Raw genomic sequence first — 144,179 nt, 5'->3', positions numbered from 1 at the left:
GACCAGTCAACTAGCCTAATTTTTTTACTGATCAAATACCTGATAGAGAAGCTTAAGAAGAAGAAGAGCTGGTTTTATAGGCAGACTTTCTCTACCACTTAAGGGAGAATCAAACCAGCTTACAATCACCTTCCCTTTCCCACAACAGACACCCTCTGAGGTGGGTGGGATTGAGAGAGTGTGACTAGCCCAAGGTCACTCAGCTGGCTTTGTGTGTAGGAGTGGGGAAACAAATCCAGTTCACCTGATTAGCCTCCGCCGCTCATGTGGAGGAGTGGGAAATCAAACCCAGTTCTCCAGATCAGACTCCAAACCACCGCTCTTAACCACTATACTATGCTGGCTCTTTAAAAAGATGCCTCAAAAACCAACCAGCATGCTTCTTTGCTTATCAAATAATGTTCTTCTTCATGCAGTCTTGGGGCCCCTTTTACACAAATTATCTTTTCAGCCCAAGATAATTTATTTATAATTGATATGCAGCAGAGATTCATATTGTCCACTACATAAATCCAGTCTCCCCATTACCACACATCTCTAAATAAGGCCTGCCAGCCACATACTAAATCTATTCACAAGAAAGGATTCTATATACCTCTCTAATTCAAACTAAACTCTCTAGCTCTCATCATGGCACGAATACAAAATTATGTGATTTGCTTCACTTTATTAAAATTTATTTTCAACTAAGACAATTTTCAGAACAAGGAAAAAGCTACCATCATAAACAAGTTCATGAGGTAGCAATTCCTTTCCAGACTCTAAACAAGGTCTTGAAATATTGCTTTTAAGAAGCAACAGAGATGCCTTGTCTACCTGACAACGGGCCAACCACTTCCTGCAGGGCTTGCTTAGCAATCCCCACCAACAATTACATATATCAACTTCCAGCTGCCCCACAAACCACTTGCCAAAACACAGGGCTGCAACAGCTTTTTTTGGGGGGGGGGAGTATTTACAAGAGACTTGTGCCCATTCCACTCTTTTTGCTTGTTACAAGTTCAACACACACTTCAAGGCAAAATGTACGGAAAATGGGACATGAACCAAGTAAGAGTACTTTATTTGAAAGAAACCAGATTTCATAGATTTCATAGGGTATTATATGATTACAAGTGAGGGACCTGCAAGACTCATGGGGGTGGGGGATCCCACCCTTGCATCCCTGGCTCCCTCGCTGGCCAGCCTGTCCACTGGTACCAACGGCTGCCTGGCTTTCATGGTGGGAGAGGGAAGTGGTGACTCCAGCAGCTCCAGTCCCCCTTTACTCCCCCCCTGGCCTATTGTAGCGGTGGCGCTGGCTCCCACTCCTCTCCCTCTGGCAGCCTCCCCATTTGGCTCAGGCAGCGGCAACTCCTGCTCCCGCCTCCTCCACCCACTTCCGACCCACAGGGATGTGACTGTCTACACAAGTGCAGGACACATTCCTCTCTTGGAACTCCCCTCCTTTGTTTGTTTTTTATGTCTCACATTTTCCTGCAATCCTGGAGGGTGACCAAGATCTGCATAAGAATATGCCCTATCTGAACATGGCCCAGTTTTTCTAACCACGTGGGGATCAGGTTCAGAATTAGATACGGCTGTATTAAACTTTATGGAAGAGATGAAGCATAATTGTTCAGGATGGACAGAATTATAGACCACTGAAACTCCTAACTATATATATATATATCCTGCCCTTTTCCAAATAAGGCTTCAAGGTAGCTAATAATTTACAAACCATACAAATCAACAACAAAAAATAATATTCCTAGAATCACCAGAAAGCAGCTCACACATTTGAGATTCACACTTCCTAGTATATGCACCAAATCACTGAACTCAAAGGGATGTACACATGACTTACAGTCTGATTGTATACATGTGCAACTATCAGTACAATCCTACGGAGGTTTACCCCAGTCTAAGCCCACTGACTTCAATGGGCTTAGACTGGAGTAACTCACCACAGGATTGCACTGTAAGGGGTTAATTTCTTTTCCTGAATCGATGACCCACTATTCCAGTCACTCACTATCAACAAAACATAAACGTTGCAAATTTACTGCTCATATTAGTAATAAAAATTTGCTAATCATTTGTTTGCCAAGATTTTTTTTCCAATTTGATTGCGGCTTTCTCAGTCGGAATGTTCCTAATATGGCCCTTGATATTTAGACTGGTTGCTGAATTCTGCTTTAGAAAAAAAATTATAATGTACCAAACAGGATACAAAGACCCTGCTTTCTGCGTGGGCACACTTTGTTTAATAAGCATTTGTTCTTAAGTAGCATGGAAAGTCATGCCCCAAACATGAACATCAATTATGCAAAGCCCCAAGTCTTACATGAGAATTAAATAACTACTCATTTAAAGTATCTGGCTAGCAGAGCTCCCGCCATGCGTCTGACATCAGAAGCGCCTTGCAACAAAGCCCTTCACCAGAACACCATAAAATAGTTACACCGAGTACTCTGACTAGTTTAAACATGTGGCAAAACTATATGACAGGTTTCTGGGCAATACAGAACTTTGTCACATGAATCTACTGATTCATTTTACTTCATTTTAATAAGTCTGAAGAAACTCACAGTTACATAAATGCACATACTCCAGTTCTAATTTTGTCTTACCTATTATTCTCTAATTTGCCATCTTAAAAAAAAAAGCAATTCTTTATATTCCAATACTGTGCACAGCAGAAAAAACAAGTTAAACCCTCTACCACTGTTGTAAATTGACCGAAGAGCACAAAAACAATTTCAGAAAGGAAGAGAAAGCAATGCCCCACACAAACCTCCTGGAAGATACGATTCACTAGCCGTGTCGTCACCATCATCTCCATCTTCATCATCACGGCTCAGCAAGTTGTTCACAGCAAGATTTACATCGAGATTTGTCCGCTGGAGCTCTCTTATAATTACACTTCTAGATTTTCCTTGTAGAACCACCTGTGCCTGCAAGTAAACAGAATGCATATTCAGTTTAACAGAATCCCCCAAAAATGCTTTCTATCAAGAAGAAACCTTTAAATACACCAGAAAGTGGACTTCAAGCATGTTAGTATGCGTGGCGCTTGGACTTCCCTAATTCATTTCATGCCACTGAAACCAGGTGAACAGAGGCTGCCAATATACTTTCACCTACAATGAAGAGCCTCTCCAAGCCTCCTCCCCACACAGTTCAAGGTAGTAAATACACATAGGGGGTCAAGTCAAAGCTCCTACCTGGAGAGGTGGCAAGAGCAAGACTTTCTACCTACTCAAGGCTAGCCTAACTAAACCATCGCCATATTGCTAGCCTGGACACAATGAAGACAAACAATGCAATCCTAAGAAGAATTATTCTAGTCTAAGGCCATCGATTTCAATCTGCTTAGTCTGGAGTAACTCTTTTTAGGATTGCACCGTAAGGCAGGCATTGGCAGCTGCAGGATATAAATTCCTGGGGCTGTCCTGTGGGAAGAAGACAGACCAGACAGCCAGCTGGAAGAGGCTTCTAGATTCCCCTGTTTCCTGGCTTCATTGGACACGTCCCTATTCTTCCACATGGGAAGTCCCCTCCTAGCAATAATGAGATGGTTAAAAACACAGTAACTTTGGGTATAATGCCTACCTGGTAGGAAAAACAAACAAGAAATGAATATTTATAATAGAACTGTAGTACACCAGAACTTGTGCTGATCAATGCAAAACATTTGTCAACACAATGCAAAAAGTAAAAAATGCTGAAGTATTTTGCTCTTTATTTTAAAAAATAAGTTGGTGAGGTACTTGGCAATCTATACATAAGATTGGGGGGGTGAAGAAGAGAAAAAAGAAACAGGCCAGGGGAAGAAACATGAGACAAAACACCACAGCAAGGCATATCAGCAGGGTCTGATAAAATGCACCAAATAGCATAATAAGAATCAACATGTAATTCAGAGCAATTATCTACCTCTGGGAATCCAGCATGAATAAGCCCTGGAGCTCTGTTATCTTCCAAAATTTCCAAGGAAGAGAATGGCTTGGCAAATATTATCCAGCTAACCTACTCTGAAAATATTTTCTAACCATACTGCTACTAGACACCATTACTACTCTGTAATCTATATGTTGCCTATCTATCATCTTTAGGGCATGGGTGTCTCATGCATTTACTCAAAAAAGGATGCTTTAAAAGGATGAAAGGAAGCGTGGTGCCATTTATATCTCTCCCTCTCTTAATGATTGCATTTTGTTAATTAGCAAATGTACCTTTCAAACACTGATATAAAAAGCTCACTGAAGACTACAATCAAAAAGTACTCCCTCAAGACTACAATCATAAGAACATAAGAAACATGCTGGATTAGACCAAGGTCCATCAAGTTCAGCAATCTGTTCGCACAGTGGCCCAACCAGGTGCCTCTAGGAAGCCCACAAACAAGTCAACTGCAGCTGCATTGTCCTGCCTGTGTTCCAAAGCACTTAATATAACAGGCATGCTCCTCTGATCATGGAGAGAATAGGTATGCGTCATGATTAATATTCATTTTTACTAGTAGCCATGAATAGCCCTCTCCTCCATGAATATGTCCACTCCCCTCTTAAAGCCTACCAAGTCGGCAGCCATCACCACATCCTGGGGCACGGAGCTCCACAATTTAACACAAAAAATGTTCTCAGCCAATGGTTAACATGACAATCTGATGCAGATTTTTTTCCATGTTACTAACATTGGAAAGCATCTTCTCCAACAAGTCCTTACTTCATTAAGGGGACATAAAAGTGCCCATTCTTTCTTGAATACATAAATATACGTAAGAAATTAAATCTCTTTACAAAGGAAAGAAAGAACACAAATGTCTTAAGGCAGTTTAGAGCCAATTTTATATATATATCATAAGATACTTGTACCTGTGAAATGAGTTCTTCTGGAATAACTGAGGCTGGAATCACTGGCTGCGGCTGACTACCCAACAGTCCAGACCCTCTATCACGTCCTGTTCGAATCACTCGTGTTTGCCTCCGAGAATCTCTAGCTCCTGCTGAGGACCTGCCTGAAGATCCTCCTCCGCTCCCTCCAACACCTGAGCTCCAGCGACTCCTGAGGAATATTTTGAAAAAGGAAACCGGTCAATGTGGTTTTAAAGAAATACTGTGTCTAAATGTCACTGCTGTCTACAGCATACAAGCCTAATGATATTATTTATACTACTGAAGCTACCATGCCTGATACAATGAGCTCTTTCCTATACAGCAGTGTTTTAAGTATGATTTCTTAGCAGATTCCTTTGGAACAGAACATGACAAATGCACTGGCATTAATTAAAGTGGACACTTTTTACTTTTGTCTTTTCTTTCAATTTAAGATAGCTTTCGAATTTTTTTCAAACTATATTAAGCCACACACCCTCTGCATAAAAGGTCTATCTGCTTAATTTCTGCATCCTGGAGCTTGTATGTCCTGTTGAATTTAAGAATTCCTTTGCCATCCTACAAATTATTAAAATGGAAATCCCCTTTAAATTTAAATAGCATTTTCAGTGTAAAAAATGGAAGATTGAAATTCTGTATAATTCTGCACCTTATCAGGTAAATAATGGAAAAAATTATGAAGCATCTTCAATATATTTATCCTTCCTGTGAAGTTAGAAAAAATGTTTATCTTAAGTTGTAGCATCTTGATTAGTGGAAATGAAGCATCTTGATTAGTGGAAATGTATAATCTTTTATCTATTGGGAACTCTCAACTTTTTTCTACATTTACTGACTATACTTTACTAAATCCAAACAGGATGCTGTTCCGATATTCTTAATGACTATCATGAAACTAATAAAATACACCAGTCCAGGGATCTGCAACCTATGGTTCTAGAACCAGATGTAGCTAGGTAACAAACCAAATTTGGCTCTTTAAAAAAGAAAATGAAATATTTAAGGGTAGGTAGAAAGAATAACTAGTATGTGAACAGAATGGCAGGTAACTTTTTTATGGGATGAAAGGATTTCTTACTATAAGAGTAATGACAGAGCTGAACAGCTGTCAGTAATCCAAGTGCGAACCATGCACAGATTTATTCCAGTGCACTAAAATAATGTTACTTCTCCTTTCTGTATTCTGTATCTCACTTACTGTGAGATCATGAACATGCTACTACGAAAGAAAGAATTTGAAACAACCAGTGTTTGGGTTGCAGAAACATTATGGATCAAGATATCAATTATCAGTAACGTTCAACTGTATAATTTCAGTTATGCAAATGTCTCTTGCTCTGAAGTTCATCAGTTTGGTTCTTTAACTTTAAAAGGTTGCAGACCCCTAGACCAGACCAATACTGCAACAGTAGTAAAAAAACTGTCAGATATATTACCAATGAAACAACTGCAACTAGAAACTCAGTACTATATTTTAAATACTAGCGCCATGCTGTCAATAAGAGAGTTTCAGAAAGAAGTGCAGCATTTAAGCCAACAGACCTCCTCCCAAAATCGAGCTATCACTATCGGCAAAAAAAATCTAATTCTAAAGGACTACCTATTAGAGCACCTTTTTTCCCTCAGGAAGGGGGAAGTAAGTCACATATTGTCCCATTAAATCTAAGATTTGAGAAAACACAAGACCTCATTTAACAGCTCTTTCCCAAATACCTAGCTAAACCACTGCTGCATTTTAACAGTCCTCATGCATACTGCAGACAATGTATGTGTAGTCACAAATAACCAAGTACGGTACAAACAGGTTGCAGCCTCGACCCTATCAAAACTTACCCAAGGGTGTTGCCTGCCAGTCTGCCCAGAGTTTCAGAACCAGACAGAAACCATGGGGAATCACTAGTCCTGCCTGGCCTGGATGTCCTTCCTGCCCCTGAGCCACTGCTCAACTTTGAACTGAAAGTAAAAGATGGTAGATCAGTCACAATACAATCCCAAACGGGTTAAAAACAAAGCCTGGAATCCCAGCCTTAAATTCTCAGGGACTCAGTCTGGTAACACACCAGCTTAAGCAACACCCTTGGGGAACCTTCAAATTTAGCTGCAGGACATGACCTCTAATAGTAATAATAAAAGAAATAGACAAAGCATGCAAAGCACACCAAACACATTTGCTTCGTGACAAAATTATTTCTCAAAAATAAACCTTGCATATTAGCAGCCGTTACCCTTGCTGAATACGTCTAAATGAATGAATATGCATTGTTATACATAATATATTTGTGAATAAATGCAAAATCAAGACCCTTCTTTAAATCCAAACTTTAATCTCACAGCAGTGACAAAAAGATATAGATCCAGAAGGGATGTCCTGGCAGGTGGCACCACTACAAAGACGATGGTAATCTGAGGCTTGGATACTTGGGTACTTGATTCAGAAATCACATTTTGATGGAATGCTTGTATTACTGTGAGTATTGTACGATGCAGTTCTGATTATTGGCCTGGCCTTTATTTTTACCCAGGAACTCTACATCCACCATCAGTCTGATAAACTGAGATACCTGATTAATAGCTCAAAATCATTATTACTTTACAAAACATAAAATGATTAAAAGGTAGATACCTGATGAATAAAGGGGAAAAAATTCTTACCCATCATTATTATCTGGTTTACCCAATTCCAATCTGTCAGGCTGAACTAAAAAGCCAATCCTGCAGACTCTACCATCCTAGATTTAAAACAAGAAAGAAATGTACAATACTGAAACAAACATGGGGGGGGATCAAGTTGGTCTAATGGACGTTGGGAAAATTAGGTTTCACTATATAACCATAAGACTGTTGTCTGAACATATTTTGAGCAATTTACCTCAAGAAGAAATGCAGCATGATTTGGTCCCACCACACACTGTTTAATAGTAGCCTGTTCCAATACATTCAAAGGGGGGTGGCTGAAAATAAAAAGTGAGCATGTGTAACATTTTTAAAGACTCTTTACTCTGAGAAATAAAAAAATAAGTGGCATATGGAATGTACAATGAATTTAGATACAACATCTGAAAATGACTAAAATGTACACTAGTTGCAACAACTGACGTATTTTCAGTCATTAAAAACAGAAAATGAAGAACAAAATCTTTGAAGTGATCAAGGAACATTATATTTCAATGTAACCCACCAGCTAATGTTTTCCAAGCAATTTATCCACATGTGGCTCTCTGTATTTATTTATACTTGCTTTTTGCATATATCCTGCATACCTCCTTCTTTTAACAAATCAATTACCAAAGGTTTTTCCATATGCAGATCAGAAGGAGTTTGAGGAGAGGGCAGCAGTCCACCTTTAACTCTGCCCATTCCAACTGTGTGATTCAATTCTGATGTTATCAATACTAAAATATAACAACATGAACACTAAACATTTCTTTCATATTATTTCCCATGATAGTACCGCATCTATTGCACCTCACCTGTTTAAGTTGTATTTGTTGAGCTTCTCTGAAACTTCCCTTAACCTGCAAGATAAAACAAAACTTCTTTGAGAATTTACAAAATGCTTCTGTTAAGCAGCAGGTTTTTTGCTACAGTTTAGGTCAAGAGATTTGTTTATAATGATATAACTAACTTTCAAAAGCCAAGGATGGGAGGGCTTAGTATAGTTCCAGTGGTCAGGAAGTAGGGAGATTTTTTCATTGCACATAGTATGCAATGGCTGTCAACATAAATATATTTAAAAACAGATTACTAAGCCAAAAATATAAGAACCACTTATCTAGTTGTAGTACTGAGAGAAGGTAGTCAACATCAAACATTATATGCAAAAGGTTAAATAGTGTTTTCTGTGGCTACTCATGGAAGTTGCCTTCCTTCCTTCCTCAGTGTGCACAAATGCACTTGTTTGTGCAATGAACAACTTTGTTGAACTCCACAAAGTTCTGTACTGGAAACAAGAAGGCAGAACCTGTAAATACACACACATATAAAAATAGTCTCTTTATAGCTGTGAGGGCTCTTGTGTTGCAAATCAATCATGCTAGATGGGCTAAAGGTGGGATATGAAGCATGAACAAGTCCCAGTGCTTGGACACAGTCAGGCTGGTACATGGTATATTTGCCTTCTTTTGCTATTATTTAAATGATTGAATCGTTTAATTGAATCATACAATAAATGATCGAATCATGTCATACAATTAAATCAAAAATCTCTCCCCCCAAAAAATCCAGAAATTTTTGTGGTGCAAATTTTCCCAGAAAACCCATACCACTGAATATGCCTACACAGCCCTTCTTTTGAATATGTGAGGATACAAAGAATGGCCAACTAGCCGCCTGTGAGGCACACTCAGCTTTTATCCTGCTTCTGTCTGGCACCCCTATTAGCTACGCATGCCAAGCATACTGTACAAGGTACCACTCATTACCTAGAAGGCTCCTTCCTACTAGAAAATGAGAAATTGCCCTAGATGTCTCTATCAGTAGCACTGCTGTCAAAAAGGCTCCACAAAGGCAGCAGGGCTACCAGTTCAAAAGCAGCACACCATCTGATCATTTAGATGCTGCTAAGACAATATCCCATTTTGCAGTAGAAGGGGCACCTTCTGGATCATTCTTCAGGGAGATGCCAACTCCCCTATCCCAAGTTACTAGGAAAGGAATGCAACGTCATGCCCAGCCCCTGAGCAGCTTAGCTTGAGAGAGACCCAACAGCCTTGCTAATGAAAACTACCCACCCATGCTTAAGTACCAGTATTTTACAATGCAGTACTTCATTATGAAGAAGAGAAAACTTAAATGTACACATCTTGTAACAGCAGAAAGAGAATCAAGTACATTAATGACCACTACTGCATGTTTCTATAAGATCAATGCCATCTAATGCTGTTTGGAAAATTAGGCCCTTGGGAATTTAAGGTTTAGCTACAGGCAGGAAATATACTATATGATATTTTGGTCTGCCCTAATAAAAATCATGGCTTTTGGATTTACACTAACACTGCATTACCACGGATCAGTCATGGATTTAGAGGTGTAAAATTTCCACAAATTTTGAAGCCACAGAAAAAGCTTGGGTTTTTTTTTTTCTGTGTGTTTTCTGGAAAAAATAGAAATTTCGGGGGGGGGGAAAGTAAAATATTCAATACCTACTTCCCTATCAAACCTAAACTTTTTATTACTTTAAAATGCACCACTTGTAACTTATATTGTACTATTTGTCATAATTATGGAATTTAAAAGTTCAAATGTCTGTCTTCTATAAACCAAATCAACATTTATTACGATCAAGAGATCAGCCAACAATTTAACAGCACAGTTTATATACCAATGTAAAATTAATATACAAAGATCAAAATTCATCATCTTATTGGCTGTAATTAATTATTCCTAACGGTTATTAAAAAGTATGGAATGTTTTCTTATGTACAAAGTCTTAGCACTGAATTTGGCCGCTTTAGATGTGGTCTCATTGGAGCAGTCTGCAAGGAGGAGATATGTGTTGAATTTTTCAGATCTTCCTGGGAACTTGGATAGAGTAGGGGTGAGATATGGGGAACAGATGTCTTTAGAGAAAGGACAATAATATAATAACACATGCTCCACTGTTTCAACTGTGTTCAGTTGGCAGGAATACAGACGTTGAGAGTAGGGGATACGCAATTATCTCCCTTCTAATAGCACTGAGGGCAGGCAACTGAAATGGGCTAGGGTCAAAGCTCTGTTGTATTTGAGGAATTCTAAAGCATAAAGATAGTTTGCCAGTACAAAGTATGACTATGATTCCCTACCACTGGCCAGAGGTATGTCTGAGCTCTATCAACTTGAAGAGCTGCATCCCAGATTCATTATTTAAGTATATCTTTGGCTCCCAGGAACCCAAGATGGCATATTGCTAATGGGGAGAAGCTGAGAAATTGTATTTTATTCTTAACCAGATTCACCTAACTTGAGCGGTAGCTATCCGATAGAATTAAGGGGTAGCTTTCTATAAGAAAAACTGTGCCGCAAACTGATGTACCCTGTGCTATCTTAGACACGTATCTTAATTTTTCTTATCTGAAAGGTAGGGAAAATAAAAATTGAAGGCAGAAAACAACTTCTAGAACTATCAAAAGAAAGCATATTACTTGGATAGAAACACACAATAGGCAAGACATTTAGTTTGGCCCTCAGGCAGCAAGTACTGGGAAAGTCCTCTCTCTAGCTAAGATACTAGGGAGCTGCTGCCAGTTAAGAGCTGACAGCCCTGTGTTAGAGACACCAGTGGTTTGGGCTCTGTATGAGGCAACTTTATATGTTCAACAGTGACATAAAAGCCTTGAGATATTTTGGTTCTGTAACAGAATTTATAGTATTTATAGTATAATTTATAATTTATAGTATAATTTATACTTTAAAACTTATTGCTTTAAAATTCCAGATGGTATTATAATCATGCGTTTTAGAAAAATAACTGAAAAAGCAACCAAGTTAACATGCAGCTGATTGGATGTCAGGCTCCCTCTTTAAAAAAAAAACACTTAGAAAGGTGAAGGTTACCTGCCCCGATAGATGAGAATTTAGAAAATATATACAATGTAAGTCTGCTCAAGTCCTACGCATAAGAAAATAACAGCATCACAGATGCTCCATTAGCAGCTCTCCAAATTCTTAGCTTACAAAACAGCAAAGGTTTAGTAACTTTTAGGTTCATAATGTATGTGGTTTTATTCTTTTCTCACCACTACTTTATATAGATAAGCATATTTTTGATAAAATAAGAGTCCTTACCAAACAGACTCCTAGTCTTCAACGCACTTGCCTCACATAAAACACAACAGAAAAACAGATGTGAAGCAGTTAATGACCACTGGATTAAGGTTGTAGTAAGATAGATTTCTAGTAGTAAGTTGTAGTAAGACAGATTTCTCTAAAATTTCAGCAAATAAAAGTGATAACCTTGGAAAGAGCCTAGTTTTTGTAAACAAGGGAAAGAGCACTGCACGCAAACGGTCAGGCAATAAAACTGCCAAGAATTATTTAAAGCAGCCTTGCAACTGTCTAAATATTAGCCCATCAATTCACAATAGCCTTCTTTCACACATTCAGCCTGAAAAGTCTTACAAGACATACAGAACTTAAGGCAACACTACATGGAACCTCCACATCTAATCCTGTGAAATAGACCGTTAGCTAAACTCCTGCTGGCAGGATTTTTTTTATTAGAAACCCATTCTGCTATTGCACCCTCCCGGAGTCAGCTAGAAATACAGAATGGGAGGCAGCCCTTGTCAGGTCCATCATTCTGAAGTTCATCCATCAAAGCCTGAATGCATGGATGGACTGCCTTCCTCGCCCCTTGAAGGAAAAGTGTGATGTTCTCTTTAGCTAACCTTAAACCACGACTTCAGTTTTATTTTGTGGTTCTGTATTTTTCACACCCAAATCCCCGCTGTGTTGCTTTTTGTGTTTGCCTTCTGCCTCTTATGAGTGCTCTGGACTTGGTGATTCATATGTGCCTTGGCTGTGATGATGTTCACTCTGATGGAGGCACTGAGATGCTTTACTTGCACTGCAAAATACATCAGCACTAGGGAAACAGACTTCAGTTCCATAAAACTGATGCTACAGAACCAGTGTGGTATAATGGTCAGAATGTCAGACTAGAATCTGGGAGATCCAGGTCCGCCATGGAAGTTTGCTGGCTGATCTTCAGCCAGTCACACTCTCAGCCTAACCTACCTTGCAGGGTTCTTGTGACAATAAAATGGAGGAGAGGAGAACAATCTAAGCTTCTGTGGATTCACATCAGGGAGAAAGGTAGGGTTTAACATAAATACATGTGGTCTTAGCATCATTCCTCAAACCTTCTATCTAAATGGTCATGTTGTGGCCTTCTCCTCCTATCAGGCTCACGTTGGTTGTGATATGATAGGTATCCCTGATTTGAAAAGGTCTGCCTCTGGATGTGCCAGGGTCCCAACCCTGGTTGATCCTATGTGAACATTTTTTAACAGTTTTTGGGTGCCTCCGCAAAATACCTGCCATGAGAACTAGAGTCAATCACAAAAGGTTGCCCCAGGCATCATCCTATGATACCAGCAGCTATTTCTGAATGGATGCTCCCTACTGACACAAAGGCGCCTCCTGGGCTTTTCTGAAGCCCTCCTGCTCTGAAAAGGTCGACAAAAGCCAGGACTGACTCTTTGCCTTGGGGAAGAAGGAAGTGGGTGCCAGGAAACATATCAGCAGTTCGGCACCTTCGGGTTGGAACAAGAAGCCTCTTCTTGATATTTATATGGAGTTCATTAAAACACTGGAGGGGCCCCTCTACTTTTACTTATTTAATTTATACCCTACCATTCTTCCCAATGAGGAGCCAAAGAAGCTTACACCATTCTCCTCTCCTCCATTTTATCCTTCTGATGCGCTTTGCTCTTCAATATGAAACTATATCAGTAAATCATCCATAAAAGGGAGGATGCGATGACCTCAGGATCCAACTAACCTCTACAACCACCATTAACTTTGTGAAGAACCAGGATGTACAAGCTAGGCCAAACAAAGAACATTTGAAATGGTGTCCCCTGCAGGGAAACCTTAGAAATCTCCTATAAGATGGGATGGTGAGAATTAATGGAAGCCTCTGTTGTTGGAGAACTGAATCTCACTATCCTAATTACAAATGTGGGGTCTAGGATGTCTCTCTGGTCTCCATTATTCTGAGGAACTGTGAAGAAAACAGAACACACACAGGATACATTTTCCCATTATGGCACCTGCTCCTATCACTTTGGTGCCCAAGAGACTGTTCACGTATTTGCTGTGCAAATCCCAAGATGCATTTGCTGTGCGCTTCCTTTGGTAAGCCAACATGGGAGAGATAAGAAACTGTTCAGAGGAAGACTGTATAACCCTAATGAGTCACCTCTTGTCTGAGTCTCTGACTCAGAGGTCTGACAAAGAATTTAGCAAGACTCTCTGAAACTGCTGTTGTCTCCTCCCCACTGGGTGGAAGATCCACTAAAATCATGCCAAATCCTTGAAGTCCTGAATGGGTAAATATGACTACCTATGTTTAATAGGCCTAGCATAATTTAGATAATTTATCTTGAAATTAGAATGAGCAGGAGGTTAAAATGGCCCAGTCAGGGCTATAGGGCCACTTCAATGGTATTTCCAGTTAGCCATGTATTTTTACTCCTTTTCCTAGGCTTCCTTGTAGTTAACTCTTTCAATTAATTGCTTAATTTGTTACAATTAAAATTATGGAGTCTTCCTTGCCAATACAGCATTTGCTGACTGATATAGAGACCCAATTTTCGACAAAGACTCTAGCTTTGTGAGTTCATAATGCTAGACCACTCTTGAGGTCAACTGTGCCCATTAAGGAACCTTTACCATCCTTTGAGACAACTGTATCTGAAATCAGAGCAACTACTGGCATATCTACCAAAGGTGTGAGTCAGGTTAGCAGCTCTAGAAATAAAGGAATACATTTTCCTAGCATGTCCTGAGCTAAAACTGGAGGCAAGGTTCATTAGTTCAAAAATTTGAATGCAGGCAAACAAGAGTTCTGGGCTCTATGGAAGAGCACACTGGTCTCCCAAGCCCATCCTGGGATCCTTCTTTAAGAGAAGTTCCATATTATCAGACAGCTCTGAAACGGTCATTGCCCTAATTATAAAAAGAAGTAGGTCCTGCTGTGAAAAGAACCTATTTTTTATATTTTCTCTCATCTAATAGCTCTCCTCTCTTCCTTATCAGACATCAGGTCAAGTACTCTGAATCAAAGTGGCTATCTGTTCCTGCTCGTTAAGCGGTCCTAGGCTTTGCTGCTTGATGAAAGGCCTTAGTCAGCCTGGCAGGCATTGAGGGAGAGGGGTGCCTTGTATCCTTCCATTAGTTCTGTGTGCTTAGATAGTAGCCATTCCTGTTGCATTATTAGATTATCTAGAAGAGTGGTTCCCAGTCTTTTCAAGTATGAGGACACCCTTTTAACATCAAAAAATTTGGACTGTCCGCACATGATAGCAATTGTACTATTAGTACCTGCTGACTGAGAAAATACATAATGACAAAATACATCAAAATGGCAAAGCTTAGTGCTCATATGATTTGCAGATCCCTTGGAATAACCCCATGCCCCCTCAAGAGTACTCAACCCCAAGTTAGTAACCACTGATGTAACCCATGGCTCTGCTGTGTTCCTCCCCCTTTGATCCTATGTATTGGTCAATTCATTATTATATTCCTCTGGCATAATTAGAGTTGTGAAGGCTCAGGAAAAAAGGAAAATTTGGGTAAAAGTCCCCCCCCTCATATTTTACATGGGCTTTTTTCAATTTTTCTAATGGAAAAATTGGGGAAGGGGGCTGGACAAAACACCTATGAAATATTTTCTTTTAGAATGAGTAAAATGCTTCTTAAGGCAACATTTTCACTCTTATAACGCATAGCATGAAAAAGTCTGAGGACTTCTGAGTGAAAAAACGTATCTTACAAAGCATTTCACTCATTCAAAATGTACAGCAGGAAAAAGTCTTAGGACTTTCTCATTGTTTCCAAAGAAAATTTGACAAATTTTAGGGAACACTTAAAAAAAACCTCATACTATGGACAAATACAAGAACTTTTTTGTTTAAATGTAAATAATTTGGCCAATAATTAATGCTACAATGTGTTTAATGATAATACATTACAGCAGCATTTGGTCAGCTCCAATAACAGTGCTACACATTACGGAAAACGTTACTGAAAACCATTTTCTTTCCCCCCCGCCCCAACATATAGTGTCACATAATAGGCTGTTTCTATGCTCCTGCTTAGAGACGGGGTTTCTGAAGTTATGCAATGCTGTAATCAAATCTAAATGTACTTTACTGTTTTAAGAACATAAAATGCATTATGTGCAAAGAAGGGTCAAACTAGACCTGTTAACAGACATACTGCAAACCTATGGAAGCTAGCCCCTCCCCCAAGGGAAGGCAGAAGAGTTGCCACCTCAGGCCCAATCTAGCCAGCCAGGTGGTTCGGAAGAATACTATGGTCAATAGTACTGAACACTGCTATAGAGTCCAGGAAGGAACATAAACAATGAACTCTCCTGTACATTTCCCAGTGTAGAACATCTACCAAGGTAACCAAGGTTATGTATTCCATTTCAGTCTGGTTTCTGCCCAGGCACCAGATCAAGGTTAGCAGTATCATCCAGACATCTCTGCAAGGATCATGTCTACACCACTAGGTTGAACAAGCTGGAAGGCATCTGTATTAAAACTAAGTAAGAGGAAATCTGAGAAACAAACACACTCCTATTTATAAACCCAGTGGTTCCCAACTTTAAATGAATGTGAGTGATTTTTGTCTAACAAATGCCTTACAAATTGGACTACTAAGAGCTCTTCCGATGCCTCTTACAGATCTAGACATCACAAGACTTGAACTATCTGGATCCATCAGTTTCTACCTCAGTAAGTAACATCCTTGAAAATATGAGCATAACTCACGTTTATTTCTTAAATCAGTGTCACATATCCATAGTGGTGATTTTGAGCTTTCACTTCAGCCTCACAGATTTCTGAAAATGTAAGGTCTCCATAAAAAGCAGCATCTCAATCATTTCATGTTAACTTGTCCCTTGACCATTATGTTCTTACATTAAGAAGTTTATTTCAACAGGTGCAGTCAACAGAGGAATTTGCAATGTGACAGGTTGCATGGTTTAAAAAACACAACAAAGCCCTGCCACCAGGCTGTAAGAACAATATGCTGAGCAGACACCTAACTTAGGACCCAATACATTAAGATGTTGTGTATTCTGCACTTTTTAAAAATACTTTCACATAGCACTAAGAGCACTGAATGTTCAGCAGTGCGGAGCTAATATTGCCATTGTTAATATTAGCACCATTAATTCTTAGATTTAGGTGTTCTGCAGCAGTGTATACTATTTGTATACACTGCAGAGATACTATTTTTAAAATTACTTCGAAAGCCTTTCACGTATTCTGAAAGAGAAAATATTGTTTAATGGGGGTTTTTCCTGCCTAATTCTTGCTAAAATTTCCAGTAGGACAATTCCTCAGAAAAAAGGGGGGAGGGGATTACCACACACCATTCAGTATTCAAAATATTTTAAAAGTATTATCAGTGGACCTTATAACACTTCCATAAAATACACCAGGGTTAGTTCACCATCCCACAGTTCGAAAGGTGGGGGCCTGAGGCTGAGTGACTTTCCTAAGGCCAACTAGTAAGTTTGTGGCAGAGATGAGATTTCAATTTGAAAAGTTCCCAGATCACAGTTCATTCTCCTTGCCATAGATTATACTAGCTCCGGTTCTTGGCCTTTACTACTCTATTGCTGGTACACATAAACATCATGAAATTACTGCAGAAAATAAATGATACCGTGATGTTAGGGGAAAGGGGAACTTATTGATAGGAGGTGCTCTCTTCAGTGATAGCACCTGGTCTTTCAGATTTAGGAACAAAACTGAGTATTATAAATGAAACAGCAGTTTCACATTTACCAAGTTTGTTTAAGTACATTTCCTGCATGTTCTAATTTATCCCTTTTTACACTGAGAGCACCTGCTCCCCCCACCCCCAGTGACAGAGTAACAGCATAACTTAACAGCCTAATCCTAACACTTGCTTATCCAGCAAGCAGGCCTATAAAATATGACACACTGACTGCTCACCAGCCAAGGTCACAGAGTCTGATATTACATCAGTGTTAAAGGAAAGCTATAAAAAATATTACAGCCAGGCTGTAATACCAATCTGTTTGGCTCTTCAAGATTCTATACATCAAAACACCACAGTTAAAAAATCATCATGGCCCCACAAACAGAAGCAGAAGGCAGGAACAAGTGGGGTTACCAGCCCCCAGTTCTTCTACATCCTATTCCACTGTCTTCCAGTTGTGAAAAACAACTGAAGTCTTTCTTACTTTGGCAAGTGGAGAAGAGCCAGGTGCCAACTTCCTACTGGGGAAAGAGTTAAAGGGCTTAAGTACAGACAAAGCTTGCTTTTTTCAAACTGTTAAATATAGCCCAGATTTTCTTTCTCAAATTACCATGACGGCACATGTCACAAGTATTAGGGAAAAACATTTTTATTCAAAAACAACTTTTTGTAGAACAAATATACCCAAAAGATAAAATTAATCTTACTCATCTGTCTCTGGCTTCATGAGATGAAGATACAAATTGTTTTGTTTTTATATGGCAGTGAGCAAGCACTCAAAATAAGCTGTTCCAGCTACAGTCAGATTCTGACCATTAATTTGAGAAACCAAGTTTGACAGTAATCAAATGTAAAAAAAAGACATGAAACAAGACACAGTCCACCTTTGTGAACATTTGTTCATAAATCTATAGCAGCAATACATCATAATGCATCAGCGCTATCCATATACATAAGTAAATCCATTTTATTGATTTATTTCAACTTTCAATTCACAAACAATTCGTATACTTCTAACACACTGAAAATTTATAAATTAATCATTCGTATCTGAGAAGCTGCAACAATGGTTTCCTGCCATCTTAGAAGGGGTTTCTGCTCATTAAAATGCCACTTGTTAAGGAGTGCCTCAGAAGAATATTAGATAACATTTGTTTTTACCATTACAGTTTCATTTATATTCTTCGGTCTTTAACAGAAAATATTAGGTGTATTTATGAAGTTATAATGGTAAAAATTACATGGTCGGACACAAAATACTACAAGAAAAGCAGTGTATATGTAGAAAATATTCAGGATGTTAGCATAAGAACAGCATAAACTCACATTCAGAGAACATTGCAACTCCTCAGCTGCAGTTATGACAGTATTTACTAGCAAGAAAATCCCACTCTCAGTGGGATTTACCACTCTCAGTGGGATTTACCACTGCATGAAGATATTTAGGACCTAGTTATGGTTGAAGTTCCAAAAACTGTGAGGAATGCCTCTCACTGTAAACAACATGCTATGTTCCTAGGTATAATGGAGGCTGCAAACATCTGAGGTACTTACTGTCTGAGCAGCACATGGTACATGCTGCAATGTAAAATGTGTCACCAGGTCATTCAGAAGGAAGAAACCACACCCCACTAGCAAATTTTAAATTGCAGCCCTTTTCTCATCTAATGTCAGACACTTAATAGTATGCATGAGGAGCAATTCCCAAACCAAACCAATTTTTTTCCACTAGATAACTTGCTTCTCTGTTTCCAATAATGCAATCTTGAGCACAATTACATCTAAGACCACTGTTAAGGATTTCACTGCAACAGTATCTTTTCAGTATTGTTATTTCATATTTACGTTACCAAAACACCACACTGACCCCATTCATTTGCATGTATAACAGCAACCCAGAGAGTCCAGGTAGAAAAATGTAAATATTTATTTGATGAGAGCAAAATGGTCACAGAATTACTTTCAGGGTTATACACAGAAATTGATAATTAAAATAAATATTTTCAATTGCTAGAGATTTAATATTTCCATTATCCTCCTAAGCTAATTCACTCAGTAGTTCCCAGGCTACCTACCCACACACCCCCAACCCATTCAATCAAAATCATTTCCACGATAACGTCTCTGCCATCTGCCTAAACACTTCCATAAGCACTGGACAAAATTAACATTAATTTGTCACATCTTTTTCACCACCAACATGCTCCGGCGACGCCTCCCTTAAAATCACGCTCCGTTCAAAACACACTTTTGCTCCTTTCTGCTCTCTCCCCTACAATTGCAGGGGCTCCTAGATAAGGTCAGGAAAGTTCTTTCCCATCTGTGCAGTTCTTGATAAGGCCCTCTGAAACATTCCAGAAAAGCAAAGCGAGGGGAGAGTGAGATCGGGGCCAAGACATCGACGATCCCTCGGTTTTAAAACCAGGGAACATGACGCTTAGCGTGCGATGCTCCACGTCGCCACACTGGAACCAGAGGATGAAAACCAGCCACTGAAGTCCTGCTGGCGAGGAACACCCAGCCCGCCTCACTATTTAGGGCGGGGGGGCACAGTCACATAACGCCCCCCCCAGTCCAATCCGATGCACGATCAATCAGAAAAAGATAATTCACAGTGGGTCGCCGTGTTAGTCTGTCTGCAGTAGTAGAAAAGGGCAGGAGTCCAGCAGCACCTTCAAGACTAACAAAAATATTTCCTGGCAGGGTAGGAGCTTTCGTGAGCCACAGCTCACTTCTTCAGAATTTATATTTTTGTTAGTCTTTAAGGTGCTACTGGACTCTTGCTCTTTTCTACTAGAGATAATTCACAGTGGGTCGCCGTGTTAGTCTGTCTGCAGTAGTAGAAAAGGGCAGGAGTCCAGTAGCACCTTAAAGACTAACAAGAATATTTCCTGGCAGGGTATGCGCTTTCGTGAGCCGCAGCTCACTTCTTCAGATACCAATCAGAAAAAGGCCTGGCCTGAATAGGACCTGCTCTAAACCCCAGGACGGCCTCCTCCTCCTCCTGCACCCGCCTCCCACGACGAAGACATCCGTCCCCAAAGGGAAGGCGACACCCACGCGCCGATCCTTATTTACGCTCGCCTCCCGTGAGGTGGGGGTGGGGGGAAGAGCAGCAACCCACCCCCCACCTCGGGGGGTCCCTCCCGAGCCCCCTCCCCGCGTCCCACCTTCACTCCCGTCACCCAAACACGAGGGGCTCCTCCCCTCACGCCGCGGGGCTCCTCCTCGTCCCTCCCGCTCTCCCCCTCCGCCCGGGCTCGCCTCCCCTCCCTCTCACCGGTCATTGAGCTGGTCCTCGGTGCCCGGGAGCGGGTGCACCACGAAGTGGATCGATGTCATGTTTCGCTCCCCCTCCCCAGAGGGAGGCGGGCAGAGGCCGGGCGCGCAAGGAGGAAATGGATGGGGGGGGGGGAGGACGGACAAGGGGGGGGGCTTGGATGTCTCCTTCACAGAGTCTCGGGCACACTTCAGGAGCCTCCGCACCGTGCGGGGAAGGAACTGAGGCGGGGCGGCGCGGGGCCGGCTCGCGACAACGGGGAAGGGTTCGGTCAGCGCTCCGCTCTCACACGCGCCGCCATCTTAACTTCCAGTGCCCCCCCCCTCTCTCTTCCCTCCCTCCTTCCTTGCGGCGCGCCGGGGAGGGGAGGCGGGACGTCGCTGCTCCGGCAGCGAATGGCGCGCGGGAGCTCAGCCGCGAGACAGCGCCGTCGATGTCAGGCTGGCGCGGATTGGCCGGGGGAGAGGCGGCTCGGCGCGGTTGCGTCAGACGTGAAGTTTCAAGCGGAGACCGGGGAGGGGACGGACGGGAGAAGTCGCGTCGTGCGCGCGCCGCTTGTTTCCAGCACCCGGGGGGGGGGGAGGGTTGAGCGAGCAACAGCGCCACCTACTCCCAGGGGAAAGAAGTGCTCGAGTAGCTCGGTCTGTGAAGGGACGGGGAGGATGATGGATGGTCTTTCTTCCAGGAAGAGGCGGTTTCATGGACGGTTTAATCCGTTGGAGAACCAAGAGGCAAAAGCTCTTCCTGCGCCGGCTGTACCACTTTAGGTTGCCGGAAGAGGGTGTCTGAAGCCTCACCAACTCAAAAAAAGGTTAAGAATATTTGGAAATTAGCGCGCTATGGAGCAGAGTTCTCAGCATCATGTCCTGTTTGACCTACTATTTTGCTGTAGGCAGGAATGGGAGGGGAAGCAACCCGCCCGCTCGTAGCCTACAGTGGTACAGCCCAGGGGAACCTTGTCCACTTGCATCTGCTGAATTGCAAACTGGTCCTCAGCATGGGGTTGTGACAAATGAAGGGAAGCCTCCATCCTTTGCTGTTGCTGCCCCGATTGAAGATGAGCTAAGCACGCAAACTGCCTTTAGCTGTCGACTTCAGTTAGCTTTCACTCCAAAGGGTTTGGAGTCGTTGTCCCAGTCTCAGTTCCCAAGGTGATTAAGCTTTGGGGCTGCATCATGAATCCAGTAACTGGGGCTATTGCACATTAAACGTCCCAACTACTGAAGAAGTGAGCTGTGGCTCACGAAAGCTCATACCCTACCCGAAAATATTTTTGTTAGTCTTTAAGGTGCTACTGGACTCTTGCCCTTTTCTATAAAAATATTTTTGTTAGTCTTTATGATGCTACTGGACTCTTGCCCTTTTCTACTACTGCAGACAGACTAACACGGCTACCCGCTGTGAATTACTGGATCCTTGTTCGCTTTAAGGCTGCAACCTTGTACAAGCTTACTCGGATGTAGGGGTGAAAAATAAAATTTCTTACTGAAGATGGGATGTACCATTTTGGATACTTTTAAAAACCAGTACTCCCTGTTAACTGTTTGGAAGCAATTCCTGGCAGTGGAAGCTTACTTTGGAGTAAATGTCCATACTGATCTCTCCCGGTCTAATGACAGACTCCCAGTACACAATTCTCTTTTACAGGGGAGTCGTGTACAAGACAAGCATTAGGAAACCAGTTATGGTACCTGCTTCCTGATTTATCTGTATCCAGATATTTGCCTTCCCATTCAGAGTTGCCCTGATGGGTTGCATCACTGCTGCCAGGTGTGTGTGTGCCCACACATGTGCTTTTGTTGGGTCTTAGGTAGCGAGTTTCATTGTATTTCAGACAGTCAAGGGTTAAATTGTTTGTAACCAAGCTGACCAGATCAAAGGTGATGTAACCTACAGTATGTGCCAACTAGCCAGGGAGTCTTTATTGTGTGCGTGCAACCTTAATTAGCTTCTACAGCTAATACCATTAATATTCAACGATCCATTTCCTCTGACAAGGGTTTTAATTCCCATCAGCTTTCTCCAGCAAAGTTCTCCAGGAATCTGAGGCTGCTCTCCTGTGCTTTGGCTCCAAATAAGGCCTCTTTATTAAGAGCCCTGTGGCACAGAGCGGTCAGCTGCAGTACTGCAGTCCAAGCTCTGCTCAAGACCTGAGTTCAATCCTGACGAAGTCAGTTTCAGGTAGCCGACTCAAGGTTAACTCAACCTTCCATTCTTCTGAGGTCGGTAAAATGAGTAGCCAGCTTGCTGGGGGTAAAGGGAAGATGACTGGGGAAGGCACTGGCAAGCCATCTCGTAAACTTAGGGGGTTACCGCACTTTGTATTCCCAGCTATGTATTAAGAGTTTGAAAATGTTATAAAAAACATCGCTTTAAAAGGGTTTTTGGATACCACAGCTTATAAAAGGTTGGAAGATGTCTTCACAGCTAAAGGGGCCAAACAAAGCGTGAACAGTATTTTTTATTGCGTTTTCAAACTCTTAATACATTGGTGGGAATACATAAAGTGCAAACAGTATTTTTTATAACATTTTCAAACTCTTAATACATCGCTGGGAATAGAAGTGCGGTAACTGCCATAGTCTGCCTTGTAAACGTCGGGATGTGACGTCACCCCATGGGTCAGGAATGACCCGGTGCTTGCACAGGGGACCTTTACCTTAAACACCTCTTTGGTACTGAGTTATATTTTATTTGTTTGCTTGATTTATACCCTGCATTACTCCCCAACTGGGACTCAAAGCAGTTTACATCATTCTGCTCTCCTCCATTTTAACTTCACAATAACCATGTGAGGTAGATTGGGTTGAATGTGTGTGACCATCCTGAGGTCAGCCAGCAAGCTTCTATGGCAGAATGGGGATTCAAACCTGAGTATCCCACATACTGGGGTGTGATACCTGAGAAAGGGGTGTGTTTGGCCTGCTGTTTTGAACAAAATTCATTTCAGACACTGACTCTTTCATAGTTTTTCATCAGAAACAGACTTTGGAGAGGGGTGACTACAATGATAGAAAAACAGGTCATGACTAACTACAAGCAGCTGCAAACAGCTGTAGCTGAGAAAAGAGATGAGTCGTTTTCAAATGAATTTTTGCAACAACAAAAATTTCTCCTTGTAGACCAGTGGTACCCAACCTTTTTTTGACCAGGGACCACTAGGACTTTTTTGTTTGGTGCAGGGACCCCAAGGTTCAAAATAAAAATTCTGATAATTTGAAAATAAACTTTAATCATAACTGTTAGTTAAACATTAAACTTAGAATAATATTTGAATATGTTTTTTATAATAGAGAACTTTTAATTGTAAATCAATGTGATTTTTGAGCTTGCATCCTTTTTACAAGCTGGGCAATTCTGGGGCTAATACTGTTGCTCAGAGCTACACGAATATCATCACTTGCTTCCAATTGATTTCTTGTCATGTTCTTAATTATAAGCAAAGCAGAAAACTCTTGTTCGCATAAATAAGTTGTGGAGAAGAGCATAAGATATCGTAAGGCGAATCCCCGAACTGTAGGTTATGAAATTGCTTTTTTACACCAGAACTTTTCAAGAGAATTCAAACGCATCCTTACAGTGTCTATCATTTTGGAATTCAATGAGCTCTTCCTGGATTTCTTCTGCAACCTCTTCAACAGCAATACCAAAAGGATTGCGAATCAGCTTTTGGGTATCTTTTGATTCTGTCTGGTTATATTCCGGGAAGTAACGGTGGAATTCATCGACCAGCATTTGCAGATGACTTCTGATGTTGTCTTGTATATTTGCAGTGATCATGTCACCTTTACTATCATCGACCAGTGCTTTTAATGTCACAAACACAGAATAATTGTTTTCGCCTACCCATAATTGAAGTTTGCAAATAAAGGCACACAGTTTATCTTCAAACATAAAAATGTTTCCCACACCTGCTAAATTTATGTTTCCAGAACCTTGCAACTGTAAGTTTAGTTTATTCAAATGTGAGAAAATATCCACAAGATAAGCCAAATGCATCTGACTTTTCGAATCAGAAAACAGCTCTAGTAATTCTTTAATTTTCTTCTCAGCTAGAAACAGCTCAACCTCTTTTCTTAGTTCAAATAACCTTCCCAGCATATTGCCTTTCGATAACCAACGAACTTTGGTGTGGAAAAGAAGAGTCTCATGATCGGAGTCCATTTCAGTGCACAGTTTTTTAAAAAGGCGTGTATTTAAGGCGCTGCTTTTAATAACATTGACCACTTTTATGGTCATTTCCATGGTATTAACAAGGCATTTAGGAAGAGTCTTGGAAGCTAAAGCCTGACGATGTATGATACAATGAGTTGTTATTGCTGAAGGATTCTTCTGTTTTATTAATGTTGCTAGACCGGATCGTGATCCTAACATGGCTGGAGTGCCATCCGTACAGAAGCCAGCGAGCTTTTCCCACATAATGCTATGTTTCTCAAAATACTCCGCTATTATATTCATGACATCGATACCTTTTGACGTCGTTTCCAGTTTCCGCGAAATCAATAATTCCTCTTTAATAGTGTTGTCGTCATCTAAAAAGCGGACAAATACGAGCAACTGACTGCAATTAGAAACATCTGTCGTTTCATCACACTGCAAAGCGAAACATGGTGAATTTTTTATGTTCGAAACAAGCTGCTCCTCGATGTCATTTGACATAATTTCAATTCAAGCTTTTACCGTGTTGTTCGATAGAGGTATTTCTTGTATTTTCTTTTTGGCTTCCATCCCTAAAACCTCTTCGACAGCTATAATCAAACAAGGTTTGACGAGTGTTTCTCCTATTGTGTGTGGTTGTGTGAGGCTCGCTTGCACCCTCCCCAGGCCTCCCCGCCCCCGCATGTTCCTTGTCGCACGCAGCTCCCGCGGGTCACCACCGCACGCTGCCGTGCTCTGCGCCCACGAGCCGCTGCCATGCCGCCCGCGTAAATATTATTATGGGTTTATAACTTTGTTTCATGGACCCCTGGTTTAGTTCTCATGGACCCCTGGTTGAGAACCAGTGTTGTAGACGCACCTCAGGATGTTGTGGTGGGATGAAACAAGGACTTCTTTTAAGGATCTCATTTTAAGAGGGTTTTTTCCCAGTGGTTGGGGCATTCAGAAGACCCCAGAAGCTTGCAAAGGGGAATGAGAGCAAACTATGCTATATTGACACTGTGTCAACTTAGTTAAGATAAGCGGCTGCTATTGGGCCACATTCACATTGAGAGGTCAGAGAGTCCTGATGTATCTGAAATCACTGTTACCTACAACCAGATTGTACAGTACTGTGTCATGTGTATAAGGGGTACCTCAAAAACAGCACACATGCATGTTTGTGATGACAAGGGGTTACTGAAGATCCCAGAATTCATTTGGTATTTACCAAAAGGGGGAAACTAGGAAAAAAATGCCCAGATAATTGGGGGGTGGCTAAGGAGTTGCTAAAGAACCCCATGGCGCAGAGTGGTAAACTTCAGTACTGCAGTCAAAGCTCTGCTCACAACCTGAGTTCAATGCCTATGAAAGTTGGCTTCAGGTAGCCGGCTCAAGGTTAACTCAGCCTTCCATCCTTCCGAGGTCGATAAAATGAGTACCCAGCTTGCTGGGGGTAAAGTGTAGATGACTGGGGAAGGCAATTGCAAACCACCCCAGAAACATAGTCTGCCGACTAAATGTCATGATGTGACATCATCCTAAACTGCAATTTTTTGCCACACACACTATCATATATTACCTAGCAACTCAACGTACAATAGTGTTTTTGGCTAAAATTAGCAATTTCAGAATTTGATAAGTTTTTTTTTTTTTTTTGCAGCTAGAGAGATTTGACATGCAAAATATAAGCCAACATTTCTTCTATCATAGGGGATGCCAGGAAGTGGCATTAGGCCAAAAATTGTGTTCTTCAAACAGTTCCTGGCGTTTGGATTAGATGTGTGAAATCAGGATATTACTATGTGTCATCAAGGAGGCTGATGTACATTTTATACATCTCAATGCAAATGTGGCCCATTTTCCAGCTCAGACCAAATTCACACTAAATCTGAAAATAAGGAAGGGGATAAAAAGGAAGAAAAATCCTCCTCCCGCCTCCTATGCTGAAGGAGCATGTTGACATGACTTAGGTACTATGTCTGGTTTAAGGAAATATCTCAGGTCAGGGAGGGATATATTGTTTATAAAGTGGCCTAGGTAGTATGTCTGGTTTAAGGAAATATCTCAGGTCAGGGAGGGATATATTGTTTATAAAGTGGCTTACTTACAAATCAGTGAACCTCCTCTGCAAGTCTGGAAAGAATATTGGGAATCTGTGTAGAGTTCATTAAAAAATTATATTAGCCTGGAGAAACGGGAAGCTCAAGCAGTTGCAATAATAACAAGTATTCAATATAAGACCCAAGGCCTGAATGCCCACAAGTAGGGTTGCCAGCTCTGGGTTGGGAAATACCTGGAGATTTGAGGGGTGGAGCCTGGGGAGGGAAGGGTTTGGGGAGGGACCTCAGCAGGGTACAGTGCCCTAGAGTCCACCCTCCAAAGCACCATTTTCTCCAGGGGAACTGATCTCTGTTGTCTGGAGGTCAGTTGTAATAGCAGGAAATCTCCAAGCCGCACCTGGAGGTTGACAACCCTACCCACAAAAGGATCCAGCTCTTCTAAGACTACACACTGTGCAATGTGTCCCAAACAAGACTGGCAGATAACAGGCCAAAGAGGTAGAGGGTAAAGCAAGGGGCAATAGCTATCCATGTAGGTGCCAGGCAAAGAGCCATTTCTAGGGTTGCCAACCTCCAGGTACTAGCTGGAGATCTCCTGCTATTACAACTGATCTCCAGCCAATAGAGATCAGTTCACCTGGAGAAAATGGCCACTTTGGCAATTGGACTCTATGGCATTGAAGTTCCTCCCCTCCCCAAACCTCGCCCCCCCTCAGGCTCTGCCCCAAAAACCTCCCACCAGTGGTGAAGAGGGACCTGGCAACCCTAGCCATTTCCCAAGTTAATAGTCCAGATCTCCAGGCAGCCAGTAATTCAAGAATTAAATCCAAAAGGGAAGAGCAATGAGGAAGCATGTGAGATGCGCCAGAAGAAATGTTCTGCCACTCACTTGACACATGTAATTCTTGGCAGGTGTGATTCAGTGGGGATAGATTCTGGTAGGGCCAGAGGTTTGAGCTGAAGACAAAAGAAGCCTTTTTTCCCAGGTTTGGAAAAAGGAGAGAGGGCCGGGTGGGTTAACTGGTATGTCACTGGATGGGCCTAAGAGGATAAGGAGGAAACTTCAGGTCCCTGTGAATATTTCCAAATTAGAAAAGGGAGAACGTCAGGCAGAGCCGTGTTTGGAACTGGGTTTTTCAAGCCTCATTGAGCAGGCAATTCAAAGCACTCAGAATCTGATCAATGTGAATGGAGAGCCTTTTATTGGGAAATGCTTTTGTGAGTTTAATTCATTCTATGGCAGAATTTTACTGGGGCATGATTCCATTGAGGCTAATTGTCCTGATTAAGTGCTGAGAAACCTTGACTAATGGTCACAGAACTAGTTGTAGGGCAAGGCTCCATTTGTTTCTAGAGTGGCAGTTGTTCTTACGGAAATGTAATGAGATTAAGGAGTAGTCCTACTCTCTCCGTTAGCTTTAAGTTTTTTGAGGCGCTAATGGTTCTCTTGTGACCAGCAGACAGAAACGGGACTCCAGTCAAAATGGAGGGTGACAGAAAGACAATCCAATGTGATGACAAGAAGGTAGTGTCTTGGCTGAAGTTTCCATTCCAGTTAATTTAGGATTATTTATCTCAGTATCCAGCAAGTGATCTCTGGAACAGGGACATCTACGGTGGTCCGCTCATACTGAAATCAGTTTCAAGGGATTCTTATTTCTCTCCTTCCTATGATGAAAATACACCCATTCCTTGTTAAAAAGAGCAACCTAAACATTTTACATGATCCAAGGTTTTTTAATGTTGGATTGACAGAATTTAATTCGGCATTTATTCTTTCTGTTTTGAGAAACTGAAGTACTTCCAGTCCAGCTAAAGCCAAGGGAAACTGAATATGCAGGACTTCTAAAAATGTTTATTGAGAGCAAAATATATTTGAATTAGATAATCGTGTTGTTGTTTTGGTCCAAGATAAAAAATTAACATTTTTGGAATACATTTAACAACCTAAGAGCCCATTACTGAAGGGGGGGTGAAAGGAGCTGGCGTGACCCCACCACCACCACCGGTGTAGGTGCCACTTGCTAGCACTCCACCACACATGCTTCCTGCTGCTGCAAGGACTGCCCAGTGTCACTGGGGAAAGGGCTGCAGCAGCCTACCCTGAGCATGGGCAGTGGGAGAGCTTATAAGCAAACAATGGGAGAACACAGAAGCAGGCGGGAGGTGTGTGGGCAGGTGTGTGGGAGGGAAGGAAGACACAAGCAAGGGACTGGTGGTGGGCAGAGGGGGGGGACCCTGGATGCTCTCTGGCTGGGGCTCCCCAAACCTGGAACCGGCCCTACATTAAAGCAATTATTATTTTACTGAGCCTAATGTAAGCCTGAGGAGCCCCATGGCGCAGAGTGGTAAGCTGTAGTACTGCAGTCCAAGCTCTGCTCACGACCTGAGTTCGATCCCAACGGAAGTCGGTTTCAGGTAGCCGGCTCAAGGTTGACTCAGCCTTCCATCCTTCCGAGGTTGGTAAAATGAGTACCCAGCTTGCTGGGAGTAAAGTGTAGACGACTGGAGAAGGCAATGGCAGACCACCCCGTAAACAAAGTCTGCCTAGTAAACGTCGGGATGTAACATCACCCCATGAGTCAGGAATGACCCAGTGCTTGCACAGGGGACCTTTATTTTAATGTAAGCCTAATGCCCTATATTGCTTAAAGAAAGCAGCATCAAATGTGTTATCGCATAAGTCTAGCACTCCAGTCACGTGATAGGAAACTGTTAACCATCTTCAGCAGATTGTTCAGTTTATCTTAAACGCAATGCATTTGTGGAAGGTTTGGATTTCTGGCAAGCAACATAGGTGAATCAAAGGTATTGCTGTACCTGTGCCTCGAGTTCTCATTTGGTTTACGTGTGCATAGGCGAAAAATAATACTGCTGAACCATCACCTGGGATACTTTGCATGTTTGTGCATGTGAGAGACTCCTACGCACTGTAAATGCTAAACAACAGCTCATTTTAATAGTTTAGTTAGATATTTATACTCTCTTTTTCTCCCCAATGCAAACCCAAAGTGGTTTGCATAGTCCTCCTCCATTTGATCTTAACCGCCACCACCCTGTGAGGTGAGTTAAACTGGGAGAGGTCACCCAGAAAGCTTTCATGGCAGCGTGGGGATTCAAATCTGGATCAGGTCCCGGTCTGACACTGTAACCACTATACCACACTGGCTCTTTTAACACTTTTACATTACATAGAGCTGCTTTTCATTTAGTGGTTGAGTTGGATCTTCAAAGTCTGAATGGAGAATCATTCAGTAGCTTGTTAAAAATGTTATATCATTCATACAGAGGTGCCCCCCAAAAAGTAATAAGCCAGCAAGAACCAGATTGCGGTAAGTTGTTTGCCAAAGCCCTGTTGTGGAGCAGCAAGGATAGCCACAAGGAATTCAATGGGCTTGGTTTAGACCTAATTCCAAACCAAGATTTGCTATTACGTGAACAAGGCTCAAGTTTGTGGGCATTCAAGACTCATTTGCCTAACTTTAACCCATAGCGCAGTAGAGGCAGACTGCAGCAGAAATATTTTGGCAGTTAATTCAAGGAGCAATATTGTCTTCCTTTGAGGGGCCAAACAGTGGTATTTACTCTCTGCTGGATGCATATGTATGCTTCTACAGGAGTAAATCAGGGAGAATTTATTCCACCTTCCATAGAATAATGAGATTGGCGCTAGGCACTGCTTGCAGACATATGGGAAAATAATCCCACACTTGGTGCTGTGACAGACTATAGCCCCTGGCTTTCCCATCCTCTAACTTCCTCCACCTTCTTGGGGTCTCAGCTCCAGGAGTTGCCAGGAGCCAGGATTTAGAAGAACGTTTTCCCTCAGGAGGAACTCAGGTCATTTGCCAGCAATAGAAGATTCTTTCAAGCTGGTTCACCCCTGAGAACATACCAATTTCCACACTGTCTCCAGCCAGCCTGTTGACCCTTTGGCGAAAGTGTGCATGTGAGGAAGTGAGGAAAGTTCAGTTTGCCATTTCTCCCACCCTTCCTGCTCTCTGTGCCGGAACTGTCCATTTCAGCACCTTTTCCCAGGTAAGCCCTGTTCCAAGAGGTTCAGTCCCAAACCCCAGAGATTAGGTTTTTTTAAAACCTGTATTAACTACACATATATTCTATAAACCACTGATATTTGGGGATAGTCTACAAGCTGCTAGAATTAAGGCACGATACTATAAAAAGCAATAGAAAAGGTAGTTGCTGCCCAATTTGATCTACAATGCTCACACATCCCTCTTTTGGGGGGATTTGTCCAAGAGGCCTTTATTGGTACACAGCTTCCTGAGGATTGTTCATATTCCTTTCTGAGCTGCACCCCAAAGCTGCTTCACATGGACTTTCCCTCTGGTTTGGGGGTTCCCTTCCTAGGCTAAACAGAACTTGGACTGCAGGTTCAAAAATTCCCTCCAAGATGACTTTTGATTCATCACTTTAAAAGTATACATTAAAGGAGTTTTGTGTTCTGCACCTAAATGAATCCTTTCCTTTATCCCTTAGAAGCTCCTTGATCCATTGATCTTGAACAGCATATATCTAATGTTTGAAGGATATAAGGACTGAAACAAATCTTGCCACTGACAATGTAGCCTTGGGATCCCTGTCACTTAGTAGAAAAGGCATTATGTCAGACACAGAGGCATTAGATTTATATGTTAAAAGGGGAGAGATATAATGTGATCAAAGTTCCTTATAAAAGTGGCATTCCAAGAGGGCATGAGCTAATGAATCAATAGAGCCAGAAGAGCAAGGACCCAAATGAATCCTGTATGCAAATTAAAGTACCATGTGCAAATGGGTGAAGGGCAGGAATAATTTATCAAAGTGATGGACAGGCTGGTCAAAAAGCCGGAATGTGGCATGTTGATTCTTTCATCTCCATCCCAGTTCCATCCATCAAAATAAAAGTGTCAGCCCCTTTCCTGGTGTGTAGCTTGGGATCTTATTTCCCACTTCAAGCAGATAAGCCTGCGTTGTTTTATAAATCATTTTCAGCCATCCGAAAGAGATACTACACCAAAACACTAGTTTAGTTCATTTGAAGGAACATCTCCTCTTCCACGTTTCTGTGCATCAGCTATGGCCATCAGGCAACCATCTGTTGACTATCCCACCCCTTAAAGTGGCCCGTTTGGGATCGATAATCGTGGCTCCATCTCTGTGGAATGGGCTCCTTGAAGAAGTGAAGAGCCCCCCTCCTTGGAGATCTTCAGGAGGTGCTGCAAGGCCTGCCTGTTTGCCAGTGGGTTTGAATGGCAGCCACCTTTTAAGGGGAAGGGGGAGAGATTAGGAGATTTGCATTTTATTTTTGGTTTTAACTTAACATGGTTTTCATTATTATTGTAAACTGTTTTGGTCTATTGACCGCAATAAATGAATTGATTGATTATCGTAAACTGCCTTGAACGAGGAGGGATATAATTTTTTAAATAAATAAATAGAGGATGCTCTCTGTTGCCACTGAATCTACCATAATAAATATTGTTTTGGTTGATTATGTGCTCCCTCGCAACTATAGTGGATGTTTTTGGCCTGGCAGCCAAGAAAATCAGGGCGAAGCAAATTACGAATGGCTGTAAAGCTGCATAGAGCCGAATGGGCATATTTTAATTTCTTAATTTCCGTGTTCTTTTAATGATTCTGGTTTTGTATATTTTAACGTGTTATATTGTTTTAGATTATAACATCCTATGGCCTTATACAATAAACTTGACAGAATTATAGTGGGTGGTGCTGTTACTATGTCTCCAGTGTCCTTTCTAGAAAATAAACCTCTTAGGGTGGTCTTTGTGCAATGTTTTACAAGTGGTTGACACTTTGAATCAGAGCACCAATAATGTGCACTTCGGATGTTCAAAATCCTGCCCCTATGCTGATTGCTGCTAGTCCACAGAAATTAGCAGGATCAGCTCGGTACCCAGCGGTACTCGTTCTGACAGTAAAGTACCTAATTTTGTTCTGTGGGACTGTCTCTAATCAGAGCAATTTCTGATAAGCATTGTTACAGAGGCACTACTAGATCATTAGAAGGTGTTAAAGAACTTCCTCAATAGATGGAAAACTGAAATTTGTCACAGTTGTAGTTCAAGTCCCCCCTGGTTACTACAAAAGTTTGAAAAGTGAACTTGTTTCATAGTGAAGCTCAGAGGTAGAGCATCTACTTGGTTCAATCCCTGGCGTCTCCAGTTAAAGGGACTAGGCAAGTAGGTGATGTGAAAGACCTCTTCCTGAGACCCTGGAGAGCCGCTGGCGGTCTGAGTAGACAATACTGACTTTGATGGACTAAGGGACTGATTCAGTATAAGGCAGCTTCATGTGTTCATTTTCCTCTTAATGTAAGAAAAAATAAACAGGGTAAAATCCAGTGGGAATTAAGAAATTATGAAATGCTCAGATGAACTGAATCCCTACACATTTCAAACAAACAAGTTTTTTCTCTGGGAAAGTTGCTTGGAAGCAACTGCTCCTTCTACCTTGTTACTTCCTGAACAGGTAATCAAAATAGTTTGGTTCAGGAATACTTTCAACTTTTTTAACATAACATGATTCCTGAGCTGAGCTTTGAATTTCAATCTAATATTGTCAACTTTATAGCACAATTTCTTGATTCTATTTGGCTGGGGTCTCACTTTGCTTTAAGCCTCAATCATGTGTTTCTGTGTGTTCAAATAAAGTTTTGGGTCCATTTTAAAATGTTTCCCCAAACTGCATTTTTTGATTCCCACCTCAACATCTTTTCAAACACCCAAATAACAAAAGAAGAATCATTTTATGGGGGAATGATACCTAATAATTTTTTTTTTGGGGGGGGGGGTTGGCAAGGGAAGCCACTCAGTTGAGAAAAACAAAATAATAGTAATAAAACTGTCTATCTATATTGATAAAATACGTTATTTTAGTAATCAATCATGTGGACAAGCAACATGGTGAAGGTACAGGCATTTACAATTATTGTTTATTTTGTTTTTAAAATAAAACCAGTTTAAGAAAACACCCACAATGTACTCATATTCCCTTTTAAAAGGACTTAGTACATTCAAAACATCTGAGTATATAATACAGGCTGCTAATGGCTTTTAACCAAGCCAAAGAACTGGAAATCCTAGATTATTCTGTACATTAAATGCCAGTCTTCATTCTCCATCAGAGTAGTCCTTTACACTGAGTAGCTGTCTGGGATATATCCACTGTTTACAGTTCCCACGGCAATGGCCCAACTGTGACATACCAGCAGAGTAATGATGTCATAAACAGCATGCTGGAATACAACTGAACCACCAGATGCTTGCTCTTAAAGCAAACTTCTGGCCAGGGCTTGCAAGACCAATTTTTTCCCCCGACGAGTGCCCTTTTATCAAAGGTTGTGCTCGTACGCTAATATGGTTTAATGCTTACTAATGGCATCGCTCTGTCAGGCTCTGGAAACTGTGAGGCGAGATTTAAGGCGAACTGACAGAGAAATCAAGAGGCGCTTAAGACTCATGGACATGCATTGCTGCCATACCTTGTGCAACCGCCATCTGCACTTACATTGCCTCTGTGACGTAAGTCTCCACCCACATTGCTGCTGTTCTCTCCATCCGTATCCACACTGCCTCTGTAGCACCTTGTGCTGCAGCCCATGTCGAATACCATGCCTCTCAGCGCTGGAGAGGAGAGCTATTCGAGCTAGAATAGAAGCTGAGCAAGAACTGGCCAGGTAAAACTTTCTCTGACATATCACTTAGGCGATTCATACCTTACGAGGTTTAAAACGGGCTGGGGAGTGGGGAAGTATGCAATGGAAAATAGATTTGTTATTTATTTTTATTTTGTTAAATTTATTTCCCACCCTGTATAATATTGGAACAAAGTATAACATTGGAACGTATTTTGGAACCAAGTATTGAAACATATCTTGACTGTACAAGGATGTTTAATGTACTGCTGTTGTGTTTTTTTTTGTTATTGTTGTCATTATAAACTATAAACTTTGTTCCATATTTGTTCCTTGGTATGATCAAATTAAAGTTTATCGTTTAACCAAATGGCATGGTAATATATTTTTAATGTTCCTGTTAGACGTTCTGAAGAAAGGGAGAGGAACAGGCTTGGGTCTCAAGGGCCATTTTCAACTGGCTGATGGAGCATTCCCCAGAAGACATACACATGTCCTTCTCCCTTTTTAATCACATGGCTATAAATTCTTCATCACGTAAGGAAAGTAGAAGAACACAGGAAGCATTTCCTTTTCTTCTGGAATCCCTAACATTCCCTACTCTTAATTCCTTACAAAGGCACTCACATGCTGCTGAAGATCTGTAGTATGGGTGGTCTCTACTCCAACAGCTGAGAATATGTCTTAGAGCATACTCAGTTTGTGGCTTTGTCTGGTAAGGGGAAATCAGTACTGGCAGTAAGGTTACCAAGCCTCAGGATGAAGCCCAAAATTATCCTGGAATTACAACTGATCTCCAGACTACAGAGATCAGCTCCCCTGGGGGATATGGCAGCTTTAAAGGACAGATTTCACAGCACCACATCCTCCCTGAGCTTCCTTCCTTCCCCCACCTCTGCTCTCCTCAGGCATCACCTCTAAAACTCCAGGAATTTCTCAAGCCAGAGCTGGCAATCCTAAATGGCAGACAAATTGTCTTTCAAGAAGCTTGTTGGCTGTTACAAATCCTCTCCTCAAAGAACCCCAGAAATAGGGTTGCCAGGTCCCTCTTTGTCACCGGCGGGCGGGTTTTGGGGAGGGGAGGGACTTCAGTGCCATAGACTCCAACTGCCAAAGCAGCCATTTTCTACAGGTGAACTGCTCTCTATCGGCTGGAGATAAGTTGTAATAGCAGGAGATCTCCAGCCGCCACCTGGAGGTTGGCAGCCCTACCCAGGAAGCAACTGAAAACCACTTCTGTGTTACACTCTGATCCAAATATTAGCATGGTGTTGCGTTTTGAGTGTAATATAGAAGAAGTGGTTTTCAGTTGCTTTCCTGGGATTCTTTCCATAGTTCAACAGATAGTATCTATGTAGGTTGTCACTGTGCTGCTCTGAGAAACCTTTTAACTAGTACTATACTCCAAATGTACCTGTTTAAATTATAGAAAGCCACTTTCCTCGCTCTGTTACTAGACTAACAACTTTGCTAACACATTCCGTCTTACAAAAAGTAGACGATGATTGTGTGAAGAAGCTACGTTTGACCAACCCACTTGGGAAAAAATACACCTTTGTGGTACTTACGTTTGCAGCCTCATGTGTTCTTACATGGGACAAATTCCTTTGGAACTCAGGGCAACTTACTTATGCATAAGTTCAGGCCAATGCTATAAAAATGTGAACTGTTGGCGGCAAGAAATAAACATTTTGAAATTAAGATTTTGAAAGATCACCAGGGTAGTATGCTAGTCACCAGGGATTAACACCCCCCCACCCCCCGCTTACTACTGTATGATGTGGAGTTTAGGAGATGCTGCTCTTCCACTTTTCATAGGGAGTCACTCAACAGCTCTCTCGTTCTTCTTCTCTCTTCTATTTCTTCCCTAGCATAAATTAAAAGAGTTGCTACAAGGGTACACTTGGGTGGATGGGGAAGAAAAGAGTAGCTGGGAAGAGCTGTACTATTATGTTGCTATTTCAGACTGTTCGGAGTTTTTCTTTAAAAATTATTTCCTCTCCCAGGCATCTCCTTTCTGTCTCATTGCTAAACCAGAAATAATCCTGCTTCCCCATTAAGGCATTTTGGTTGCCAAGCGTATGGGGTGAGTGTGTAGGATTATTGGTAAACTAGGCACTTAATTTTTTTGAAAAGTTTGCAATTTCACTTCGGGTTTTATGAGCTTTTCTGCTGGCTTCACTGCAGTGAAGGACCAGGACGGGCCTGCCCCCATCTCCCTTTGTCCGGCTGTCCAGCTTTGCTGGGCCTCTCCTGCTCAGGGCTGCCAGTAGGGCTGCCAGGTCCCTCTTCGCCACTGGTGGGAGGTTTTGGGAGCCTGAGGTGGGTTTGGGGAGGGGAGGAACTTCAATGCCATAGAGTCCAATTGCCAAAATGGCTATTTTCTCCAGGTGAACTGATCTCTATCGGCTGGAGATTAGTTGTAATAGCAGGAGATCTCCAGCTGTTACCTGGAGGTTAGTCAATAAAAAGCAATCACTATGGCTATTAATAACAAACCAATGATAACATTAGCTTATAAATTCAATATCTGATTTATCTTGTTGTTTCTTCACAAAGATAGAAAATATACAGAATATCATATAACAAACAAAACAGGCTTCCGGTAATTTTCCTGTTTCATATAATCTTTCATCAGTTGGTACGTATGGTTTTGAAAAAATTATAGTTCATTAATCCTCTGTTTCTTCTTTTTTTCAGATTCTTTACTGAAGAGTTGCTGAGGATTATTATTGCACAATGGCGATCCCACGTTGTATCTCTTAATTAGACAACTTTTTTTCACGTCTTACATCCTTAAGATATACCAATCATATGGTGAGTATTCTTATATCATGTTGAGTATAAGAATACTCACCATATGATTGGTATATCTTAAGGATGTAAGACGTGAAAAAAGTTGTCTAATTAAGAGATACAACGTGGGATCGCCATTGTGCAATAATAATCCTCAGCAACTCTTCAATAAAGAATCTGAAAAAAAGAAGAAACAGAGGATTAATGAACTATAATTTTTTCAAAACCATACTTACCAACTGATGAAAGATTATATGAAACAGGAAAATTACCGGAAGCCTGTTTTGTTTGTTATATGATATTCTGTATATTTTCTATCTTTGTGAAGAAACAACAAGATAAATCAGATATTGAATTTATAAGCTAATGTTATCATTGGTTTGTTATTAATAGCCATAGTGATTGCTTTTTATTGACTAACTATTATTGCAATCCAAGTTTCACTTGTAAATTGTTACCTGGAGGTTGGCAACCCTAGCTGCCAGACAGGCTTTCCCTTCCTCCTCTTGTAATGCCTGTGTTATAGTATTAATTTCGAATTAATATAACACAGTGGGAGGTTGATAGTTCAAAGCAGTAGTTTATTGAGCTCAATAATACATACCGGATGAAACTGCCCTAATGCGCAGGACAGTCTTCATACAGAACAAAGGATTGCTACCCCAGTTATAACTTCTGGTTAGGGATGTTCCAATTACGTCGACTTACCAAACATTGGTTGTCTGCCTTTCTTTAATTAACATAGTATATAGAGATTGGTAGAAGCTGTTTCTAAGCAAGCACTTGGTCTTGTGATTCACATTCCTAACAGTGAAGGTAAGACACTGTTTTTCTCTACAGGGGAAAGCCTGTACCAGGCAATGTGTTCTGTTGGCCTCTTATAGTTATGGATGCCAATGTTCCCAAAGTTTCCATGTGCGGGTAGAATATATTTGCCTGATGCTATGCTCTATTCTTGAGCATAGAACCTCATGAACCTATGAATGTTTATACATATGAAAGAATATATGTTTTCCTATAAATGAAGTTTATAGGCACTTCACTCTCAGGGGGCTAGGGGTGGAGCTAAGGCAGGCTGGGGTAGGTTCCTTTTCCAGGGTCATGTCTCCCCCTTCCAATCTGCCCCTAATCTCCTCAATGGACCGTAATGGTTCTGTCCGAACAACCATCAGAGAGGATGGGACAGCTGAAGAGAAGGAACACATTTGTTTCTGTGCGTGAAGATAGAGAAATTCAGATTCTGGAAGAAAGCAGACAGACACTGCTGTGAATTGGCTGTAGCACTTTAGGATGCAGAATCTCTTTCTCTCTCTTGGATCTTATGTGGGGTAATGAATTGGATGCCCTGTAGGATGCCTCTTTGTTTCCACCTGCATTCAATGCCATAGAGTCCAATTGCCAACGTGGCCATTTTCTCCAGATGAACTGATCTTTATCGGCTGGAGATCAGTTGTAATAGCAGGAGATCTCCAGCTAGTACCTGGAGGTTGACAACCCTATCAAGACCATATATCGCTATTTGAAATGGATTGCTTCTATGTTCTCTATTTGCTTTCTGTATTATAATGTGAAGGAGAAAAATAATTTTATTATTTTAGTGTAATTTATGAAATTACCCTGAACCTGAGGGTAGCTTCAAACATGACATACATTGCTATATGGAAAATATTTCCATTCAAGAAGACATAGTCCCTTATGAATATGTCTTTCCCTGCCTGTATGTGATTGGCCTCAACCTCCAAGCACATGCAAATTATATGTAACATTTGAAATGTAGATTTCATTTTTTTTTGGTGTGGAACCACTTTTTGTCCAGGAAGCAGGCCCAAGTTCTCCTGCTCTTCTGCACATACAACCGAGTTCTTGACTATTAGAAGACCATTTCATTTAAGGAAGTTGTTTTAAGACCTCCAGTCCACCTCTGTGAGCCTAATTATATGTCACATTTTCATAGGGTTGTCAGGTACCCCCAGCCACCGGTGGGTATAGGGTTCCTAGATCCAGGTTGGGAAACTCCTGGAGATTTGGGGGTGGAGCCTGGTGAGGACAAGAACCTCAGTAGAATACAATGCCATACAGTCCACCCTCCTAAGTATCCATTTTCTCCAGGGGAACTGATATCTGTAGTCTGAAGATGAGCTGTAATTCCAGGTGATCCCCAGGTCCCATCTGGAGGCTGGCATCCCTACATTTTCCCTAGGGACCTATCCAGATTAGGTACAGAGTGGCATGTTCTGAGGCTTCCACACTCCACAGGCATATGAGGGCCCAGTTTCAGATTTTTCTCTCTTCCACTTTATTCTCACAAGAACCACTCTGCATTAGGCTGAGAGAGAGTGACTGGCCCAAGCTCCCAAGGCAGAGTTGGAATTAAAACCTTAGAACAATGATCCATTTAGTCCAGCCCCCTGTTTCACACAGTGGCCAACCAGAAGTCTCTAGGAGGCACACAGTCAGGGGAGGGAGACCCAAGCCTCCCACTGTAGTTGCCACCATCCCCAGCACTGGCAACATGGGTGTTACAAACATATATTTTCACCTGTAAAATGCTTATTTACCGGCAAATTTATATGATGTTTATTGTATTATATTTTGGAGAGAGCCAGCATGATGTAATGGTTAAGGTATCAGACTAGGACCTGGGAAACCCAGGTTCAAATCCCCACTCACGGCATGGAAGCTTGCTCGGTGACGTTGGGCTAGTCACACACTCTTTTAGCACTGACCCTGGCTAGTATTTGGATAGGAGATCTCCAAGGAAGTCCAGGGCAGCATAGCAGGCAATGGCAAACCACCTCCAAAGGTCTTTTGCCTTGCAAACCATACAGGGTTGTCATAAGTCAGCTGTGGCTTGACAGAAAAACAAAAACAAATAAACTGTTTTGGGTTCCTCCAGGGAGAAAAGTAGGGTAGAAACACTTTAATTGAATTAATGAACGAGATTGTGAAATCTTCTTCTTTATTGCAGGATTCGAAGAAGGGTTGCTAAGATGCTGGCATCATCCGCTCGTCCAAAGCTTTTAGCTTTAATGGACGTTAAGGGTTTTGATCCAGAGGACATTACTGTTAAAATACAAGATGGGAAAGTCAAAGTGTCAGCTGAACATGAGGAAGAATTTAAGACCTGCCAAGGAAAGGAGTACAACTACTCAACAGTCACCAAGGAGATCATATTGCCACCTGGAGTGAATGATGATGACATCACTTACTCCATAGGGCCTACCAGTCTTGTAAGAATAGAATCTCCACGCCCATGTCCTCCTTGCCTGCTGAGTTTGCTTTGAAGACCATGGATGATCAGCTCTGGTAGCCGATCAGCGTAAGGATGTAACTTCACTGGAATCCCAGGGGGATTACTGTTGTGTGTTTTTTAACAGCACCCTTTAGCCGTATGTTAGCAACCGTGTAACCCTCTTTCAACAACGACAGCGCTTGTAAATCTGTTGGCTTGAGTGCAAGTTTGTTAGCCTTACTTTAAAGCACTTCTGCTTGTTTGGCAGTTGCAACACGCGGGGAGACTATTATATATTACTGGTTATGAGGCACTTAAACTTGTAGCACATACCCTCAAAGGAATAACAATAGAACAAGGCCCTTCCAGAACAGCTTACATTTGAAACAATGCAAAAGGTGAAAAGTGGAGGGAAGGGAGGGGGAGACAGGAAAATTCACCATTTTACATGGTATTAGAATGAAGGCAGCCAAAATTTCTTTCAGTAGGACAACATCTTTTCCAAAGCCTGCTCAGTCCTGAAGTTCAGAGGATGATCTTTGACCAGTCACCCCCTCTCAGCCCAACATATCTCAGAGTGATGTTGTGAGGAGATAATGAGGAGATGAGAGATGTGCAAGCTATCCTGAGTTCCTCGGAAGAAGGGTGGGATGAAAACATGATAGAGTGGGGTCTGGCCCATTTTAGATGCAGACTTTACAAGGCTGGAATGCGAGGCAAACTTGAATCCCTCTTCCTTCCCTCATCAGGGCAGGAACATCTTTTCTGTGCCCAGGATGATGGACAGGACATAGTCAGCTGAGATTCAAGCCAGCGTAGTATTGAAATACTAGCAGAATTACATGATCATTTGGAAATAGGGTTTAAAAAAATGCACCTGCACATAAGATGTACATGACCAATCAAGGTAGTGTCATACCTGTTGGGGGGGGGGAGATGCGGAAGGGATATCTGGATAAGAAATTACAAATGCACAGCAACAGGTAGTTGTGTTCCAAAATACATACCCTGGATGCTTAATTTGTAGGAAATGTCCATTATTTGTAGTTCTAGGAGACTAGACATGCCTGCTTACCACAAGCACCAATACGAATGCAACATGCTTCATAAAAGTCATATACATATATGAGGTTGCCAACTAAATGGGGGGATCTTATCTCTTTCATGAAGGTTTAATGAATGGAAATGGACAGCTGAAGCTTTTAATGGCAGGAGGTTAAAGAGCGTCACCTGACAATTGCTTGCAAAATAAAAAGATATTAAAGGGACAGCTAGAGAGACCACTTTGTAATAGGATTGCCTGCCTCCAGGTGGGGTCTACTGATCTCATAGAATTACAACTGATCTTCACATAGCAGAGATCAAATGCTCTGGAAAAAATGTCTGCTTTGGAGGATGGACTCTATGACATTATGCCTTGCTGAGGTCCCTGCCTTCTCCAGGGTCCACCTCCAAATCTCCAGGAATTTCCCAACCTAGAGCTGGCAACCCTATTTTGTAAACTGACAACACTATCCATGTAGGATGTACAGCTTTGGCAGGATAGAAATTTGAAGAATAAATAAATAAATAAATAAATAAATAAATAAATAAATAAATAAATAAGTGAGGCTTGGGAAATTAGAAGCGATTCCCATGAAAGTGTTGTTTCTTTTCTTGCAGGAAAACAAACACCCTAGTTAAAAAAAAGATGAAAGATACATCTAAGTCATTTCTGCTATTTTAAATTATCAGTATAAAGGTTTCAAAACCTTTATACTAAGGTTCTCCAATCCATAAGTGTGCACGGCATTCAGGAGAAGGGTGCACAGTATGGAAAGGGCAAATGACAGAATGTGGGGCCCTGAGATAATGTCAAACTGTGTGGGTAGCGGGATAATGAGGAATAATGAGAATTTTCTGAGGAATAATGAGAATTTTCTTTGCATCTTGCAAGAATAAAGTCTATACTATTTTTAAAAGCTTGATACAGAATAAGTCACACATCACAAGATGTATAAAATATTTTCAGGCAGTAATTGATCCTCTGCCTTCGTCTAACGGCAGATAATTTTCTTCACAAGAGCGGAACAGGTACTTTGTTTATTACCAACAGCTGCCTCTTTGAGAGCCAGTGTGGTGTAGTGGTTAAGAGTGGTGGACTGTAATCTGGAGAACCAGGTTTGATTCCCCACTCCTCCACATGAGTGGTGGACACTAATCTGGTGAACCAGGTTGGTTTCCCCACTCCTCCACACGAAGCCAGCTGGGTGACCTTGGGCTGGTCACAGCTCTCTTAGAGCTCTCTCAGCCCCACCTACTTCACAGGGTGTCTGTTGTGGGGAGGGGAAGAGAAGGTGATTATAAACTAGTTTGATTCTTCCTAAGTGGCAGAGAAAGTCGGCATATAAAAACCAACTCTTCTTCTTAGTGTTTGCTGAGAACTGCGCTTTTCTTTCCTATTCAAATCTTTAAGACTTTTCATGGACAACACTAGGAAAATTTAAAGGCATCAGGAAAAGGGAAAGACCCAATATGTGGAGGATTAACTCTATAAAGGAAGCCACGGCCCTCAGTTTGCAAGATCTGAGCAAGACTGGTAATGCTACGATGTTCTGGGGGACATTAATTCATAGGGTCGACATAAAGTCTGAAGTGACTGGGCAGCACTTACACACAGAGAGATTCTCTAAAGATTGTTAAAGGGGGGAAAAGGGATTGAAACTGGGTAATTTTACCACTAGGTGGCATATATTTGTATAACGCCAGCCTGACTGTCTGTTTATAGCTTCTGGCAGGTGAAGTTCCCTAGACAGAAATAATCATAGCCTGAAGTAACCCCTTGATCCCTCCCCATACCAGGCTAACATTGCCACTGAATGGTGACTTAAGTGGGCCACAGAAATCCAGTAAAACTCCAGTGCAGTGGTAATTATACTGTTTCTCCCAACCTTCCTTTGCACACAATACACAAACATCACCTGCTGTAGTTTCAGTCATCACAATAACTTTTTCTTTCACAATGTCTGATCCTCAACAAACCCTTTCTTCCCTTCTAGCTAAACATTTCCCCTGCAGTCGCAGTACGTGTGAGTCATGTCAGGTAGTGGTTACCCTTAATGATCCCATGCATTCTCCCATGTCTTTCTGTCAAGTCTGCCCACCTATCATTGTTCCACATGCCCACTCCAAACCTCCATGCAGTCTGCCAGCTAAAACATCAGAAGCAATGGAACCAATTACTCTTCGTCCTGTACAAGCTAATCTGCAAACTTGGTTTCTGTTAATTATGAAGATTCCTCAGGAATTTGGGCATACAGACAGGCAGACACATATACCAAAGAATCGGAATTCCTCCCCAATAAATCCATCAACAATTCAAACATTTAAACAGGAATCAAACCTTATACTTATTGCAATTCATCAGAAACAGGAGTCTTGTGGCACCTTAAAGATTATATTGTTGTTATTAATTACATAAACGGTCATGGATTAGAGCCTGTTTCGTCAAATGCATAAAGTGGATCCTTAGTTTGCAGACATATACATGGTTATGGAGAAGAAAAATACACAGTGAAAAGGACATGAAATGCAAAAACTGCAGGATGTAGGGTTGCCAGGTCCCTCTTCGCTACCAGCGGGAGGTTTGGGGGCAGAGCCTGAGGAGGGTGGGGTTTAGGGAGGGGAGAGACTTCAATGCCACAGAGTCCAATTGCCAAAGCGGCCATTTTCTCCGGGTGAACTGATCTCTATCGGCTAGAGATCACTTGTAATAAAAGGAGATTTCCAGCTAGTACCTGGAGGTTGGCAACCCTAGCAGGATGTCATGTTACTATGTAAAATTCAAATGCATTCAAAATAAGCACAGTGACCACTCACACAGTAAATGGTGAAAATACAGTATCTCTAGTTTTGGTATTTACACACATAATGACAGAGAAATGTACAGTCTTTGTTCAAGGCCTAGTAAACGCCACCACATTTTCTGATAGATTCTATTTCAGTGGTTTCACACTGGAGTCTCCCTTCGAAGTTCTTTTGTTGAAGAATGCTAACTTTAGGCCAGAAACAGAGAGTCTTGGGGAATGAAATCTTCTTCCACTGGTTTCTGAGCATGAGTATTTTCCAAGTCTTGTTCTGTTCTGCAAGAGCAATTACTATTCTATCACCTCTTTTAATGAACGACTCCTTCAGGCTCTCACTTTTATATTCAGCGGAGAAATATGGCTTGTCTCTTTTAGGGGGAAGATATTAAGTTACAACATACCAGATAGAGTAGTAGAAGCATTATCAGGAGTGTTTATAAATAAAGTTCAAAGTATTTGTGACAAGGTCACTTAAGGATATGTCCTCAGTTAGTCTGTGGTTTCATTTATGAATCTGTTTCAGTCTTTTTCTTCTGGTGTGAGCAATATTTGATACAAATTTCTCTTATACATTAATCTGCAATGTTTACATACTTTAGGAAATACCAATGCAATGAGGAAGACAGGTGGCACATAAAGATTTGTAATAATAGTTGGCAGACACTTCCCTCATTTATTTACCAGTCAGATCATGGAGAAGTAGATGTGCTAGTCTATGCAAAATCATTCTTACCCCCCTCCAATTCAGATCACAGGGCAACAAAAGCGGAAATAAAGTGTTGCAAAATATTGTCTAAGGCTTTCACTGTCAGAGTTCATTGGTTCTTGCAATGGCAAACCACCTCTGCTTAATTATTTGCCTTGAAAACCCCACCAGAGGTCGCTATATGTTGGCTGTGACTTCATAGCACTTTATACACACACACAGGGCAACTTGGGCTGTAGTGTGAATGGGACCTTAATTCCAGGTACTCCTGCATGCCCATAGCTAGGGTTGCCAACCACCAGGTACTAGCTGGAGATCTCCTATTACAACTGATCTCCAGCCGATAGATATCTGTTCACCCGGAGAAAATGGATGCTTTGGCAATTGGACTCTATGACATTGAAGTCCTTCCCCTCACCCCACCCTCCTCAGGCTCCACCCCAAAAACCTCCCAGCAGTTGCAAAGGGACCTGGCAACCCTACCCACAGCAAATGCCTCAGGCCATCTCTGTACGAGAGAGTTGCCTTGGATTCTATGCTGTTCAGAAATGGTTTTTTTGTACTGCTGCCCCACAGCATCATGATGTTTCCTTGCATCATCCAGGTTTTCCTCAACATTTCTGCAGCCTTTCCCAAACCTCCCCTCTTTCCCTTAACCTGTCTGTTACCCTATACTTGGAATACACTTTATGTGCCAAACACACAGATGGAAAGCATTGTCTAGTTCTGGTCCACAAGTGTCCTTTGGGCCAGCTCCAATGATGATTTTGCCATTTTTACAGCAAAACAGTCTCATCACTTGCATGGCCTTTGCAAAATGACTCTTTTCTACTTTTCACTCTATCCCTTGTAGCCTGAATGGAGGCTTTGATTTTTACAACTGCCTTCTCTTCCTTTCTGTAGTATCATTTCCAGACATGCTTGTGTATACATGGACACAAAGATCCCGCACCATGGTTAGATCTGCACTTGCAAATGTGCACACACATGTACCCCCTCATTCCTTGGTGATAAAACAAGCAGGACTGTTTTCTCCACATGCCTGCCCACCTAAGGCTTCCTGCTGCCTTATCCTTAGAGATAAGCAGTCTCTACGCTCTAACTCAGGAGCCTTGTTCTTGTGTGCACATCTGTTTGTAAGAAACAGGCAACGTGATGCACTTTACAGCTGAAGTCTTAGAGACTTCATGTTGTGCCAGCAATCAACAAAGCATTCTGGGGGCTTTCCGTGTGGATTTGTCCAGCAGGGGTTCAAGGACGATTACCCTTGCTTGCGCTGACAAACAGATCTGGGTTCCCTCTGATTGGTAGGGCACAGTTATGAACAGTTGGATAGCAAGCAGCATCAATTTCCCCACTTCAGGAGTATATGGGGCTTCTTCCTGGGATCTGCAGCTTAAGGATGGTCAGCAAAGAGACATACTTGCTCCCCAAATCTGTCCACATCATTCGCATGTAGGCCTTTGACGATTGTACCGAAATCCTTGATCTGTTAGACCCCTGACTCTTCAGTAGGGTTGCCAACCTCCAGGTACTAGCTGGAGATCTCCTGCTATTACAACTGATCTCCAGCCAAGAGATCAGTTCCCCTGGAGAAAATGGCCGCTTTGGCAATTGAACTCTATGGCATTAAAGTCCTTCCCCTCCCCAAACCCTGCCCTCTTCAGGCTCCGCCCCAAAAAACTCCTGCTGGTGGCGAAGAGGGACCTGGCAACCCTATTCTTCAGCCACGTGCCAATGTGTTTACAAAAATCACAACTTGCAGTACCAGTGAATGTTTTAAAGGTAGGGTTGTCAAGTTCCAGGTAATAGCTGGAGATCTCCTGCTATTACAACTGATCTCCAGCCGATAGAGATCAGTTCACCTAAAGAAAATGGCCGCTTTGGCAATTGGACTCTATGGCATTGAAGTCCCTCCTCTCCCCAAACCCCGCCCTAATCAAGCTCTACCCCAATAACCTCCCGCAGGTAGCGAAGAGCGACCTGGCAACCCTATTTCAAAGCTCAGGTGCAACTTCCATATCCCACCTTGCAAAGCTGTTGGTCATATTCAGTCTTTCATTCTTCCATTGTTTCTCTCACATCCAGGCCAGGCAAGACACTTGCAAAGCCCCTGCTTTCTTCGCCCTGCTGTCCCCAGGTGAATTCCTGTACCGAAAACCTCTGTAGGGGGCATCATGAGCACACTTTGAGCATGTGGCCTTGGAACAAGGCACTTTGTTGACCACCTAGCAGTTACGGCTGCTATCTTACACTTGTGTGGGTAGTCTAAACAATCCTTCTTGTTCAAAGAGCATTGATAGCAACAGAAACCAAGCTGGGAATGAAACCAAGCGCAAGGGAAATCCATCAGGGGTCAAAACTGTACTGAACTAGCAGCCCCCGCATGTGGATCAACAGCAGGGAAAGGATGGGGGTAGGTGGCTGGGGTCAGGGCCCCTGCCCCCAAACTTACTAGGGCCAAAGGGGGCTCCTGGGCAGGTAACACAGGTTCCCACCCAGGCCAAGGCAGCACCAGTGGCTTCAGGGCCCAGGTAATGCCCATAAGCAGGGGAGAAAGAGCCAGAAAACCCACAGCCAGGGAAGGCTGGGACATTCCCTGAGCTGGCTGTGTCCACCACACAACATAGCAAGGAAGTGGAGTGCCATGGCCAAGCCACACCTGCCAGCAACTCCACGGTTGAGGCTGGCAGTGTCTCCAACCTTCATGGACCTGCATGGATTAAGGAGGAGGCCTTTTGAGGCAGTGGAGAAGTATGGGGCATGGGGGGAGGAGGCCTGCACTGGGAACCCAGCCCCCCCACTGGCCACACCCCAAAGAACCCTGCCCCCATGGACTCCTTTGAAAGGCAGGATACAGGGCAGCAAAGGAGGAAAGGGAAGAGGTACAGGTAAGGGAGAGAGGAGCCTCCCCCAGCAACTGAGGAACCTCCTGTGGCCCACCTCAAAAGGATACTGTAGGGTAAAACACCCCCAAACTCTGACCCTAGGGTGGCAACTACAAGAGAAGAAAGGAAGGAGACTCAACAAGAGTGTGGGGAGAAGAAAATAGTGAGTGGGTGAAGCAAACGGGTGGAGTAGAAGAACAGGTGGGCAGTTAGGCAAGGGGACGGAGAGGAGAAAAACCACTACACCACGCTGGCTGGGACGGCAGCAGGACTTTTCTGAGCTTCCGGACAGACAGGAACAGGCCATGCAAGAGCATTTCCTAACATTGTCTGAAAGAGAACTTTTTGCAACACACACCAGTGGTGACTGGACCATGCCAGGATGGTCCAATGTGGAATGGAACTGAATATCTTTATTGTAATGTAATCTATGTTCCCAGATGCTCTAGGTGGCACTCCTGAGCCTTAGCAAGTTTTAAGATTTCTGTCACAGATCCCATGGCAGATTTCTGCATGCACAACCACCCTTGCACAAGCAAAAGCACTGGAATAACTCATCACTGTCTGCTTTTGAGAAATGAGAACATTTATATCCTGGTGTAGAGGTTAGGAGCTGTGGACTCTAATCTGGAGAACCGGGTTTCATTCCCCACTCCTACACATGAAGCCAGCTGGGTGACCTTGGGCTAGTCATAGTTCTCTGAACCCTCTCAGCCCCACCTACCTCACAGGGTGTCTGTTGTGGGGAGGGGAAGGGAAGGAGATTGTAAGACAGTTTGATTCTCCTTAAAGGTAGAGAAAATCAGCATATAAAAACCAACTCTTCTTCTTCTTCCAAGTGAGCAGGACATAGCACAAAGTATTTCTTCTGAAACCATTTCAAAACCATGTGAACCATCTGTTGTTCATCCCAATTCTCCATACGCAGAGTGTTATTTTGTCAAAAATTGTATTAAGTGCTTTGTGTTGCTGAAACATTGCGCTGCTGGTTGTGCAAGCGAAACTGTGCCGAGTACATTTTCTTTTCTGCTCATGCATCACTGGTTCCAACCCGATGCCTCTTTGTGCACACTTCATAACTATGAAGTGAAGAGTGCTCTGTAGAGCCTGACTAAGCATAACGGGGTGAGCTTGAGTTTCAGAGCACACTTCTAGCCCCTGAATCGGTGCCTGAAGAATAGTGTGACCACGGATAATACTGAAGTTGGCCATCCCCAGCACACCGTGGTTCTACAGGTATCGTTTTGTAAATAATTTAAAACTTTTTAGAATTAAAGGAAAGCACTTCATAATTTATATGCCATAGGGTGTAAATGAGATTTTCTACCTCTGCAGACGTTGTAGGAGCCCCGTGGCACAGAGTGGTAAGCTGCAGTACTGCAGTCAAAAGCTCTGCTCCCGACCTGAGTTCGATCCCAACTGAAGTCGGTTTCAGGTAGTCAGCTCAAGGTTGACTCATCCTTCTATCCTTCCGAGGGTGGTAAAATGAGTACCCAGCTTGTTGGGGGTAAAGTGTAGACGACTGGGGAAGGCAATGACAACCCACCCCCTAAACAAAGTCTGCCTAGTAAACGTTGGGATGTGACATCACCCCATGGGTCAGTAATGACTTGGTGCTTGCACTGGGGACTACCTTTACAGGCGTTGTGTTATAAATATTAAGGGATGCTTCTGAGAAGTTTTAGTGGTATTCATAACTGGCTGGGTCACTTGTAATTCTTGGCAGATTCCTGTGACCTAAGAACCTCATGGTCACTCTGCATGCAAGACTGCCCTGTAAGTTATTTAAACTTGTTAGTGTTGTATGTCAACATGTCTATACTATTTTAAAATAGCCCTAAGGTCTGGCTGACCCATTTGATCTCTTGAGTCTTTTACTTTGGCAATGTGGCTACGCTGTGGACATATCAGTCATGATTGGAGATGTTTTTGACACAGGGCAGTGGCCTAGTTCTAGAAACAATTTGTTAATTCTGGAATTATTTGTTTCTTGATTTTATAGTCTGCCTTTCTCTCTTGGACACAATGTGGATTACACAGAATAAGTCAATACAATCAACAGGATGGGACATTCAATAACTCAGAGCTACTACGCTGACCAACAGCAGCTCTCCAGGGCCTCAGGCAGAGCTCTTTCACATCACCTGCTTGCCTTAATAATTTATATGCCATTGGGTATAAAGGAGAGAGCCAGCATGGTGTAGTGGTTAAGAGCGGTGGTTTGGAGCAGTGGAGTCTGATCTGGAGAACTGGGTTTGATTCCCCACTCCTCCACATGAGTGGTGGAGGCTAATCTGGTGAACTGGATTTGTTTTCCCACTCCTACACATGAAGCCAGCGGGGTGACCTTGGGCCAGTCACGTTCTCTTAGCCTCACCCACCTCACAGGGTGTCTGTTGTGGGGAGGGGAAGGGAAGGCGATTGTAAGCCGGTTTGAGTCTCCCTTAAGTGGCAGAGAAAGTCGGCATATAAAAACCAACTCTTCTTCTTCTACTAAGCTACCTTTCATAATTGTTTGTGAGTGTGTGTATGTGTAAAGTGTTGTAGGGTTTTGAAGGCAAGAGATGTTCAGAAGCGGTTTGCCATGGCCTGCCTCTGCATGAGCTGAGATAATTGTTTACAAATCATAAATTAGGTATAGCTTTCAAACTGAAACAAGTGGGTTACTGTATTTTCTTAGTGTAGGAGGTATACAGAACTTAAGTCTTTTGCTTCTCTGCAAGAATCCCTACTGAGTTAACTGGTCTCCAGTTATTCTCTGTGAATGACTTCCAGTAAATCCTTGCCTCTGAGCAAGGAGCTAACTGCACACTGTTAAGTTTACCCAAAAATTTAAAAATTGAATTGGTTAGATTTGCCTCAGGGACATAAGACAATGGTTGTTTTAAACAAAAGCCAAACCCTGGAATTCTAGAACATTAAAAAATGTGGGGTTCCTTATCAGAATCAACCTTTAACATTTGGTTCTACAATTTAGTCCTTTAAAAACTACATACAAGCGAAGGAGGGTAAGGCTGGTTTTGCCCAGGTGTATAATGTTGTTCAAGAATAGTATTGCTCTATTACTCCAAGTTACTGAACAAAACACAACATACATGGTATCATCAATTTGGGAGATGCATAGCCATTTTGACTTTCTACTTAGATTTTAAGTATTAAGTGCTGTTTTATTAATTTGAGAAATTTTACCTTCTAAACCACCTTTATGAAGTTGTTACTGAAAATATGAAAGCACTCTCAGCATGAGAGCCAGCGTGGTATAGTGGTTAAGAGCGGTGGACTCTGATCTGGAGACTCGGGATTGATTCCCCACTCCTCCACATGAGTGGCAGAGGCTAATCTGGTGAACTGGATTTGCTTCCCCACTCCTACACATGAAGCCAGCTGGGTGACCTTGGGCTAGTCACAGCTCTTTTAGAGCTCTCTCAGCCCCACCTACCTCACAGAGTGTCTGTTGTGGGGAGGGGAAGGGAAGGTGATTGTAAGTTGGTTTGAGTCTCCCTTAAGTGGTACAGAAAGTCGGCATGTCAAAACCAACTCTTCTTCTTTGTCATCTTCTTCTCAGGGCAACCAATTCACACTATACAGCCTCCTGTCAATTGCCCTAAGGAACAGATAATTTAGGATGAATGTTAATCAGGCAGAACTGTATGCTTACACCTTCTTGAACTGATGTTTATAGATTATTACACACGTAAGAAAGACTATGTTACTTGACAGCAAAGAAACAAGTAAGCATATGATTTACAAGTAGCCTGCTATGTTTGGGGCAGGGGGAATTCAGTGTGCTTGTATATGTTTTCGAGCAGTGGAAAAGAAATGCAAAATGATTATAGTGAGGAACCGACCCTGGTCTTTTTAGTTCTTCAAACGTATGCCACATTGGCACTGTCTGCCGCCTGAGAGCAGACCTGCCAAGCTTTGCCAAGACAATAATACCGCTTAGCTAAGGGAGTGTTCTTGAAAAACCAGCATTTCTTTGTGAAGTGGAACTTCAAGAGACTCAAGAGAATTACAGACTGGTGATTATTGTAATGCAGGATTATTGTAACGCCCACATGCTAATCATCCTTATGTCTCAGGAGTCCATTCCCACATAGTAATAATCCCTCTTCCTTGGGAGAGGTCAGGTAAGGCTGAAGGACATCTGGATAGTGCCAACCTCTGCAGCAAAGTCATCAACAGTGAATCTTGCTAATTTATTCCGAGTTCTGCATATATGATTGGGGCTCATTGCTCAAAAACCGTAAATGGGAACCAAATACTTAGTTTACAGGCCTGAAGTTTAACCTTCTATCATGGGCGCAGGGGACCATGTGGAGGTTTGTCTAACATGGGTGACTGTCCCCCCCTGGAGCACTGGAGCCCCACACACCTGTCCTTCCTTCCTGCCCCCTTCAGCTCTGGAACAGGCAAGGGCCTTAGCCAGCTGCCACGTCTCTGGCCTGGGCTTTTGAGTACCCCCCCTTCACTCTTCCACACAGCACCCCCCACAAACACACACACACTAGTGAGGGTATTGCCAGGTGACCAGTTAAAACTTGAGGTGTGAGGACCCATGCAGATTAAAACAAACTGTTTTATTAAACAAACTGGGTAGTAACGAAACACATGGGAGACACTTGGGAGCAACAACTTTAACTAGGACTGCCAACCTCCAGGTGGCAGCAATCAAAATACGGTAAACACCTCTGCACTAATACCAACAGGTAAGGAAGGAAGTGCAGGGAAATCTGGCAATAACAACTGACAATACTAGAACTGTGACTAAGTATATTAAGTGCACACATAAACAACGAAAAGGACTAACAATACTATATACAAAACTATTTCAATAGTCCAAAAGGTACACTTGTTCATAAATACTATTTCTATAGTCCATAAGGTACAAAAGTACAGTGGAATGAGGGCAAAAAAGATTTCATGTAGAAGTTGATAGGAAGACGATCGTTTCTATTTTCTTCTTCAGTTCCATTCCTATACATGAAAAAAATACTTAAATGATTTCATTCTTATTTGCTAAAATAATCACATGAAAGGTAAATGTTACTTACAATTGGGGTTTTCAATATATGCACATATGAACATCCAAAATTCATTTCAATCTCTCATGAGGATGAAAACACAACTATGTGGAGTTTAAGTAGTAGGGTTCCAATACAGGTTACATCATTCCAAATCCATAGTTGTACAGACGATTCGACCAATTTAACTGTTCCCAATGGGATAATGCAAGTAACTAACAGACTGCAGAGTGTTGGAGATTAAAAGAGCTCCAGGTGGCGTTTCTCAGTACATGCTTCTTAAAGGGACATAGGCTACATGAAGCAAGATAAATCATTATCCAGATTTAAACCGAAGGGTTCTAAAGATTGAAATAAGTGAATAAAGTAAGCTTCCTTTTGTCTGAGTAGGCGTTCATTGTTTCTTTTGTCAAATAATTTGCCTTTTAAACGCCAAACGACAAAAAAAGGAGGTCGTTTTCGTTATGACGTGATTTTAGAAAATGTTCTACTACAGGAGCTGAACAAATGCCCGCCCTTATTCTGGACTTATGTTCAAGAATTCTTGTTTTAATAGGGCGTGTTGATGAACCAATATAAATTTTTTGACATGGGCAAATTAAACAATAAACACAATATTTTGTATTGCAATTCGAAAAATAATTGAGCTTGAATACAAAGTCACTATCTAATCTCTTAAACTCTTTCACTTCAAGTGCCAGATTACACGCAAGGCACTTATGGCATCGGTAATGACTTTTGATATTGTTCTGTCCATCTGTGTCAGATGGTAGATCAGTATGAATTACTTCGTCACGGATGGACATAGTTCTATTATATCCTATTTTGGGTAGTTGTTGACACCCAGAAATGTTAGTCAGTAAGTTCATTTCCCTTGGAGGAAATGGCTGCTTCAGAAAGTGGGCTCTATGATGTTATACCCCATTGAAGTTCCTCCCCTGCCCAAATCCTGCCCTCCCCAGACTCCACCCCCAAAATCTCTAGAAATTTCCCAACACGGAGGTGGCAGCCCTAACAGGGTATACTTTTTCAACCAACAGGGCAAAATGAATGAATGAAAGTTACAATGAATGAGCCTTGATTCTTCTAGATCCCAATGCAGTGCCCATGGGTCCCTTGGCGCCTGCCAACACCTTTCCTGGTGCCCACCAAGTGCTTTGAGAAAGTGGGTAGGGCTAGGCTGGGCTTTTCCCGCAGGGATTCTGAAGGGCTGTGCAGATTAAAGGAATCCTCTTAAACAGAGCTTCTGCCTAAAACGTTTTAAGAGTTACTATTCGAGTTTTATATAACCTCAATCTCTGACATTTTATAGTTGGCTCCGCCTCGTGCAGCAGTCATTTTGTGATTGTGTCTATTGCCCTTTGTCAAAATACCAAAAGTGCCTACAGGCTTTAAAAGATTGGGGACCCCCTCATCTACAATGTTAACTGTCTTTAGAAAGCTCCAAGCCAGAATTAATGAGCAGTGTTTTTAATGTCCATTTTCCACACAAAAAAAATTATCAAAAAAGTGACAAGGCACATGTGTCTGTATTACACAAAACTGGATGTTTATTGTAAACAAGGTATAAAGTACAATATAAGAAATATTGTGCAAAATTTTAAAGAAGTCACAAAATAGATATTACACCACTCTCCAGAAGTTTATTCTTCGCCGGTAGTGTAGAAGATGGAGTAGAAATACCACCAAGAAAAATGGTTTAATAATCATGGTGTACTAATTTGGTGTCTTGACACCCTTTAGCTTCTCACATAACCCCGCGACTGATTTAACACAGCATAACATCTTCAACATATAAAGGCCACTTAGTTTACGACAGATGTATATCTTCCATAGTAATATTTTCAGAAAGTAGCACTTAGTTTACGACAGATGTATATCTTCCATAGTAATATTTTCATACTACTCTTGTCCTTCCTTCCAAAAACAGCCTCAATTTTCTCTTAAGATTACATTTTAAACCAAGTGCACTGTATCAAGATTTTTAAAATTTAACAGTATAGAATGTTATTGTATAAATTAAACCATAAGTAATATAAAAGCAGATGCTTCAGAAGATGCTGAAGTACAACTAATAGTATTAATCATGATGCTTTCAAAAGGAATAGCAAAAATACTATTAGACTTGCATGAAATGGATCAACTTTGGGTGTTTTAACCCCAACCATGTGACATATCCTGAATCAATTCTATACCTAACATTTTAAGTTGGTAAAATTAGCTATACTTGATATGTTATGGGATGGAGATAAATAGGCCTAATCACAAGTCGTTCCTGATAACCAGAGTTCTACCACTCTGATGACTGGGCTTTGAAGCAAAGGAGAATGAATCAAATATTACCTGCTGCCTAAATTGAAGTTACAGCGCTTTGGTATAACTTACGTTATCTGGTTCTGTACCAGACCGTTATTCCTCTCCGGTTTTAAGCCTAAACACATACATATCGCTCTGGCTTATACCTGGTTGATTTATAGTGCACACAAGTCGTTTTCCTGTGTTTAAAGCTTCACTCTTGCTTGACACTTACATTTCTCTGTTCTCCTCACAAAAGAAACCTACTGTCCCCCTATGACTGTTTTTTTTCCCCCAGGAGTACATCAGAGTCATCACCACTGTCTGCTCTAACAACCATCAAAGGCTGACACTGTAGGACCACAGACTTATTTTGGAAGCTGGTTTGACATCAATCTAATCACAGTAACAACAGTAATCTTCTTCACTGTGCAGGTGCAGTCGTAGGTGGTACAACAATATCGTTTAGCTTGCTCACTTCCATTTGCCAGTTTGGTAGCTTCTTAGCTGATAAGTGGCGACGTGCATGTTTTGTTAAGTGATCGCTCCTCATGAACCGGCGATTGCACATAGGACAGGCGAATTTTTTCTCACCCGTGTGCGTTCTACGATGGCGAGACAGTTCATCAGAACGCGCAAACTTCCTCTCACAGCCTTTCCAACTACAACTGAATGGCTTCTCTCCTAAAATACAAACATCAGAAAACAGAGCCATTAGCATTTCTTTACTAGGAATAAATACAAATTCCTACTGCAACCATTCAAAGGGGCGGGGAAACATCTGTAAACATTTGCAGGTAGACTCAGTATCCCTAAGATTATACATATGAACAAATGCAGCCACCTTCAAGGCTAAATTCAGATAATGCTTTGAGTTAGTCTTCACCGACCATAGCTTCATTGATTGTCGCAGCAATGTTTACCAATAGGAAAAAAATGATGAGTTACTAATTATCCCCAAACCAGACATTTTTGCATGAACGTGCATAAAATGCAGTAAGGCTGCACATTACAGCTGCTCAAGAAGAAAGCAGCCTGTTCAGTCTGTGTAGAATCCCAAAGGTTCGCCTCCCACAACTACAGCAACAGGCAGGGAAAGAGGGGAGGGGCTTGGTGGTCATTTTTTCTTCTGATGCTTATTTGGAGCTGTGTGTTTTAAACTCATGTTTCCTGCCCCCTCGTTTCTGGAAGAGCGGGTAAAGCTTCAGTCTGCCTTGCTGGTTGGATTTGCTGTGAAGATTTACATTAATTCCCTCCCCCACCCCTGTGCATTTTTACTATTCCTAGCTGTGGCATGGCTAGCCACTTTCTAAAAGCCAATACAAGAATATGTTCCTTTTTCTCAGCAATGGAGAAAATGCAGTTGCTTTTTCTAGTTAATAGCGCCTTTCACCTATATAGCCTAATACATGCAAATAAAAGAACAAGTGCACTTTGGCCTCACTGGTAAGTTTTCCATAATATCAAAACCACTAAAAATCTCACCGCCAATATGGATATACAAACTTTGTTTTAAATTTCTGATATGTATAAATTTACCTGTGTGTGTTCTCACATGGGCTTTCAAATGGGAACTCTTGAAATAAGTTTTTCCACATCCTGGATAGTTACAAATATGACTTCTTATTCTCAGAGAATCAATGGGTGGAGTGATCTTTGTTGCAACAGGAGTAAAACACGGAGCAGGAGCAATGGGAGAAAGTCTGGTGCCATTAGGACTGGTCATGGGAGCTTTTGGATTCTGAACAACAGTCTGCGGCACAACAAACATAACGGTTCCTTTGGGAACCTGGGCTCCCATGTACACCATCGGCTGACAAAAGTTCGATGGCAACTGACTGCAAGGGGTGCTGGGAACCACCGCTGTCACAAGCGAGTTGTTAGCAGACAGCGGAACCATCTGGCAAACTAACGGCATCGAAGGGGCTCCTCCAGCTTGCACAGGAGATGTAGGAACTACCAGCGAAGGAGACTGCTGCGCTGACCCGTGGACTGGCAGGGTACTACTAAGCGCAGGCTGGGCAAAATGCACTGGGTTAACAGTTAGCATCGGACATCTCTTTTCTTGCACACTGGGCAGCTTGTCATTTTCAGGAAGTGTAGTATTCAGTGACACGTTTTCACGTGACGGATCTCCTCTTGCTGTAGCATTGTCCAGCGGACTTGTTTTCTTCGCGTTATCATCCTGATAATTCAGAACGCTGGCTGTTCTTGCAAGACAGGTTCTGCGATTGCAAAGCTGGGCATCTGCGGTGTGGCGAATAACGCTCGTTGCCTGAGCTTTCAGCTCTCTTGACGCAGAGACTTTTTCAGTCTCTTTAACAGCAGAGGGAGAAGCTTGACCAGACATGTCAGCAATTGACTTGCTCAGTACAGTAGATGGTGATGCTGGATGGATTGCTTGGGACATTTCAAGGTCTGAAGGGCTGTAGGGCGGAGTCAAACACTAGAAGAACAAAAACATGGTGCAGTGAGCTATCTATGCAACATAACTACTTAGTATGATCTATGAGCTGTAGAACATTGTAATCATGTGCAATACTTCAGAAGAAGTATCAAGGAATTAACTGGGGCTTACTTCTGAAAGAATGTTGGTAGGAAGGGCTATAAATAAATAAAGTAATAGAATAAAGCTTACAAAGGCTGATATTGCAGGAAAGTCAGCAGCAGGTTGCAGGTTATCCTCAAATTCTTCAGATATATCCGATGCTGGAGTTATCGGTCTCAGTTCAACATACTTCTTGAAGTCCGATTTCCAACTGCAGCTCATGGATATCAGAGCTTCCACTGCTTCAAAATCACTTTTTTCAGTGGTACTATTCCAATAACACTTTTTAACGTGCTGCTCCATTCCTTCCTCCTATGAGAAAAACGGAAATGCTTTTTAATGAACTACCACCAGCATTGTTGATGAATAGCTGACAATTGGTATTAAAAACTGTTGGATTTAACGTGTGAGGTAGCAGTCCTATACCCACTTACTTGGAATTAGCTCTAACTAAGCTCGCTAAGACTTACTCCTAAGTAAACATGCATCAGACTGGGCAGATAGAACAGTATATGGAGCAACTCCAATGTTTAAGAACTGTCCCCTTCAAAAGGACTATTTCTTTCTAGCACAGATATCATAAAGCCAGTGACTACACACAACAATTGCCCCCTGTGATTCTACAATTTAGCACTGTACTGAAGACAAATCTAAAAACCTGGTCCACAAGATAATAAAGCTACAGTTCCTAATTTTAAACCAATTATCTATTTTTATTTTTAGCAGTCAGGTCACAGCTGACTTAAGGCGACCCTGTAGGGTTTTCAAGGTAACAGACTAACAGAGGTGGTTTGCCATTGCCTGCCTCTGTGTAGTGACCCTGGACTTCCTTGGTGGTCTCCCATCCAAATACCAGCCAGGGCCAACCCTGCTTAGCTTCCACTATCTGACAAGATTGGGCTAGCCTGGGTTATTTAGGTTGTCTAAAATAGATTACAGCTGAGTATTTCAGTCCAATCAAGTTCTGATTCGATCCCACAATTAAGCAGAAGCGCTTAATTCGTTTAGGGATCAAAACCTAGAAATGCCTATCTGTCATAATATTATTTTGAAGGGTTTGTTTTTGCTGCAAGTATTTTCAACAAGCTGAAGTTTTAAATAATCAACAGAAAGGTGGTCATGTTACACCATAAAGCCATTTTTGGTGGGCTAAAACCCATATCATCAGAGGCATGAACTGTAACTTCAGTCAGTGGAATAAATACACTGTGGAGGGTTGAGGGAACTATGTGGGTTGAAAGACCATAAAATGTAAGTTTGTGAGTTCTATGCTTAACACAAACAAAACAAGCTCTGTGTTCATGCACAACAGTTATAATTCTGTATAATAGCTCTCCAGCCTACCCGACACAAAAAACTAAGTCCTTATTTTGCATACTTTAGAGGAGGGGTGTCAAACATAAGGCCAGAGGCCGTGAGAGCTCTTATCCGGCCCACGAACCAGCCACCCCCCTCCACTCTCAATCTGGGCTGGTTAGGCATGGCCCAGCCCGACCAAGTGACATCTATGCCACATCCGGCCCTTGTAACAATTGGGGAGGGGCTGTGGCTCAGTGATAGAGCATCTGCTTGGCATGCAGAAAGTCCCAGCTTCAATCCCCGGCATCTCCAGTTAAAAAGGGACTAGGTGATGTGAAAGACCTCTGCCTGAGACCTTGGAGAGCTGCTGCTGGTCTGAGTAGACAATACTGACTTTGATGGACCAAGGGTCTGATTCAGTATAAGGCAGCTCCATGTGTTCATGTGAGTTCGACACCCCTGCTTTAGAGTTTTACAACTTTGAAGCGCCCCAGTAAAGATCAGACAGTGGAATTAACAATGGATTTTTGTGCAAGATTGTTCTTTCCGCTCCAAACAGGAGTCCCTGCACACACAAAATGTGGCTACAATGCCACATCCTCATGTGTAAAGCACTTTTCAGTTGTGCCCCTGTTGCATTCACTTGGATTTTATTTATTACATTTCTTTCTTCTGTGGGAACCTGGACAATATGCACACCCAGGTGGTAACCTCACTTAGATGTATTAAGCTTCAGCAATGTTGCTGTGTCTTGCGCCTGCAAATCATGTTCTTGGTCTCTATAAGTCACAGTGGGTAGCAGTGTTAGTCTGTCTGCAGTAGTAGAAAAGAGCAAGAGTCCAGTAGCACCTTAAAGACTAACAAAAATATTTTCTGGCAGGGTATGAGCTTTCGTGAGCCACAGCTCACTTCTTCAGATACAGCTAGAATGTGAATCCATCTGTCTTTAAGTATAGGAGAGTGAATTCAGACAAGCATTAGTATGTAAATGTTAACAGTATGTAAATGTGAATAGCAGGCGTGATGGGATTAGGTGTGGTATGCAGAAGAGTCTGTGATGTCCAGGGGAGAGATGGGTGTGGAGAAATCAGCATTGGTAGTGAGCCATGAATGCAAGGTCTTTATTCAGCCCAGGTAAATGCATTGTCTTTAGTTTGAATATCAACTATAATTCAGCAGTTTCTCTTTCCAATCTCCCTTTGAAATTCCTTTGTAAGAGAACTGCTACTCTTAAATCTGCAACAGAATGTCCTGGAAGGTTGAAATGTTCTCCCACTGGTTTTTGAATATTATGGTTTCTGATGTCAGACTTATGTCCAATTAATCTTTGTCAAAGAGACTGACCTGTTTGTCCAATGTAGATTGTGGAAGGGCATTGCTGGCATAAATCACATTAGAAGATGAGCAGGAGTATGAACCTGAGATAGTATGGCTGACCTTGGTGGGTCCAGAGATGATGTTCCTAGAATCTATATGAGGGCAAAGTTGGCACCTTGGTTTGTTGCAGGCCTTGGTGCCAGAGTCCATGTTCCTGTTAAGTAGTTTATCATCATGGGTGAGAAGTTGTTTTAGGTTAGCAGGCTGTCTGCAAGCAAGAAAGGGACGCCCCCCCCCCAGAGCTTCAGCGAGGGAAGTGTCACAATCCAGCATTGGTTGTTGGCCTCTATAAGAATGTGTAAGCGCTTTTCTATTAGCTAGGGTTAACGCATTCCCATCTAGGATGCTCTTAGGCCAATACCTTCAGATCCCTAGACATGAACGCTTATGCACATGTGGTTTAAATTTGTTGGATACAATTGACCACATCCTTTTAGATTTCCCCTTCTATGTGACCCTGCGGGATAAACTGCTATTTACTTTGCTCCAGTACAAGAGATACTGGAGTAATGAAGTGAAATGCACATTTCTCTTGAGTGATCATGATCCTAAAATTACGGCTAGCGTGGCTGAATCTCTTACAGTTCTTAAAGAACAAGAAAAGTTTTATTAACCCGACTTGTAACTTATATGTATTGCCCTTTGGAGGTATATTGTTGGTTTATCTCTGCCTTTTGGTATGCCAAGAAAGGTTAATGAAATGAAGGCATGTGTAAGCGTTCCTATTAAACCGCCCCTATAAGCACCCTACGCAGGAGCCCTGTTGACTAGCCTGGGTAGAGAAGGCTATTCTCATCGAAACCTGGGAGGTGCAGAGGAAGGCCAGAGCGGCATTAGAAAAACCTCCCGCTCAGCCAGCGAGACGGGGCAGGGAGATCCTCGCTGGCAGCCGGATTCTGGAGCCGGGCCACGTTGACCTCAAGGAGCCTCCGCAGTGACTCACTCCGAACGCTCCAAACAGCACGAACTCCCCTCCCATTGGCCGCCGAGGGCAGCCAGCTCGGGAGCCGATTGGCCCGCGCCTCAGTGGGCGGGGACATGTGAACAAAGCGTGATCAGCGGCTGCTCCCCGGCGCTGGGGAAACGTGAACTGGGAATTGCCGCCCGGCGACCTTTCACCCACTTCTACCGCGCACGCGCGCCCTCCCTGCTCCGCCAGGCCCCGCCCGCCTTTCTCTCCACGCCCACGCCGGGAGGCCCGGCCAGGCAGGAAGAGACGCCGCCTGCAGCTGCCGGGAAGGGCTGGCGAAGCTCGCCCGCATGTATCGTCCGCAGCCTTCCGCCGTGCGCGGAGGCGTGGCGGGGACGCGGTGGCCTTGGACTCACGCCTCCTCCCCGCCCTTTATGATCTTTCTGCAATGCAAGCTCTCGAGACGCACCCCACCGCTTCCTGCAGCGGGATGAGAACCAATTAAAATGCCTATGCAACGGGGGTGGGTGCGTGGGGGGGACCTAGCAACTTGCACGCACCGGCTTCCTGCCCGGAAACCGGTGGGTGTCAGGCAGAAAAGGCCTATAGCTCCATGCATGCTTACACTCGCATTTCTCTGCACTTGGACATACCAGCAAGCATAGCAACGAATCGGTTTAGGCGTGCGAATGAGGCTGCGAATGAGCACGTAGCCATTGAAACCAATGAACTTAATTAATTCTGGGGTAATCGCTAACAAATGTAATAGGTTCCGCAACAATATTTCTGTATTCCATGAAGATAATTCACAGTGGGTAGCCGTGTTAGTCTGCAGTAGTAGAAAAGGGCAAGAGTCCAGTAGCACCTTAAAGACTAACAAAAATATTTTTATAGAAAAGGGCAAGAGTCCAGTAGCACCTTAAAGACTAACAAAAATATTTTTTATAGAAAAGGGCAAGAGTCCAGTAGCACCTTAAAGACTAACAAAATATTTTTATAGAAAAGGGCAAGAGTCCAGTAGCACCTTAAAGACTAACAAAAATATTTTTTATAGAAAAGGGCAAGAGTCCAGTAGCACCTTAAAGATTAAAAAAAATATTTTTGTTAGTCTTTTAAGGTGCTACTGGACTCTTGCCCTTTTCTACTTCTGTATTCCATGTACATCACGGAATTGAAGGAGGCTTGGAGGGGGGATCCCAGTCCAAATTATCTTGGCGCTGGTAAAACGGAGACCTGCTTATCTAGAGTGCTGGATCACGCGCCTTCCAACCACACTCAGTGGCGGTGGTGGAAAGAACGATGCAAAGTATGCAAAAAAAAAGGGGGGGGTTCCTGCCAAAAATGTCCCCCAAAATCCCAAAATGAGCGAGAGAACGCAAACGCAGCGTGCGAGCAGGAATGAAGCACTAGCAGCTGTTGGTTGCCGAGGGGTCCCTAGCCATCGGTGCAATTAAGGCGAGCCAGCTGCGCCCATCCGCGCGCAGCTCCTGGGCTGCAGCCTCACCTCCGCCCATCATCTCCCTTTTGCTTCCCCGCCCGCCCCTTTGGCTTCAACCCCCGCTTAGGCGCCGCCGCCTCCCTTCGCCGGACGAGCAGCATCACTCGCCCAGCCCCGTTCGACCTCCTTCGACCCGGACCTAGGCGCCCGGCCCCCCTCCCCCCGCGACCCGACGGCTGGCCTCGCCCACGGCACCCCCCCCCCCCACAGCCTCTCATCCTTCCCGCCATTAGGGCTTTCTAAGGCAGCCGCTTTCCCCGCGCCCACCCACATCCTGCCCGCCACCCCCACCCTTCTGCACGCCGCTCCCTTTCCTGAAAGACCCCGGAACCTCTCTCGCCCCTCGTGTCCTTCTACTGGGTTCACACGTGAGGCTGGCTGGGACCAAATAGCTCCCTGCGAGTTGCACTGGGCACCGTTTCTAGGCTAAACTGGGATTTTTTTTTCCTTTTGCCTCAGCCAGCGCCCTTCTTAAATCAAGCTTTGCATATTTAAATTGTTATTAGAAAAGAGCATCTACTAGAAGAGCAAGAGTCTAAAAGAGCAGGAGTCCAGTAGCACCTTAAAGCCTAACAAAAATGTTTTCTGGCAGGGTGTGAGCTTTCGTGAGCCACAGCTCCTACCCTGCCAGAAAATATTTTTGTTAATCTTTCAGGTGCTACTGGACTCTTGCTCTTTTCTACTGCTGCAGACAGACTAACACGGCGACCCACTGTGAATTAAATTATGATGATGATGCTTTTGTGCCTCGATCAATCCCGAGGGTTTCCTTCCAGTGCTTCCTTCACCCAGCTGAGTTGTCAACCCGCTCAACGCTCCCCAAGCCTGTCCCTGCCAGCTCCCACCCTTTCCAGACAGCAGGCTCTTCTTCGCATCTTTTTCTCCCGATTTGGGGCCGCCAATAACCTCTCCCTAGAAAACGGCAAAGTTTTTTTCTTTTTTTTTAAACCCATTCCCAATCCACTGGGTTGCCTTCACGCCCCGCTGCCTAGTCTCGTTGGAAACCCCAACACCAGAAACAGAACCAGTACAAAACAAAAACCACCCAAAACGGCTCCCCCCTCCATTATCCAAGGAGACCCACAATCTTTTCACCAAACCGCAGTACGAGTCTTAGATACTTCAGAAATAGTTTAAAAAAAAAAAAAAAAAAAAAACCTCACATGATACTCATTCAACAGTTTCTTCCCGCACCGCCTTTTTGGAAGAACCATCCTTTTTGCAGTAGTAGGAAAGGGCAAGAGTACAGTAGCACCTTAAAGACCAACAAGAATATTTTCTGGTAGGGTGTGAGCTTTCGGGAGCCACAGCTCACAAATATATTTTCTGGTAGGGTGTGAGCTTTCGGGAGCCACAGCTCACAAAAATATTTTCTGGTAGGGTGTGAGCTTGCGTGAGCCACAGCTCACAGAAATATTTTCTGGTAGGGTAGGAGCTTTCGTGAGCCACAGCTCACGCTGTGGCTCACGAAACCTCCTACCCTACCAGAAAATATTTTTGCTAGTCTTTAAGGGGCTACTGGACTCCTGCCCTTTTCTACTACTGCACACAGACTAACACGGCGACCCACTGGGAATCATCCTTTTTGCATTCTCCTAAACAGCCCCAAACCGCACCCCCACAAGCCATTTCCCAGAGAGAAGGTGCGTGCGTGCTTTTTCGCAGGAGCCTCCCCCCCGCCCCCATTCCGCCACCCCAATTCCATCCTGCAAGCATCAGACCCAGTTGTACTCACAGCTAGCTGGAAACTAGAAGCTCCAAAATTCAGCATGGCCTTACTGGACGCCTCTTATTTGCTGCCCCCCTTCCTCCCCTCCTGGCTGGCAGCGGCAGCTGTTGACAACCGCCTTCTCTCTCTCTCTCTCTCTCTCTCTTTCTCCCCCCGCCCCGGGCGCTCTCTGCGAGATGCTGCCTTTATTTCTCTCTTTTTGTTCCCGGGCAGCTCCCCATTCAGGCGGCGCTTCCCCCAGCGCGGCGTCGGCGAAGGCGGGCGCGGGAGGCGGCCAATCGGCGGCAAAGGTGTGTGAGGCCGCGGCCAATGGGCGAGCGGGGGCCGCGCGTGATCAGCGGCTGCCCGGCGGCGTGGAGAGGGAGTCAGCCCGGCGTGTACAAAAAGAAAAGAAAAGCCCGGCAAGCGCGTCCCGGCGCAGCCCCTGGGCCAGTCCCGTCCCTGTGGCTTGGATGACTCAGTGTCACGTCCCTCCCCGCCCCCTTCCTGCTCCGGATCTCTGTGGGAGAAGGGAGGTGGGCTACGACAAGGAGGTTTTGCTTTGTAAGGGAGACACAGGGCAGTCAGGAAGGGCAAGCCGGAATCTGTTGTCTCTTCTCCCCCCCCCCCGCTCCTCCCTTCTCATCCTGTAACTAGATAGTAGAAAAGAGCAAGAGTCCAGTAGCTCCTTAAAGACTAACAAAAATGTTTTCTGGCAGGGTGTGAGCTTTCGTGAGCCACAGCTCATACCCTGCAAGAAAATGTTTCTGTTAGTCTTTAAGGTGCTACTGGACTCTTGCTCTTTTAGACTCTTGCTCTTCTAGTAGAAAAGAGCAAGAGTCCAGTAGCACCTTAAAGACTAACAAAAATGTTTTCTGGCAGGGTGTGAGCTTTCGTGAGCCACAGCTCATACCCTGCCAGAAAATATTTTTGTTAGTCTTTAAGGTGCTACTGGACTCTTGCTCTTTTCTACTACTGCAGACAGACTAACACAGCTACCCACTGTAAGTAGATAAGCAGGGCAGATTTTGAAAAGATTTGGACCTGGCTTGCTAACCCATAGGGTTCTCCAAGCTTGCTTTCCCGAACATCATTTTCAGTCCTCCCACATCATTTTTTTATAACCCAATGAAATGGCATGCAGGATTGGAAAGTTTGCACATTGTTTGGTTGTTCCTGCTAAAAGTATTTAGAAGAAGAGTGTCAGGTTCTCCAGCCAACCTGGGCAATTCCCAAAAAGCCACTTGCTTAGACAGCCAAGTCAGAAGCAGGTAAACTTTATTGTAGAAGCATCAGGTACAGCTAAGGTAACTTGCAGGTTTCTCTACCACTTAAGGAAGAATCAAACCGGCTTACAATCATCTTCCCCTCCCCACATCAGACACCCTGAGGTAGGTGGGGCTGAGAGAGCTGTGAGTAGCCCAAGGTCACCCAGCTGGCTTCATGAGTAGGAGTGGAGGAACAAACCCAGTTCACCGGATTAGCATCCACCGCTCAGGTGGAGGTGTGGGGAATCAAACCCGGTTCTCCAGATCAGAGTCCACCGCTCCAAACCACCACTCTTAACCACTACACCATACTGGCTCTCATGAGCATTCATTTATACCCCACCTTTCTTCCTAATGGGGACCCAAAAGCAGCTTACATAATTCTCTCCTCCATTTTTCCCTTACAACAGCCCCGTGAGGTAGGTTAATTTGATAGGGCGAGGAGCCCAACAACTGAGCTGCTGTAAAACAGTGTCTCTTGCTAGAGGCACCAGCATTATTCACCTCTCTCAGGAAGGCTGTGGTGATTAAGGGGTGTGTTGATTCATGGTAGTTTGTGAAGAAAGCTTTTGGGAGAAAGAAAGGAGCCAAACTACAGGGAAGTCCCTGTAAGCTGTCTGAAAGATGTGGGGGGGGGGAGTGTAACAAAGCACATGGAGAGCAAGATTTAAGTCCAGTAGTACCGTAAAGACCAAGTAGATTTCCAGAGTATACTTTTTTGGGAGTCAAAGAACCCTTTGTCAGCATAGTGTAGTGGTTAAGAGCGGTGGCTTGGAGAGGTGGACTCTGATCTGGAGAACCGGGTTTGGGCTTGATTCCCCACTCCTCCACATGAGCAGCGGAGACTAATCTGGTGAACTGGATTTGCTTCCCCTCTCCTCCACATGAAGTCAACTGGGTGACCTTGGACTAAGTCATAGTTCTGTTAAGAGCTCTCTCAGTCCCACCTCCCTCACAAGGTGTCTGTTGTGGGGAGAGGAAGGGAAGGTGATTGTAAGCCGGTTTGATTCTGCCTTAAATAGTAGAGAAAGTCAGCATATCTTCTTCATATCTGATTAGAGGAGCTTTGACTCTTGAAAAGCTGATACCCTGGAAATCTTGTTGATCTTTAAGGAGCTACTGGACTTGAATCTTGCTCTTCTACTACAGACCAACATGGCTACCTATGTGAAAGCACATGGAAGAGCTGCCTCTGCTGAGATAGGCAAAGGTAGGGCACACCCTAGGCTCAGCAACCCACAAAGGGAACTGCCAACACGCAGTATTTGAAGACAGTTCCAGTGGGTTTAGCATTCCTTCCCTCTAAGAGAAATCTATCAGAGGTGAACTGAGTTATGTTAGGGAGAAATATGTCTGCTGCCTATCCATGTTGCCCTCCCTGGGCTTTATAATATTTACAGCTGCCCCCTTCCACACTAGTCTTTAATAGTTTGTTAAGCCAAAACCAAAATGTGGTCTGTTTAATCTCATGTATTAACGTCTGCTTTTTATTTCATATCCTCTGTAATGCTGCGCATTATCCTGGATTGAAAGGTCACTTGTGACTTCAGAAGAACCAGCATTACAGTATAAATTAAATTTTGCTTTTCTTTGTTCTTAACTACAGGTAGAGTATCCCTTATCCGGACATCCCATATCTGGACTGATCCAAAAACCGGACCCTTCAAACAGGCATGAAGGCAGATTAATGCCGTCTGCTTTCAATGTTTCCTCTCACCTAATAAAATAAAATACAGTGTACACTGCATCATAAGTGGGGACTGAAAGCCTGCCATTGTTTGTTTGTTTGTTGTTTGTCATTCTTTATTAATAGCTGATACAAGTATTCAGGTGATATAGTTACACCTTTGTTTCTGATGGTTCAGTGTACACAAAATTATTGAAAATATTGTTTAAAATTACATTCAGACTATGTGTATAAAGTGTATATAAAACATAAATGAATTTGGGTCCCATCCCCATGTTATTATGTATATGCAAAAATTCCAAAATATTCCATCCAATATATGGAAAGTTCCGAGATTCGGACCACTTCTGGTCCCAAGCAGTCCGGATAAGGGATACTCAACCTGTATATCTTCTCTCATCTTTAACCCTTTTGGAATTCTCCTTCTCTCACCACTCTGCGCAAATTCCAATATAGTGGAGGGTTTTCATGCCTTCACTTATTTCCATGCATTTTGCTAGACCAGTTTATATGCCTTGGGCATCTGGTTCCGCTGCTTCCAAAAGAAATAGACCTACTGTGAGAGCACAATCCTGTGGAATGAGAGGCACCAGGCACACCCAACTTGGCAGAGCTTTGGGCTGTTTCCATAGAAGTAGAGGACTTAGAATTATTTTCCTCTGATTAAGTATTGGTGCAATTGTTCTGTAAGCTGGCTGCCCAGTGTTGAGTAACAGACCCCTCCTCAGCATTGTGCAAGTGTATTTAATCAATACCTACTGTCTCTGAGAATCAGTGTGATATAATGGATTCAAATCTCTGTTCAACCATGATACTTGTTTGGACCACTCTCAATCAAACCTACTTTATAGGGTTATTTTAAGCATTAACGTGGAGGAGGAGAGAACCGTGTAAGCCGCCACCAGCCCCTTGGAAAAGAAGTAGGTGGGCTTCCCAAATCAGGCACCTCCTTTAAGTTCCACTGTCGCCCAGAGGAACTGGGAGGGCAAAATGACCCATTCCACCAGAGCCAGTTAAGGACAGCAATGTTAGCCAATGTTAATACTTCCATTTTGTAAGTCACTTTTCACATTTTCCGAGTTTGAAAAGTGATTAATAAATGTAATATATTAATATATTAAACTGCAGCGGTTCCCAAACTGTGCTCCATGGAGCACTTGGTGCTCTGCGAAACATTTAGTGCTCCTTGAAGAGATTGGAAAGAAAAAGACTACTGTTATTCAGTTTAGTATATAGGTGCTAGGTGCTCCATTATGAATTTCTCTTCTGAAAAGTGCTCCATGACTCAAATGTTTGGGAACCACTGCATTAAAGGATTGGTCGTACTTGCATATAGGTTTGGCATTGCAAAAGAGGTAGATGATTGTTAGTTATGGATGAGGACGTGTCTTAGATTCTAAAATTATCACAATTTACATTTGTTGTCTGCTGTATTTTTACACTATAGGTAACTGAACCCCTCTTCTGTGAGGGAGGGTTTCCTTACCCTAAATAGAAGTAGGGTTGCCACTACTGGCGGGAGGTTTTTGGGGTAGAGCCTTGAGGAGGGCAGGGTTTGGGGAGAGGAGGGACTTCAATGCCATAGAGTCCGATTGCCAAAGCGGCCATTGTCTCCAGGGGAACTGATCTCTATCGGCTGGAGATCAGTTGTAATAGCAGGAAATCTCCAGCTAGTACCAGGAAGTTGGCAACCTTAAATAGAAGTCTTGGGAAGTGTTGCTTATTCATGTTCCCCATTTCTGAGCTTTACCTGACAAAGCCCTGGAATTGAGGCAGTTGCTTCTGTTTTGAAGGAAAAACAAGCCTTTGATACCAGTTCCTCCGTTTACATTGAAGGGACATTTAGTAGTACCTATATACACATTCTGATTGTTCTCCATAACATAGCAGATTAACATAAGAAAACGTTAAGTAACAACGACATCTTGAGAATAGATTAACTTGTAGTTTTGGGTTTCTGTTTTGTCAAGCTGTGATTCCATATCACTCTAGTCTTGGCATATCTACAGGGGCTCTCAGTTTCTTTCCAGGCCCAATTCAAGGTGCTGGTATTGACCTTTAAAGCCCCATATAGCTTGGGACCAGCATATCTAAAGAATAGGGTTGCCAACCTCCAGGTACTAGCTGGAGATATCCTGCTATTACAACTGATCTCCAGCCCATGGAGATCAGTTCACCATGAGAAAATGGCTGCTTTGGCAATTGGACTCTATGGCATTGAATTATCTCCCCTCTCCAAACCACGCCATCCTCAGGCTCTGCCCCCAAAACCTCCCACCGGTTGTGAAGAGGGACCTGGCAACCCTACTGAAGAATCACTTACTCCCATAAGCATCTACTGGACCACTACAGTCATCCAATGCCCTGCTGTGGGTGGCAACCTGAAAGAAGGCCTTCTCGGTCATGGCACCAAAACTATAGAACTCTTCTCCCAGAGATATTCATCTGTCCCTTTCTCTGAAGACTTATGTTTTATCTGGTTTTCATTCTGTGATCCATCCTTCTTGCCCTATGTTGTAATTACTGTTTTTTTCTGCTTTTTAACCAATATGTATTGGTTTTAATCATTTTTATGGTATGTTTTTATAATGCTTTGTTTGTTTAAACTTTATTTCTATTTGGGTAGCAAGATGGGGTATCCTGACCTGGATGGCCCAGGCTAGCTGGATCTTGTCAGATGTTGGAAGCTAAGCAGGATCAGTCCTGGTTAGTAGACGCAGAGGCAGGCAATGGCAAACCACCTCCGAATGTCTCTTGCCGTGAAAACCCTACAGGGTTGCCATAATTCAGCTGTGACTTGACATGCACACACACACATACAGAAAGATGGGGTACAAATTTTTATAAATAAAATAATAAGTATGAGTTAAAAAATCTTAACACAATTGTTAATATTTACCTCAATCCTGAGCCTGTTCGTTCCTATGCAAGTACACTGAATTGTTGTCATATTCATTGCACCGGATTCGCAAAAAGAGGTTACTCAAGTCACTCACCCCATCCTTCAGTGTTTCTTTGTAATGTCAAAAACAGCAGGTGTTCTCACTCCTCCTTATTTCTTGGATGTTTGCATCCACTCATTTGTGTAGTCATTACGGGTACTTCCCAGTGGAATCAGTAGGAAGAAAAGGTTTCTGTAACCCATCAGGGAGAGGTATTCTCTATGCCCTTGTATGCTTTTCCATCCAGTAACGTTGTATAACTTATGTCTTTTCCCAGCCTAATTTTTCCTATACAGAAGACTTCTAAGCTGCTTTTCTCTGTTCCCCATTTCTGAGCTTTGCTGCCTTGAGCCTATAGTCAACCCCAGTTTTCTATAATGTAGCTAGATTGGAAACTAGTGTGGGCTGAACATGGTGCAGTGAAGACCTGGGAGGATGTATTTACGCTAAAGGCATATCTAATACCTGATGTGTTCTTAGTCAGTGAAAGAGCCAGTGGGGAGCAAAGAAAAGGAGCCAGTGCTAATCAGACTGTAGAAACCAAAGAGCAGAAAACAACCTCTGCTCTTAAAATTTATTTTCATCAAAATAGCCCACTGTTATTATTTTGCAGAACATTCCTTGGACAAAAAAGGAAGGAAAGGGTTTAGATAAAGAGATATTTTTTGCTCCTTTTATTTCCCCGAAGAGACTGGGAATGTATTGTGTAAATCAAAGTATTCAGATTGGGCATGCCATTTATCTCACAGATATAATTCCAGTTGTGCACGGTATAGTTAATCCGCAGGATTTGTTGTCAGCAAACTTTGTTTCTGAATTTACCGTATTTTCAGTTTTATCTCAGATCACTTGACTCCATAGGTGCCCATGATTCCTTGGGAAAGAAGTCAGTCTCTCAGCTTTTGTTCTCATCTGCAAAACAGGGTTTTTTTGCTTCACGTAGATGGTGATACTGAGGGACAGAAGGCTTATACAGCATTTTGCATTCTGAGGACACATGCCAGCAGGAATCTTCCTATACTCTTGCTTTGGCATCCTGTTACCCTGAAAGCAGGGAACATAAAGAAACCAGCGTCGGCTAAACATGATACAGTGAAGACCTGGGAGAAAGCTAAATGCACATCTGCCTGATGTTCTTTGGCAGTGAAAGAGCCAGTGCAAGAAATATTATATATTTGTCAGAATTCTAGCTCAACTGAGAGTTCCCTGGGTGGCCTTGTCTAGCTTATCCAAGGCCACCCAGAGAGTTAGGATTTTCTCCCATATTTCCCCATGTCTGATTCTAACAGAATGTTTGCACTGACTCCTCGCTGGCTGAATGCCACCTAAAAGTAGGGAGCCGCCCTTGTATCTATTTTTAAACTGTCTTCATTCTCTGTGCAGTGTTAAAAATGCCCCCAAATCTGGTGAGAGAGGACATGGAAAGAAAATTATTTTGTAGCTTGTTTCTCAAGAGAGAGTGGCACAAGACTGTCCGTGACGCCTAGTTGCTTTTATTATTATTATGGACATCTTTGATTTTCATATTTTATGTCATGTTTCCGAGAAAGCCACAAGTTCAGCCTGAAGGTCACATTCCGCTAATGTGGCAATCCTGCATTAACATGGACTTGTGTACTAAAGTGGATGGGAAAGTGCTAACTGAATATGTGTATTTTTTCCTTCTGGAAGTTACTTTTAGGTTCCAGTTTTGCAATATACATCTAAAGAGTGTTCTGATTTTAGTGAGAAATACAAGATATGTCAAATCCTAGTTCCCCCCACCCAATACTGTGTACTATGGGATTTATTACCAAGGATATATGTGTAGTGACAGCCTTGCTGACCATCACCTTTTCCAAGAATCTCCGCTGGGGCCCTGTTTATGTAAAACGAACACGTCAGTCAGCATAGCTGAGGAGGGAGAGGGAAGGCCTTTAATAACATTAGGCTGTTCTGCTCCTGAAGTATGGCCCCCAATTTTCACTTGTTCCACAGTAGTGTTGTAACCAACAGGGACCCTGCAGAAAGGAGAGGTCTCTCCTTCCCTCTTTTCTTACTCTTAATGCCCCTGGGACCCTCCCCTCCTCACATGGGGACCCCCATTTTTGATCCCTATACATGTGCACGTGTTAGCATGGGCCTGGCAATGAAAGATGGAGTCGGCATCAAACTGATATCAAAAAAACAGTGAGTCACACTGAGGGCATGAAAGAAATGTCAAGGCAGCTCCTCCATCAATCATGCGAAAGCCCATCTCCAGTGGGAAATAATTGGAGGGCTGTTTCCCCAAGGAACATGCAGCTTCCACCCTGATAATTCAATCTAATCCAACAACCTGAATATCCAAAACAATACGCAACGGACCAATCCCAACTATTTCCCCCATATTTTGATGGTTGGGCAGGAAGGTCTGTGCCCTGGCTCAGTCATGTAAACTACCCAGCCATCGATACTAACAATATCTAACCTCTAAATTTCCCCAAAATAATATTTCCAGTACAGTATTGCAAGTAAGGAAAACTCCCTTCCACAATGCTGGCAGAGACTTTCTTTTCAAACTAGTCTCCGAGCCTTTGCTAAGGGCCGTCAAGCAGTGCCCAGTCCTTCTTTAAACCAGGCCAAAGTGGTATTCTGGGCAGGTAACTTAATCACCCAAGTTGATATAATCATGCCCATATTTGGAGTTCCTTCCTCCGCCCACTCCTCTAAAACACAACCCTTCCAATAGGGTTTAGGTTTTCTGGACGGAACCCAGTCCCCTTTCTCAATGCAACCATGGATGCAATGAAAGCCACCTCTCAGCCTCCTCCCCACAACCTTTGTAGTCGGTTTGGGATCCATCGAGTTACCCCTGCTTCTTGGTTGGCCTCTTTGCTTCTCTACCTGCTTTGCTGTGCTTTCTCCTGCCGGGTCAGTTTTACACTTCCAGAGCTGCTTCCTTGCTGTCAAGGAACATGCTTGTATGTTTTTGGTGTCCCCCCCTTCTTTTAGTCTTCCCCTGTAGGCAGGTAGCTTGTTAGAGACAGCGTCAATTATTTTATTAAGGCTTTTGTTTTTCCATTCTCTAAACTGCTGTTTTACACTGCAAACTGTTTAAACCTTTTAAACTCATTTTGTCTTTTGTTTATTAAATAAAAACCTCTTTTTATTTTTGAAACCTTATTCCCCCTCATTCTTTCAAGTGCTGGTCTGAATCTCATCCTCGGTTTACACAGGGTTACAAACTTGAATATTATGTTTTTTACCCCCCCCCCCCAATAGATGTGTTTTGTCTGTGCTGGCAAGGGGATGCTTTTGCTAGTTACAGGGCCTGCACATTCATAGCGATTTGGGTAACCCCCTGCAGTAACTGCAGGACTGTTGTATCTGTTCTGCAAATGCAGTGTCACAGTCAGAGGACTTGGCTTCTGTTCCCTGCACAGTCCTTTTCACCTACACTGTTGCCAGGCCGATGAGAGAAAAAGACTTCCTTCCTCCTCTCACATTTCTTGTGACAGCAGCATTGTTGCTGCTCTCTGCAACCCTGTAAAAGGAAAAGCGATCTGTATGTGCTGCAGAGCATCTTCTGACCCTTCTGTTTACAGGGTTGTTTGCCATTGCCTTCCCCAGTCATCTACACTTTACCCCCAGCAAGCTGGGTACTCATTTTATCAACTTTGGAAGGATGGAAGGCTGAGTCAACTTTGAGCTGGCTACCTGAAACCGGACTTCCGTCAGGATCGAACTCCGGTCATGAGCAGAGCTTTGACTGCAGTTCTGCAGCTTACCACTCTGTGCCATGGGGCTGCTAGAATTCTTACTGTTGCCTAATAATTTGGTTAGAAAAGCAAAGTTACACACTACAGAGGTCAACAAGGATTAAAAGGAAAAAAAGAATTTAGCAAAAAAAGTGTATAGAATTTATGAAAAGTGAAAAACAAAAATAAATATATTTGTGTCACAGTATGACAATCACTCAGTGCCCCAATACTTAATGTGTAAAAATACTTAACTATTTACAAAGTCACGTATCAAGTCAATCATTTAGTTACACAATTGAACTTCATCCCTAGCCCCTCCACTCATTCTAAAGAGCGGTCCTAATCACCATGCCATCATTGTCCATTTTCTTCCCTGATTCTAAACTTGCCAGAAAATTTGAAGGTATGGGGGGGGGAATTCTTTGGGGATAGGGCAGGGGCGGGGAACCTTTTTCCTGCCAAGGGCCATTTGCACATTTATAACATCATTCGGGGGCCATACCAGGGTTAGATCTCCCCGTGGGGGGGGGAGAGGCTAGGGTTGCCAGGTCTCCGGCCACCACCTGGAGGTTGGCAACCCCAGGGGAGGCCACGCAGAGAAGGCCTGGAGGGCACCCCCGCTCCCCCCCTCCCAGGTGGGAGGGCAGCCAGCAGTGGGCCCGAGCAAACGAGGCGCCAGGGGGGCACAGCCTGCGGTCGATCGGCAAGGGAGGAAGGAAGGAAAACAGAGAAAGAGGAAAAAGGAGAGAGGGAGAAAGAAATGGAAAGAGGGAAAGAAAGAAGAGGACGGAGGGAGACAAAGAAAGACACAGAAAGAGAGGAAGAGAGAAAAGCCTTCCCCCCCCACACACACACACACACCCGCCAGCCCCACGTGACCTGGCTCCAGGCTCCATGCCCTCCCACCCCCAGAGTCCATAAAAGGCCCCCCGAAGCCCAATCGGCTCCTGCGCGCATGCTCTGCCGCCGGGAGCCTCTTTCCCCCCCCTCGCTGCTCAACAGCCGACAGACAGCAAGAGGGGCTTACAGTGTGCCCCGGCGTTCCTGCATGCTGCAGCTATAGGGGGCAGTCTTGGGGGAAGCGTCCCTCCTCTTGCCGACTAACAGCCGTCAGTCGGCAAGAGGAGGGCCAAAGGGCGCCGCAGCGCTCCTGCAAGCCGTGGCCCCAGGAACACCCTCAGGGAGGGCTGCCCTGTGCCGCGCCTCCATAGCGGAGCCCCAGAGCTCCCGAGGGCCACAAAAAATGTCCTCGGGGGCCGCATTCGGCCCCCGGGCCTGAGGTTCCCCATCCCTGGGATAGGGGATTGGGGGAAAATGAAAATATGCACAAAACTCTACTGGCTCATCAAGACTAAACGTATTCGGCTGCTTTAATATCAAATGCATAATTGGTAACAATGTTAGCATATATAATTGTACTTTTTGGCATATTTATGTCACTTAAAAGTATAAATGCCTTAGTTTTCTACAGGGAAAATTTCATACACACCCAATACTAGAGAGAGAGAGCTGTAAACTGCTGCAGTGTATGTTGCTTTAGCATGTGTATCTTGATCTGCTTTCACATGATTTTCTGTGTAGCTTTAACTGCCACTGTGAAACACCACCATCCCACCATTGGAGGGCTTTTTCTGACTTTTGTTTTTAAATTGCCAATTGATACATTGTTTTAGCTTGATAACAATCTCTTTGCTAGAAGAAGAAAAGTTGAATTTTATATGTCGACTTTCTCTACCACTTAAGGAAAAATCAAACTGGCTTACAATCTCCTTCCCTTCCTCTCCCTACAATAGACACCTTGTGAGGTAGGTGAGACTGAGATAAGAGAGCTGTGATTAGCCCAAGGTCACCCAGTTGGCTTCATGTGTGTGTGTGTGTGTGGGGGGGAACCAACCCTGCTCTCCAGATTAGAGTCCACTGCTTTTAACCACTACACCATGCTGTCTCTCTTCTCTTTCACCCCTTCCCTACCTCTTCTCTTCTTGACATGCCATTTTAACACCCTTTAGTTCAGCTTCCTTTGTATTTTAGATGTCAGCTTTTCAAAGCTGATGGCAGAGAAGAAGTTCCTAAATTATATTAATGTTAGTTGTGTGTTGAAATACGGTTGGTATCTGGAATAATCTTCCAAACTCCTGCTAACAAAGCTGGTATGTTTGCATTTTAAAAACACCTTTAAACTGTAATCTTTAAAAGCAAATTTGCAGTTATATTTTGAAAACTAAGTCCTCATTCTTTTGCTCCAAATATCTGGTAAGGTATTCCCTAAGTCACCAGTGTTCACAGGGGTTTTTTTTTAGATAAAGAATCCAGCCAGAAATGTTTATCTTTTGGAGGAACACCTGTTGTACCTTGCTCCTACCCACTGATCTTTCAGCACATCACCTAAAGGTGATTGTAGTGACAGTATTGCCACCATTTTCTTTTATTACATTTTTAAGAGAATCGGAGAGGGGAGTATGTTGCAGTTGAAGACTAACCGTAGCTTCTGGATCTGAATGTCTGGTTCAGGAACCTTGCAAGTCGTGAGTAAAGTTCCCATGAAACACTGATTGGTCATTACTCGGGAAACATGATGATTGCCTATCTTGTCTGTTTGGGTCTGTTATAAGCCTACAAGTTTGAGACAGGAGCTGGCTATGTATAAATTCATCAGCATCTAACAGCTCTTAGTTCTTGTCCAGTCAGCTGCCTTTCTCATGGCAATTCCTCCTACTATGTCAGTGTTACCCTGTGACAAGCGACTGAGGCTAGCCACAGCTGTTCTGCTATTGACTATTGTCCATGATATGACTCTCTGCTTTGACCAGCATTTAAAAATGTTGCACTGGAGAGATTTGATGGGGTGTCGCATTTCACTACTCATTGACAAGTTCGAAAAGCAGAGTGTTGACCATGGATCAAATGATGTTGTACTTTTTAAACCATGGATTGCCAAAAATCAGTTCACAAAGCAATTTGATTTGTCTCCAAGGAGCCTTGCCAAATGTAATACAGGTGTGCTGGAAGTTTATCTAAAGTTCCACTTGCAAAAAAAAAAAAGTGTTCAAAAAATTGTCTATGAGAGAGATTTCACACTTTGATGCTTGTACCGATTAAAACGTAGGATAGTCATTGAATGAGAGGGAGGGCATCTTGGCCATCTTCTGGTCACTAGGGGTGTGGAGGAAGAAGGTAGTTGTGAATTTCCTGCATTGTGCACGGGGTTGGACTTGATGGCCCTGGTGGTCCCTTCCAACTCTATGATTCTATGAATGCTTTTTTATTCCCCCCATTATTCAAATCTGTTCCATGGCCAGAGGTGAGCCCTGCATACATTGCCAAAACCAGTGCATGAATGGGAGTGGGGAATATCTAGCATCCTTGAGCCTTTTATTTTATTTTATTTATTTCCTCTTTTGAGGATAGGTGGAATATAAATATTTTTAAATATTTTTAAAGATAAACCCCTTATGCATAGGTTTATAAGATAAGATGCTATTCTCTTCCTACTCCTCAGTGCTGGCAGCAGCATTTCAGTTATAGTGTGGTTGTTGTGTTTTGTTTTTAATTGGGACTGACAGAACAGGGAGCGTAGTTCTTCCATTTCCTATGCACATCAAACCCTTGCTTGTTACAGTTCTTCTTGGTACTTTGTTTGGTAGTTGTCAGAGCAGATAGTTAGAAACATAGTGTTGCGGGGAATCTGAGAATCATGTGGTCCACTTGTCAGCACTTATCCCTGGCCCACGTTCTATGTTAATCATCATCCGTCAGATTGTAGCTGTACTGCAAGACTGATCAAGGTTCTTTAGTGCCAGCAGTGCTTTCATGATTCAAGAAAAACTTCAAAAGTAGTGCTGATGACTCAAGCCACTCAGCCAGATCATGTTGTTCATGGGAGGGTGGCTCTTTCCATCTTACTTGCATTCTCAGTTTGCTTGCTGGGTCATGCCAGCGTGGTGTAGTGGTTAGGAGCGGTGGACTCTAATCAGGAGAACTGGGTTTGATTCCCCGCTCCTCCACATGAGCGACAGACTCTAATCTGGTGACCTGGGTTGGTTTTCCCACTCCTACTCATTAAGCCAGCTGGGTAGACCTTGGGCTAATCACAGTTTTCTCATAACTCTCTCAGCCCCACCTTCCTCACAAGGTGTCTGTTGTGGGGAGAGGAAGGGAAGAGATTATAAGCTAGTTTGATTCTCCTTAAAAGGCAGAGAAAATCAGCATATAAAAACCAACTTCTTCTTATTCATCTTCGTGTTCCTGACATGTAAAACTCATGGGGGGCAAGCAGTTATTCAGCCTTTTTTTCCCCATTATAAAATGTAAAGCAGTGATAGGGGCTAGGGAACCACATGTGGCTGTTTAACATGTCATCTGTGGCTGTTCTGAGCACCATTCCTTAATATGGCACCTGGCCCATGTTTCAGGAAAAAGGGCAAGGCCCTTGCCTGGTGGGATTGTGGTTGGTAGGCAGTTCCCACCTTGAAACAATTGCTGCCTGCAGGCCAGGGAAGCTGTGAATCTTCCTGAGACGCCATCTTTTGCCAAAGACTGAAGTAAAGGGTCCATACACTTCAATAATCCCCCACCCTTCTCTCTACAACATTTGCAGCTGTCAAGAGGAGAGCAAGCTGGCCACAGAGGCAGAGAAAAAAACATCACCCACCAGCACAGCAGCCACCAAGGAAAAGTGCAAGTGGGCCACACAGTGGGGTGGTGGCGGTGGTGGTTTTATTTCCCTTTCTCCACCGCAAGCTTGCTCTCCTCCTGGCACCATGACAGTCTTACTCCCTCACCTGAGCTGTTGTAACTCATGCTGAAGAGGGAAGTAGAGGGCACAGAACCTTCCCATTGTAGGAACCTGCTGTGCTTGTGACGAGAGCCTTATCAAGGTTGCTCAGAGCAAGCTTGAACACATGAAGCTGCCTTATACTGAATCAGACCCTTGGTCCTTCAAACTCAGTATTGTCAGACTGGCAGCTTCACGTGTTCAAGCCTGCTCTGAGCAACCTTGATAAGTCTCAGGCTGAGGTCTCTCACGTCACCTACCTGCCTAGTCCCTTTAACTGCAGATGCTGGGGATTGAACCTGGGACCTTCTGCATGCCAAGCAGATGCTCTACCAATGAGTCACTGAGCCTTCTGCAATGGAAAGCCTTAAGATTCTTTGCTTCCCTCACTGCCTTCTTGCTCCCTCCCTGCTGTAAGGCAAAGCAGCCTTGCCCATATTGTTTTCCCCTGAACTACAAACCTCATTGGGATTAGAGGGCGAGAAGAGAGTGGGGGGTGCACAGGCTTCTGGCTGAAGGCGCCTGCTCTGAACCAACCAGCAGTGCTTGGAGTCTCCCTTCAGAATGCTGAGGGTCCAACCCAAGGAGGCTTCTGCAGTGGGAAGCCTGAACATCCCTTACTTCTGTTGCTGCCTTCCTGTTTTCTCCAGCATGAAGCAAAGCAGGCCCTGCAACTGCTGCCCAGATTTGAGCAAGCATTCTCTGTAGCAGTCATGTAGCCCTTTTGGATGACATAGGTTTGCTAACCTCCAGGTATTAGCTGGAGGTCTCCTGCTATTACATCTGATCTCCAGCCGATAGAGATCAGTTCACCTGGAGAAAATGGCTGTTTTGGCAATTGGGCTCTATGGCATTGAAGTCCCTCCCCTCTCCAAACCCCGCCCTCCTCAGGCTCCACCCCAAAAACCTCCTGCTGGTGGCAAAGAGAGACCTGGAAACCCTAGTTTGACAGCAATTGTGAACGTGGTTCTCCGTGAGCTGCAGAGTGAGTACCACTGGCGTAGGGTGATAACCATGTTTTAAAGTACGGTGGGGAACCTTTAGTAGATAGATCACTGTTAGACGTCCCTACTCCTCTGTTCTGTATGCCTTCTCACAACTCACCATGATCTCCCCCTTCATTGCAATAATCTCAGGAGTCAGTAAAATACATGCTTTCTAAATTAGATAAGTGGGGCTGTATGAAGTATTTTTTACTGTAAAGTAAAATGAAGTAAAAATGTTTTAAAAGCATGGGAAACAGCAAGGCATTTCTTTCTGCTCCTCTCCTCTCCCTTTCCTCTTTCACAGCAACTTCCTTAATCTGATCAAATTCCCACGGTTAATAGCAATCAAGGAGAAAGGAGATGTGGGTGTTCACATGCAAAAACAGGTAAGATTGTCTCTTGCAAAGTAAAACTGTTCATGTTGTTCTATCTTACTTAGGCCTTTTATGCATGGGAGGTTTTGCCTTGGATTTGCTTCTCTCTAGATTCACATTTTCCCCATCCCAATTCTCAAAACTCTGCATGGGGGATTATTTTTGAGTTTTGAGAATTGGGATGGGGGAAATGTGCATCTAGAGAGAGACAAATCCAAGGCAAAACCTCCCATGCACAAATGACCATAATAGTTTCCTCAAACAAAACCCAGGATTGGTTTTAGAGGGATATGTCCTTATACAACCTATTATGTTTGTAAAACACTGGGAACAACGTCCTCATTTCTGTCATAGTGCATTGTCTCTATCACACTGTCATCCCACCTTTTCTCCAAGAAGCCCAGGACATCAAAAATCTCCCCTCCTCTATTTTATCCTCACAACAACCCTGTGAAGTAGGCTTGGGCATACCATTTGCCTGCTTCAGGTGGGCATTCTCCTGCTGGCTGGTCTCCTCCCACCTACTCTTGCAACCAGGCCAGCTGGAGAAACAGTGGGGAGTTGAAGTGACATTGCAGTACATATCATTTGTATGTCTGGCTGAAGACCTGGGTTTTCAGCTGGACGTGATGTCAAAGCATAGTGCAATATCACGTCCATTCCTTGCCCTGCTCCAAAACTCCTAGGGGTGCCAGGTGGTTGCCTGGCATCTCTAGGTAGGCTATGCTGAGAGAAGGTAACTGGCCCAAGGATCATCCAGAGCACTGGCAGTGGAATCCTCCACTGGCAGTGAATTCCTCCACTACCTCCACTTTTTAATCACTCATTCAGTAAAGAAGTAGTTCCTTTTGCCCATCCTGAATCTCCTGGCCACCACCTTCAACAGATGCCCCCAAGTGTTAGTATTTTGGGAGAGGAAGAAAAAGTTCACTCTGTCCATCCTCTCTACACCGTGCATAATTTTATAAGCGTCTATATCTCCACCCCTCCCAAGACGTTTATTTTCTAAAAAGTCGCTGACTCTTCAGCCTTCCCTCCTTTCTCTTGAGTTTTGTAAAAATGTAGTTTGCTTTCAGTTTCTTTCTGTTATGTCACCTTATTCCCTTGCTCAAGTTGGGATTTGTTTGTTGCTGTTAATCTTTCACCGAGTCATACATTTCTTCAGGAAATAGATACAGGATTCAAGTCTGGAAAACTCATATATTACTTGGAAGTCTCGCTCCTAATCACAGATATGGGGAGTGGACAGCATGTGGATCGTATATAGATAGGGTTGCCAGGTCCCTCTTCGCAACCGGCGGGAGGTTTTTGGGGTGGAGCCTAAGGAGGGCAGGGTTTGGGGAGGGGAGGGACTTCAATGCCATAGAGTCCAATTGCCAAAGGGGCCATTTTCTCCAGGTGAACTGTTCTCTGTTGGCTGGAGATCAGTTGTAATAGCAGGAGATCTCCAGCTACTACCTGGAGGTTGGCAACCCTACATATAAACCTATACAAATATAAAAGACTGGGGCAGTGGAGGTGGGGAAAGAGTAGAACTTCCTTATTGTATGCATAAGAAGATGCAGTTTCTCACAGAGGAAGAATAATACAGAAAGAAAAGGTGTCGTCAAGTGTATTTTGGGGTTGTGTAGTGCTATTTCTCTTGCATTTGTCCTGGGAATGTTACTATTTCAGGCTTCAGCAGAGAGGAGGTGTTCACCCACAATATAACTTGCAACTAAAGGCTCAGGGGTGAATCAAGAGCAAATATGGTGACGCTTCTGGTACAAATCTCTCCTGCATAATGGCTTTAAGGTAAGCTGCTATGCCTCAGACATATGTAATATAGGATCAGAACAGAACATGGGTCAGAACATGATTTATATAGCCCAGAATTTGTTTAAAGTAATAGCCAAACAGATACCTCTGGGAAGGTCAGAAACGGCATGAACATAGCAATCCTTCATTTTTGTTTATAAATGTTATATATTGTTATTAATAAGCTGGGAACCCACATAGTCTCATTTTCCCCTGTATCCCCCTCCCCAGACTATTTCCTCTTTCCTTCCTTCTGACAGCCCCTGTATCCTTTCCCTGATTCCTTCTCTTCTTCTCACCCACCAATCTTCCTTGCCCTCCAATGTCAGCTTAATGTATTATTTATTTAATTCATTTGTACCCTGCCTTTCTCCCTAGTGGCAACTCTAAGCAGTTTATATCATTCTCACCTCCTGCATTTTATCCTAACAATAAGCTTGTGAGGTAGGATATGATGAAAGTTAACGGCTGGACCAAGGTTACTCATTCATGGCAGAGTGGAGATTCGAATTTGGGCGTTTTAGATCCTAGTTTGACACTCTTACCACTACACCATACTGGCATTTGAGGCCATTCATTTCTTAAAGTTACAGGTACTGCTTCTGTACATTGGGTACATATACTTTGTTCCCTCAGATTTTCCAGCAAAACCTTTTCTCAGGTTTGTGGAAAGATCTAGCTTGTCTGTTCATGGTCCCCATCTCCAGATTTAAGTATCCACAGATGGGACCATGCTGATAATTATATATATTGGCAAGTGGGTGAGCTTGCAGGGTCATTTTATTTTCCCTTGAATCCCTTTCCCCGCACTATTTCATCTTTCTTTCCTGGCAGCCCCCATATCCTCTCCACTTTCCCTGCTTCCTTCTCTCCTTCCCACTCACCAACCAACCTTTCTTTTTATGCGTCCTGCCACCTTCAGCTTTATTTATTATTTATTTACTTCATTTATACCCTACCTTTCTCCCCAGTGGGGACCCAAAGCAGCTTACATAATTTCTTCTGTTTTATCCTCATAGCAATCCTGCAAGTTACATTAGGCTGAAAGAGAGTGGCTGACCAAGGTCAGGCAGCAAGCTTCCATGGCAGAGGGAGAATTTCAACGTGGGATCCTCAGACCGCAGCCTGGCACTCTAACCACTATATCATGTTGGCTTGAACGTTTGAAGGCTGGCAATGTTGTTGTAGTTGCCTACCAACCTCCACAATGGCCACTGATATCTCAGAGACCATCCATTTCTTAACGGTAGAGGTGTTACATCTAGTGTCATTTTTTGTTGTTGTTTTGATTCCAGCTTTTGATTCCAGATTTTACTGCAGGCCTGTAGCATCTGTTCATGGCTCCATTGTCTGGATTTAAGTATCAGTATATGAGGCCATGATGAGAATTAAATATATTGATAGGGAAGAGCCCTTAAATTATTCTCCAGCATTATTTGACCAATGCCTTAAGATCTAGGAGGATATGGCTTGTGGTGACCTTTGTGTACATCCTCAAAAAGTCCCAAGAATTAAGCCTGCTGAAGGCCATATATTTTATATAAGGTTTATTTGATTGACAGTGGGTTTTTCTATTTAATTTACTCCTGCATGCCATTTTGCCTTACATCCCAACATAACCTAATTCCATAGGTATTCCCTGTAACCATTATAGTTCCTTAAGGCTTCTTCAGTTTGCTATTTAAGTGTTATAGAAACTCATTTTTTCCTTCTTCTAGAGTAGTCTAGACTATAAGGCGCTATGGGGGGGAAACAGTTTTGTAGCTTGAATGGTCACCCCCTCAGAGTCTAGAAATACAGCCTGACTTTGTTACATATGTGGTCCTTCTCTCCTTGCTCCTTAATTCAGTATTATGATGCAGGCATGTTTTGTTTGGTAAGCAAAAGCAATTAAGAACTGACCTTTATTGCTAAGAGAAAACCTTGGAGTCGGTTGCAGAACAATTTGGGCTGTTTGTCATGCTTGGCTATTAACAGGGAGAAAACATGATAATTTACAAGGTTTCTGAGCAAGTTCAAGGGAACTGAGAACTAGAATATGCTATCTTTTAATCTGTGTACGTTTTCTGCCTTTGAGCCTTGTTTCTCGACTCTCAGTAGCATGCTCCCTAACCTCCCCATCCCTTACACATACCTCTACTACAATTTCCTTACACCGCTTATCTAAACTTACAAAGTATGAGGGTAAATGCAGATAGTCACCAAATTGAAAAAGAATGTCATGCACCAATCTGGCTAGTTAAAGCTACTCCCATAATTCTTGGGGGGTGACCTTGTCTAGTTTCATCATCCTTATCTGGAATGATATGGATGGAGTTTAAGAAGAAGAAATGTGGGAAACCCTAAAGGTTGTGTATAAACAGAGTCAGTCATAGCACAGCCTGGAAATATTTGTTGCAATCGTGGAGGACTCATAACAAGAGTCGTTGGGTTTTGTCGGGCACAGAGTTGCATGGAGAAAGGAGCATACCGTATGGATGAGAAGGAAGGCTCACTTGATACAAACAAAAAGCATGGGAGCTGTTTGGGGAAAAAATTCACTTAAGCGGGTACTTCTTGGTGGACCGTCCATAGACCCGTGGCCTGCACTGCCAATTAGCTGCTCCCGAGGCTATTTTTTTCATCCTCCATGCGACTGCAAACTTCCAACAGGAACATTTTGCTGACTATTGGGGGGGGGATTGTTGGGGAGTGTCAATTCTGTGTAGCAAGGCGATGAACAGTTCCTAGAGCAGCTGTTGTGGAGGAGTTTCAAGTGGCCTCCACCCTACTTGCTTGTGTGAAGAAGGATAGTTGTGATGAAGAGAGAGAAAAAAGGAGTTGCAGTCCTCTCTATATTGATACTGTAGATGCAGAGTACTTGTTTTTGTTTTTTTTTTTTATAATTTTTTTATTGATTTTTATAATAAATCCAAAAAAAAAGAAGAAAAAAAAAAAAAAGAAAAAAAAATAATAGTAAAATAAAAAGACAAAAAATAATACAAACATAGATAGAGCGTACAATTCTGTTACACATACGTTGTTATACATATAGAAATATATATTACGCCCTACTTCAAAAATCCACCACCCACCACAGTGCCCATCACCAATGGACTTCCGATGGGGTGTAGTGACTAATAAAAGAAAATCACATTATTATACATTAATTAAAATCACGTTATACTATAATTCGTTAATTAAATTTTTAAAATCCGTTTTTGCCGATTTATCCCAATATGCAGCGGCCTTTGACCACATAATTTTAAATTCCTCCATGTCTTTACCATGTAAAGATGCTGTAATTTTGGCCATCCGCATATATAACCATAGTTTTTCTCTCCATTCTCTAATTGAAGGTTTAATCGTTTGCTTCCACTTTTTTGCAATTATAATTCTAGCTGCTGCAAAACTATATTGGCATATGACTCTATCACCTTTATCCAATTCTCTATTTGGAATGCCCAATAAACAAAAAGCGGGATCTCGCTTGATTTTTACTTTAATAAGATTGTTAGTTTCATTCATAACTAATTGCCAAAATCTTCTAATTTTTTTACATAACCACCAACTATGCATAAACGTTCCTATATCAGTACCACACTTCCAACATAACGCTTTGTCATCTTTTTTCATTTTACTCAATAGAACTGGGGTTATATACCATCTATAAAACATTTTATATAAATTTTCCCTTATTTCATTCGAAATAGTAAACCTAAATTCATTTTTCCAAAGCTTTTCCCAAATTTCCAAATCAATATTATATCCTAGATCTCTCATCCATTTCAACATGACTGGTTTAATCCTTTCTTGTTCTAAGTTCAATTCTATAAGTACTTTATAAATCCTACCAATCAATCCTTTATTACCTTTCAATAATACTGTCTCAAAATTAGATTTGGTATGATTAAATCCCAATCTATTATCTTTAATAAAAACATCATTTAATTTATAATACATAAACCAGTCTTTTAATTGGAGTTCTTCACGTGTTTTCAATATCCATACCCCATCTCTATAGTCTATCAATTCTCTATAAATATCACAGTCCAAATTTAAATGTGCACCTCTTCGCATAAAAGCTTCTATAGGATTTATCCAACCGGGAGTTTTACTTTCTAAAGCATCTTTATATTTATTCCATACATATAATAAATTTTTCCTAATAATATGAAAATAAAATTCCTTATTCACTTTCTGCTTCTCATACCATAAATAAGCATGCCACCCAAATCGTAGCTTATATCCTTCTAATTCTAATAACTTTGGATTCTCCAAGAGAATCCAATCTTTAATCCAGGTGAAACATGCCGCTTGGTAATACATTTTTAAATCCGGTAATCCCAGTCCTCCCGTCTCCCTTAATTCTATTAAGTTATTATATGCAATCCTGTGTCTCTCTTTACCCCAAAGAAATCTCAGAATATCTTTTTTCCATTCCTCAAATGTCTGTACGCCTGCCACTATTGGTAAATTTTGAAACAAAAAAAGCATCTTGGGCAATAACATCATTTTAATTACTGATATTCTTCCCCAGAGTGATAAAGGAATCTTTTCCCAACTTATCAAATCTTTTTTTAATTGTTGCCATTGTTTCACATAATTATCCTGAAATAAATTAAGATTATTATTTGATAACCATATTCCTAAATATTTAACTTTATGTTCAATATTGAGTCCCGACTTTTTGGTCAATGTTTGTTGCTGTGAGAGAGTCATATTTTTAACCAAAATTTTTGTTTTTGCCTTGTTAATTTTAAAACCTGAAAGCTTTCCATAAACCTCCAGTATTTTGTTCCATTTGTCAAACTGTTCATTCGGGTCAATCAAAAAACATACTAAATCGTCCGCATAAGCTTTAAGTTTATAATGATTTCTCCCTATTCTTACCCCTACTACATCATTAGATTTTCTAAGATTATTCAATAAAACCTCTAGTACTAAAATAAAAAGTAAAGGGGAAAGAGGACAACCCTGTCTCGTTCCCCTTTGAATTTGAATCTTTGGTGATAAAGATCCATTCATAATCAAATTAGCTGTTTGATGTGTATATATACTTTTTATGGCAGTTTTAAAACTATCACCAAAACCCATATATTCTAATACCTTAATCATAAACTGCCAATTAACATTATCAAAAGCTTTTTCAGCATCCAAAAATATAAAAGCAATTGGTGTTGTGTCTTGTTCCGCATATTCTAAAAGATCTATTACCACCCTAACATTTTGACTAATCAATCTCCCTGGTAAAAATCCAGCTTGATCATCATGTATTAATTGATTCAATACTCCTTTTAGTCTAGTAGCTAAAATTGCTACAAATAATTTATAGTCAATGTTCAACAATGAAATCGGTCTATAGTTTTTAACTTCCAATATATCAGAATTCACCTTTGGTATTAAAGCTATATTTGCTTGCTTCCATGTTTGAGGAATAATACCTTTTGTCATCCCTAAATTCATAACTTCCAAAAGATAGGGGATTAATTGTTCTCTAAATGTTTTATAATAATATGCTGTAAAACCATCTGGTCCAGGAGATTTATTCAGTTTGGTTTTTTTTATAGCCTGCTCCAATTCATCCTTGGTTATTGGAGAATCTAAAAGTTCTTTATTTTCTTGTGTTATTTTCCGCCAATCCCATTTAGCAAGATATGCATCCATTTCTACCTCTGAAACTAACTTTTTTTTATATAAATCTATATAAAATTTCACAAATGTATCTACTATCTCCTCTTTAGTTCTTGTTATCTTGCCCTCCCTTCTTATTTGAGTTATTGGTATTTTTTTATCTTTCTGTTTAATTTGCCAAGCTAACATTTTACCTGGTTTGTTAGCATGTTCAAAGAATCTTTGTTTGGTATACGTAACTTTTCGTTCAATTTCCTCAGCAAGTAAGAATTCATATTGAAGTTGGCAGTTTCTAATCTTATTTTGTTGTTCTTGTTTAGCCTCTTTATCTTGCAATCTACTTAAATATCTCTCCGCTTGCTTTATTTCATCTAATATACATTTTTTCTTATTCTCCCTTTCCCTATAGTATCTTGTGTTTTGTTGAATTAAAAATCCCCTAATTACTGCTTTACCGGCATCCCAAACTATGTCTTCACTGGTACCTTTATCGATATTTTCTATGAAATAATTTGATATTTCAGTTTTCAATTTATCTACAATTTTTTTATTTTTTAAAAGAAAGTCATTCATTCTCCAGGGTTTATAACCTCTATTTCCCATTTCAATTTTAACTGAAACCGCGTTGTGGTCTGAGAGCACCCTAGGTAGAATCTCACATTTTTCTAACTTCTGTACCAGACCCTCTGACATCCATATCATATCTATCCTGGAACACGTGAGATGTCTCTGTGAAAAAAAAGTATATTGCTTCCTATTACCATGTGTCAACCTCCAGACATCAAACATATCCCACTGATCTATAAGAACATCAAAAATCCCTGGTAACTTTCCTTCATTACTTACTTTTTTCTTTTTCCCAGATCTATCTAGCTTAGGTACCTTAACTCCATTAAAATCCCCCATCCATATCATTTTTTCAGTAGCATATTCAGCTAATAATAATGCTAAGTTCTCATAAAATACCTTTTGATTTGTATTAGGTGCATATATTCCCACAAGCAATATCTTTTGGAAACCAATTGTTACCTCCAACAACAAAACTCTTCCCTCTATATCTTGATAAATAACTTTTGGTTGTAATAAAACAGATATATACATAGCTATACCATTAGTTTTTTTAGTGCTATTACAAGCTGTAAATAAAGTACCCAACCTAGCATGTTCCAGCCTCACAACATCCTTTGGGAGTATATGCGTTTCCTGTAAGCAAATAATATTAGCATTAGATTTTCGTAAATGATGAAATATTTTCCTCCTTTTGTTGGGAGAGTTCAATCCATTAACATTCCAAGATATAGCCTGTAACATATCAAATTATCAGTTAGATTCCATATATTTTCACAGTAAATACATACTTGACTCCTACTACCACAACCCCCCTCTACCCCCCATCTGTTCGATCTTCAGTCTTCAGGTTCATCATTTAGAGAGTCCTCTGATGAAGCTACTGGCAAATCTCCGCCACCAGAAGCTTCAGATGCCTTTTCTTCTTCTGTAGATTCTCTAGTTGGAACTTGTTTAGCTGACTTGAAAGGTTTAACCAGTTCTGCATCATATCTTCTTAAAAACTGGTCTGCCTTATCCACTTCTGTGTACTTGAACCTTTTCTCCTTAAAAATAAAAGAGACACCCTGCGGATATTCCCATCTGTATTGAATTCCACTGAGTCTTAAGCGCTGGGCAATCTCCATGAAATCCTTCCTCTTCCTCAGTAGTCTTGCAGGTATTTCTTTCATCAGCCTCAGAGACTCACCTCCAACCTTCAGTGGTGTTTTATAATGAGTATTAAGTATTAAGTCTCTGTGGCTTCTAGAAAATAGTTGAATCAGGCAGTCCCTCGGTACTTTATTCCTGGTTGCATATGCTGAATTTATTCTGTAGGCTGTCACAATCATCCCTGCAATCACCTCCTCAGATTCTTGCAAAAAATCTGCCAAGAGAACCGACAGATATTTGCGCAAATCCCGCTCCTCAATTTTCTCTCGCAATCCACGAATACGTAGGGAAGATTCTTTTATCTTGAGTTCCATCATTGCCATCTGATCATTTTGGGTCTCCTGTCTGTCAGCTACAGATGTTATTGACATCTCCAGGGTATCCACCTTCTTCTTAGTTTCTTTAGTATCCTGTGAATTTTTTTTGAGCTTGGTTTCTACCCTGTCTTGCCTGACAGCCAAAGATGAGATTGTATCCTGCAAGGCAGCTATTGCAGCTGAGTTCTGAGCTATAGTAGCTGTATTCTGAGATAGCTCCTGTTTCATTTCAGTGACATCCTGATGGGTCTTAGTTAGCAATTCAAAAACAGAAGTCAAAGTCACTTCAGGTTTAGTTTTTAAAGGCATCTTGGCAGCAATAGATGTTGTTGCAATTGGAGAAGTTGTCTGTTTGGTTGTTTGAGTTATTTGAGTCACAGAGGACCGTCTAACAGGAGGCTGTACCACCAACTTTGTGTCTTTTAAAATGTCCTTAGTGTGTTTCTCTTTCTCACCCATTGGTGAGGCAAAAAAAAACTGGAGACTGAAGTTACAAATCCATTATAATCCAAGGGAAGGAAGGGGGGGGCAGAAAGTTTCTTTTATTTCATTTCATTCAGAACAAACCACTTTGGAAAAAACAATCACTGTGACCACTATAAAGTTTCTATGCCATGTCACTTGATTATCCTCCAATTCTTTTCTCTTAGCTCAATGGTCTTTAGTTTTAAAAGAAACTTTTTTTTTTTGTGTGAGTGCGTCACTCAACTGGCAAAAAGCCAGAAAAAGAACAAAAAAGCGTAACTGAATTATAGATAGTTTCAGAACTGTCCTTCAAGAAAGAAAACTGCCACACACCCCAAATAGTGATTTTTAAAAATCAGAAAAAAACTTTATTAATAAACCATAAAAAAAAAAAGTCAGGTCCCACCTCGCTCTCTCCTGCCGTCTTCTTTAAGATGGCGCCGGCTATTTGGTGGAATCTGCCAGAGCAACCGCCGCCGATTTCTCGGCGGCTATCGCTCCCATGGCAGCTCCGCCACCGGCACCCAGGACTGCATCCCCTCTTGTCCCGAGGGGTGCCGCTTGCAGGCTCTTCCCGGGGCTAATTATGTGCCCCGTAGCAGCGGACGGCAGGAGCGCTGCTTTCGCGCTTGCAACGGGGGGGTCACCTGACCCGGAAGTCAGAGTACTTGTTTTTAACCATTAACGTTTTTCTCCCTGAGCTGGAGTAGAGGGAGAATGTGCATGTGGTACTGCTGCTTAGACAGTAGTGTGAGCCTGTGAGTAGGGTTGCCAGCCTCCAGGTACTAGCTGGCTATCTCCTGCTATTACAACTGATCTCCAGCAGATTGAGATCAGTTCACCTGGAGAAAATGGCCGCTTTGGCAATTGGACTCGCTCTATGGCATTGAAGTCCCTCCCCTAAACCCTGCCCTCCTCAAGCTTCACCCAAAAAAAAACAGTGGCGAAGAGGGACCTGGCAACCCTATGAGCCATCAGAGTATTGAGACAGAATGATGAGTAGTCATAGCGGAATGATGGGGAGCAGAAGGAGCGAATGAGTTCTGGTGAGTACATTGACAAAATAGCTTAGAATTTTTCAATAACTGTTGTCATGTCTTTTGTTTTCCTCTGTTTTGTAACATCTTTTCCATAACTTGTTTTTTTCTTAACCCTTGAATCCATTGCCACTGGGGCCCTATTGGGTGTCTTTTGGTCAGACCTAAGCAGTAGTTTCTTCAGTAATGTGTAGAAAATGGACTGTGTAACTTTTACCTGCACTGGTCTGAAAGGAATGATAAGCTTTGCCACTGACAGCTGACTAGCGTATTCCAAGTTAGTTCCTAAAGACTGACACAGCACTTCATAGCAAGGCAGGCAGTCAAAGTGCCAGTAGTTTGCCCGTGTCCCGGAATGCTCTCGCTCAAATTACCATCATTACAGATCACATGAGAAGCAAGGTTTGTTGTTAACCGTGTTTCAGGTGTTTCTGCCCTGGGAAGTTAGAAATGTTTGTTGGAAATGTTTGCTTCAGAAGTGGCTTTGGGGGGGAAGTATGCAAGAAAAAAACTGCATAGTTTGATATTAACACTTGGAAGTTTGGATTAAGGGCATACTTTCTAAGTGTCTCTGCCTTCTAGCATCCTGCTTAGTCCATTAGCATTCTGATCTTAAATACATTTATTTGGAAATCAATAGTCTAGGTTGCTTGGCTAATTTTTTTTGATCAGAGAATCCTTAATGCAGCATGGGTACCCATTTCCACCTGTCCTCTGTAGAGAACAGGATGATGATCTATGGGCAGTTGAAGTAGAGAACCTGCTGTCAGATGGTGGGGGGTTGTTGCAATGGGATGAGTGATCACATGTATCCCACTTCTACTTCTGAATGTACAACATAGTTGAAAGTCTACACAGATAATTATATGAAAAGAGACAGTATTTAGTTTCTTGCTTTACTGGACTTATTCTGGAGTCTTTTGCTGTTATTTCTGTTACTGATTATTTATACACTTATATCTAATAATGAAGTCCTGGCCTCCGTGTGGATAATTAAAGCTGCCAGAAAAGCCAGGCAGATACAAAATTATTTATTTAATTTACAAAATGTATACCCCATCTTTCTGCCCTGATAAAGGTTAACAAGGCAGCTAACAAATTAAAAGCATACATAATAAAATCACATCTTAAAAACATTAAAACCAACAAAAATACATCATTAAAACCAGAGGTAAAATGAAGATACAATAACCTAAAAACAACCAGTCAAACATTGGGTAGAAAAGAGAGATCACTGAGGGAATGCCAAATGAAACAAAAAAAGTCTTCACCTGCTTGCAGAAGATGGCATCAGAAAGGGGCAGACAAGCCTCCCTGAGGAGGGAGTTCCAGAGCTTTGGCGTCATGACCAAGAAGGCCCTTTTCCGAGTTGCCACCTGCCTAATCTTAGAAGACAGGGCACTAAAAGCAGGGGCTTGGATGATAACAGTGATTGGGTAGGTTCGTAATGCAGTCCTTCAGATATGTTGGTCCCAAACCATATAGGGCTTTAAAGGCCAAGTCCAGCACTTATTATGCCTGGAAAGAGGTTGGGAGCCAATATAGATAGACCTGGAATGATATGGCCCCTGCAAACCATTCCAGTCAACATCCTGGCTGCAGCATCCTGCACCAATTGAACTTTCCAAACACCTTTCAAGGGCAGCCCCTTATGCAGGAATATATGGATTTTCTTGATGATCGTCATGCTCGAGGGAGAGGGGGGAGAGAGAACAAATGACAACATGAAAGAATTGCTGGGGGTGCACATGCACAGGCCCTGTCGTGGGACGTGATGCAGGTATCACGCTGTGTGATAAGGTTGTTAAGGCAACCAAAGTGGCAGTTGTAGCACGATTCCCTCATCTCACGTTTTGGGCTCCAATTGGGTTGCCTTAGCAACCTCAGCAGACAGCAAGGCATCCCCATTGCAGGATCTTGGTGAAGAGTTCACTTATCTTGCCTAAATATCAGGCATCAGTTCCTTTTTATGAGGTAGGGGAAGAGGATGGAAGTGGAATTTAAAGGGAGAGGAAACTCAGATAGGGAAGGAAGGTTTGCTATGGAGTAGGAAAGGGGAGGGATGATAAGAAGAAATCCAGGTGACCTGTACTAAGAGAATGGCAAGGGAAAGAAAAACTAAGGGGGGAAGGGAATGCTATGAGGTGACAGAAAGAGGGTGGGCAGGAGAGAATCTGGAAAGCTGTTCTAACAAGTCTAATTACTGGTATGTCTTAACAGGGAAAAGTTTTGTGCGCTGCAGAACAATTCTAAAGATGTTTCAGAGCTCTTTTTTCTTCAAGTGTCATTATCAAAGAAGCAAAATGCAAGCTTAAAGCCTCATGAGATGAGGTTGGCTGGTATAAAAGGCTGGAAGGGAAAACTGAAAGCAACGTTCCAGAGGAGTAGCAAAAAAAAATTAAGAGGAATCTTGTGGCAACTTAAATACTAACAATTTTTCATCCTAGCAAAAGCTTCCATGGACTTCGTGAGACACAAAGTGAGTCCTTACTAGGCATGAGTGTTTATGAAGAAAAAACATAGTCAACAGCGGCATTAAAGGGCTGTGAAAGGCAGGAAAGTACAGGGTGAGATTTAATTATGTAAAACTCAAATGTAATCAAGAAAAGCGATCACTTGTTATGTAAGCCATCTAGTTGTTTGTGATACTGTTATGATATCAGGTAAAAAACATCATCTTTTTTTTTTTTTGTTCTGGGACGTCACAATGTAAATGATTAAATGAGGCACTGGGTGACTGGTGCCAAGAAGACTGGAAGAAAATACTAAATATTGTTGACTTAAAAGAGCACAGCATTGCAAGGATCTTGTAACAGAAGCTAAGGCAGAAAATTAAAGTTGCTGATTAAGGGTCTTTTAGACCAGTTTTCTTAAATTTTATGAACTTTAGCCCCCTTTGGAGCTGCTATCAGTTTGTGAGACACATTACTGGGATGGGGAAAGCTGGGGAAAGGAAAGTGATTGATTAGGAAAACAGTACTGGGTGGAATAAAACATCCCTGCCCTGATCTGGATGGCCCAGGATAGCCTGATCTCGCCAGATATGGAAAGATGGGTCAGCCCTGAATGTGATGGACAGCTACTTGGATGGGAGACCACCAAGAAAGGCTAGGGTTGCTACGCAGACGCAAGCAATGGCAAACCACCTCTGTTCATCTCTTGCCTTGACTTGAAGGCTGTGACTTGATAGCACATTCCACCACCAACACATCCCTTCTCTCATTGCTGCTTTATATTCCCCCTCCCCAATATGTGTATTTCAGTTTACTCAAAAAAGTGAGATCTTTACAGCTCTCCTGCTGAATAGTTTGGCTCAAAGTTCAGCAGTGGTTTTCTGGTTCTTACATGGACTAGACAAGTAAAATATGACCCCTAGTGGACATGTTGAGAATCATGTTGATAAAACATGGTACGAGGAAGTGAATGATAGTCTGCAATGTCTAGTGGGAGTAGGGTTGCCAACCTCCAGGTATTAGCTGGAGATCTCCTGCTATTACAACTTGTCTCCAGCCCCTGGAGAAAATGGCTGCTTTGGCAATTGGACTCTATGGCATTGAAGACCCTCCCCAAACCCCACCCTCCTCAGGCTCCACCCCAAAAACCTCCCACCGGTAGCAAAGAGGGGCCAAGGGTCTGATTCAGTATAAGGCATGTTCATGTGTTTATGAGACTTCTGTTGATAGACTACTGCAGCCAGGATATTGACTGGGGTGGATTGTAGGGACCTATCACTCCAGACTTGGCCCATCTACACTGGTTCCCAATTTGTTTCTGGGCCCAGTTCAAGGTACTAGTGCTCAAGGTACTTATACCTTTCAGTGGCACAGGATGGGTATTGAACAGCAAAAAGCCAAGGGAAATGAAGATCATGTGCCTCATTTGCTTTGGACATCAATGAGTTGCCTGACACTATTTAGCGAGGAAACTTTGCTGAGAACCCAAATGTTGCTAAATATATGACCCCTCTTTACAGGGCTTTCTTAAACTCAGAAAATCAAAACGAGAAATTACACAGACCCACCTGAAAACTTGAATTTACAGAACAAGATTCTCTTTAGATGGTGACATAAGTATAATTTGGTGCAGCACCTTCACAGCCCAGTACTGATTCTATTTTCTTTCCAGATCTGACATTCTACATCATATTAAACCAGTGAATATCGTTTAGAAGGTAGTGCACTGTTTTCTACTGGTGTTATATGAGCAACTGTAAGGATATGTATTTATGCGAGAGATGCCTTGTCACGCATAATAGCAGAGGATGCCAGAGAGAAGATACCAATGCAAAGTAGTTTTCAGCAGGACAAGAAAATCATGGCCACTAGCCTCTTGCTGTTCTGTTAATTTTGTGATACTGGTAATCTTTCCACTGTTGAGTTCAAGGATGAATAGCATACAGCAAAGGCATTTCTGGGCAGTGATTTTCTATAGTAGTCTGGCTGTTAATACAATTCTGTGTGAAATCATCATTGCAACGGAGATTCCAGACAGCCCAGGGTAAAAAAGTTTGTTTAGCTGTAAATCACAGAATTGGAAGGGGCCATCTAGTCCAACCCCCCCTGCTTAATGCAGGATCAGCCTAGACAAGTGTTTGTCCAGCCTCTGCTTAAAGACTGCCAGTGAAGGCGCGCTCACCACCTCCCTAGGAAGCTAACACTTACTGTAAAAAAATGTTCCTAAAATCCAGCTGGTACCTTTCTGCCCACAATTTAAACCCATTATTATGAGTCCTATCCTCTGCTGCCAACAGAAGTAGCTCCCTGCCCTCCTCTAAGTGACAGCCCTTCAAATACTTAAAGAGAGCAATCATGTCCCCCTCAACCTCCTTTTCTTCAGACTATTCCCAACTCCCTTAGCCTTCCTCATAGGGCTTGGTCACCAGGCCCCTGATCATCCTCGTTGCTCTCCTCTGCACCCACTCTATTCTGTCCACATCCTTTTTGAAGTGAGACCCCCAGAACTGCACGCAGTACTCCAGGCACGGCCTGACCAATGCAATGTTCAGTGGAACTATGACATGTTGTGATTTGGATGTTATGCTCTGTTGAATCACCCTTCGATCACTGCATCACACTGGCTGCTCATTTAACTTACAGTACACCCGTACCCAAAGAACTTGTTCACGCACACTGATACCCAGATGTGCATTCCCCCATCCAGTATGCATTTTTCATTTTTGTTACTCAGATGTAGAACTTGGCACTTATCCTTGTTGAATTGCATCTTGTTCATATCTGCACACTTTTCCAATGTGTTCAGATCTTGTTGAGTTCTTTCTTCTGGTGTGCTCACTCCTCCTACCAAGTTGGTGTCATCTGCAAATTTAATCAGTCCCTCCGCCACCTCTCTGGACACCTCTCCCCATTCCCACACCTGGTGTGAATTGAAGGCTCCCCCAGCTGTGTTCGCCCATGACCCTCAGAATTCTCCACCCACTGCTTTAATTTTTTTGGGAGAGGTAACACTGCACAGAAATAACACATTTGAAAAAAAAAATTAAATCCCTCAATGTATTTGCAGACACCTCTGACAATTCTCCTCCCTAAAAGGCAGGCTGAACTTTGGGGAATTCTCTGCTTAAAAAACAAAACAAACATTTGCAGAAACTTCTAGATCCCTCCCTCCCTTCTGTCTACAAGGGGGCCCATTCTCTACTGTTAATTTTTGCCGGGGGCCCATTCCTTGCAGTTATCAACAAATGAATAGAACAACCAACTACGGTAGTACATCACTGAAGTCCTTCAATCAGTTTCCCTTCCACACACACAAGAAGCTACTTGAACTAATAACACCCTGCCCAGGAAACATTGTTTTATTATGTATGTGTTTTTTTTTATGTATGTAAAGTCACAGCCAATTTATGGCAACCATGTAGGGTTTTCAAGGTAAGACTAATAGAGGTGGTTTGCCATTGCCTTCTTCTGCATAATCCTGGCATTCCTTGGAGGGCTCCCATCCAATTGCTAATCAGGGCTAATCCTTACCTTCTGAGATGTATGATCAGGGCATTGTTTTTTTGTTAAATAAAATATTTTGTGGAAAGAATGGATGGTAACTGTTTCAGCACAAATAGACGATGACATCATGTGGAAGCATGGGGGCGGGGAACCAATCAGGTGGCTGAAACATGGAACGCCCTTGGTGTGAACACAGCCATTTTAATAAGCAGAATCTCACTCCAGGAAGTGACAGAACCAAGATGCACTGGGATTGATCAGCAGAAGGTGATGTTATGCGTCTTCCCCATCCCCAGCAGACATTGCCAGGAAAGTTGATTCAGAGGGTCACAGAGTATAGCTAAGTAGGTTAGAAACATGACTAATTTCCCTCTCCCATCGGCATAGCTCTGGTGACGGAAGGAGTACTTTTGTCCCCTCCTCTTTGCAGCCTCCTGGTTGGTGGGGCTGTCAGTGTGTGCTGATCTATAAACCTAGCAATCAACTTCCTCAGGGTTGGAATTGGGGGGGGGGGGGAGTGTCCAACCCCTACTGCAGTACTGCTAGTTTTTTTTTAAATTATACTTGCCCAAGCATACAACAGTTAACAGCAACTGACTAGCCCTGACCGGGATAGCCTAGGCAAGCCTGATCTCATCAGATCTCAGAAGCAAAGAAGGGTCGATCCTGGCTAGTATTTGGATGGGAGGCCACCAATTCCAGGGTTGGTACGCAGAGGCAGGCAATGGCAAACCACCTCTGAGCATCTCTTGCCTTGAAAACCCTATGGGGGTCACCCAAAGCCAACTGCAACTTGACAGCAAAGAGAGGGTTGGAAATGATTGAATCTGAAACATTTGCTAGCTCCCAAGCAAGGAAGTTCAACATCTATTTCTAGCTGAAACTTCATCTTACACCATTAAGATTAGACCTGTGTGTGCGCTGTCAAGTTACAGCTGACTTATGGCGATCCCATAGGGTTTTCAAGGCAAGAGATGTACGGAGGTGGTTTGCCATTGCCTGCCTCCATGTGGGCTGAGTTTTGAGAGAACTGTGACTGGCCCAAGGTCACCCAGCAGGCTTGGGTCTCCAGATTAGAGTCCACCACTCTTAACCACTATACCACACTGGCTCTCTATGTACCAGGACCTTGTTAAATGGACAATAACACTATCCAATAACTTTATGCTGACAGCTGATGTTTTTTCCTGTTCTGGATATATTAGCTCAGAGTCAGACTAACATGAACCCCTGGGGGTCCGCGGACCCCCGGTTGGGAACCAGTGGTTTAGATACATCAAACACTGCTTAGTAATTGCATAGCACACTTTCTATTGTGCACGGCTGTGGATTTTCAGCAGACTGCTAAGTACAGAAGTGTACACAAGACGCAGCTCCATTATAGTTAAGTTGCTATATAGAAATCATTCAGTTTTATATTTGAATTATTCCAAAACTGATATTACAATATTGTAAACAGAAAAGATAAGTTTTAGCATATAAATTCAAATACATACCAAGTTCAAACTTCAGTTTTTATGGCAAACTGTCAAATACAATACAGACATTTCCAAGGTGACTGTACCATTTACAACAGAGTTGGTTAAACTCACAACAGTTCTAAAAACTTTATAGCAGAGTCCTGGGCACCTTCAGAGGATTGGGGATGGATATGACAGCTGCCCCCCCCCTTTTCTTGCATGACAGAATCCTGACAAAGCCCACATCAAAAGTGTTTGTAATTCAACAGATTCTCCTGACTGGAGAAAAGTGGATCAGTTTGTGGTTTCTCCACATATATTTTGTGCTTTAATGCTCACAGCTGTACTCTGCACTCAGGATTATTAGAATTGCAGAAACCATTCACGTAAGTGAACGGCCCCTCAAAAAAAACAGTACCTGTTATTTCAGAATTATCAGGCTAAAGGAATTATTATTCCCTGGCCCCTTCCTCTTACAATGCATATTTAGCCCCAAGAACAAAGAGCTTCCTGCTGGTAGGCACAAGCACAAGATGCATTTGCGCTTGGGACAGCCCGTTCCATGTCACCAAATTAGTTCAGAATACTAATCATTTTCAAATTAACTCTGGCTTGGTGCATTTCAAAGAAGCGCTTCCAAGGCTAGCAAGGTTAGTAAAATAAATTAAAATGAGAATCAAAGGGTAGGAGGAGTCTAACAGTGAGTAAAAGCTTCAACATTTCCCTTGCTAAGTCTAGTCGGTGCAGTCCCGATAGTTTAAGTGCACGCTCTCAGTGTATTCAGACAAAAATCAATCTGAATACTGGAGATGGATGTAGCCCTTCTGCCAAAGACTGAATGCTGTACAGAACCACTTATAATTTAGGAACTTTTATAGAAAAGTAGAGACTGTAATGCATAAGTTAAGCCTCTGTTCGATAGCCTTGCTTTCAGCAGCCAAGAGCATAAAATACACACAGCACTTGAGAAAGCTCTTCTTGCAGAGCTTTTCTTTTGAGTCCTGTACACATTTTACATCCTCTGTGTTGCCTCTTTTGGCGCCTGCCAGCTCACAAGTACAACAATTTGGAGTTAGAATTGTTAAATCAGATGCTGGAATATCATTTGCACTTTGATTTTTTAAGGTCAGTGATTTTTAATTTATTTCATGATCTAGTGTTCTGCCCAAATTCTGAAGTCTTTGAACAGTTACTTGTACCTTCTTGTACTTAAACTATCTTCGCTGCCTAACCCCTCTTCCCTGTGTTAGCCTGAAAAAAAAATTAAAACCTACACAAAATTTTATTGCAATCATACAGGGGTGGGTACAGCAAGGGTGAAATACAACAAATACTATGATGCAATTTTACATTTATTAAACTACAGTTCAAAGCACAAATTTACACATTCTAAATACACTAAACGTAACTAATGAAGTCACACTTTGTTTCCCACTGACATTTCATATATCTGGGGGAAAGACAACTTTACAAGACTTTCTAACAGAAATCCTTAGTATAAAAACTGTACTTGTATGTAAACTGTTTTAACAGAACCCAAGTGATGGGTTTCCATCTCGACTAAGTCATCCATTTTGTTGCATATTTTATTTAAATGCTGAGGGACTGAATTATCTGACGAGTTTAAATTTTAATATTAATTATTATTTAACCCTCACTCCCCCAGTGAATTGTAGTTGTAGCTGGTTTTGCCTGGTCCCAATTTATTTCAAGTGTTAAATAATTCATTCAAGATTGTTCCATTTTTTTTCCCTTCCAAACTGGAATGTTGTGACCAGACAAGACTACAGACATGCAACTGCAAGGCTAAATGAAGCATTAAATGCCTGTTTAAGCTGCAATAGAAAAGCTGTCTTCAGGACTCAGCTGAATGCAAGAAGGCACAAAGAAGAAATTCTTCATCAGCGTGTCAGAGGTAAAGCCAGCATCTTGCATCTCACACCTGAGCAGGAAAAATAAAACACACAACAGTTCAGCCACACACCAGAACAAAGCGGAATAATTACACATTTTAACATTTTGAGGTCAGTTCTGCTGTTCGAGCCAATGCGGTCACTCCTGCCTTGCCAGGCTGCTCTGAAATTTGCAACCCAATTCCTGAAATCAAAGCTGAGTTAAAACTAATTCAATTGGATACAAGTTCTGTCTAGCTATTCTTACAGTCCAAAGAAAGCCTGAAATACAGAATGGGGGGGAGTTTGCAAGGAGCTGAAATTTTGCTAACTTACACAAGAAATTTTAAACACCCTAACTAGGGCTACCAACCTCCAGGTGGGGCCTGGTGATCTTCCTGAATTAGAACTGATCTCCAGGCAACAGAGATTAGTTCCCCTGAAGAAAATGGCTGCTTTGGAGGGTAGACTCTATGGCAGGGGTGTCAAAGATACGGCCCGCATCAGGACCGCTGAGGGCTTTTATCCAGCCCGCGGAGCAAAGGCCGCCACCCCCGCTCCTCCCCCCCCATTCCCAGCCACTCTTTTCCTCTCCCCTCTCTTGCTGTAGCTTGCCTTTCCCTTCTCTAAGCAGACTTTGCATTTGCTTTCCAGCTCTCCTTCCAGCCGCCCCTTTCCTCTCCCCTCTCTTGCTGTAGCTCACCTTTCCCTTCTCCAAACAGACTTTGCATTTGCTTTCCAGTTCTCCTTCCAGTTGCCCCTTTCCCCTCCCTTGTTGCAGACTGCCTCCTCTTTCTCTTGCTCTGAGGGGCTTCTCTCCCTTCCCCTTTCACACAGGAACACACGAACGAATAGGTTGTTGCTGGAAGAGAGCCAAGGTCTGGAAAGGTACCAGGAAGGAGAGGTGGGTGAACTATGGGGAGAGATGCAGGATGGCCACCTCTGGGACTGACACAGGTTTTGCTACTGGCCTTTGCTCCCCTAGCCATGGGGCAAGTGAGTTAGAAATGTCACCACATCCTGCTGATTGTGCAGGTAGAAAGCTGCCAGGGCTGTTGTTCAGCCTGCCTGCCCCTTACCTATTTTTTTTAAAAAAGAATTGCCTACAAATCCCTCATAAGGAGATGTCTTTATAAAGCAAGTTTTCTTTGTGTACTAAAAACTTTTACACAGGTATCCAGAGAAAGAGGTATGTGCAGACAACTCACTTGAGATAAATTGAAATTATTGCTTTTTGGAAGCAAAAATGACTGGAATGCTGAGTGTGTTACAGAGCTAAATACACACACAAATGGTGTTTTCTAGAAGGCATGGTAAATAATACATTTTACAGATGACCTTAATGGGATATGGTAGGTTAGAGCTAGCATGGATCTTTCAAAATAACGCTTGTTTGGGGAAGGAATTTTTCAACTTTTTCTACATTTTTGGTTAACCAGCCACCTGCAATAAAAGTGTTTCTTCAAGTGGCACAGCCCACCAGCCTGCAGGAACAAGACTCTGATCCCTGACTAGAGCAACTCAGATAATGTAAAAGTGTAATTATTCATTAACAATTCATGGAAGTCAGCACAATTAATTCTATCATTTAAAAGAGTTGGTAATTATATATGTATATTATATATATGTAGATTATATATGTATATATAAAGAAAAATATGTGAATAATATAAAGGGACATTATGTTGTACTTTTGCCCAACTTCAAAAAATATATAGATCCAGCTCTACCAGCCAAGGCAGTCACCCTCCAGTCCAGATCAAATTAAAGGCCAAGGACCAGAAATACAAACTTTATAGAAGACACAGGCAAAGCCAATTAATGATATTATTATTTTTTACTTAAAATACAAACATGCTTAAAACAATAACAAAAATAATATAATTAATTGACTTTGCCTGTGTCTTCTATTAAGTTCATATCTGTGGTGCCCAGCATTACATTTTATGGTATTTGTTTGATTTGGCACACATGGCCTGGCCCGACAAGTGACATTTATGTCATATCCGGCCCTCATAACCTATGAGTTCAACACCCCTGCTCTATGGAATTATACCCCAATGAGGTCCTGCCCCTCCCAAACCCCTCCTTCCCCAAGCTCCACCCCAGAGCTGGATACCCTAGCTCTAACAGACATGAGGTCATTATTAAACAAGAGTTTAATGCTGTGTGCAAAGGGAGCTTAAATCCTGTCCCTTTCTTGCACCTTACACTTGTGGATATTTCTCCCCTGTTCACTTCTGCATTAAAGTGTTCAAGCACTAGGTAAGGCATGTGGAGGGCAAGGTTTTTTCTTATATTGATCCCCCCATCTCCCTACTTTAGCTCTTCCTTGTTTTTACAAGTAAAAAACTAATTGGTTTTAAAATAGAGATACTTCCTCTTGTCTGGAATTTCCTTGGGCAAGGGGAAGCAGTCCCTGAGAATTTCCTTCCAATTTGATGGGGAGAAAAAGTTACAGCCAAGAAGTGTTTCCCACTTAAACCAAACAACTTATATAATAAAAAAATCCAAATAAGATTTTTGGAAAGCAAGCAAGAAAAAATAGGAGAGCATGTGCATGTGTGCACTCATACACACATTTTTAGTCAGCAATGCAAGAATCTATTCATTACCAGACTTATGCTGAGGCACCACTCAGTGTGTGTTAAGTGCCGTCAAGTTGTTTCAGACTCATGGCGGCCCTATGAATCAATATCCTCCAAAAAGTCTTATCTTTAACAGCCTTGCTCAGGTCTTGCAAATTGAAGGCCGTGGCTTCCTTTATAGAGTCAATCCATCTCTTGTTGGATCTTCCTCTTTTCCTGCTGCCTTCAACTTTCCCTAGCATGATTGGCTTTTCTTGTCTTTTCATAATGTGACCAAAGCATGACAGCCTCAGTTTAGTCATTTTAGTTTCCAGGGTCAGTTCAGGCCTGATCTGATCGATAACCCACTGATTTGGTTTTTTTTTTTTTTGTTTTTTTTTGGCAACAACGGTATCCACTCTCCTCCAACACCACATTTCAAAGGAATTTCAGTGATGACTATAAAAAAAATCTAACCTGTGCATTCAGATCAGTGTTCTCTTTCCACTAAATGGCAAAACAGCAAGCATGCTCATTAATCTTATGAACAGTTTTACACAGCAAGAAGTTACATGCACTGGCCAAGCAGCAACTTGGTCCAAGCATGTGGCCAGGAATTCTGCCACTACTGTGATCTTTTGCACTAGTTGTTAAAGGTCACGAAAGCAACATGTGCAAGCGAGTACCACTGATGCACCACACTCCTCCTTCTGGCACATAGACAACCCCTAAGGCCTCAGCTTAAGCCAATTTATCAGGTGACTGTTTTAAATATCGATTTGCAAGGCTTGTTTAAGTTATGTTCTGACAGTGGGCCAACCAGCTGAAACGCTCCCACAAAGCAACTAAGTAGATAGCCTGCTCATGTGCTTTTAAGACATACCCAAATCCAAAATAATACAAACTTACCAGTTACCAAATGACATTATGTAATAAACTGGTGGCCTTTGTAAGTTATTGAAAGTAGACTGTTCACCCAAGGTACCAGATCCCATATTGTCAAAGAGTAGCCAGTCTCCAATATTCAGCTCAGGGAGAAGACAGTTTTCTACGATTTGATCAAGCTCATCACAGGATGGACCCCAAAGGCTGCTTGTAAACAGAGGCTCATCTTCCTTGTATTTCTACACGTACAAAAACAAAACAGCCCTGACAATTAGATTTAGGTTTATACATGCTATTAGAGAAGCGAAAAAAGAATTACTTTAAGCCACAATTTCTGAACTGCAAGGTTCAAGTCTGGTAGCATTTTAAGGACCAACTAGGATTTCCAGGAAATAAGTTTTCCAGAAACAAACTTCTCTTTGTCAGATAAGCCTGGACTTGTGAAACCTGATACCGTGAAAATCTTGTTGATCTTTAAGGTGCTACTGGGCTTGAATCGTGGTCTTCTACTGCAGACCAACACAGCTACCTACCTGAAAAAAATCCTGCTCTGCTTACTTGATGAGAAGCCCAAGCACACAGTACTACAAAGTAAGCTATTTCAGGACTGCACCCTTAACTACTGCCCATTATACTAAAGGACTCTCACCTTGTGAACCTCCGGAATCATATTCAAATTCTCAGATAATTTGCTTGCAAAAGAACCATAAACACCATCATTCATGTAGTACATGAAGACCAGTTCATCATTCCTGGTTTGTTCCACTGTAAAAAAAAAAAGTTATATTTTAATAACAGTTTCACAGATTTCTATTTAATGCCTCTAAAAGAAAGATCAGTTTTTCAGAGGCATGTGAAAACATGCACATGAGCAAAGAACATGTAAAGGAGCACTGAAAGGAAGAGAGATAATCTAACAAGTATATGGAGAATCATTTAGAAAAGCTGGATGGTCTGCAACATTTTACAATGCACCTCCTTCATTTTCTTTTCTTTGTTTCCCCTCCTTTATTATTATTTAAATTAGAATTTGCTGCTGCTATGGCCTGAAGGTGCTTAATTTTATTGAGCATATAGAAATTTTAGGGACTGTTGTTAATTTGTTTTATTCCATCCATCCATCCGTCAGTCAATAACATACAAATATTCTCTAGTTTAATAAGCATCTTAAAACAAGCACAGTGGAAGTACACCCCCAATACTGAGCAGGAGCAAACCCAGCCGTCTCAAGAGGTTAAAATTCAGAGTACGACCTTACAAACGGAGCCTTGGATACCTACCGTGAAGGCTCCTTCTCTCCTGAGGCGAAGGGCGTCTTGAGCAATGGGTTATTTTCCTTGATCCATCCGGGGAAGGCAGGACAAAAAAATCGAACTTCCTGTCTTCCTGGCGGGAAAATAGCCTGGAGCAGCCCAGTTCCCGACTAGCCTAGCTCATTGGAAAGTAATTATAACCGAAAACTGATAACATAAACAACCAGTACAGAAACATAACTAATTGGAACAGTATATACGGGATAGGAAAGGTAAGAAAAACCCACCATCACTCAAAGAGAAAACCTAATCCAGTAACTAGAATCAGAACATTCTTTAATGTCAGTCTAGTGAAGCTTTATCCTATTTGACTGTGAGCTACCTTTAATGCCTGATACTTCTAATGCCCGATATATTTTTGGGTGGGCAAGACGCCCTTCGCCTCAGGAGAGAAGGAGCCTTCACGGTAGGTATCCAAGGCTCCGTTCTCCTCTGAGGCTCCAGGCGTCTTGAGCAATGGGACCTTCAAGAGCTCCCAAACGGGTGGGAAATAAACTGCTTAAACCACCTGCTGTAACACGCTTCGTCCGAAGGATGCTTGTGCAGAAGACCATGTATTGATCTTGTAGTGCTTAATAAAGGTGGGAACTGTGGACCAGGTTGCTGCTTTGCAAATTTCTTCTAGTGGGGCCTGTTTGTTAAATGCAGCCGTGGTTGCCGCACTACGCAGGGAGTGAGCGGTTATGCCCTCTGGGACTGGCGTGCCAGTGGCTTTATAGGCTTCGACGATACAGAGTCTGAGAGTATAACTGATTGCCGCTGCTGACATGCGCTTACCTTTATTTGGGTTGGAAATACCTATAAACAGGTAATCAGATTCCCTGAATTCTTGTGTTCTATGGATAAATATTTTAAGCGTTCTCCTAAGATCTAAGGAGTGCCAGGCTCGTTCTTTTGCGCAGGAGGGCTTTGGGCAAAAAGAAGGCAAATTAATTTCTTGCGAAGAGTGAAAGGGAGAATTTACTTTTGGGCGAAAAGTTGGATCCGGCCTTAAGACCACTTTGTCTCTGTGGAAAACACAAAGACCTTCCCTGATAGACAACGCCCTAATTTCCGAAATCCTTCTAGCGGAGGTGATGGCTACTAAAAACAGAACCTTCGTGCGCAGGAACTTTAAGGGTACTAAATCTAAGGGTTCGAATGGGGCACAAGTCAGTGCGTTAAGAACCAGATTAAGGCTCCATGAGGGAAACCTGTGAGAGATCGGTGGTTGGATTTATGACACTCCTTTTAGGAAGGCTACTATATGTTTGTGTCTGGATGTGGAACACCCCTCTAAGTTGGGGATTACCGTGGCAATTGCAGCTATTTGACTCCTTAAGGTAGAAGCTGATAATTTAAGCCTTACTCCCTCCTGGAGGAACTCGAGGACCCCTTGCACGCCTGGGTTCAATGGGTCGATCTTTTTTCTCCATGCCCAGTGTACGTAAGCTTTCCAAGACGCATTGTATATGCGCTGGGTGCTTGGACGCCTCGCTTCCATAATGGTTTCTGTGACTTCTTGTGAGAAACCCTTATCTAAAAGCAGTCCCCGCTCAATAGCCATGCGGTTAAGCAAAACCACTCGGGGTCTGGGTGAACTAGTGGCCCCTGTCGGAGAGTTCCCCATTGGGATGGAATTTTCCATGGTTCCTGTATTGACATTTGCAAGAGAGTTGCAAACCACGGTCTGCGTGGCCAAAAGGGGGCAATGAATATGACCTTGGCTCTTTCTTTTTGAATCTTTCTTAGCGCCTTTGGAATTATTGGTAGTGGGGGAAAGGCATACATCAGTCCCGTTGGCCATGGACTGGTGAGTGCATCCGTTCCTTCCGCCATCTGGTGGAAGTAACGGGAGAAAAATCTTGGTACTCTTTTGTTTTCGCCTGAGGCAAATAAGTCTACTAACGGTACGCCGAATTTGGAAGTAACGAGCTGAAAGGCATCTGCTTCTAGGGACCACTCTCCCTCGTCTACAGTCTGACGGCTGAGCCAGTCCGCTTGGACGTTGAGGGCTCCCTTTATGTGTTCCGCTCTGATCGAGTGTATGTGTGATTATGCCCAGGTGAACAGTGCCACTGCTTCCTGGTGTAGGGAGGATGATCTTGTCCCTCCCTGCTTGTTGATGTGTGCCTTTGTAGTGGTGTTGTCGGTCCTCACGAGGACATGATGACCTCGGAGAGACTCGGAGAATTCTAGCAGGGCTAGTCTGACCGCCCTTAGTTCCAGAATGTTTATGTGCAGTTTTGACTCGTGTGATGACCAACGTCCCTGGGCTATGCGTCTACTGAATGTGGCTCCCCATCCCTCTAGACTGGCATCCGTGAACACTTGTAATGGTTCGTCGTGAATGTAATGACTGGATCTCTGCAGATTTGTCTTGCGTGTCCACCAAACCAGACCCTGTTTGGTTTTGTGGGTAAGGGGAATCAATTTGTCCCTTTTCCTGGCTATATCCTTCTGAAAGGGCCTTAATAACCATTGCAGAGGCCTTGAATGGAAACATGCCCATGGTACCACTGCTATGCACGAGATCATCAGTCCCAGGAGTTTCGCCAGTCGCATTAGGCGAGCTGACTTTGATTTGATAAGAGCTGAGGTCAAGGTGGTAATCTTGGAAATTCGCTCTGATGGGAGAGATAAGGTGTTTGTCTGAGAGTCTATTCTGACCCCCAAGTGGATCAGCGATTGGGATGGTGTGATGGAACTCTTTCTTAAATTGATCAAGTACCCATGCTGTTGGAGAGATTGCATTACTATAGATGTATGTTGGAGAGACAGGGTTCTGGATTGGGAACAGATCAGGATGTCGTCCAGATACGGATGTATCTGGATTCCATCCTGCCTGATGGCCGCTACGATGGTGACGAGGATTTTCGTGAAGACCCTCAGGGCGGAAGCCAAACCGAAAGGCAGGGCTCTGAATTGAAAATGGGATTGTCCGATTGCAAATCTCAGAAAGCGTCTGTGGTGCGGATGGATAGGCACATGCAGATACGCTTCTGTTAAGTCTACCGCAGTCATAAATGTGTTTGGACGTAGGGATTCCACAATAGAACGGAGCGTTTCCATTCTGAAGTGTTTGCGAATGATCTTTTTGTTTACATATTTGAGGTCCAAAATAGCTCTCCAGTCCATTTTTCTTCGGGACGGTGAAAAATATAGAGTAGACTCCCTGATGTCTCTCCTGCATGGGTACTTGTTCTATGGCCTTGATCTGTTGGAGATGGTGAATGGCCCTGAGTGTCCGGTCTCTTTTCTCCCTTTTGAGGGAGATCGGGGAATAAATGAATCGGTCCCGTGGTTTGCTTGAGAATTCCAGAAGATAACCATCGGTTATTATCCTGGAAACCCAGTTGTCGGGATTGGAGGCCAACCAGACCTGTCTGAAAAACTGAAGCCTCCCCCCTATGCCCATGGATTGGGCGTCACTGGGTGTTGGTTTTGGGAAACTTGTCCCCATTGTCAGCTCTGTTAGATTGAGGTCTTTGGAACCAGCCGCCTCTGCGGAATGACCGGAAATTCGTGGTCCATGATCCTCTCTTATATTCTGCCCTGCCCCTATTGGAGGGGCGAAAGGAACGAAAGGGCTGGTAACTAGCAGACCTCTGCTCTTTACGCAACTGTCGGGGCATGACATGTTTTTTATCTTTTGTCTCAATTAGGATTTTTTCTAATTTTTCTCCAAATAGCTTTTCCCCTTGAATAGGATAAGCCATAAGTGTGGTTTTAGCCCTAAAATCTGCTGGCTACGCTCTTAACCATAGGGCCCTTCTGACGGCGGTGATTGAGGCCATGGAGCGGGCAGAGAAGGAAATAGAGTCTAATGAGGCATCCGCCATTAGACTGACTGCGCTTAGGACCTCTCTAGGCCGCCGATAACCCTGATGTTATCATCAGGAACCAGTTGGATCAATTTCTTGACCCAAAGAAAGGAGGCTCTCGCAAAAATAGACATGGTTGCGTTGGCCTGAATGGCCAAGGCAGCAGCCTCATGGGCTTTTCTGGGTCAGGGAATCAGACTTTCTGTCAAGCTGATCCCTCAATGCATCTTCTGGCACCAGCCCCGGGTTCTGCAGATCGGCTACTGGTGCGTCTACAAGGGGTACCTTAAGTAAAGACATGGCATGTGGTGCCAAGGAATATAATTTCTTAATTGCCGGAGGCACCTGTTTTGTGGCTGAAGGATTATCCCATTCCTCCCTGACCGTTCTGGAGAATAGGTCGGGAAAGGGTACCAAATTGTGGGGGGCTTTCTTATGTGGAAAACATTCCTTAACCCCTTGTTTTAATTTAGGCCCCTTTTCCTCAGGAGAGGGGTCCTCTTCATTTAATTCTAAGGCTAAGATTGCCTTAGCCAGTAAGGATTGGTAGTCGTCCCCATTGAAAAGCCTATTAGTCTGTTCATCTTAGTGAGAGGACTCCTCATCGGAATCAAACTCGCCCTCTTCTAACTCTGGATCCGACTCAGTGGATAAGGTAGAGTCCAATTGTGTAGATTGGGTTTCAGGGCCCCTAGATTTTAATGCAGCCTTGGTGGGCCACTGCTTTGGAGCAGGAGGTTGAGGCTGAGGCTGAACCTGGGTAGGGTTCATCTGACTAGGACCTGGAAGTCCCCCTGGAAAGTCTCTGTAAGCCTGAGCAGAGGGATTGGGAGGAGAGCCCATGGGGGGAGGGAGAGGGGGGGGAACAGCCCATGGAAAGGGGGGGGGAATCCTGCATTGGTAAGCTTGGAAGGCTTGCCACTGTCTTTGTAATGCATAATTAATCATATCATCAGCTTCTTGCTGAGTAAAATGGCGAATTCCCGCCTCTTCAAGAGAGGGAGGGGGTACGTTACCAACTCCAGCCCTGGAGGGATCACCCACTGGAACAGGGGAGACAGCCGCTGGAGGAGTCGCGGGTGCTCTCACAGGCGCAGATACAGGGGAAGAATGAGGCTTCTTTCCCCCTTTCACCTTGTGGCTGGTAAGTTTTGAAGAACCGGCAGGCTTGGGGCCGCGTTTCTTCTTCCCGGGTCCGTATCTGGCTGGCGTGGACTTTCGCGCCTTTTTCGGCGCTGCTTGCAGCGGCTCGGACTCCGTGCTTCCCCGCGCGTCCTCCGCTTCAATCCCTAAGGGCTCGCTATTGCGGCCGTTGGGAGAATCGGGAGGAGCTTTGCCTGATTGTACCAGACCTAGCTGGTAATCCTCCACAGACAATAGGTCGTCTTCCCGGGGCTTAATGGCGTCGGCCATCTTGGATCGCTCCCCTGATCCCCTCAGCTTACAAAAAACCCCAGAGGGAGGTAGAAAACACACACGGGGAAGGTTGGGAGGGTAAGAGAGGAGGATTAGAAAGATAGGAATAAAGTTTTAGACAGGAAGGAAGAGGAGTAAATAGTAAACTACGCTGACTAAGCACAGAGCTAGGTCAGAGACCTACTTTCCCCATACGAAGGCAGGAGGAAACTGGGCTGCTCCGGGCTATTTTCCCGCCAGGAAGACAGGAAGTTCGATTTTTTGTCCTGCCTTCCCCGGATGGATCAAGGAAAATAACCCATTGCTCAAGACGCCTGGAGCCTCAGAGGAGAACAAACCTTTCACCTTGAAGCAGCATGTTCCTATGCAAACAGAAGTACGACCCCTGAACCCCAGGTGTCATGACATTTCCCTTCTGCCTCCTCGCGAGTTCAGAACAGTGGGAGGGGCTGTGGCTCAGTGGTAGAGCATCTGCTTGGCATGCAGAAGGTCCCAGGTTCAATACCCGGCATCTCCAGTTAAAGGGACTAGGAAAGTAGGTGATGTGAAAGACCTCCGCCTGAGACCCTGGAGAGCCGCTGACAGTCTGAGTAGGACAATACTGACTTTGATGGACCAAGGGTCTGATTCAGTATAAGGCAGCTTCATGTACTCATGTGTTCAACAGTAAAGGCTATTCGAATGGCAGCCGGTTCAAACAATGAGGCAGACACCTACAAGCTTCTCAACAACAGGCTGACTCTAGGAACCACACTCTGTGCATCACTTCCATAGGTCTTCCTATATTTAAGTCAGTTTGCAAATGACTCAACAGCCAACAATTACACAAAGGTTAGAAACACGTAAAAGGACCTGCAGCTTTCTAACCAACAATCAAGTATAAGACATGAGGCCGGCTAAGAAATATCCCAGTACAACAAACACCTGAAAGGTGAAGCAAACTATTTGATAAAAGGATTAGTTGTAGCCAGGATCCAAGTGCTGTATCGGTACAGATTTAAATGTACAAAATGTTTTTGCTTACTTTCAAAGGGAAGATGTTTATCACACTGAGCAGCTTTCTTGGCAATAACATTAACTGCAAGAGTAAATGCAGATGTAACGTAATAGCATCCGGGCTCTGCAACCACATTTATACCAGACTCTTCAGGAAAGTAGATATCCAGCAGTGGACTGACAATGTGATTAACCTAGAAAACAGAAAAGGAACGTTTCAGTTGAAAGCCTGTCTCCACAATTTACAACTTGTGAGAGCTTAAAAGTTTGTTTCTAAATGTTCATCCTGGCTATCTGCGGAATCAAACCTCTCTTCAAAATGTAAGTGGTTTACTCTATATAAATGTATTAGTTCTGGCCAAGGTGGCAGATGAAGGAAGAAGTGAAAACACAGTTTGAATTTTACCCAAGTAATTTCCTATTTATTAAAAAAAAAACTTAAACTGTCAAACATTAAATAAGGAATAACCTACTTTAAGATGTTTTTCAGAAGACATCAATAGATCCTAGCCATACAGCTGAATCTACTAAACAGGGCATTTTCAGAAGTCATGATCACCACCCTATAATCCAGGAGCCCATACTGAAATATCTGGAACAGCCAAACCTTCTGTTTAAGCAAATGACAAACATGATGGTATTTCCAAAGCTGCCAATTTCCCAGGTAGCTACTAGGGCACTGAGGTAGTGGGAGCCTCTGATTTCCAGGGCTTAGTGTGAGTACAATAAAGAAGATTATTTAATTCATTAATGAGCTAATGACCAATTCCAAGTCATCCTGACCATGCTGGGCCCTCACCACTGTTTGACCTCTCCTAGCAGGAATTATGGAAACCAAGACCTTCATTGTAAGGAACTTGACTGAATCTGTACCAGTTTCTAAATATCAGCTTCCTGTATTGGAAAACAACTAGTCAATTCAATTCAAAACCTTTATTGGCATAGCGAAAACAACTAGTCTATTTTGTACAGGCTTAATCCCAAATCAGACAACTAAGCTGGATCAAGTGCAGACTCCTGTAGCTTACATATGAACACTCATGGACAACACATTGATGAAACAAGTGATGTATTTGATAAGGTAAATTTTGGAGCATGCAGAAGGTGCAGAGGGGCTGCTTAAACACCCCAACAGTCACCTGCAAGACTGGAAGTTTTAGAGATGCCACAACTTTAGTGGGTGGTAGAAAGTGCTGTCAAGTCACAACTGATTTTTGGCAACCCTGTAGGATTGTCAAGTCAAGAGATGTTCGGAGGTGGTTTGCCACTGCCTGCCTCCGTATGGGCTGAAAGAGTTCTGAGAGAACTGTGACTGGCCCAAGATCACCCAGCAGGCTTTATGTGGAGGAGTGGGGAATCAAACCTGGTTCTCCAGATTAGTCCTCTGCTCTTAACCACTATACCACGCTGGCTACTCACAACTTTAGCAAGACCTTGAAAATAACATTTTATTCTGAACAAGATTTAAGATCTCAACATGGGGCTCTTGGGACTGATCTGGTCAAAGGAGCCACTCAAAAGCTTAAATAATGTCAAATAATAAAAGTGATGATGTTTTTATTAAGGTACGATTTAAAGGCTCTTTCTTCTGTACTAGTAGCCCAATTAAGAAGACTCTCTCCTTTGTGTGTTCTGAATGTGTCCAGAAAAGGTAAATAGCCCCAAGCATGTGAATGATAACATGGAAACGCTTGGTTTTCCCTATTTGGAGGCCCATACAAATAGCAACTCCTTAATGGATACAATCAGACTGATGGACACATGCACTCCATATTGCAACACATACCTTTCAAAACACTGTTCTTGATTTTGACATTTTTAAAATTACCTACAGCTGGAAACGCCTGAGAGTTAAACAGAGTAACCATTCATAATCCTCCTATGTGTGTTTTAAACAAAATTAAGCACTCAGGTAATCAGGTGCAGAAATCAGACAAACCCAATTAAATCTTAGTTTAATAATTTAAAATATGAATTGCATTTGACAATTACTCAGATGTTTAGATGCATGACATTGTATTAAGGGCTGTTGATAATACATGGATACAACTACAGAAGGGTGGCAGACTCTGTACAGAACCCCCAGTGTTACTCACGTAGGGGCTTGAGACTGCATTAGTAAGGCATTAACAGAGGAATAAATACTGGAATGAATAAGGAATACTGAATGGTTAAAGCATTATTTTTACTGATGTATCAGTACAAAGTATATATTAAGTAAAATGCTGTGTTTGTTTAGGCCTCCAGTACCTTGGGTGTATGTTGCTCCTTTTCACTCCTTTTGTTATCCAACATAATACAATGCTCTTTTAATGAAACCCTCCAATTTTGTTTTAAGGAATTATAAGAGGGGGAAAGAAGATGGGGTTTGGAAACACAATCCAGTAACTCTTAATTGTGAGACAGAAGGGGAAAGGGTTTCACTTCCCCTTTAGTGTCACTTCTGACCCTAATGCATAGGAAGATTTACTTGTAAATGGCTCTTGAAGTAACTAGAGCACAAGCCTCAAAGCACATGTCCAAACTTATCACTCAATCTCCAAATCAGGGTGTTATGGAGTAAGGTGCCACCAATATGCATGCAGCAGCAGCTCTATTTCTTCTTAGCAACTGAGATGGGTGCAGCTGTGGAAGTCCTGAACCTGCGCCTGCAGAAGGTAATGAGATGGATGAGGGCCAATAAACTGAAACTCAGTCCACATAAGACTGAGGTACCATGTTAGTCCATGACAAAGCTACTCAGGGACTGAGGAGGCATCTTGTTCTGGAGGGAGTTGCATTCTTCCTACAGCTGGAGACTCAGATTTTCTTCATGGCACGTAGAACATTTTATGAAGCTCCAGCGGATACTGGTGCTACAGCCATTCCTTGAAAAGCACGATCTGGCCACAGTGATCCATACTACATCGCTATAATGCACTCTACAAGGATTACCTTTGAAAACTGTCCAAAAACGTTATCTGGTTCAAAACGTGGCAGGCAGCCAGGCTATTGCCGAGGATTAGACAGACAGATCGTACCAGTCTCAGGCTGAAAGCTCTGCACTGACTGTCTTTTTCTAGACTTTCCTTTAGGGTTCTAAATAGTTTGGGGCCAAGGTACTTGAAGGACTTCTTCCTGTACTCTATCCATCCCACCACTTGAGATCTTCCTCACAGGCTCAGCTCTGTGTTCCCACCATTAGACATGAAACAGGGCCTTTTCTGTGCTGGCTCCTGGCCTATGTAATCCCTACCCCCTTGAAGCCTATCTTGTGCCTGTCCTACTATCTTCTAGGCACAGAGAGAAAACATTTCTTTTTACCCAGGCTTTTAACTAGGAATTTGACATTTTGAATTGTTTTCACAATCTGCTTCTAGCTGAAGGACAGCCATGATCTTCTTTTCAGTGACAGATGTTTTATACTCTGGGATTTTATTGGCTGGTTTTTAATGATTCGATTTGATGTTATGGTTTTAACTTGTTTTACTTTGTGAGCTGCCTCAAGCAGGTCTCTGAAGAAGCAGTATATAAATGTTTTAATTGAATACTGACATCCAATACATTGGAATTTAACCCACTTTGTGGCCCTGCAAGCTACACTCAAGTATGATAGTGTAAATTCAAGTTTTCCCAGCTGAATTAAAATTTAGTACGGCATCAATTCCAATTTACTGAAAGGCTCTGTGGCACCATTCATTTGTAGTACTGCAGGCAACATCTTCAACTTTTATATCTACAGTACATACAAGTCTTACATACTTACTGAACATGACATGCCAAGCATACCAATTCAACAGGAAAATTCAGGAAAGGCATTCATACCTCTTCCAGATCACGTTCACTATCTGTGAAGCCCCCACCAATGTTCAACATATTCATGGTAAAGCCAAATTCTTCCTAAAATAGAAGTGCAAAAATTTTAGAATGTGTCTGATGTCTGAGTTGGTTTTTTCATTCAGAGAAGTATGCACTTAAACAATGATCTGGTAAAAAGTAATCTGAAGGAAAATTAAGCATTAAATTAAAACTGAATCATAAAATGAAAGTCAGCACATAAAGTAAAAGTGGATACTTTTTGGTGTAAGGGTGAATTTGCACAGGGATGCAGATTAGTATACAGTAATCTGATTGACAAAGATCAAAAGGGCTGAGTTCAATTTTAAAAATATGTCTTTGCATCGTAACAATTAATATGAGCACTGAAGTGTATGCATGTGCAATAATTTACTTACAGCCATATCAAATACACAGCGAGCATCAGAAATAGCATGTTTGTATACTTGAGGTTCCTTGCAGGAGTTTGAAACATGAAATCTGAAAAACAAATGAACAGTTTTAGTGCTACCAAGATCATTACTCTAGTTACATTAATAGGAAACTTGGAGAATACTGAGAGACTTGAGCTAATATTGCTGTTCCAAACAGATGTGTTTGAGGAACACATATAGTGTATGTTAATGTCACAAAACATTTGTTTTCTTTTTTCTTCTCAACTATGCATATATAGCTAGAAGTTATGCGAGTTACTAGTTAACAAAAAAAAGCTGTGGCAAGCATGTTAACAGCTGAAAAATAAAGCAGACAGACATTCAGATGATACTTCAAAGAACTTCACCTGCCCTGAGCCCAGCTTTGTCTGAGATAGAGGGCAGGATATATTTTTTTTAAGTAAACAAATGAACTTGTGATTTTACCCCAAAGATCCTGCATGTGCCAGAAACCCATGTAGATCCCTACATTCAAAAGCCCACAAATTCAAAACAGGAGAGGAAGGTTGGGAATATATTTTTGCCAACTGAAGGAGATCTGGACGGAGCTCCTGTTCTCCCTCTGTTACAGGTCTGTGGCTAGAGGCACAAGCCAAAAGGCTCTTGGCCCTCTTAACCTAAGCTTTGTTGCCAGAGGCCCTGCAGGAGCAAAACAACTGAAACCAGCAGCTGCCCAGGACGATGAAATATCATATTGCAGATTTTTTTAAAAACGTATTTCTGCAATAGGCTTTGAGTCTCTAGATAGGGAGGGAGAAAAGTAGGGCATAAATGCCTAAATGCCTCCTTTTCTGGAGGAACAGGACAGATAAAAAGTTAATAGAAGTGGAATTTCGTAGAAAAGATGCATCATAACTGAAAGGAAAATCAGCTGAATGCTCCAGTCCTTGTTGGATATAGTTTTTGCCAAGAAACTGCCAGTTAAAAGGCACTTGTCCAGGCAAGAGGTCACAGTCCTTTGCCTCTATTCCTACTTTCAAGATGACAGCACCTAAACTACAAGAAGTTAAGACAACTCTAAATTATTGCAGGGGGAGGGAACTAAATGGGTGGCATTAGGGGAAACTATACATAAATGTTTTTAAGTATTAAGGAACTGGTTTTAATTTATATTGATATGTATTCGTTTTCAAGATTGTATACACACATGTGGAATATATTGTTGTTTGCCACCCTGAGCCTACTTTGTTGGGAAAGGGTGGAATATAAATAAAATAAAAGTAATAAAATAAATAAGTTCATGATTTGGTTTTCATTTGGGAAAAATTATTCTAACAGCTGAACTTAATTCCAATTAGATAATAACTTAAAAGGGTCCGTTTTACCAGGCAATGAAAAACAAGAACTGTTAGAATTTTTAAAAGTCTTCAGTATTTTATGTCATCTATGGAACAAACATTTTATAAGAATTATCAAATAGGGGAGGTAGTTGTTGGTGTGGTGGAAACTGCTGTCAAGTAACAGCTGATTTATGGCAACCCCATAATCTCTGCCTGACACTTGAACAATTATGAGACAAAGCATTTAACACCATTTCACAAACATGCATGAAATGTGACTAGAATAGCATTTGTGAAGAACTATTTTGATAGTCTATTACACTAGCATTTTTCTAGCATGAACATTACTGATAGTAAATGTAATCTCAAGTCCGCCGACTTCCTATTTCATATTCATCAGATGAGCATGACAGAGGGAAGGCAAAGGAGGTGACTAAGGCTACTCACTTAACACCAACTATTTGGACATCCAGCTCCTTAGCACATTCCATGAGATGCCGACAGTTCTTCAGGGTGGTGCCAAACTTCATGTTCATCTCTTCACCTCCATTGTCTTCTGTGGCAATATGGAGTAAGAGCCTAAGAGAAGGGGAAGATGATTGGGGCACAGTTGGTTTACACCAGCATCAGCACATGTGAAGCCTGAAGACTGTCAGAAGCATGTTGATTATGTTGCCAACACTCCAGCTCCATCGGTGGCCGAGTCAAGTGAACCTAATAAAAACAATCCTGTACAGAGAGAAAACTAGCAATTAGGGCCTAAAACATGGAGTTAGGGGAAAAAAAGGATAAGAGGTTTGGAAATGCAGCAGCTAAAGACTCTGTGGTAGCAGAAAGTCTGTTGAATGCTGTAATAAAAATACATTACCTAAGATGAAGTCATGGTCATAAGTTCCTTGAGCGACATTCAACTTTTAAAAAAACCTTGTTGTTCAAATATGACTTAAAATGTGGCTGATTGGCCACAAAATGTTTAATATTTTCTTCTTACATGCAACTATTTTTTCACCTTTTTTTCATCCTGACAATTAGTTTCACTGTGATGAGACTTTGTGGGTCACATTTCTTCCTTTAGTAACTAGAACTGCTTGGTGGATACTTTGCTTAGAAGATAGAAAGTCTTCCTCCTTTACCAGAAGGTAACAATATTTAACAGGAATGGGTGAGCAAAAGCATGACAAGTCTTTGGCCTCTAGGATAACAGGTCATTTATTTCAACCTTGTGCCTCTATTAATTGCCATTACTTGCCTTCATGAATAATGCTCCTTCACTCAAACATCTAAACGCCTGCACAACATTTAGGGCAAGCGTACTTTGGTGAGCAGGTACGCTCATAAAATTAGCGGATTGCCACAGGCTATGAATGTCCGAGTCTCATTCACATAGCTAACAAGAATGACTTCCCCACAGTCAGTGTAAAGATTTCTGGAATGGGGGGGGGAGTTAGGGGGGAAGAGAATGGAGAAATTCTACCTTTTCCAAAGCTGCTGCCTACATTGCCAACTGCATTCTGCTAAGGATAGGCTGCAGTCATGCTGAAACACACAAACTTATCTATAATTTCCTTTTGCAAATGCTCCTAAAGTTTTGGATTACAGTAAATACTACTAGTGTGAGAAAAAGATAAGGAAACAGCTGCAGTTTCTTGGCCATCCACAGGGGAAACGAGTACCATTCTTTCACAATAATACATGGGGGTTTAACGCATGGCCAATTTTTCTCGCCTTTGTGCCTTAAAAGTAGCGAATTCCCGTGGTCTAAACGCATGACCGTCCAAGTGCTGCGCATCGGACCCACCTTAGGCGCGAATTAAGCACACAAAAAACGGGTTAAGCAATCCCTGTTTTCTAGCGATCTTTTCGGTGCTAAACCGCCACTTTTTTTTATTTCGCTACATTACCGGAACGCCGGCGTGCGTGTAATCACACAACTAGCCCACTACTAACCTCCTTGCGTTCAAGCTCCCAGCCCCGACAAACAGCTGAGCTGCGGGTGAGCAAGGGCGGGGCAGGTTTGAGCCGCGCTGCTGGCTAGGAAGGGAAGTGACGTGGCGGGGAAGGAGAGCTCCTTTTATGGACTTCCGGGGGGAGGGCAGAGGGTGGAAGGGACGGAGCTTCTCTGGCCTGAAGAGTATAAAACGCCAGAGGAGAGCTGTAGCCAGGTAGGAAGTAGGCTGTGAACCAGGCTGGCTAAGCATAGAGCCACCCGGGTAGCCTCTGAGGGAGAGGAAAGCTCAGACTCTCCCTCAGACTGGTCTGAGGCTAAAGAGGCGCCTCAAGCCCCGACCCTCTCCAGGCCAGACAGACCCCCCCCCCCGACCAGCCCTGTGTGTGTGGGGGTACTTCACACCGTCACAATTGTATACCGGAACGCTGGTGTCCCAAGAAAAAGAAGGGGGAGAATCGGCCTTTGATTGGATAAACCCCTCAGCCAATCCTTGGGCAATGACACGGCGGTCACTCCCCTACTATCCCACATTATATGGGTGGCTCAAATGCACGGGAAGCCTCCAGCAGCTACTTGCTTTGGACTTATAGTGGGATGGACTAGTGTCATGCGTTTGACTATCCAGTCTCGGATTAAAATATTGTGAGATAAGGGAGGAGCGAACCAAGAACATTCTGCCCATGTGTTAATCCCCATGGTTACAGCAACATTTCTACAGAGAAGTTGAATGTGGAAAAGGAGATGCCCAACTGAAGCACTAGTATTTACTTCTTAGAGGAACAGCTGCTCTCAAAACATAGTAAGCAAGCCAGGGTCAAAATATACCCTTCGCATTGCACTAGTTCAAAGGAGCACGCACTTACCTATAACCAGATGGATTCCAGGAAATCCATAACCACACTTTTATTCCTCTTCCCACGCTGAATCTACCCCAATAATCTAGAAGGAAGTTTCACATGCCCTGCTGATGCACAGCACTACTAGACTGGCATGCAGTATATTGGCAGGTGTTCCAGACATCTACTGGGTTTTGTTCCCCCTGAAACAGTCTGGACCAGTTTAAGAGACTTGTTAGGCAATTCTCAGAGATAGTGAGCTGAACAAGTATGTCATACATCCCATCGTGCCAAAATCCCAGGCATTATTTATTAAGGTATTAACACTGTCTTGCTCACATGACCTTGGCAGAAACAGCTTCTCAGTCAAAGAAGTTTTAAGAGTTTTTGATAAAACAATACTGATGAAAGTTAACAGAGCCTTCAGATGTAACAGACTACAGCTTTGAAGCCAGAGCACACCAGAAAGGTCTGGGGGTTCCACATTAAAGAACAACATGTTAAACATCTAATTGAGAATACTTTGTACAAAAGTACTTCAGAAAATTATCCTTTCACAGATTGCAGTCCATTATAATCATGTACTGTAACCAAAATTAAATTTCCAGAGAAGTAAGGGAAACAAATATATTCATTTTTACTTACTTTGCATTTGGATGATTCCTAGCAATTTTCTTTAGTTCCAAATCACTGTCACATGACAAAAGGTTTACTCCAATTTTGGCTGCATATTTTATCTGAGAAGCTTGCTTGCAAGGATTAGTGAATATGATATTTTTAGCAGAAATGCCCAAATCTTGAATCAATGCCATTTCCGTCTGGAATAGAAAAAAGCAAACTATTAAAAAAAAAAAGTTAAAGCTGTAAAATAAACTTACAGATTGTGCTAATACAGTGAGAAATAGTAGTATTTTCCAAATATAGCCTGTGATAATAAAAATACATACAGCATTTGTTACCAAAAACAATTTAAGACCGTTTAATTTTGTACGCCTTTTTCTTTAAAAAAAACAACCCATATACAGAACTTCTAAAATGCCAACATCTCCACCTTGAATAAAAAAAACAGCCCAATTAAACACAAAGACAGGGGCTTCCACTGCTCAATGAAAGATGCCCAAGCTTTTTTTGGGGGGTGGGAGTTCTACAGTGCTGGAATAACCACTGAAAACAGCTTTTACATAAATTTAATGTACAAACACAGAACACAAGTTGTACTGGCAAGAGGGTATTCTTAATCAATCTTGGAGATCACAGTGAAATAAGTCTTTATGTACGGTAGTCTTCTAGTATAAGAGCTTCAAAGCCAGATACAAGCTTCTTAAATAGTGTCAGAAGGACAAGAGTAAGCCAGTTAAAACGCTGGTCTGTTAGATATAACATGTGGCACACAACACCACACATCAGGAATTAACTCACTCTGAGTAATTCGCCTGGAGTCCCAGTGAGAAAAGCAGACTATAAATAACGTAAATAAATAAAGATGCCTCTCTATGGAAATGTTATTATCAATACACATTCTATAAAGATATTATTTACAGGAGAAGTTCAGGTGATGAGCAGAAACAAAATACTCACTTTACTCGAACATGCAAACCCAGTTCCAAGAGCTGCCAGAATCTCAAGTACACCAGGAGTAGAGTTACATTTTACATTGTAAAATGGTTTTATTCGTGCCATAACATTCTGCCAATGGATGTGCTGCTTGGTCAACTTCCCCAGATCACCAACAAAAAAAGCATTTTTGCTAGTCTACAAAACAAAAATTATATATATATAAATTGTGTATTTATTTCATTTGTAGCCTGCCCTCATTCCCAGCCAAGCCAGGCTCAGAGCGGGTAACAGCATTTAAAACCATACAACATTGACTAAAACTACAATATCAGAACATAATATAGAACAGAAATAAAATAACAAGATGGCATTCTCATACTAGGCAGATAACAACCACTATAGACCTCAGCCAGGCAGAGTAACCTGCACAGTCAGAGAGTGGGGGGAGGATGGGGAGGCCAGCAACTATGTAAAACTTGTGACTGCCCTCAGTTATAGGCCTTGCGGAATAGTTCCGTTTTACAGGCCCTGTGGAACTCATTAAGGTCCCACAGGGCTCTGATGTTACTATAAAGACTATTCCACCAGGCCAGGGTCAAAAAAGCCCTTGCCGAGGACAGCCGCACACTCCTCAGTCCGGGGCCCAACAGTAGATTATTGTTCACAGTGTAAAGCTGTCTGGGAGACATACCAGGAGAGGTGGTCCCATAGGTACGAAGGTCCCAGACCGTGTAAGGCTTTAAAGGTCAAAACCAGCACCTTGAACCTGATCCAATGCTCCAGATGTAGCTAGTGCAGCTGTTTCAGCACTGGTGTTATATGTTCTCGCAGTGAAGCCCCTGTGAGGAGCCTCGCCATGGCATTTTGCACCAGCTGGAGTTTCCAGAACAGTCTCAAGGGTAGCCCTACATAGAGCGAGTTACAGTAACCCAGCCTAGAGGTGACTGTCACATGGATCACTGTGGCTAGGGCAGGGCGGGAGAGGTAAGGGATCAGCTGCCTGGCTCAACAGAGATGGGAAAAGGCCACCTTGACCACAGCTGTGACCTGAGCCTCCATTGATAGGGAGGCATCAAGGATCACACCCAGACTCTTGACGGCAGATGTAGGTGTTAACTGGATGCCATCAAGAACTGGGAGCCAGCACCCCACTCCAGAGCTGCTCCGGCCAAGCCAAAGGACCTCCATCTTCAATGGATTCAGTTTCAACTGGCTTTCCCTCAACCATCCAGTCACAGCAGCCAAGCACCTGGCCAGTGTGTCCACGGCGGAGTCCGGATGGCTGTCCATCAACAGATAAAGCTGGGTGTTATCAGAATATGTATACATATATATATTTTTTTAAGCTACAAGAGGAACGGTGAGTAGTTGATAATTACAGGGGACATATTTTGCACTTTGACCCCTGGTCTCCCTGATACTGGCCTCCATTTCCATAACTATACAGTGATAACTTTAACCCCGTTCTGAAAATATTTGTATATCTATACAATTTTTAAATATTAAATGAACTGTGAAAGTAGATACTGAAAACGGAATACTTACAAGAGTATGTTCATAAATGCAGTTGTCGATGACATCTCCAAGGTTCACTCCTTCATCCAATAAGCCAATGGAGTAGTTTGCATCCTCAAGAAATCCTTTCATCTCAGCCGTATTCCGCAAAGCCGACAGTCATAAACCAAGAAACACAAGGGACGGGCTGCAAAGCCTTAGAGCCGGGTCCTTAAATTATGCAACAAACTGTTTGACAGAAGAGATAATGAAAACCTCAGTTGCTACAAACAGTGCAGCAGAGAGTTGGCCAAGATTTTTTTCTCTGTCACCCATGCATAGAAGCCTACCAACAGTACAAATAAACTATCAGTGTTATTTTGCAAGCAGAAGTGGTGAAACGGGCTTAAGAACATAAGAAGAGCTCTGCTGGACCAGTGGTCCATGGAGTCCACCATTCTGTCTCACACAGTGGCCAGCCAGGGCTTGAAACACAGAGCCATCTTCTGGGACTATACCATGTTGGATCTCAGAGAGACAACTACTGAATGCAGCAAGTTATCACAGCAGGGACACAGTTTATTACTTAACATTCCCATTATACACTGGCTTTTCTCATGCTGACAGTTTTTTGTTATGAGAGAATATTCAAAATGTGTGCTGCGATCCAGTCCCAGAGAGACTCTTGTGTAACTGTGATCAACATACACAGCAGGAGAAGAGTTGGTTTTTATATGCCGAATTTCTCTACCACTTAAGGGAGACTCAAACCGGTTTACAATCACCTTCCCCTCCCCACAACAGACACCCTGTGAGGTAGGTGGGACTGAGAGAGCTGTGACTAGTCCAAGGTCACCCAGCTGGCTTCATGTGTGTAGGAGCGGAGAAACCTACCTGGTTCACCAGATTAGCCTCCGCCACTCATGTGGAGGAGTGGGAAATCAAACCTGATTCTCCAAATCAGAGTCCACCGCTCCGAACTACAGCTCTTAACCACTACACCATGCTGGCTCTCTCAGCAGTCTTTAAAGTCCAGCAAAAGAGGCTTTGCTACTGACAAACCAAAATTTAAGAATAGACCCTACTATAGAATTGTTCTAATTTCTTCCAGGTCTTGCTTTGCACTGATTATTTTGGATACAAGATTTGTGATCACAATCTTATGTGACTGTAGTGTTTGAACTAGTAGTCTTTGGTATAAAGCTACGACAGTGCCATCCTAAGCAGAGTTGCACCTTTCTAAGTCCATTGAAGTAAACGCACTTAGAAGGGTGTAACTCTGCTCAGGATAGCACTGTAAGGCGCCTTCCTATCTTGCTCAATGAAAAGTTGCTTCCCCCACATGGCATGCTGGCCCAGTGTCATCTTGGAAGATTTCCTCCAGAATGGACAATTTTTCAGACCCATTAGCTTAAGAGTAGACATTTCCATGTCAACAACATTTTTATCTTTCAAATACTTCCTATAATACTGGGTACTCATTTTACCAACATCGGAAGGATGGAAGACTGAGTAAACCTTGAGCCAGCTACTTGAAACCGACTTCCATCGGGATCGAACTCAGGTCAGGAGCAGAGCTTTGACTGCAATACTGCAGCTTACCACTCTGCGCCATGCAGCTCACTATTACTGAAGTTAATTGATTTCTTTGTGTAAAAATATATCTAGCTTAAAACTCTAGAGTCCACTGACCAGAAGAAAGGTAGGGGGACCCCAATCAAAATGTTATGAAACTCTGTTCCTTCTGTGGTTAAATTTCATACGCATTTATGGTTACACTGCTTTTTTAAACTTCTTCCACTGGAAACTGCCTTGGTTGTTTTTACTGAAAGGTGAGAAATTCTTAAAATAAAAATAAAAGGAAGAGCTATCTGAGCCCGTCCTCCAAAAGGGAGGAAAGCACGTGAGCACCACCCTCCTGTAACTGCTCGACTCAGAGGGATGACTGCAGCAGCAAGGAGGAATCAGGGACAACAGGGAGCCCAGAGGAGAACCACTGAAGTAATTGGTTTCATAGCCAGCAGCTGAAGCTGGAAACAGGAGCCAGAAACAGATTTAATGGGAATTTAAACGCACACCCAGACAAGCCAATTTTAATTAATGCTATTTCACACACTCTCATTATGTTTAATTGACTTTTTCCTCAATAAATCATTTTATAGCAGAACATTAGCACACTACTTAGCTCTCTCTCTCTCTCTCTCTCACACACACACACACACACACACAACCTGGGCGTTGTTAAGGATCTTCCGAGCTTAGGCACGTCCAAGGTGCAAGCACATTTGCTAGTGAAGGGCTGTATGAAGTGGCGTAAGGCTCAATTTACAGGGGATGACTAATCTAAAATATTTGTGCTCACTACGTTGGAGACCAGATCTTGCTATGAAAGAAAAGCCCGAACGCCTAGGCACTCTTCAAACATCATGAAGAAAGGTTGTGCCGCCCATTATGAATAAACTTTCTGGCTGACTGCCATTCTAAAGGCAATGCGTCACACAGACGAAGTTGAGTAGATTCTCAAACTTGTCTCAGCCATCAAAGTTTTGCTTTGAAGTCGGCTTTGTTCAGATAAGAGACCATCTCTGACAACATGGAGACAGCAAACAAAGTGATCCTGTGAGCAGCTGCACAAGCAGTGGTATTTATCGCCTTCCCCTCTACTTGTCAGCCAAAACTTAGCTCTCAAGACAGCGAACAGTATTTAAAATCCGTTACAAGTTCCAGTTACTCCAGCACAACAGGCTGACTTATAACAAGAAAGCCTAGGCCAAATCAAGGACAAAAGATTGTGAGGGGAAAGTGTCACACAGGAGCAGAAGCTAATCTCCCTTCTTAAGTACTCTAGGGCTGTATTCAGATGACAAATAGACTCTGGTTCGCTCATGATGAGAATGAGTTTGTTTTATTCTCAGCCTTGTACATTTCTTCCCGTGTGGGGCAGAAACTGAAGCCTTCCTGGTTTAGGAAGTCTTTGATCTGACCTCAGTTTGTCGTGATGTCCAAATGTGAGCAACAAATTGGGGTTTGTTTCTTGCTAACCGTTTAACTCTGTTTTGGAATCCTGATTGGTGGTCAACAAAGCAAACCCTGGCTTGTTGAAGCATTCAAATTTGGATATCACAACTAATGGTAATGAGATCAAAGCCTTCGTAAACGGATGATTCCCAGCAAGAATCTAAAAAAAATGAAAATACTGATGCCACAGAGCTGAGGGAACGATAAAAATTTAGAGACTCTGGGCAGACATGGCTAATTAATGAAGATTCAACTTCAACATATTGTCAACATGTCCTCAACTAGTTGCCCACAACTGACTGACACAGAACTGAGAAGTACCAAAGTACCTTCAGAATCATAATCGGCTCATTAAAGTGAACTAACTGCAGTTGTCCAAAAAAAAAAAGCCTTCTTAAACCATGTGCCCCTGTGTGTTTGGCTAAGCAGCAAACCTGGACCCTTTCCTCCTCACCAGCCATCCACACTTAGGAGTGCAAGGTAATTCTAAACCTTAAATCACAGCCTTTAGTCTTTGTTCCACACAAGGGGAGGAGGAAGGGAGTGCACAAACCTCAGAATATTAGACTCAATCTTGTCACAAAGGCTGGAGTTTGTTCATGGTATCTGAGCACAGTTCAGATGTGTGCTGTCTGAAATAAGGATTTTTAAAGGAAGGCTGTCCCTTGTTTTTATAACCACAGATGGAAATCACAAAGGGTGCTGTGCTAACACAGTGTGCCCCAGTGCTAGCACAGGCAGCTGAGCTCAAGCAAACCCCAACAATTCTAGGCTATCTCACGGCTGTGAAACCCGATTTCAGCGGTCAGTGAAAGCATTTACAATGGCTTCCAAGTCAGTCACATCAGCCCCAGTGGAGGCTGCACAGCTACCACTTAGGCCCCAGATGACAAATACATAAGGGTTGTCAGAGCTCTGCTACCTACACTGGTAAGAAGTGTCAGTGCAGTGCAGCATAGTTAGGGGATCATGTCCCATGCTTCCCATTTCTTTGCAATGCTTCCCTTTTCTGTATGCAAGTGAAAAATGACTGACAACATGTCAAGTGTGTAGTAAAAACAGAAACTAGGTTCAGATGTAATGGCAAACTATGGTCTAATTATTGGTTCTTGTAGGTTATCCGGGCTGTGTGACCGTGGTCTTGGTATTTTCTTTCCTGAAGTTTCGCCAGCAGCTGTGGCAGGCATCTTCAGAGGAGTAACACTGAAGGACACTCTGTTCACAGCAAACTATCATTTGCCGTTACATCTGAACCTACTCATAGCCTTTGAGCTGTGTGTGTGTAAAGTGCCTTCAAGTCGCAGCCGACTTAGCCTTTGAGCTAAGAACTCAAAAATCTTTTCAAAACAAGAATGGCTAGAAATAAATACACAACAAGCAGAAAAGGAAGAATACTACTGCTGACACCAAGACGGATGCAACATGCTGGTTTGTACAACTAGGATCAAGATTCACACCTACCCCTTTCTTTCAGTCTTTTCAGATTAAAGTAAGTAAACCAAATTCTAGAAAGTAGAATTAAGCCAGGTGACAAATGAACGCTCTTGGATATGATTATTCATTTTTTGTCTAGGCAACTAGATCTCTCTATTACACAGTACTCTCTATAACACTGGAGGGGGGGAAAGAGATACTTACATGGACAAGTTAGGAGATGGAACCCTACTATCATCAGCTAGGTTCCCAAGGTGGCTCAGCGTTGAAGTCGAACTGTTCCCGATAAAGCACTTCTCCTAAACCCTCTGGATAGTTGTAAACCTGGTCAGAGAGTTTGCCCTGTAGAGAAAATACAAATGCAACTATTTAGTGCATGCAACAGCAGGAAGAAAATCCAGTTCACACAACTTTGACTACAAAAAAATATGTGCACCCTGGTGCATAAACTAAGGTTTTAAAGGGAGGAAACTACATTCACAGGCTACAAGCACTCAAAATCATTTGCCCAAGACCTTTCTTTCAGAAAAAGATACATTACTCCTTACTCAATTTATAGGCACTCTCATAGATCAGCATATGGCCCCAATGCAGTATCACGTACAATATCTTGTTCCCTTTGTAGCAGTCCTTTCTTCCCCAAGGCAAGTTTTTGAAAAAAATATTTTCTATGTTATCTGCGGGCTGCTATGAGGGCATGGGGGTAGGAGAAAACTCAAAGCCCACCCATGAGTCTACAAGAACAAGACCATCTGCATCACAGTACATCTTGAATTTTATTAAGTGTTAAGTATTCATGTTAAGAAGCCAATTTTTAATATTTTTATAACAAGACAAGTGAAGTTTTCAGAAGCCATGAACCTAAACCAAACTCTTTAAACTCTGAGGATGCTTACCTAGGGAATGCAAGAACAAGATACTATTTGAAGACATTTTGAAGAGGGTGCTAGTTTAAAACGCACTAGGCAGGACCTACACAAATGTAGCATATTCCTTTTACAGAAGATCATCCTGCTTACATTTCTGCAATCAAAAAAAAACCCAGGCAATAGCTGTTTTACTATTAACATAGTCTGAAAACAAGCTGTGCTTGAAAAACTCGAGGAACCAAGTTTTAAGGGCAAGACCTTTAGGATTATCAAGCATTTACCGAAGTCTATTATTTTCAAACCATGCTCTAGACCAGTGGTTCCCAACCTTTCCTTATCCTATATCCCACCAATCACCCTATCTAAAAACCGAGGTCCCACCATGACAGAAACAAAAAGCCCACTTTTCTGTAGAAGTACATATACATGCTTACAGGCATTCTATTTATTATTTACGGTAAGTTTCAAGGACATAAAATAATTGCAATAGTATTGCTGGGAGTCAATTTTACTGTTCTTGCATTAATGGATAATCTCTGGCAGACAGTGTTGGCAGGAAGCAGCACATCAAAGCCACTTGCTGATGGGCAGGGGGAACTAGGAGAAACACCAAATGTCTAAGGTTAGTACTAGCATGCCAAAAGTCACAGATGGATCATACATGGCACGTAGCAGAAGATGGCACTTCACACTTGCAAATAGACGTGGGAGTGGAGGGAAAATCAATTATTAGTCATTGTTATGAAAACCCCGTATCTTACCTGAATTACTTCTGCATTGCACTGGTGGTACACACACTACTGGTTGAGAACCACTGTTCAAGACAGACCTGGGGCTCTTCAGTGAGAAGATCAGTAATGTAAGACAAGGACTTGGGACCACTCTGCAATGTGCCACCACATGGGAATGTTCGATGCAGCGACAGTCACTCAGTGGCTCAAGAGCCACCTGTGGCTCTTCTGAGCACCATTCTCCAAGGCGGCCCCGAACCCATGTTTCAGGAAACTGGGCAAGGCTATTGCCTGGTAGAGCTTGTGGTAGACAGGTAGTTCACATCTTGAAACAGCCACCACCACAGAGACTAGAGGACAAGTAAGGCGTGAACCTCAGCCTCCCTGAGTGCAGGCTTTGCACCTGGGATGGAAGTAAAGGGTCCATCCTCTCCAGCTGCCCCACTTTTATCTGCAGCCTCTGCACAGAAAATTGTCAGGAGGAAAGCAAGCTGGGCACGGGGGCCAGGATGTTGCTCCTCTTTTTTCATGGCCATCTATCCCTCCTCCGGGTGACATGGCAACCTCAGTATTTTGCCTGAGCTGCTGTGCTGAGGAGGGTGAGAAGGCAATGAAGCGCTTCCCCTTATTCCAGATACATAGTTACAGTTATATATTTAATATTAACTGTTATATCATTGTGTGTTTGGGGTGGCACACTGGGAATACAACATCATGTGGCTCTTTTGGTTGCTGGTGATTGCTAATGAGCCACAGAGTGAGTGCTACTGATCTGGTGTGCTCTCCATCACTTATGCACTCATTCACCCTAGACGTTCAATAGGCCCAGCCAGCATTCTACAAACCAGATTAATACCAAGAAGAAAGCTATGATGCTAAACTGTGGAACCCTCTAACATTTTAACAGGGAAGCATTAAACACACCTGCTTACTACCTGAAGTTCATCAAGAACTAGCAAGTTTAGATTGAAATTGTAAAATTAGACTGAATTATTAAAAATGGAGTTCTGCTGTATGTATACGGTGTAATATTGCCCAAGAGAGATGGTGTTAAGTTCCAAATGTTTAGTTAATCTAGATAACACCATTCCAGTATGGTGGTTAGGAAAAATACAGATAGCATGAACCTCTTCTATTCTAACTTCTGGCTGTTGGAAATGAACTACATTCAAGAAAGAAATACTGACTCAAGAAAGGAAAGACATTTTATTCTTGTAAACACAACCATAAATGCTTTGAGTTAGATTCATTTATACTTTTATGGTTTTATTATGCTGCAAAGGAGCTTAAAGCTACTTGGTATACTGTCTACTTTTATCAGAAACCCATATTTCCTTCTGAGATCTGTATCTAGAATGCTTTGAAAGAAAGACCGACATTGGTTGCTTAACAGGATGCTAGAGAGCAAAGAACAGAATTATGGTTCGGTGTGACTGCACTCACATCCCCTTCTCCACAAAGGGGCAGGACATGGAAGGGCAGGATAGTCTCATTATCTCTGAGTAGAAAAAGCACTGAAGTAAGTTTAGTGTTCTGGTCTCGCTCAGAGTAGGAAAACATCTTGATTGATAGGTATTGCTATTGGACATCTCATCTGAATGGGACTCCCAAGATATCCCCACATGCCTGATTGTTTTGTTAAATGATCTTCTAGAGCAGTGGTTCCCAAACTTTTCAGGCCACCGCCCCCTTGATTCCACAAATTCAACCCCAGTGCCCCCTATCCTATAAAAAGCATTATTCAAAACAGAGGTTTGCATGACACACTAAAGATAATAACAATAAAATTTCAAAACAGTAACAAGTAATTGCACATCTATTCAAAATCAAATTAAAAAAATTAGTTGAAATTTATTCAACAAAACTGATGAACTTGATCCAGTGGTACCAGGTCTTCAAAAGTCTGGGGGAAAATTCTGATAGTTTCCACCAAATTTGCCAGCATGGTGCCATAACTTGATCTATTGTAAATTAGTGAACAACACAGTTGAAGAGGCCTACCTCTAGCACCCTCTGCTGCCCCCTTGCCTCTTAATGCCCCCCTAGGTAATCCCACTGCCCCCCCAGGGGGTAGTACTGCCCACTTTGGGAACCACTGTTCCAGAGCAAGCTACACCTGACAACCATATCAACCAAACTGAGACTATCCACTTTATGACACACTAACATTCAAGGTGTCATTGCCTTACATACATCTTCAATAGGAGTGCAAATGTGCTTTATCAAGAACTGGTTTAAGAATTTTAGGCCCAGCATGGCTCTCCATCTACCATTCTTTGACAGCATAGTAAAAAGGTGACAGCTGAAAAAATATTCTTGTGACAGTGCTGACTCTGGTCTTGATCATAAAGAAGAATCTGATGGGATCTGAAACCCATTGCTGTTATTCAGGTCATGATGAGGTTAGCAAGGGGAGAAATCTATGAGAAGTCAGCTTGGAACAGTATCCTTGACCAAACAATCCACTGAGATTGTTTTCCATTTGTGGACGAAGGTCCAAAGTTACCCCCATCCCCAGCACCTTCCTTTTCCTGTTTCTGCCATTCTGGCAGGTATCTGTGCTGGGGTGTGTGTCTTTTTGTTAATTATTTCCTGTCCTAGATGGGGTATTTGAAGTCCTGAAAATATGGATTGCGCTGTGCAATCAAAAGTAAGAACTTGGTTGCATTGCATGTATTCATCATTCCTTCCCAGAGGAAAACTATGACTGCATGGTTTTCTTTTATCCACAAGAACGTCATCAAGGGAAACTACAAATACTAGCCCATAGCCAGAAAGAGGGAATGTGCAAGGCTGTCTAATTTTTCTTAACAAAAAACATAGTTTGCACTACACCCCCACAGACACTGCCCCTGCTGCAAAGGCAAGCCTGATCATCAGAACTCACATTTGTCATGAAGACCTACGCTTGGTCCAACTGATGGATCCCACTGTTCCCTCTCTTGTCCTCAGGACAGATTATAGCCAACAGCTTCCTTGTCAAGAAGGTCACTCCTCTGACAAAAGGAGAAGTAGGCAACTGATGGTCAAACAGTGTAACTGCCTCACGAATTTTCCTGAGGGCAAACTTCTGCAGGTCTCTTTGGAAGGCCACCCAATCCTTAGGTATCACTGCCCCTGGGACTAGGGTACCTACTAGAGCCGTGTTGGCGAACCTATGGCACGTGTGTCGACTCCGGCACGCGTAGCCCTCTCTGCTGGCACACCCCTCCCGCCCCCTTCCCTGCACTCCCCGCTGCCCAACAGCGCCGCCATGCGGAGCGGTTCAAAGCTCCCACTCCCTTTGCTGCACTCCCCGCCGCCCAGCTGGGCGGCTGGGGCTTCGCACCGCGCCGAACCACACAGCGCTGCTGCGCGGAGTGGTTCAAAACTCCCGCCCCCTTCTCTGCACTCCCCGCCGCCCAGCGGGGTGGCAGGGGCTTTGAACCGCACTGCACTGCTGCGCGGAGCAGTTCAAAGCTCCCACTTCCTTTCCTGCACAAAGTGTTGGCACTTTGCAATAAATAAGTGGGTTTTGGGTTGCAGTTTGGGCACTCGGTCTGTAAAAGGTTCGCCATCACTGTACTAGAGCATCCACGACTGGTATCTGAATACGAACAAGAATGGCTTTAGGTAAGCACAAAAGCCTAGCCCCAAGTCATTAAAGGCTTTGTCCATTCCTGTTTCATGAGGGAAGAGGGATTGAAACAATTTAGGGAATTGAACAACCTTTTCCATTGCTTTCAACCAGAGGAACACTTATTTGGTCCTATTGGTCTTAGACTGGGATTACCCTTGTGGAGGTTCCTCTAAATCTTTATCAAACCCAAATCAGAAACCTCCAACTCTGATAGTGAAACTGAGCTGCTCCTACTGGCTCTGCTCCTAATGGATGTTGGTTTCCTGCTCTCAGAATAGCCTTAGTATGGTAAGACTTCCCATGCTTTGGATGCCTGGGCCTTACAGCTGTGCAATGGCTGGCTGCCCAAATGAAACAGAAATCAGGTGGCACCTTGAAGACCTACCAAGTTTATTTCAGCATAAGCTTTCCAGAGTCAGAGCTCACTTCTTCATAGTAAACTATTCCAAATGAGCCCATGTATAAGGGACTGGAACAGAAGTGGTTTTTATACTTAATGATGAGAGAGGTCACAGGTTCCTGCCTCTAATGGGGTTGAGTTACAGAGAGATATATCAAGTCTACAAGCTAGTGCCTTCTAATAAGGATCACTGTGAAGCAACAAGATAGGGAATACAGTATAATAGTATGAGAACATACTTAGAACCTATTAATATAGCTAAAGGGTGGTTTATACTTAACTGTTACCAACTGCAGTGAGTTAGGAAATCCAGGCTATTTGTTTGATCCAGTTAAAAAAAAAGGGAAGAAGGCCACCCAAAGCTACATGAAGGGAGCTCAGGCGATGGGAGGGGATCTAACCTCAGAGTTTACCTCTTCATCTCTTGCTGTCTCTTGTATCTTGCTCCTACCACACTTGGGTTGTGAGAGAACATGGTGCAGACAGCTGCAACCACCATATGAAGCTGCTTGGTATAAACCAAGTTAGACGGTCCATATTAGGTCCATCTTACCCAATAGTACTCCCTACTCTTACTGGCAGCAGGTCTCTGAGGCCTCAGGACGATGCCCTTCCCAGCACCTGTTGCCAAGGATATTGTTCACTAAAGATGCCAAAGATTATACCTGGGACCTTCAGTATACAAAGTATGAGCTCCGCAGCTGAGCTACGGTGGGATAATAATGCAAAAGTCTAGGAAAACAGATCTCAGTGCCCTCTAGGAAATTTTCTGTAGTACTAAAAAAAAAATTGTTTTTTCTTTTGCAAGAAGCAAAATACTTTAATATTAACATTTTACTCACAACGTGTAGCATGAATTTTTTGGTGTAAGAATCAACAACATTAGCTAACAGACATTCCTGTGTAGGCTGCAGACATACACAATATATTTTCAAACATACAACTAGTTCTTTGCACAATTAATACGTTTTGCATATTATGACATACTATTGAACAGTTCAGTATTTTCTACATTATAAAGTAGAACAGTATCAAAATATGCTGCTAGCCCTATTATGACTATATGAGACTGTTTCTATCCAAGCAACTTTCTTTACCACATTTGTATTTTCTATTTTTCCCCTCGTATAGGATATTTGCAGCTTTGCTTATAGAAAACTGCAATCTTAGAAGTACACTATTATACATCCACAGATTTAGAAAGTTGTGATCTTGTTTAGGACTGGACTGCAACTCACTTATTCTTTTAAGTTCCATTAAAGTTGTACTATTTGGCATATTTATATGCCAAGTAATTCATTATGTATTTTATGTAGTCAAAAGCAGTTAATAGGTTTAGGCTTGATAAGTATAACATGTATTTCCATTTTTCCAAAATCTCTGTTTTTCCCTCACCCCAAGGGGGAAAAAAACAATTTTTCATTCACATTTAAAGGGGCAATTGCAACACTGTTATTTCCTGGAATTATTAATATATAACCCCCTTCCTTACCTATATGCCATTTGGCAATCACTTTTTTATTTATGATAAGTGCTTCTTTCATTTATAGGAACTATATCATATATAAATAGTCACCTTGTTCATTTACAAATAATATTTGAATTCTAGATTACTAGCCAATATTGGACTGGCACTATCCTGCAGGTACACAAATACCATGTGAAGCACAATAAAATTTTATTAGTTCTTTATGAATTAAAAGAATGCTTACCAACTGAAGGGAACACTTTAATAAGAAATTATATAAAAAGTGTCACTATTCTATGACTCTAAGCCATTTTGTTATCAAGCAAACATTCAATTTTCTAAATTAACTGGTTAAAGGCCATTCTTCGTGCATTCCCACCTTTGGGACACCAGGAGCCAGTAGAAAGCCCAACATTTTAAAACCAATTCAACAGGTAAGTATTTTTATTATGTAACTGAAACTTCTGTCTTGCAGAACTATACTCACCAAGAATATACTGTTTATACATATTTATTTATTCATTCATTAGATTTGTACCCTGCCCTCCCCAGCATAGCCAGTCTCAGGGCGGCTTCCAATGTAACTGAAAACTTTAAAACTGTAAGTCCCATAAAATTTGGACTCCTGAATAAGCATTCACAGAAAGATTTATATACCCGTACTGAAGTAATCTACTAACAGTGCAATCCTATGCAGTGTTACTCCAGGTTAAACTCATTGAAATTAATGGGCTTGGACTGGGGTAACTCTCTTTAGGGTTGTACTGGATAATATGAGCTTCCCCTGTAGTTCTGTAACTTAAGTAAACAATTTCCAAGAAACCTTCATTTTTATTCCAAAGAGAAACTGTAATGGAAACAGCAGTCCTTTGACCCAATATGCACCTCTTAAATAAATGCGTACTTCAAAGTGCACCATAAGATCTACATTCCAGCTGTTCAGGTGTGATTGCCTTGCAATCACAGTCCACAATTTAAGTTATAGCATCCTCCTGTGCAGGCAGAACAGCTCAGGTGTTCTATTTTTAAGACAAAACCTCAACAAGTTGAAGAAAATAAGCATTAACTAATCTATAATTTATGAGCAAAGTACTTGAAATGTTATTGTGTCATTAAACAGCCAGGCACAGTGGCAGTAGGTTTAATCCATTAACCAAATATGTTAAATTCCAGAAGATGTGTCAAAAAGAATCACCTAGAAAACAAACACTGTCCCCTTAACCCAGACACTGCCTGTTCTCCTTACTAAAGCTTTCCTCCTTGCAGCTCCAGAACCCCATTGTTGCTAACACCAGGGTTATTTTATATGCAATTAAACTGGTTTTATGAGGGGGAGGGCAGAAAATACAAATGTAAGGTCCTTCATCTCAAGCTGTGTTCAATGCAGCAGTTCCTTACTAGCCATCACAGATAACCTCTGTGGATTGAAAGCACTAGGAATTCAACATTCCCTTTGAACTACAGACCAACCAAGCAGAGTAACCAATCGTTTGTTCAGCTTCTCCAAACAGCAAACCTGAATCTCAAAGAAAAGAAATGCATCCATTGTGTGCCACTAACCAGGCCCCTTATCTTCTTTAAGGAGCAATCTTAGCTCTCTCCTGCCTTCCCCATCCTCCACACACACACACACCACATCTGCTGGCGGGTGTAAAGAGCAGCTCAGAACTACCAGCTGCCCAAAAGGCAGAGGAGACAAGCGCCTGCTGTGGGCGAGAGTAGCTCTCTTTTGCCACCCTGTAACTGGGCAGACAAGGGAGGGGAAGGAAGGCTGGCGTTGCATGCACTCACCACACTAAGAGAGGCGCATGGGGCGGGGGATGCCTGTCGCAAGCCGCGGCAGCAACAGCAGCATTGTTCACACCGTGGCAGGAAGGAAAGAACTAGACAGGACCAGTCCAGACTGGAACAGACCCTCCTCCCTCCTCTTCCACTACCATTATTCAATACAAAACTCCATTAAGATGCTGCCGCCCACAGGGCTGGAGTAAAGGGGAGCTCTTTTCTCCGCCCAGAGCAAGAACAGCAGCTGGTAACTTGCACACACATATAGGGGCACTGGGGATGATCTGAACATAAGCTCAGTTTTGGCAGCCACCATGACAATACACTTGGAAACTGCCAGTGTCTGTTTTCGCTTGGAACAGGGTGCCATGACAGCACCAAATAAAAGTGCCAGTGCCCCCAACAAACTAGACCTCACAAATGACAGCATGATTTGTGTTCACTCTCCATCCGGGACCCTGAAGAATGCTACAAACAGGCCCAATTTGGGGGCAGGATGTTATACTTCTTTCAGCTTTTTACTGGCGCCAAAATATTGAAGACCTACAGTTCAAAAAGCCCCTTTCCTTCCTGTTACACAGCCTGACTCGATGCTTACCCATCTTCTAAACTATGCAACTGAGATGTCTTGCAAAGACAGTAGTCGCATATTCAATTTTTAAAAGCCTACAGTGATTCAAGATTACATCTGTCTCCCACTTAATTCCTGATTTCTCTGTACATCCCCTCAAGAAGTATTTAAAGAATGTTAAAAGCTATTTTGGGATCCCACTGGGGAAGAAAATGGGATTAAATATACTAAATAAATTAAAAAAACTAATATTCCTTAACTGTCCTTTTCACAACCAAGGAGATCCAAGAATGGCAAAAGGTGTCATTTCCCCATCAACTTAATTAATGCTGGAAACAGGGATTCTAAACAACATTATGATTATTCAATAAAGGGGTGGCAATAACATGGTCAAGGGTGTGATCTTGTATATGTGGCACTGGACAGCCAAACTGCTTTTATCTCTTCTATCGTTTTCTCCCAGGGAAAAGGAGGAATGTCATATTTGTATCCTGCACAAAGAACTCAAAGCAACATGGGTGCCCCCCCCCCATTTTTTCCTATACGGTAGGCAAGAGTGGAGAAATAAGGACTTCCGAATGCTTCTGAGCAAATGTCACCACTGAGTGGGGACTTGAACTTGTGCTGGCCTGTATTTAAGCAACATGCTACCCTTTGATCTACAACCACACTGTCAGTCAGAAACCCAACTGGCTCTCCAAACGTTATATTTCTCATGAAACTAATCTGTATGCCCCTGAGCTCTCTCTCTCACACACTTCTTATACTTTCTAAGAGTCACCACTGTGACTAAAACAATCAAATTACCATAAAATTCATTCTTAAGATGGGCAATCCAGAGAAGCTTGACATAAGGAGCAGCCCAAGCCTGGCAGCAGATATGAGATGGAGAAAAACTAGTCTACAAGCACAGATCCCAAAACAGATTAGTTGCTTCTTGATGTGGTTTAGCCCCTTGCTCCCCCCACCCCACCCCGCTCTGTCACTCAGTGTCAGGGTGGATTTTCTCTAGTCTTTGCAGTTTGGTTAGGAACTAAGCAGAGATTCCAATTTACAGTGGTGATTGCCTATGCTAAGCTACGGGATTGTTTTTACTCTGGGTAATTAAAATTGTGTACATTGTGAAAGTGCCCCACAGACAACTAGGAAGGAAATAGGTTTTCACTCCAGGCAGACTACAGTAATTAAACAGGGACAGCAGGTCTTGCTTTACCACATTCCTTGGCACGACACTATTAAGGTTTAGTCCCAACCATCAGGGGAAAGGCAGATGCATTAATTGTTATATGCTGGATGGGGGGGCTGAGCTGCTGTCACATTAGGTAGTCAAGCCCCATCATCAAGAACTCCCTGGCACAAACACCACATACAGGATCTTCAGGGCTAGCCATGGCAGGTACGTTTTTCCTTAGCGAAGCAACCTGGGCCCACATTCCCATTCCCTTTGCTGATGCTGTATGACCTTCCTATGTAATTCGGCAAAACTTGAAAATATCAGAAGTCTGTTGTGGCAAAACACATGAAGCTGCCTTATACTGAATCAGACCCTTAGTCCATCAAAGTCCGTTTTGTCTACTCAGACCAGCAGTGGCTCTCCAGGGTCTCAGGTAGAGGTCTTTCACATCATCTACTTGCCTAGTCTCTTTAACTGGAGATGCCGGGGATTGAACCTGGGACCTCCTGCATGCCAAGTAGATGCTCTACCACTGAGCCATGGCCCCTCCCTGTCCAGTGGCACCTTAAAGACTAAAAGCACATGGACGTAAGTGTTTTTAGTCTTCAAAGCATCACTGGACTTGGCAGGAGGGGTTGTGGTTGTTTTTACAGCAGCAGCTGTTTCAGAACAAGGGTACCTGGAAACAGCAATGGCACAGCCATCCGCCATTCTTTGCTGGAGCCATTCCCCCCGCCCAACATAAAAAACGAGAGCCTTCAGTGGCCTCCGATGCTCTCGGGAAGGGACCGGCCCTGCGAAAGCACCAGACAAGGCAATTCCACCCACACACACCCAACCTCCGCGGGGAAAAGGGAGCCTGGGAAGAGAGCCGCTTCCTCCTCTGCTATGCCACCAATACTACTACTCCTCCCTGTCACAGCTCCAAGCCTAGGCCTTGGCTGCCCCCAACCTCTAGGGAGACTTCCCTTGATCGGTGGAAAGGGAGGACCCGGCTGACAAGTGTAGGGCAGCACAAGGAGATGGCTTCCAAGTAGCGAGAAGGGGCTGTTTTCTCCAGTAGCACCTTAAAGACTAACAAAAATATTTTCTGGCAGGGTAAGAGCTTTCGTGAGCCACAGCTCACGCTGTGGCTCATGAAAGCTCCTACCCTACCAGAAAATATTTTTGTTAGTCTTTAAGGTGCTACTGGACTCTTGCCCTTTTCTACTACTGCAGACAGACTAACACGGCTGCCCACTGTGAATTGGTTCTTGTAGGTTATCCGGGCTGTGTAACCATGGTCTTGGTATTTTCTTTAACACACCACCCCCTCATTAGCACATTATCTTGATACTTTCAGGACAATGCTTAGCACATTACCTTTGACACTTTTTGCAGGGCAATGATTCAGCTCAAACCCAACCCCTTTCTGACTATATCAGTGGTTCCCAACCTTTTCAAGTTTGAGAACCCCTTCTTAACCTTTTGCAGACCCCCCCATACGATAGTGACTGTCCTGTTAGAATCTGCTGATGGAGAAAATACATAATGAGAAAAAAGATCAAAATGACACCACTGCACATCTGGTTTCGTGAACCCCTTGCAATCATTCTGCGCGCGCACACCCCGGCGGTCCCCAGATCCCAGGTTGGAAACCACTGGACTATATATTACTCTTCCTGCACACTTGACCCTGAGAGACACTGTCCTTCAGTGTGGCTCGTCTGAAGATGCCTGCCACAGCTGCTGGCGAAACGTCAGGGAAGAAAATACCAAGACCACGGTCACACAGCCCGGATAACCTACAAGAACCGACGAACTCTGACCGTGATAGCCTTCGACACCACTGTGAATTGTGAGATTTAAAAAAGGGATTCCCCCCCCCCATCATCCACCCACCCGCTACCCACCAGAACAAGCCAAGAGGCTTCCCCGCCTCCCCCCTGTGAGGCGTCGCCCCTCTCTTCTCCCCCTCCTCCGCCGCCCCTCTCAGCCACCGCGCGGTAACTGCCGCGGCTTCTCGCCGACCCAGTTCTGAGGCGGCGGCCTCCCACTCCCCTCCGCAGGCATCCGCCATGTTAGAGCGGCCGCCGAGCCCCTCTCGGCCATGCCCTCACGGGGGTTAACAGCGGCGGCTCTCCCCGCTCCCATCTCGGGTTCCCCGTGTCCCCCGGCCTTCCAGCAGCTCCAACACACCGAGGCGCGGGAGCGCCGGCCTCTCGCCACGGCAGCCCCTTCTCCTCCTCCTCACACGAGCGTCCGCCATGTTAGAACTGAAGCGACTACCCCCCCCCCCACCATCACCACAACACCCCGTCTCCTTCCCGCCGCCTTTTCCTCGCGGTGGGCCCGCGCGGGGCTCCTTCTTCGCCGCTCCGACGGGAGAGGGGCGGCGGGGCGGAGGAGACCCGCGGCCGGCCGGGCCGGGGAGCCGGACGCCGCCGGCCCGCCGCTCGGGGTTGAGCGCCCCCCGCTGTGAGGGACGCCAGCGAGGAGACGGCGGCTGCCGGCTGCCCGGGAGGCTCCGTTCGGCCAGCAATGCCGCCCTCCTCCCTCGGGAGAGCGGCCCACGCCGCCCGGGGGAGCCGGCCCGGGAGCCTCTTCCCCGCACCCAGAGAGGGGGCGAAGGAATCCGGCGCGGCGAGCAACTCCTTCCAACGGCACCGGGCGCCCCCCTGGGCCTCCCTTCCCCATACGACTCTCACCAGCATAACATAATAATAATAGGAAAGGGCGAGAGTCCAGGAGCACCTTAAAGACGAACAAAAATATTTTCTGGCAGGGTAGGAGCTTTCGTGAGCCTGCGGCTCACGAAAGCTCCTACCCTGCCAGAAAATATTTTTGTTCGTCTTTAAGGTGCTCCTGGACTCTCGCCCTTTCCTACCGCTGCAGACAGACTAACGCGGCGACCCACGGTGAATAGTAATAATAATAATAATAATAATAATAATAGCTATTGTTTTAAAGGGGTACTCACGTGGGACAACGGCCCGAAAGATTTGGTAAATCGTCTTCTCTTTTTAGGCGGAATTTTTAAAGAGGGATGTGGGAACCTACAGCAGAAATACAGGAGGCAGCGGCGCCCTCCAGGGCCATAGGCTGCGGGCCGGGCCGGCGGGAGAGCGCGACGTCGCGCCGGAGCTGCGGGGCGCCGAGGAGGGAAGGAGCCGCGCGCGGGGAGGAGGAGGAGGACGGCGGCGGACGGGCGAGGAAGGAGAAGGAGCGGCAGCCGGGGGGCCAGAGAGGCGGCGGCGGCAGCAGGAAGCGCAGCGAGCGGGCAGAAGGAGACACGGCGCGAGGAGGGGAAGCGGCGCGGCTGGGCCGGCATTTATAAGGAGGGCCGGGGCCGAAGGCGGGGCGCCGGCGCCACGCGTCACAAGCGTGCGAGGAAGGAGGCGCCCGGGCGGCCGTTGGCTCGGCTTCCTCGCCGCGGGGGGGCGGAGGCGCGCGCTTCTCCTCGCGCGCCCGCTTCCTCCCTCGGGGCTGGGGCCGCTCGCGCCGGGCGGGTGGGGAAAGCGGCCCGGCCGGGCTCCCCCTGACGCGGAGGCCGGCGGGTTGGCAGCCCGCCCAGGGACGTCGCCGTCAGAAAAGTCCCCTGCTACTTAGAAAAGGCCCTGACCTGGCTGGCCCAGGCTAGCCTGATCTCGTCAGAGCTCCGAAGCTAAGCAGGGTTAGTATTTGGAGGGGAGACCACCGAGGAATACCAGGGTTGCTGTGCAGAGGAAGGCACTGGAAAAACCACCTCTGTTAGTCTCTTGCCATGAAAACCCCAAAAGGGGTCGCCATAAGTCGGCTGCGACTTGACGGCACTTTACACACACACACACACACACAGAGAAGCGTCGTTTATTTTACAGAGATATAATACAAATGCTTGTCACGCTCTCTCTCGTGGCGCTCCACGCTGAGCTTCAGTTTCGCTGTGACAGCCTCGCAATATCGACATCCCCCTTCCCCGAGTTTATTGGGGGGGGGGAGGAAGGTGGGCTGTGTCAGGCCGTTTCTGCGCGGGGGGGGGGGTTTCCGCCTTGGGTCTGCTGCCGCTCTCCAGAGGCGCGTTGCCCCCGTCCGAATTCTCAGAGCTCTGCATGGGGGGGCGGGGCTTATTGTTGAGTTCTGAGCATTCGGATGGGGGAACCGGCAGCAGACCCAAGGCGAAACATCAGTGGCCTCAATTTCCTTGTGTGTGTGTGTTAAGTGCCGTCAAGTCGCTTCCGACTCAGGGCGACCCTATGAATGAAGTAAGTAAAGTAAAGGTCCCCTGTGCAAGCACCGGGTCATTCCTGACCCATGGGGTGACGTCACATCCCGACGTTTCCAAGGCAGACTTTATTTGCCGGGTGGTTTGCCAGTGCCTTCCCCAGTCATCTTCCCTTTACCCCCAGCAAGCTGGGTACTACATTTCACCGACCTCGGAAGGATGGAAGGCTGAGTCAACCTTGAGCCAGCTACCTGAAACCAACTTCCGTCGGGATCGAACTCAGGTGGTGAGCAGAGCTTTTGACTGTAGTACTGCAGCTTAACACTCTGCGCCACGGGGCTCCTCTATGAATGAAAGTCCTCCAAAATGTCCTATCTTTGACAGCCCTGCTCAGATCCTGCAAATTGAAGGCCGTGGCTTCCTTTATTGAGTCCGTCCATCTCTTGTTGGGTCTTCCTCTTTTCCTGCCGTCCTCCACTTTTCCTAGCTTGACGGTCTTTTCCAGTGACTCTTGTCGTCTCATCACGTGACCGAAATACGACAGCCTCAGTTTAGTCATTTTAGCTTCTAGGGTCGGTTCATTTGATCTAGAACCCACTGATTTGTTTTTTTGGCAGTCCACGGAATCCGTAACCCTCTCCTCCAACACCACATTTCAAAGGAATCTATTTTCTTCCCATCCGCTTTCTTCACTGTCCAGCTTTCACCCCAATTTCCTTACTGGAGCGGGTTTAGAAAACCGTGGCTAAGCTGGCTCCTCGAACATGTGAAGTCATAATGAAAAGAATTCACAGTGGGTAGCCGTGTTAGTCTGTCTGCAGTAGTAGAAAAGGGCAAGAGTCCAGTAGCACCTTAAAGACTAACAAAAATATTTTCTGGCAGGGTAAGAGCTTTCGTGAGCCACAGCTGTGGCTCACGAAAGCTCCTACCCTACCAGAAAATATTTTTGTTAGTCTTTAAGGTGCTACTGGACTCTTGCCCTTTCCTACTAACGAAAAGAATGGCTCTGAGACTAGGGCGAGAACTGCCTTCTTTGCCAACGTGAAGCTGGAAGTTGGCCAAACTGCCCTGACTAGCCTGGTCTTGTAACAGCTGGGAAGTTTAAGCAGGGTCAGCCCAGGGTCAGCGCTTGGACAGGAGACCACCAAAGAGGGCGCGGGCTGGTACACGGAGGAAAGCAAGGGCAAAGCACCTTTGCTTATCTCTTTCCTTGAAAACGATAGGGCCCTGCGGTCGCCATGAGTCAGTTGAAGGCATACAGTTATTCAATTCAGGCTGCTGTGTGCCTTGGTTTACTTTTCTGGGTGTTATTTTTATTTGTGGCCGACGAAATTAAGGAAGGCTTATGCTAGACCAAAGGCTTGTTAGTATTTAAGATGCCCTGAGACTCCTCTTTATTTTTGTTTTGTTGAGGCGTTGTGCCAGTAACAGCTGCAGGACAAGCTGAAACCCAGTAGGCGCAGCCTTTCCCCAGTGTTGTTTCTCTGAATTTCTGCCTTATCCCCAAGACCAGTTCAAAGATGGGGGAGTTTTTTGTTTGTTTTGAAAGGACAACAGTACCTTTATGCAAACAACAAGTGCCTGAAATATTGCAGACGATTCTGGTGTGTTCTTTGTACAGATAATTGCCCATACAACTCCTGCTGTCCTTTACATTCTGTTGTCAAACACCTGAGTGTTGCTTAGTCTGCCTTTACAAGAGAGCAACTGTCCTGTTCATATAGCGGGTAAAAAGAACATAACTTCTTAGGTGGGGAAGGTGGCAATTTTACACAAATCTGGGATTGGAAACCAAGGTTTGTAGATAGGCGAGAGTATAATTTCCAGGTTGGTTTGAGCCTCTGAAACATCTCTCTTTAGAATTTAAATACAAAGGAAAGGTTCCCCTGCAGGCCATTAAAATCTGGAGTAAATCAAATACCAGATTAGGGTTCTGGGGTATTGGGATATGTGCACTAGCTTTCCTCTGTAGCGTATGTCTG

General features: G+C 43.1%; 4 protein-coding genes across 5 annotated transcripts in view; 1 reads left to right on the top strand and 3 right to left on the bottom strand.

Annotated features, from left to right (window-relative positions):
- The window catches only part of UBR5 (ubiquitin protein ligase E3 component n-recognin 5), a 90,885-nt gene extending 70,146 nt beyond the window's left edge, over nucleotides 1-20,739 (bottom strand). For both annotated transcript variants that reach the window (XM_056854609.1, XM_056854610.1), the window contains exons 1-7: nucleotides 20,608-20,739; nucleotides 8,351-8,395; nucleotides 7,750-7,831; nucleotides 7,533-7,609; nucleotides 6,714-6,833; nucleotides 4,860-5,049; nucleotides 2,777-2,936 (exon numbers count right to left, since the gene is read on the bottom strand). In XM_056854609.1, coding sequence (XP_056710587.1) covers nucleotides 2,777-2,936; nucleotides 4,860-5,049; nucleotides 6,714-6,833; nucleotides 7,533-7,609; nucleotides 7,750-7,831; nucleotides 8,351-8,395; nucleotides 20,608-20,669 — 736 coding nt within the window. In that variant the 5' untranslated portion in view covers nucleotides 20,670-20,739. The remainder of the gene's footprint in view (nucleotides 1-2,776; nucleotides 2,937-4,859; nucleotides 5,050-6,713; nucleotides 6,834-7,532; nucleotides 7,610-7,749; nucleotides 7,832-8,350; nucleotides 8,396-20,607) is intronic.
- A 13,465-nt stretch (nucleotides 20,740-34,204) lies between these two features.
- Nucleotides 34,205-40,544, top strand: ODF1 (outer dense fiber of sperm tails 1). Its single transcript, XM_056854847.1, has 2 exons — nucleotides 34,205-34,506; nucleotides 40,229-40,544. Exons 1-2 carry the CDS (start codon nucleotides 34,205-34,207, stop codon nucleotides 40,542-40,544), a joined length of 618 nt encoding a protein of 205 aa, XP_056710825.1.
- A 15,130-nt stretch (nucleotides 40,545-55,674) lies between these two features.
- Nucleotides 55,675-64,663, bottom strand: KLF10 (KLF transcription factor 10). The gene is made up of 4 exons (XM_056854358.1): nucleotides 64,618-64,663; nucleotides 57,889-58,110; nucleotides 56,790-57,696; nucleotides 55,675-55,934 (listed from the first exon to the last, which is right to left on the bottom strand). The coding sequence occupies exons 1-4, from the start codon at nucleotides 64,651-64,653 to the stop codon at nucleotides 55,675-55,677; spliced, it is 1,425 nt and encodes a 474-aa protein (XP_056710336.1). The 5' UTR covers nucleotides 64,654-64,663.
- Nucleotides 64,664-100,042: 35,379 nt separating this feature from the next.
- On the bottom strand, nucleotides 100,043-141,137 carry AZIN1 (antizyme inhibitor 1). Its single transcript, XM_056854107.1, has 12 exons — nucleotides 140,974-141,137; nucleotides 127,602-127,739; nucleotides 122,997-123,194; nucleotides 121,473-121,646; nucleotides 120,540-120,712; nucleotides 117,558-117,689; nucleotides 115,795-115,876; nucleotides 115,385-115,459; nucleotides 111,609-111,774; nucleotides 104,702-104,817; nucleotides 104,077-104,291; nucleotides 100,043-100,650 (listed from the first exon to the last, which is right to left on the bottom strand). Exons 3-12 carry the CDS (start codon nucleotides 123,096-123,098, stop codon nucleotides 100,539-100,541), a joined length of 1,347 nt encoding a protein of 448 aa, XP_056710085.1. The 5' UTR covers nucleotides 123,099-123,194; nucleotides 127,602-127,739; nucleotides 140,974-141,137; the 3' UTR covers nucleotides 100,043-100,538.
- Between the last annotated feature and the right edge of the window lie 3,042 nt (nucleotides 141,138-144,179).

Source organism: Euleptes europaea, chromosome 8 (assembly GCF_029931775.1).
Source record: "Euleptes europaea isolate rEulEur1 chromosome 8, rEulEur1.hap1, whole genome shotgun sequence".
Classification (NCBI taxonomy): Eukaryota; Metazoa; Chordata; class Lepidosauria; order Squamata; family Sphaerodactylidae; genus Euleptes; species Euleptes europaea.
The sequence above is the reverse complement of the archived record's forward strand: the minus strand, read 5'-3'. Positions and strand labels throughout refer to the sequence as shown.

Bases quoted from the DNA above. Each gene is read 5' to 3' on its own strand.
- ODF1 (XM_056854847.1), top strand. From the start codon at position 34,205: ATGGCATCGCTCTGTCAGGCTCTGGAAACTGTGAGGCGAGATTTAAGG. The intron at 34,507-40,228 runs GTAAAACTTTCT...TCTTTATTGCAG, and splicing joins GCTGAGCAAGAACTGGCCAG to GATTCGAAGAAGGGTTGCTA.
- KLF10 (XM_056854358.1), bottom strand. From the start codon at position 64,653: ATGCTGAATTTTGGAGCTTCTAGTTTCCAGCTAGCT. The intron at 58,111-64,617 runs GTGAGTACAACT...TTTTTCTCATAG, and splicing joins CTTCTAGTTTCCAGCTAGCT to GAGGAAGGAATGGAGCAGCA. The intron at 55,935-56,789 runs GTAAATTTATAC...TTTGTATTTTAG, and splicing joins CCATGTGAGAACACACACAG to GAGAGAAGCCATTCAGTTGT.
- AZIN1 (XM_056854107.1), bottom strand. From the start codon at position 123,098: ATGAAAGGATTTCTTGAGGATGCAAACTACTCCATTGGCTTATTGGAT. The intron at 104,818-111,608 runs GTAAGCAAAAAC...TTTTTTTTACAG, and splicing joins TAAACATCTTCCCTTTGAAA to TGGAACAAACCAGGAATGAT. The intron at 104,292-104,701 runs GTGAGAGTCCTT...TTGTACGTGTAG, and splicing joins TGATTCCGGAGGTTCACAAG to AAATACAAGGAAGATGAGCC.